Genomic DNA, 122,549 nt, shown 5'->3' on the forward strand with positions numbered 1-122,549 from the left:
ACACGGAAGCAGCCCACGGGTCCATCGAGAGGTGAACGGACAAACAAAATGTGGTCCATCCACATAACGGAATGTTATTCAGCCTTAAGGGGCGCCTGGGCGGCTCAGTCGGTTAAGTGTCTGACTCTTGGTTTCAGCTCAGGTCGTGGTCTCGCGGTTCGTGAGTTCGAGCCCTGCATCTCCCGCTCCTTCTGCCCCTCCCCCACTCTCTCTGTCTCTCCCTCTCAAGATAAATAAACAAACTTTAAAAAAAAAAGAGGGGGTGGGGCGCCTGGGTGTCTCGGTCGGTTAAGTGTCCGACTTCGGCTCTGGTCATGATCTCACGGTCCGTGGGTTCGAGCCCCGCGTCGGGCTCTGTGCTGACCGCTCAGAGCCTGGAGCCTGTTTCAGATTCTGTGTCTCCCTCTCTCTGATCCTCCCCCGTTCATGCTCTGTCTCTCTCTGTCTCAAAAATAAATAAACGTTAAAAAAAATAAAATAAAATAAACATTAAAAAAAATTGCTTAAATAAGTAAACATTAAAAAAAAAAAGAATAAAAGGAAGAGAAAGCAGCAGCATTATCTTGGTCGGATCCACGGCAGCAACACTGTATTGGTTAGTTAGTGCCGTGTAACAAGTCATCACAAGGTCTGCGGACCATGAATCCAGTCCTGGTTTAGGGTGAGTCATCTGCTTCAGGCGGCACCGAGGATCAGCCAGAACTGGGGGTTTCATCTGAAACTCAACTGGAGAAAGCCATGCTCCCAGTTTATGTGGTCGCTGGCAGAATTCAGTTCCCCACATCGTGTTGGCCCGGGAGCCTCAAGCCCCATTTCCTGCTGGGTGTCCGTCAAAGGCTGGCCCCGGTTCCTGGCCACTTGGGCTTTCCCACCGTGGCTGCAGGCTTCCTCAAAGCCAGCGAGGGGGAGCGTCTGCGAGCGGAGAGAAGTTCCGATGTGTGTCATCACAGAAGTGACATCCCGTCCCACTGCTTTATTCCATCTGTGTAGCAGGAAGTGCCAGGATCTGACCACATGCGCAAGGAGAGGATTGTACAAGGGTGTGAACAATGAGATGGGGCTCAAGCATTACGGGGGGCTCCAGAATGATTAAAACCAGATTATCATCTTTCCTTCAGGCTCTGGAAAATTCTAAAATCTCGCTTCCTTACTTTAAGAGAAGAGCTGAGAGGGGGTAGGCAGAGGCCATCTGGATCTTGGAGACCAAGGTGAAGATCCTTATTTTAACCTTGAAGCGTTGGGTGCCGTTGATGGATTTTAAGCAGCCAACTGACATAGTCAGATCTGTGGAGCTTCATTTAAATTATTATTATTTTTTTAATGTTTATTTTTGAGAGAGAGAGAGAGAGAGACACAGAGCGCGAGCAGGGGAGGGGCAGAGGGAGAGGGAGACACAGAATCCAAAGCAGCTCCAGGCTCTGAGCTGTCAGCACAGAGCCCGACGCGGGGCTCGAACTCATGAACCACAATAAAAAATTACTCCCTCTTTCCTCCTAATGATAAATAATTAATTTAATATTTAATAATTTAATATTAAATATTAAATATTAAATACTTTAATATATTTATAGTATATTTTAAAGCTGATTAGTCCCTTGTATGGACAGACCCCATCTGGTTTATCTGTTCCTCTGCCGATGGACACTTGGGTCGCTGCTACCTTGGGGCTATATCGTGAAGAACGTTACTAAGAACGTGGGCTCGCAAATGCCGGCTCGACACTCTGCCTCCAGGTCTTTGGGGTATGTCCCCGGAAGTGGCATTGCTGGCGCGTGTGTGGTGATTCTGTTGGTGATTTTGGGGGGCACTGCCCAGATCTGCGTGTGTGGGTGTTTTGTCTAATGCCACTCTGTTGATCAAGAGGCCACTACGGCCGTCCATCAAGGACAAGAGATAGACGCGACCTGGGTGGGGTGGTGGCCGCAGACAGAGAAGAGACCATCCCCGCAATGCAAATCAAGTCTATCCTAGGAGGAGACTTCGGGCTTCCGTTCAGAGCAAAGCTATTTAGAGAAGGCGACAGGCCTTCCATCGGGCAAATCGCAGACGCCCTGGGTTCAAATCCTGACGTCGCTGCCTCTCTTTGAGCCTCGGGAATTACTACTGCTTACCTCTCGGGGAGCGTGAGGGTTAAATGCGCTAACTCAGGGGCAGGGTCTTGTGTAAAGCAAGTGCTCGTTAAAAGCCAGACGAATGTCACACACCAACCAAACGCGGCCTGCCACGTTCGCCACTAGCCCGTCGTGGCGCTGCCCTCCGCCAGGACGGTTTGGGGAGGCAGGCTGTGTCCCAAGCTTCCTGTGGCGTCAGCACCGCTCGGGGAGTTAGTACGAGAGGGCACCTTTCCTCTGTGTTTTCTGACACCCCCCTGCCTCTGCCCCAACTGTCACCAGAGCTTCCTGCCTTGGTCCCTTTCAGTGACTGACGGGCTCCTGAATTAGAAAAATGGGCGAGTGATATTTATAATCCCCTCGTGGGCCCCGCCCCTACCCTCCAGAGCCAGTGGGAAGGTCTTTCCATGCAGGGAAATCTACAAAGTCCTAGAAGGAACCAGTTTTCTGCCTTTCTCATTCGCAGCAGCCTTCTTCAGCTCCCCCCCCACCACCACCACCATCCTTGTCCTTCCGGGGACAGCTGGCTTCTGCTGTCTGTCCAGCTGTCCAGCTGAAGGGGGCGGGCAGGGAAAGGGGGAGAGGGTAATGGAGCAGGGGAGGGGGAGCGCCACCTGCCTGCCCTGCATCACTGTCCTCCTTCCGTCCTGTCCTCTCCCTCTAGGCCAGTGTAGCGCAAGCACACAGCTTGCTCTGGTTCTGAGTACTCAGGGTCCCTGTCGCCTTCAGCGTTGTGGTTCAGGGTACGGGCTGTGGAGTCGGGCTGCCCCGGGTTCGAATCCCAGTGCCACCACTTACCAGTTGTGTTCACCTGGGGCGAAACACTTCACGACAAGCTGCCTACTTCCTCTTGTCATGTCTTCAGTGATGCCCCCCTCCCCAAATGTCACAGGCGGAAGTCCTGACTCCCAACACCTCGGAACATGAACTTGTTTGGGAACAGGGTTGTTGCAGATATAATTCGTTACGATGAGGTCACATTGGGGTAACCGGGCCCCCAGTCCAATATGAGTGGCATCCCTATAGAAAGGGGGAATTTGGACACGGATACACACACGGGCAGGACGGAAGCAGAAGCTAAAGAAAGAAGCCTGGAGAAGGTTCTTCCCCAGGGCCCTCAAAGAGAACACGGCCCCACAGACACCTCGATCTTGGGCTTCTCACCTCCAGAACCGTGAGAGAATAAATTTCTGTTGTCTACGCCACGAGTTGATAGCAAATTTTTCAAAGTTTTTTTTTTTTAATTTATTTTGAGAGAGAAGGACAGAGAGCGAGCAGGGAAGGGGCAGAGAAAGGAAGAGACAGAATCCCAAGCAGGCTCTGTGCTTTCAGCGCAGAGCCCGACGAGGGGCTCCAACTCACGGACCGTGAGATCACGACCTGCGCCGAGGTCGAGACTTGGACGCTTAACCGACTGAGCCCCCCCGGGCGCCCCACGCCCTTGTTAACTGCAGCCCCCGGAAACTAACACACGCCTCCGAAACACTGAAAGGTCTAGCACAGTCCTCGGCAGGTAGCGCGTGCTGTCTACGTGCCTGCCGTCGTCAGCCGTGTGACCCTCAGAAGAGTGTCTGCCTCTCTGAGCCCTTAGCTTCTCCAACTGGAGGGGGACCAAGAACTTTCTAGGAGCTACCTATGGCAAAACCAACGGGAGAAGCAGACACGTTCTTCCTTGCCACGCACATTTGCTGTAAGCTTGCTACATGTCGCCACTGGGGGACACGGCGTAAACCTAACCGTCCAAATTTCTGCCCTCAGGAGTTCACGGTCTAGTAGCGGGCGGGGGATGGGCGTGGGGGGAGAGCAAGTAGCAAGATGAACTGATGAACGGTACGGTAGGCCAGATGCATTCGAATGCCAGTGAATGCCACCCGGAAAACTCAGAGGGGGGCAGACCGTGCTGCAGGCAGGGGAGGGATGCGATCTTAGAGACGGAGCCGGAGAAGGCCGATTACGACCCAAGTGGTCATTTGAGCTAAGATGATAAGGAAGTAGGTCGCGTGGACATCTCAACGGGAAGAGGGTTTCTAGAAAAGAGAAGCACGGAGGCAGGAGTGTGTCCGGTACATCGGAGACACGGCAAGAAAGCCACCTGGCAAGTGACAGAGGAACGGAACACTTCTTGGGACAAACTTAGTGGGGGTCTTCTATCAGGAAAGAATGAAATGCAGCTGATACGTATAAGCACTTATGCATATGTATATGTGTGCATATGTATAAGCACTTATGTATAAGTGATATGACCGCTCTCCCGTTTAATCTCCAACCTTCTGGGTGAGCGGTGCACAGGTTACCCCTGTTGTAGGAGACGAGGCAAATGAGCTTGGGACTGGCCACAGATCGAGAAGGTGATGGACTCTGGGGTCCTTTCTTACCCATTCACGGTGGACTCACAAGCCGTGCCAGCCGGGAAACCCAGCTGAGGCAGGGGCCCCTGGGTGGCTCAGCTGGCTCAGCGTCCAACTCTTGATCTCGGCTCAAGTCACGATCTCACGGTTCGTAAGATCGAGCCTGTCAAGGGGCGGGGGGGGGGGGGGGGGGGGTCCGCGCCGAGGGCGTGCAGCCTGCTTGGGATTCCGTCTCCCTCTCTCTCCGCCCCTCCCCCGCTTGCTCTTTCTCTCTCTCTCAAAGTGAATAAAAATCAACTTCAGAACAACTATTTAAAAACAGAACAGCTAATTCAAACCCACACGGTACGGCCCCCACCTCGCTCACTCGGACCCACCCGGATGGGGCAGATCGGGCTCACCAGGGTATCCAGAAGGTCGGGAAAAATCTTTCAATTCAGCCACCACGCGAAGACGCTCCCTGAATCCGGTCCCTCCCACGCACCTCCAGCGGTTTCCAGCTAAACGCATTTCCCTGAGGTCTCGGGAGAAGCTTCTTGGCGCTCTGGAACTCCCCAGCTGGGGCCTTCCTTCCTGTTTTAAGAAGTGAAAGCTTGTGGACACCAGGTCGGGCCCAATATAGTTCCCGATCTAAATTTAACAACAATAACACCGGCTCCAGCCTGACCCTGCAGAGAAGAAAGGGGAGAAGGGAAAGGGAAAAAAAAAGTAACAACTAATTCTTCACAAATTAGGACAATAATAAAGGTTCCTTTCAAGTGTCAGGGCATATTCTTAGCAAGAACGTAACACCTAAATCAAGTCCAGGCTGTAAAAATGGCATAATTGCAGGAAGCCAGGCTACAGGCCTGACTTCCTCTGGGGAGACAGGGGACTTAGGGGGTGTCAGAGGCCGGGCAGGCAGGGATGGAGCTGGGCAGGGCCTGACTCACTGGAAGGAGCACACGTCTGTCTGGAGTCCCACCGAGTTCCATCTGGGGTCACCTGCCCCCGCCCCGCTGCGCGGGCCTTGGGGCTGGAGCCCTCGAGGGTCATCACTAGGCTTCTGGCCCGCCTTCCGGGCCCGTTCTTCTTGGCACAGCCCAAGTGCATGTCCAAGCTGGATGGGGCCACGTAGGAATACACCTCTCAGACCAGCACCTACAGGGAGCGCAGGACACCGAAGGATTCAGCTACAGGCTCTCCCAGCTGCCCTCCATCTATCTGCTGGTGGCCATGACTCCTGGGGGCCACATTTCAGCCAATGCCTGAAAACGGCAAGGACACGAAGGCAGCCCTGTTCCCGGAGACACGAAATTCCCCTGATGGCTCCAGGCCTCCTCAAGGCTTTGCAAAATAATTCCCTAGATGGCCAACCGGGGATGCGGCCCTCTGACCTTCTATCTTGTGTCTCCTCACTCGGATTCAGACCCGCCTTGCTGACCAACCGCTCATCCTGCCCGTTCTGGCTTCCTCGGTGTTTACTCTCGAACAGGCACCTCCTCTAATTAAACCTTCTCACTTGTCATCTGTCTTGGTATCTGCTTCTTGGAAGATGCAGATGAACACACAGGGTCGTGTCCCTTCTGGGCATAATCCCCTTCCAAGAGCTTGTCATCTGACCAGAAGAAATCTAAATTTCTTACGCTGGCCTTCATGGACCCTGCCTACCTCTCTGACCTCAATTTCTAATCTCACCCCCTGACTCGATGGTCTTCTTTTGCTGTTCTTTGAACATCCCTAGTTGTCTCTGCCCCAGGGCCTTTGCACCTGCTCTCCCTGCTGCCTGGACCATTCTTCTCCAGGCCTGGAGGCTTCTTACTCATCCTCCTCGGCTCAAATATCACCTCCTCAGAGAGGCCTTCCTTGACCCACTTGATTGAAACAGACTTCCTGTCTCTGCTCCCCAATCAATATCTACTTTTTAGACTGAGAAAATACATCACTCCGTTCTTAGTTGATCTGTCTGACAGCCCTTCTTGAAAGTAAACATCTAGAAATATAGTAAGAGCCAGCATTTACTGAGGACTGACCAGCGCCCAGACTTTTCTTCTAAGAGCTTCTCAGGTTTAACTCATTCGATCCTTCCCAACCTCCTGTGCGAGGCAGGTGCCACTTGTATTACAGATGAGGAAACTGAGGCTCGAGGAGTTTAAATAAATTCCCTGGGGTCATAGAACTAGTAGGCAGGACAGCAGGATTTGGATCCAAGCTGTCTGGCTCCAGAACCCACCCCCCCTTTTCTAGGATCTCATTTTGTGTCTTGTGAAGAGAGGATACCTTTAAGCACCAAGAAGTACCCCCACGTCTCATCCTGTGGCAAAACTGAATGGACTTGTCACGTGCCTGCGGCAGACCAGAGGCTTTACAGGAGTCACCCTGTGCCCTTTGCCCCAACACCCTGGGAGACGGGCCCCGGTTATTTCCTTCACTTGCTCTCCCCTCCTCCTCACTACCCTTCTCTGTCCAGCCCTGTGCCGCAGAAGCTGACCTCTCCCCCTGCAGACATGGCCCAGGATCCCTGGTGCCCTGGCTTCTGGTTGGGATCATCGAGAGGGAAGCACGGGCAAGAGATCAAGGGGTAAAAGGAGAGAGAGGCCGGGGCATTTCTTCTTCCTCCCTTGCTCGGGACCACATCAACTGGTGGGGAGATGATATGTCCCTCCCCACGCGCAGCTCCTGTTGGAAAACTCATTCGGCACGACCCTGTTCCTAACGGGGCTCCTGAAACCCCCTTTGCTTATGTTTTGCTCCTTCAGCCTACGGAGGGGGCCTCAGCGCCCCTCATTAGCTCACTGAACCCTGTCCACCTCTCTGTAAGCCACCCCCTGATTAAACTCTCATAGCGCGAGCCATCCAGGGTAGACTCCACTTCCGGCAGGGATCCTGGCTGCCGTGGGAGCGTGAGGGTGCCCCATGTTACAGATGAGGAAAGAGAGGCTCAGCGTTTAGGACCCACCGACCCAAGGTCACGTGGCTTGGCCGAGATCAGATCCGACGCTTGTCTGCTCCCTGCCCGGCCCATTCTTACAAAGACCCACCTGAGCCGCGTGGTCAAGAGCATGGCCTCTGGACTCACCTTAGGCCCGGGTCCAAGGCCTAGTTCTGTGACCTTAGGCAAATAATTCACTCCCCCTGTGCCCCGTTTTCCCCACCTGAAAAACAGGCATAATAATCGTTTTCCTTTCCCGGGCTGTTGTCAGAACTAAATGTTGGTGTATGTGTAATACTTCAGGGTGGCCGGAACCCAGTGCGTGTGCGATAAATATAGCTGGCGTCACCGCCGTCGTCATCAGCACGATGACCGTGCTGGCATTGGCGTTTCTTGCCCACCGATATCATTTCCAGACTCGCTACTACCCAGAACATAACAAGAGAACAATTCACACAAGGCGTGATGAGCTAACCTCCAGCTATTCATAGGGTTTATTCTTACCAACCCGGGAGGACAGTGGACCCCAGAGTTGTTGAACTGGGTCAAAGTTACACCTGACCCCTCCTTTCCTGCCCCCGCCCCCCCCCTCCAGGCTCTGGCACGGGAATTATCACAGCGTCCCTTGCCTCTGAAGGCCATCCCTGCTGCGAGGCTTTGATAGGGAAAGTGTGAAGAACAAAGACCATTGTTCACAGAGGCTGCTGGTGCCTCTCAGGCCCCCGGCCAGCTTCCCAGGGCTGAGGTCTGGCTCCTAAGACACAAAGACGAAAGTCATTAGCACCGGGGACAAACAATGACGGAATCACTTCTATTTACCTGAACCGGAAGGGGCTGCCGAGTGGGGAACAATGGAGTTGGGTTGAAGACACGATCTGCCCACCACCCCCCTCCCCTTACCCAGTTTCTTTCAAAATAATGGGGCCGTGTGTGGTCCCAGAGGCTCAGGAGGCTTCAGCTCCGATTTCTGGAAAGATGGCACAGGACAGTGGTGACAAGAATGGGCCGTGGCATCCAACTGGAAAATGGACGTAATATTCGCACCACCCTCTGCGGCAGCGTATGTGATCGTGACCTAGTTAAGGGCTCCCCGCGGGCCATCAGTGATCACCTCCCCCGCCCCCCCTCCTCCTTCACTCCCTGTAGCTTGAGCAAGTCCCCTGCCCCTCGCTGAACCTTGGTTTCTGTATCTGTCAAATGGGAACAAGCCACCAGCTCAGAAATCAGGGGAAGACTAAGAGGAAAGAAGAAAAGCAGTTGGAAACAGTGACACCGTGCCAATTTGGACGCAAGATCTCATGAAGAGTCTAGTCCCGGCTCACCTCCAAGGTGACAGCCCATGTGACCTTGGCCATGCCCTCCCTTCCCAGGCCAGGCACCCCAGGGGCATTAAGGGGATAACCGCGGCGTCATTCTCACAGGGTGCGTGCGTCTCACAGGGCGCTGGGCGCGATGCTGACTGTGTTCCAGGTGCCGAACACCGTTACAACACGATTAAAAGACTGAAGTTTTCAGGAAGGTCAGGAGCAGACACAGACAAGTAATTAACAGAAATTAACACGCTGCCTAGCTACACTGCACCGCATACCCATCGTATGGAAGGAAAAACTGAGATCTGGGAGACAAACGTGGGGGGGTGGCTTGGGGGAAGCACCTGCTAATGACCTGTGGTAGCTGGTGAGTTCAAGGTCATTTTTACCAGGGTCGTTACCAGGCAGGGAGGGTGGCGGTGGCGGGGAGCCTAGAATGACTCGTCTTTGCCAGCACCCTCATGGCCTCGCCCTCACCCAGCAAGGTGCTGATGGGGGGTTGGAGCCCACTGATAGTCCAGACGGAGAAACCAACTCAGACCGGCTTAATCCAGCCCCTCTCCACCTCTCAGCCCTGCTTGTATTGGCTTCATTCTTAGGCAGGCCCATCCATCATGGCGGCAAGATGCCCACTGGCAGCTCCCCATAGGGGTTTCACCAGTCGGGCACCCCCAGTGAAGAAGAGCGCCCTCCTTGCCCAGAGGAGGAGGGCTCCCAACGACAGTGGGTCCCCACTGGAGTGCCTTGGGTCACATGACCATCCCCGACCCTGTCACTGGGATCCTATCCCAGGGGATGAAATGTGCCCATTGGTCAAATCTGGAACAGGCACTGAATCCATTCCCCCTTGAACATCAAAGACGGAAAGTGGGGGCAAAGGGGGGTGTATCCCGAGGGAAAATCGGGGTGCTATTGCCAGAAGAAGGCAGGGTGGGTGTCGGGTATGCACAAACCACACATGTCTGTTCACAACCTCACCCCTACTCCCGCCCAGCCCAGCAGCTGCCACTGGGGTCAGTCTCCTCCTGCCTGACCACTGCTTAGGATCTACCCGCCCCCGTTGTGTTCAGCAAGGTTCAGAGGGAGGAGGACCACCACACACGGCCAGCGTGAGTTAGTGACCTGGCTGACCGAAATTTCTGGACCTCAGTGCCTTCCTCCGCTGTACGAGGCAGAAACGTGTGCCCTCAGGACATCAGTGGACATCATGAATGATGCAGGGTGCAGCGTTTCTCTGCATTTGACCGATCCCTTTGCTCTGGGGCGAGAATCCCGACTTCTGCTTCACCCAGTAAAAATAGCTACGGCTTATTAATGCATACCCAGTGACGCCTGGGCTGTGTTCACTCAACTCACATACCGACACCACAAGAGATAGACGCTGTTTTAATCCTTCGTAGAGGAGGAACCTCAGGTGCAAAGATGCTTAATAACTTGGCCGATCTGCCTGGAGGATACGCTCCAGCTCTCCGGAGACTGTGCCCATACCGCGTGCAGACGTTCTCTTTTTATACAACCAAGGATGATTAAGTACCTACTGTATTCCAGATATGGAGGTGAATGAGGCCTTGTTCAGAGTCTCTAAGAGCTCACTTTCTAAGACAGCGGCTCTCACCTGGGGGGCTTATGAGCAGGACCTGGGGATCTTTGTATTACTACTGGGGGTGAGGGTGTCGCGGGCAGGTAGAAAGTACAGACCAGGAAACAGTGCCCCACACCTACAACCCTCTCAGCAGAGAATTGCCAAGCCCCAAACGTCGAGGGTAATGAAGTTCAGAAATCCTGATTCGGCGAAGGAAAAGTACAAAATTCATGCCGTGATCAAACTGCGTGCCTCCTCCAGATGTGTTTTAATAGATCTAGACTGTAACGAACGAAATATTCCAACGAGAATCAGAACAAAAGCCTGGCGAAGAGAAACATACTATAGGAACCGCATACTTAATTAGCCCTCCCACTGACGACAGCTTTTGAGTGATGCCTGGGAAAGTCAGCCTCACACCCCCCAAGCCTCAGTTTCCCTACCTGTGAGGTAACCATGGCCTTTCCTGTCCAGGTCGAGGAGGGGCAAAGAGCCATATGGACAGCGGTGAGGAAGAGGACAAATCCGTTTCAACGCAGCAGACCAGGGGCCGTTATCTGGCCCCCAGATGTATTTTGCTTTCCAACATAATGTATCCTTTGTATAAACTTATAATTGAAATAAAATTACAAACAGTAAACATATGTCACCACTAAGACAGTTTTGGCAAAGTGAGCCCTTCCCCATCACTACTGTCAAGATGGCAGTGTAGACCGCGGCAAGTGGTCTCATACCCACCCTCCTGGTCGTCACCCTTCCCAAAGGCGGCCTCTGTTTGGACCCCTTCTCCACAGTTTAGTTTGTACCTTTGAACGTTAAGTAAACAGAATCACAGGGCTTCATTCTTCTTTGTCTGCTTACTTTCCCTCTATTACGTGTGTGATTTATCTAAGAAGTTGCTTGGGGCACCATTTCATTTTCACGGGTATATAGTATTCCACAGTGAGAATCCGTGTGTGTGTGTGTGTGTTAATTTCTCCATTGTGCTGTGGGCGGGTATTTAAGTTTTCAAGTCGTGTGCTGCTGAGAACATCCCAAGGCGTGTCCAGTGCACGTATGAAAACCTTTCTGGTGGGTTCCTAGTTCCTTTTAAAATTCCATCATCCTTTCCGCTTAATTGTATTAAATGCTGCCTCGAGCCTACAGGGTCCATCCCTGCCTGAGAGTTTCCAGCCTGTGGGCCTGTCCTATAGATTACAGACTTGCGAGCCCCCCACAGCTACGTGAACCAACACCTTCAAATAAATCCTTTAACACACACACACACACACACACACAAACACACACTGGTTTTGTCTCTAGAAAACCTCGGCTGACACAGATTACCAAGGCTTTGACTGAACTCCACGCCTCTCTGTTAACAGAGGAATGTACCCAGGCATCGTTGACAACCTGCTCGTCGGGGAGACTGGCTAATAAAAAAAAATTAAAATTAAAATTAAAAAAAACAAGGTGACATGTGGAGACAGAATTGCCATTAGAGAAATTAAGTTTTTTTAAAAAAGCCAAAATGACGCTCGTTTTTCAAGACAGCATGCATCCAAGAGTAGCAGGAAATACCGAGGGAACATTTTCCTCATGCCGCGTGTATGCCCACTCTTCAGATTGGGAAACTGAGGCTCAGACAGAGGCAGGGGGTTCCCCAAGGCTAAAAAGACAAATGCTGGACCTGTTCATCTTCGAGACTTGGCTTCCTCACCAACACGATTTGCTTCTTACTCTTGAGCTGGCAGTTTGGGAACTGGAGGCTGACCTTCCCCCTTTGAATTAGTTACCCCCCCCCCCGGCCCCCGTGTGCCATGAGCAGGCTCACGGCCCTGTGTGTGTGCAAAACCATAGCGGTCGCTCGCCGGGGAAACTGGGTAGCCGATTGATGCTTGCTCTAGCCTATTCTCAGACCTCCAGTAAACCCCGGGGCCCTGACTCTGGCCACCTGACTCAGCTGCATATTTTCAAGTGCACTTGACAAGAACTGAAACGCGGTTCCCCGGAGGCTCTGCACCAGCCTCCAGGCAAGGCAAGACGTCCTCGGCAGCTTTGTAGAAGGGGCTTGGACGCTGGCTCCATATTTCCAGCCACTCACCCCTCCCGCGGGGTCGTTTGGGATGTCATCTCTGGATTCACCTCTCTAGGATTACCCTCCCAGGCTGTCCTCTGCTCAGGGGCCAGGGTGCTTCTGCCAAAACGCAAGCCTGGTCACATCACTTCCTTACTCACAATCCTTCCGTGGCTCCCTATTGCCTTCGGAACAAACGTCACAGTTTGGTCCAAAAGACCCTGTTTATCATTCCTGGCTTGTTATTCCCACTGCTTCTTGAACTTTCTTCCTCCGAAGTCCTGCCTCATTTGTAGTGGCCACGAACCGTGCACTCTTTCAAAGCTCCATGACTTTGCACCGCTGTTCCCTGTGCCTCGAATGCCCTTCCCTCATACCGCCTACTCGGCAACTCCTCCTTACCCTTCAAAACCCAGCTTAAGCATCACCCTCTCCTGTCTCTGAAACCTGACTTCCGAAGAGGAACCCTTCTTCCTTCAGCGTTTGCTACACAGTAACAGTAGCAGGAGAGCCCAGGGACGGCCACAAAACCCAGCAAGGACCCGCCACTTTGGCCCAGGCCCTCGTGTGAGTCTTCATTTCCCACAAGCCACCGGCTGAGAACAGCCCCAGGCCTTCCTCCTGGAGGCCTTGCAAGCCAGAGTCTTTGTTTTCCAGCCCAGGGCCCCTTCAGTGATCTTGTTTTTCATGGAAAAGCGGGGCGAGTTCATTACATTGTGTTCCTGCCTCGGAGATCATTGTCATTCATCCGACATCAAAGTCGGAACCTTGATCACCTCATTCAAGGCTTGTTCCACCCAGATTTTCTTACAACCAGGAAATGGGGAATTTCCTTCATTTTTAAAACCATCCCAGCAAGCCTCTGCCACCCGGCTTCCTTTACAAACCTTTCTTGAAACACAAAGATAGAATCAGGCCGTCCCCCCCACTGCAGTGGCCCTGAAGGGTCCCAGCCTTCCTCTGATCCTTATCAAACACTTGTTGAGCACTTGGTAATGGCAGTATTTCTTATTCATACAACACCTTTCTGTGGGGGCCGGGCGTTGGGCTGAAAGGGGGCGGGAGCCCGGCGAAAGCCTTATATAGATTTTGCTTCGTTTCTCCCGCCCCGGCTGGAAAGGACACAGTCTTTACTGGAAAAAGATACAAAGTTGGGAAAGCAGAGAGGCTTGCCTCAGAACCAAGGAATGTGCCAAGACTGGAACCAGCTGCCTGACCTTTGAATGCCTTTGTTCCATGTTGATCGTTATTTACTTGACCTGATTTTAGATTTAACGCGCCCCTGATAGCTGGTAACCCAACTAGGTTTCTGTTTCCCACCTTCCCTGCCGGGCTCCCAGGCTTTTCTCCATCTGATCTGTCCTCCCGCCTCCTGCCATCAGCCTCCCCCCCACCCCCCGGGGGAATCCCTCCTCCTCCTCTGTCCACATCTTGAAATGTCCTGTTCCTAAGCATTCGTCCCCAACCCCCCTCTTATCTCACTCTTTCTTGGCCATCTCCGGCTTTCCCAGAGCTCTGACGGGTGAAAATTCCAAATAACTCCAGCCCAGACTCCAGAGAAGCTCCAGAAGGGAATGACGTCTCAGGGTGGGTTAAGCTGCTGTAACACACAGCCCCCAAGTCTCTGTCTTGACACGGGAAAGGGTCACGTCTCATTTATGCCAAGGGCCACGGGAGCCAGCAGGGCGTGCTCTGCTCCACGGTGTCATTCAGGGACCCGGGCAGCTCTTGTCTCGTCTTCCGGGGCAGAGGGTCTCCTACGGGGACATTCAGCAGCATTTGGAGATATTTGGGGGGATATTTGTCAGAACTGGAGGCAGGGACAGCTGGCATCTAGGTGCTAAGAGGCCAGGGATGCTAGTAACTATCCTTCACGACAGAGGACGGTCCCCCACAGCCAGAATTATTGGGTCCACAATGGCAGTAGCTGAGAACGCCTGTCCCAGGGCATGAGTCCTCTGCCCGGACACCGTGCATCTGACTGGCGGGAGAGCACAGGAAGGCATGGAAGATTCTATGGGACATGTAAGAGGTCAGACCTAGAAGGGACCCACGGCATTCCATTGGACAGAACTCAGTCTCCTGGTCCCCCCCACCTGCAAGGAGGTTGGGAAATGTAGTCTGGAGGCCGTCCTCTTCCCCGGTCTCCCAACCCCCTCGCCACCCCCATATATCACCTCATTTCCCACTAATTCCACTCTGTCCCCCGCTCCGTCCCATCTCCTTCCACGGGCAGGAGCTTCATCTCAAAGAAACTTCTTCCTGGAACCTCCTCCCTGTCCCCAGATCCCCTAGGGGGGCCCTTGACTATGTAAATAGGCCCCAGCTCTCACTGTCACATTGCCCTGTTAATTTGCCTTCTTAGCACTCAGCACACGATCACCGCTAAAATTTCTACACGTTATATTTGTATATTTATACGATACAATAAATACATCGTATAATAAATATGTTAAATATAAACATAAATAAATATATAATGTTCATATAATCTAGAAATATAATGCATTGTTATATTTAGGGAGAAATCATATATAATATGTATGATATAACACGTAAATTATGTTGCTTATTATCTGTCTCCTACACCAGAACACTAGAACCAAAACTCAAAAGGATAGATTGCTTACTTGTCTTATTCACAGCTCTTCCCAGCACCTAGTAACGTGCCTGACATATAGAAGACCCTTGATATATACTTGCTGAACAGATAAATGGATCCTTTCTGTGCAAAACAGCCATGTTGGTCTTTCTAAACTGCGGACCGGTTGTAGTGGCTACCAATTCTTTTCGTTTTCTTTTGTTTATTTTTTGAGAAAGAAAGAGCATGAGCAGGGGAGGGGCAGAGAGAGAGGGGGAGACGCAGAATCCGAGGCGGGCTCCAGGCTCCGAGCTGTCAGCACAGAGCCCGACGCGGGATTCAAACCCACGAACCATGAGATCATGACCTGAGCCGAAGTCAGATGCTCAGCCGACTGAGCCACCCAGACACCCCAGTAGTTTCCTATTCTAAGGTCCGAAAATATCTGGGTCCAAATTCTTTTGCCTGGTACTTATGGCCATTCATGATCTGGCCCTCTCCTACCCTCCCACCTTCTTCTTATACATACACCCCCCTACTTTGAGCTCCTTATGCTTCAGCCCACAAATCTCTGTATATAACATGTTTTAACACTTTTTAAGCTACTATTCTCAGCTCTTTATTTTTGTATGTTATTTCCATTGCCTGGAATATGTCATCAGCCTCTCCTTAGCAAACTCCTACTCATCCCTCAATACCCAGGTCCATGTGGCTTCCTCTGAGAAACCTTTCCTGATGACTTGGGCGGTCACTCACTCCCTCTTCTTCGTTTCTCGCATATTTTGCAAAATACATTGTACGTATTTTCTCCCCAGGTGCTCTCTCCCACGTCAGGTGACAGATTCTTAAAAAAAAAAAAAAAAAAAAAAAAAAAAAGAAGAAGAAGAAGAGAATATCTTATTTGACAGTGTGCTCTCTGGCCAGTCTCCCCCACAGTCTCTAGGCATTTTCTCAAAGGAGCCAAGAACCCAATATGATTAGGACATTCTTCTCTTGGAGTCATTGCCACTTCAGATGCAGAGCCAACTACTACCCAGAAATGTCTGCGGCTGGATCCAGATCACCCACATGCAATGGTGATCAATCACGAGAAGCCAGATGAGCACAAGGGCCAAGAAAGAGGGAAGGCAGGGAGCAGCCCAACCTCACCCTGCTGGCTGATGTCGCTAATGGTAGTTGCCAAAGGCCCCGGCCCCTGCCTCCCAGCCCGGGAATGCCACAGACGTCCCTCATGCCTACCTCCTGTTTAGCCCTCGGATCTCAGCATGAAAACGCTCCCAACTCAAGAAGGCCTTTCCACGCCCCCAAGACCACGTTAGAGCCCCCACGCCTCTGTACTGCCCCTTCGTGGACCAATCGCCCTGCAAGTCTGTCTTGTCCATCAGCGCGTGGGTCCGAGGGGCAGACCTTGCCCTGCCTGATTCTCCGCTGTTTCGTTCTCTGCGTTTCTACAGGTCCCAGCGCAGAGCTGGCCCTCGGTACCGGCCAGGGTCCAACTGTGGATGGAAACTGAGGGCCTTTAATGCGGGGAACTGGTTACGCAAGGTATGGAAGATCCGAGAAGCCCAGGGGGATGGTGAGGAAAGCAGAGGCCAGCAACAGCAAGGGGGTTACCGCCACCCCCAGGCTGGAGGAGCAGAAGAGGAGATGTCACCACCGGGTCGGGGTCTTCTAGTGGGAGCTGGAACCACGGCAGGCCTGGCAGGGCACTGAAGACGAGGAGAAGACACAGTTCCTACCAGGGTTAGCGCCTGAGCCAAAAATGGAGAAGAGGGGCGCCTAGGTGGCCCAGTTGGTTGAGCGTCCGACTTCAGCTCAGGTCATGATCTCGCAGTTCGTGAGTTTGAGCCCCGCATCGGGCTCTGTGCTGATGGCTCAGAGCCTGGAGCCTGCTTCCGGTTCTGCGTCTCCCTCTCTCTCTGCCCCTCCCCTGCTCATGCTCTGTCTCTCTCTGTCTCAGAAACAAATAAACATTAAAAAAAATTTTTTTTAAATGGAGGAGAAGACATATCATGACCTCTCGTCTCCCGCCCTCCACAACATCATGAGTCCCACCAGCAGAAACAAAGTGATGGGAAAAGCTGGTGGCGACAGCTTGCAGGGGCGATCCCCCGAGACACAGAGCAGAGCAAAGGAAGGCCACAGAATGGATCTGACAGCAGGTGCTTCCCGGCTCAGCCTTGAAGGAACCCTGGCTCTCCTTCTGCCCCACACCCTGTGTTAGTCAGGGTGAACTATGTTGTGCTGCGGTAACAAAAAAACCCCCACTCTCAGCTCCGTGGCTTAAAACAACAAAAGCTGAGCACTGGCAATTAAATGCTTCCACCTGGAAGTGATATTTGTCCCTTTCTCTGACATTTCACAGGCCAAGCGAGTCACATGCCCGCCATTAACTTCAGGTGAGCGGGAAAGTGTAATCCCTCAACTGCTCTCAAGAAGAAGAGAGCTTGAAATACGGGGGCCAGCAATAATCTCTCACAGCTATCTTACCCACTCCCCCCCCCGCAATTCTTGAGTGTCGGCCAGTTATTGGGGCCACCTGAAACGTCCACACACATAAACACACTTTTCTAACCACACCCCGAGGGACCCGCTAAAAATGATGCTATAAAATTTATGGTCGGAGGTGATCACGATCCACTGATCCTGAAAACTGCAAGTCACGGCAACTTAGCAGCTTAAAAAATAAGAGACATTTGTTGTCTCACAATTTCTGTAGGGCAGGAACTTGAGAGTGGCTCGGCTCGTCCATTCCGGCTCGGAATTTCCCATGAAGTCGCCGTCAGACGTTGTTGGGACTGTAACCTCCTTCTCAAGGCCTCACTGCTCCAAAGTGGTCTGCCGAATCGCTCCAAGGTGACCCACTCACAAGGCTGGTGAGCTGGTATATATGCTACAATGTCAGCTTTTTAAAAGCGTCCGCATTACAGGATGTTATAGATTTATACAATGGTAGCCGACCACCAACACGGCCTCTAATGACCCTCGCCTCCTCACCTTGGATAGTTTCCTCCCACAGTGCACCAAGGTTGGTCGGCGTGGCCAGCAGAACGTGGCAGAAGCGGTCAAGTATGACTTCACGCGTAAGTCGAAAACACCACTGCCATTTCTGCTTTGCTGGCTTGGATCACTCGCTCCGGGAGAGGCTGACTGCCATGCTGCGAAGACACCTAAGCAGCCTACGGAAGGAAAGAGACCACGGGTGAGAAACCGAGGTCTCCCGCCGATGGCCAGTACCAACTCAACAGCCACGTGCGTGTGCCATTTTGACAGCCCAGCGTCCAGGTCCAGTCCAACCTTCAGATGAGACCGCGGCCCCAGCCAGCTTCTGACTACAATGAGAGATCCTGTACCACAGCTGCTCAGACAAGCTGCTCTTGAATTCCTGGTGGCCCACAGAAGCTGTGAGATAACGACTTTGCATTGCTCAACCCGCCAAGGTTCGGGATAAGTTTTGAGACTTATCATGGTTCGGGATAAGACTTTGAGACTTCTATGGGTAGAATTTTTGCGTGCGCGCATGTGTGTGTGTAGAGAAAGAGACAGACAGAAAGAAAACTTTTAGAAGGATAGGATTATGAGATCTACTATTCTATTTAGGGTTTATCCAATTACTAATTTTTCTACGATGGACACGTATTCCTTGGAAGACGGGAAGAAAAAGACAGCAGCCGCTATTGGGCGACGAGGGCGGCTTTCGATAGCTGTTTCAGACACTGAAGCAGAGCTCGACTGGCCAGGTGGTTAGCATGGCCTGCCAGTGCAGATAACTTGCTAAGGAAGATGGCCAAGCCAAAGGAGGAACGTGCCAATGTCCACCTCAGTTTTCTCCACCCAGTTGGGTCTGCTCTGAGCTGCCGAGAGGATGTGTTTGGGAGGAACAGGGTGCTGGAGAGCGGCCGCCAGGAAGGGGCGGGGGTGTTGCATTTGGAAAACCTCAAGGTTTCTGAGCTGGCAAGATATGTCAGCAAAAAAAAAAAGAAAAGAAAAGAAAAGAAAAAAAGCCCTCGCCTGTCTAGACAAAAGTTTGATTTTGAATCAGAAAAGGGAACGTTTGCAAATAGGAAGGAGTTGAAGCACTTTTTTCTCCTTTGAAAATCACCATGAATTTTTAACTATCAGCCCTAAAGAGAGACAGCAAGACTCCGGTGGCCACACCAGGGATTTGAATATTGCCCCACACCCCCAGATGGATTATGAAATGGGGCCATTTCTTAGGCTGGACATTGACTTCTTGAGCCGAAGAGAGAGGTTTAACAAGGCCCCAGGGCATCCAGGAGGAGAGACAGACAGGCTTCCACTGCGAACATCTGAGGCTCGGGAACCGGAGTAACTCAGGCAGCCTGAGAAAATGATCAATCGGGCTGCTGACAGAGGGAAATCGCTGGCCTGGGTTTCGCTGACCTCAGGCCGGGGTGGGGAGGACATCCACGCTGGTTCGCCTGGCCCCATCGGGCAGGGCTCCCGTGGGCTGCCGTCTGAAGCCACAGTGCCAGCTGAGTCTGAGAGTTAGAGAGAAGGTCTGCCCTAAAGGGATTCCCCCCCTCCCCCCCGAACATCCCTTTGTCTGTGGACTTGGCCCAGTTCTGGGCAGAGAAGCTGGGCCCTGAAGGCCAAGCCAGGTGGGTGGGTCAGACTCACGGGGTTGTAAGTGATGGAAATCTGATTGAGGTTGCTCAGGCAGAATGAATCTTTCTAAGGCGGTTTGGGGGAGCCATAAGATCGGAATGCACCTGAGCTTGTGCAAAGGAAAATAGGGAAAAAGGCCCTCAGGGACCCAGGGGGGCCCTTGCCCACCCCTGCCTCTGTTGCTTTCCGCGGGCTGCTGTTACTCCTTTCCCTTTCACTGGAAACAGACTCCACGTCTTTCCCCGCATCATGGGCCACCCCACGGTGCCCAACTTCACATGTCATTGGTCCCACCAATGGTCCAACCATTGGTCCAACCCTGAGAGAGGGTGAGTCAGTCAGTATGCACGTGAGTAAGTGTGTGAGCGTGTGTGTGTGTGTGTGTGTGTGTGTGTGTGTGTGTGTGCGTTTCGATTCCTGTCTCTCAACCCTAAATTATCACGGAGGGAACTCTCACCGGCACATCTTGGGGAACAGTCTAGATCTAGAGGAAGGTCAAGGAGCACAGCCTTGCCAGGCATAAGACGCCCACCGGGGCCCTTAGCCGGGAGTGAGGGGATCACAGTGGGCTGGCAATACATTCCAAACGGATTTTTCCGCTACTCCTCAGATGAGACCCCTGCCCTACCCTGGAGGGGGCGCTGCAGGCTTATTCTCACTGCAAGGATTTGCGCGTGTAAATCTACTTGCCAGTCCCTGGTGCCTCCCCTGGGCATGTCTCATGGCATAAGCCCCGGCACGAAGATTTACTTATTTTTCTTGTTTCTACGACTCTTTTCTCCCCTCGACGTCGCCTTATCCCGCGCAAACCATGCCAATGAAATCGCAAGCTCGATGCGATGAGAGCCTCGGGTCAGACGGACTGGGTGTGAATCTCCACCCTGGTATTTTCTTGCTACGTGGCTTTGGGCAAGTCGCTTCACCTCTCTGGACCTCTGCTTCTTTAGCTGTGTAATAGTCTACCTGGCATAATCGTGGCCGCTGCGTTAACGGAGCTATTTCACGCGTGGAACGTAGGCGCCCTTAACAGACAGCCCTGCACGAGGTAACTCCTACGGTCTTCGTGTGTTTGATGTGCCTGTTGACACGATCATTATGTGTTTGCTACACGCTTCGTCTTGGAAATCGAATGCATTTTTAAAAACTCAGAACAGGGGCGCCTGGGTGGCTCTGTCGGTTGAGCGTCCAACTCATGGTCTGGGGGTTCGAGCCCCGCGTCCGGCTCTGTGCGGACAGCTCGGAGCCCGGAGCCCGCTCCGGGTTCTGTGTCTCCCTCGCGCGCTGCCCCTCCCCGCTCATGCTCTGTCTCTGTGTCAAAAATAAACGTGAAAGAATAAAATTAAATACACGAATAAATCAATAAATAAATAGACATGCAGAACATTCACAAATGACCAGGTCATGTGGTATATCGGGTAAGAAAATGATTCCTATCATACATTCTGCCTACAAGCGTCTCCACCGCTTAAACACAGCGAACTGCACAGAAAGCCAAAGATCAAGGCCTACGGATGAGAACTTGATGGATCAAAACGATGATAATCAGGTGATGAAACAGATGGGCTTTGCAAGCGGGTCAGACGGGAGGGCCGTACGAGGTCACCTTCAAGGGCACGGGCTTCTAAGTAAAAGCCAACTTGAAATCAATGCAGACGCCCATAACGTTATTTTGGACAAGTAATTTAACCTTCCTGTATCTTCGTTTTCTCAACTGTAACGTGGGGATTTTCGTAAAACCTCTCTGCTATAGACATCCGCTGTCAATAGCCATTCGCCTCTCCGAAAAGCAGTAGCCTGACTTGCGTCGGGAAACAGCTCTTTCTCGTGCTTAGCCGTGTGGTTTGGGATGTGGCCTTCTGCACACCCTGGCTGCAGGAAGGGGCCCTGGTTAGCCTAAACCATCACCCCCCTCCTCCCCCGCCCCTGGTCACAGCGATCGGCTCGAAAATGGACACAGAACCCTCCCTCTAAGACACAGTGGGCTATCGTGACATTCTGACTTCCGGAAGAGACTGTTACCCTGCCTCTCTGGGGTTCAGAGCTGGGAGGAAGTAAAGATCAGATGTGCTGCAGCCACCTGGGCCCTTGAAGAGAGACCCCGCGTGAGAAAAGCACCAAGGCCGGAGAGATGGAATCAGTGAGGGCCCCGGAGACAGCCGGGTCCTGGATCCCGTCGTTCCTGAAGCTGGTTTGCTCCCGGACGTTTCAGTTCCAGAAGCCAGTAGTAATTGACAAGCACATCGTTTGCAATCACGCTTTTTTTTTTTTTTTTTTTTTGGGGGGCACAAGCCAACCAGAGTTGGGTTTTCTAGGCCTTGCAACTAAAACGTCCTACTTGCTGCCTTCTGTGTAGGATTAAATGAGGTGGTAAGCCCTGGAAACTACTTAGCACGTAGTAAGGCTGACACAAGCGGAGTTCCTATATTTTCAAGATGCCCGGGAGGGTTCTTTCGCTTAGTGCCATACAAAAGGGCACGCCAGCCAAATCCCAAACCCTCCCCCTCCCTTCCCAAACCGGCTTTTTCTGCCTGCCTACAAGTTACACACATCAGCGCACCAGCCAGAGGACCTGCTAAGCTAATTAGCCCAGCGTCACAGGCGTTACGCGGACTCGGCCCGAGACGACGTTTTGCAAATTCGGGGTGAAATATTTAATTAATCAAAGCTGCTCAGCCACTTGTCGCACCGAGTCAGTGTGCGCTCGGGCGAGGGCCGGGGCTCCGTGAGGCAGACTCGTCCAGAGCCTTCCACGTCCTTCCCCACGGAACCCGGTCGAACCGCATCAGCCACGCGGGTGAATTTAGAGCGCTCGCTCTTGGCACCTGACGCTTCACAGCTCCGGGGTGTCTGGGGTGCCCCGTGGCAGGCCACCACCTGTGCCCATGGTTTCCACGGCACCATGGGAGAGCCGCTAACGTCACGCGCTTTGGGGGAGTGAACGTTTCCAGCGGGGACCAGGTCAGGGGAGAGGAGAGCAAGGCTGTGTGTGTGTGTGTGTGTGTGTGTGTGAAAATGCACGCATCGAATATTTCAGGGTAGATACCGGTGGCCTCTAAGGAAGGGGCACAGAATACCTGAAAACTTTTTAATTTGATTTGTTCAGGTTTTATATATTTTAAATATTTACTTACTTATTTTGAGAAAGAGAGAGAGAGAGAGAGAGGATGGAAACAAGGGAGGGACAGAGAGAGAGAGAAAGGATAGCGAGAAAATCCCAGGCAGGCTCTGGGCTCTCAGCACAGACCCTGACACAGGGCTCGATCCCACGAATGCTGAGCTCATGTGACCTGAGCCGGAATCAAGGGTTGGGAAGCTTAACCGACTGAGCCACCCGAGTGACCCTGAAAACCTTTCTATAGTTCAGAATATTAAGGGACAAAGCAGGTTTAGAAATGTGTGTGAAATATTATTATAAAAAGGTACACAGAAAATATAAAATTTACATGAAATCATACACACACACACATATACATATATAATTTTCACCATGATGATATACATTTTAAAATTTAGTTTATTTTAGCTTTCACATATTTTAAGTCGGTAACATACTTACTTGCAGGTTCCAATATTTTTAAAAAGGACAAAAAATAATAGGAGGTGCACACTATCATCGGAGCCACTCTACTGATGAAGGGACAGAAGCACAGAGCGGTTAAGTCATGTGCCCAAACTCACACAGCCAGTGAGTGGCAAACCGGGATCGAAACGGAAGGAACATACCTTGGAGGCTGTGCATTTAACTCTAGGCTGACTTTCCTCACTCTGCTTCTGTGTCTTGTTTTAGTTTATGCCCAGTGCAGAAAATATTTACTTACTTACTTACTTATTTATTTATTTATTTATTATAATATGTGTATGTTTCCGTTTTTACATAAATGGTAGACTATATGCACTATATTCTATGTTTTTCTTTTCCTTTATTCTTTCTTCTTCCTTCCTCCCTTCCTTCCTTTTCTTTCCTTTCTTTTCTTCCTCCCTCCCTCCCTCTCCGTCTTTCTCTTCCTTCCTTCTTTCTTTTTCTTTCTTTTTTCCTTTCTTTTCTTTTCTTGTCTTTCTTCCCTCATCTTCCTTCACTCCTTCCTTCTTTTTCTTTTCTTTCTTTCTTCCTTTTTTTTTCTTTCTTTTCCTTCTTTCCTTTCTCTATCTTTCTTTCTTTTCCCTCCTTCCTTCCCTCCTTCCTTCTTTTTTTCTCTTTCCTTTCTTTCTTTTCTTTCCTTTTTCCTTCTTTTATTTCTTTCTTTCTTTTCCTTCCTTCTTTTTCTTTTTTCCTTTCTTTTCTTTTTTCTTTCTTCTTTCTTTCTCTTTCTTTCTTTCTTTCTTTTCCTTCCATCCTTCCATCCTTCTTTCTTTCCTTTCCTTTCTTTTCTTTCTTTCTTTTCCTTCCTTCTTTTTCTTTTTCCTTTCTTTTCTTTATTTCCTTCCTCTTTCTTTCTTTTCCTTCCTTCCCTCCTTCCTTTCTCTTCCTTTTCTTTCTTTCTTTTCCCTCCTTCCTTCTCTCCTTCCTTCTTTTTTTCTTTCCTTTCTTTCTTTTCTTTCCTTTTTCCTTTTCTTTCTTTTCCTTCCTTCCTTCCCTCCTTCCTTTCTCTTTCTTTCTTTCCTTTCTTTCTTCCTTTTCTTTCTTTCTTTTCCCTCCTTCCTTCTTTTTCTTTCTTTTCTTTCCTTTCTTTTCTTCTTTCTTTCTTTCTTTTCCTTCCTTCCCTCCTTCCTTTTTTCTTTTCCTTTCTTCCCTTTCTTTTTTCTTTCTTCTTTCTTTCTTTTTTTCTTTCTTTCTTCTTTCTATTCGTCTTTCTGCTTGGAAACCATTCCCTGTTCATATGGAAAGAGCTTCTCCCTCTTTTATAAAACTTCATCATGTTCCATTGTCTGCTTGTGCCTTAATTTATTCCACTAGTCCACCCTGGTAAATACTGTTATTTAAAATCTTCATGAAAGAGGTGACCTTTGAGCTGAGACCTAAACTCAGGTGCAGAGGTGAAGATCAGGAAGGGAAAGGAAACAGAGTCAAGATGTGGGGAATAGCACATGCAAAGGCCCTGAGGCCCATGACATGGAAAGAAGGAATGTGTGACGGTTGCCCAGAGCAAAGCGGGGCAGGAGGTGGTATCTAAGGGGGCAGAAAAGAACTGACAATGCTGGGCATTTCTAGTTCTGGAAAAAAAATACCACCTTCGTCTAAGAGCTAGGGAAGCCACTAGCAGGTGTCATTTGGGGCACTTAAAACAGAAAAGCCCACTTCCTCTTCTCTAAGAAGCGCTACCCAGGCTGAACCTTCCAACCCTGATGGTGTGGACTGGGTCAGGGCGAAGTCTTGATCCCATGGCTCTGTCCCAGGTAGCTGCCCTCATAGCCACTTCCTCTCGGCTAGCCAGGAAGAGTCAAAACCCAAGGGACTTCCTCCGGCCTGCCCGACGCCCAGGGCAAATGTTCTCCGCGGTGTGTAGAGAATTCCTGTCACCCCCCACCCAGGTCTGGGTATATAAAGATACAGGAGAGGTGTTAAGCCTTCACTAATTATCACCTCTCGGGTGGGAGGAGGGAGTCCAGATGGGGTCAAGAGGAGAGAGCGTTTATTTTCTCTCCGAATCCCAGAGAAGTCCCTGTTTTCCCTGAAGTCCCCAGGCCAGAGCTCGGGGTATGTGTGTGTACCCCGTGTTAGAAGGAAGGAGATCGGTACCACCACTGCCCGTCTTGTCAAGCAGAGGGGCCCATCTGGCCCCCGCTGGAAGCAAGTCAGCTCGGCTGCATGGAGTCTGGCCCTGTTGGCAACGTGCTCGCAACATAACGACCATTTTTGTTTGATTGCACTGGAACGGCCCTCTACCAGTCTTCTGTGAATCCAGAACGCTCCTTCCCAAGACTCCCTTCCAGAATGAGGAATGTCCCATGTCTCTCCCTTTGTATGAGCTTCAGAGTCTGCCCCAAATACCGCCCCCCCACAAATGACGGCGAGAGAGACAGAAGTGGACCCCAGATTTCAGAAACCACCCTAAGACTCCGTGATCCCTCTGGGGGCTGGGTGGGAATGATGCGACCCAAGCCTCAGTGTGGAAAACATCCTCTCCTCTAGCCACCCCCCAACCCAAATCCTTTTTGAGGAGAAGAGGCCGGCAACAAATATCTAACCCATCTCCCTATGACCACTCCTGGCCCTTCCAATCGATTCTCTGCCTTTGCCAGGGTAATGGTTGTTTTAAAATCATTATGAGTATAATTGTTACAGTATGTCCTGGGCTCTTTAAATGTATTGACTTATTCAGTTCTCTCCATAGTATCATTAAGTGGGCCCTATTGTTATTTCCACTTTACAGAGGAGAAAACAGACTGCTGCAGGAATTCGGTTAAGCAGCTAATTAGGGGCAGAACTGGAATGTGAGCCTAGGTGGTCTTGCCCTTCAATATGGCAGCTACCAGCCACATGTGGCTTTTAACGCATGAAATGCTGGGAGCCCTCGCTGAGCTGTGCTGTGAGGGCAAAACGCACGCACTGTCTTGCTCTAGTGTCTCTCAACTCAGAGAGGATCGTGCCTGAAACCCTCAGGGCTTACACATTTCCCTTCCGCTGAAACCAGATGGTAACTTGGCCTGCGTGCCCTCCCGTGCTCTGGGGCCCACCTTGCTCTCTGTCCGCAGGTCCACGACCTCCCTCCCCGACCCAGACTCACCAGCCTTGCGCTCACTGACCTGAGCCACTGACCTTCTCTCTTTCTGCTCTCGTCCATGCTGTTCCTTGACTCAACACTGTTCCCCGCCTTCCTCTACTCACTCTCACTCACTCTCCTTTAGTGCCGTTTCCCCTGACCCCCACGTTCCCCATCTATGCTCTCCTGGCATCCTGAACCTTCCCTTAACGACACAACCACCATTTATAGATAGATATATGTGGGATTTTGTGATTACCGGCCTCGTCGGTCAGAGTTCAACTGGGAGACAGAAATCCCCAGTTGTCTCAACAGGGAGAATTCAACGTAGAGAACTGCCAACCAGGTAACTGGGAAGGTGACACTAAGTGATCTGGGAGGTAGTAATTGCAGGGGGTCCCTGCCAACCCTGGGATTGGACAATCGAGGGAAGATGCCAGCATTATTGGCATTTAGAAGCTTAGAGAAGGGACCCCGTGGAACCGGCACTTGGCTGAAAACCCTGAGCTCAGAGACAGCTCCCACAGAGCAGGTCCCCTGACCTCTGGTGAGGAGACCTCCCAGCTGGTGTCTCTGAGTAAGGCGTGACGAAGCAGGCTCAGCAAACCAACGGCAAAGTACAGAGGGGACCCGGCTGTCGCTACAGGAAGGCCCCCACTGTTGCAGGGGGACCGCAGTGCTGGGGGACGGCCGCAGGAAGTGGAAGCAGACTGGAAGGAACAGACTGGACGGCTGCCTCCCCACGGGGTCGGCAGAGCCCAAGCCTAGGCCACTGGCAAAGCAGAAGTGAGGTTTGCAGAGTCCCGGCCCCAGCATCCCAGGGGAGGGTACAGGGCGTGAGTGAGAGCGGTAACTGGAAGTAGGGCCCCCCACCTGCTTGCGCTCTCCATGAGAGCAGGGGGTGGGGTCAACTGCTCTTCTCCCTCTTTCTAGAACAGCCAGTGCCACAGAGGAATAAAAGAACCAAGCCCTTCACCTCAGAAGGGGCGCACGAGGGGAGTCACTTTCCAGGCCCAAGGCCCATCGAGGGGTAGCTTTGGTGACAACCCAAGGACTGCTGAAGAAAGGCAAGATACGGGTTTTGTCATTGGATTGGGCATCGCAGTCCTTGGCTCTGCCTTGCCATGGTGACAAACATACCCAACTACTGTGACCACACATCCATTTTATTTTATTTTATTTTATGTTATTTTATTTTTTATTTTGAGAGAGACAGAGAGAGAGAGGGAGAGAGAGAATCCCAAGCAAGCTCCACACTATCAGTACAGAGCCTGACGCAGGGTTCCAACTCACAAACCGTGGGGTCGTGACCTGAGCCAAAACCAAGAGTCGGAGGCTAAACCGACCGGGCCACCCGAGTACCCCAGTGACCACATTTTCTAAACCTAAATTGGGGTCACTAGCCTGGCTCAGGAGAGGACAAACTACTTCCAACCAAGACCTGGTCAGAAATGTGGACAGGGGCACCTGGGTGGCTCAGCAGGTCGAGCGTCTGACTTCGCCTCGGGTCATGATCTCACAGTTCGTGAGTTCGAGCCCCGCGTCGGGCTCTGTGCTGACAGCTCAGAGCCTGGAGCCTGCTTCGGATTAAGTGTCCCTCTCTCTGCCCCTCCTCTGCTCGGGCTCTATCTCTCAAAAATAAGTAAACAGTAAAAAAATTAAAAAAAAAAAAGAAATGTGGACAAGTGTGCCCTGACTTCTGTCCCTTCTTGCTCAATGACTAGCACATACTAGGCAGCCAATAAATATTTGTTGGATAATCGACAGAAGAAAGGATGAATCTCTGTGCAGGGATGAGTTCATCTAGAGAGACGCCAGCTGTTCACAAAATAACAGGACCCCACGTTGCAGAGAAAGTTCTGGACAGGTGGAAAGAAAACGGGGCTCAGTATCAGTGACACATAGTTACAGTTTGCAGATTGGGAAACTGATCCTCAGATTACTGGGGTCTGTTGGGGTCTGGAATCCAGCAAGCATGAGCTCTCAGTGTTATGATCAATATTATTATTTTCCAAATAAACGCTTCACGCCTATTAAAGATTATGAGCGCGGGACTTTTACTAATGTAAATATTCAATTTGCTGTTGCCCGGTTCAATAAATAATGTAACGATGGTTTATTTTTCACTCCAAGTGTGAAAAAATTATCCTCATTGATTTTAGGCCACTCTTTACTTGTTTTTAAATAAATAAGTGTCAGAGATGCTAAATATTAACATAAGGTGTTTTCCCCATAAGGTGTTCACTACAAACAGCACCCGACTGGCAAGCGACAACTAAGAAATTATGAATAATCAGGGCTGGGCCTATAGCTACTCATATCAATGCCCAGAACTTGGGGGTGAATTTAATTCTCTCCTCTTTGGCTCTCTCACAGAAGTGGACCAAAGTCAGATTTTTTTTTTTTTCCTGGCGACTCAGGATGTCTGTTAAATGCTCCTAACGAGCTGTGTGACCTTGGGCAAGCCATGAGACCTCTCGGGGCTTCCGTTTCCCAATCTGTAAACTGTTAAACCACCCCCAATGCTCTTTCAGCCACAACCATTCAAATAACCAGAATCGTCAACCCCCGCGTTGTATCAATGAACGGAAGCTTGTCGTAGTCCGAGCGTCCTTCTCACTCCTGAGGGTGCAGACACGGCGATTTCAGAGGCCCAGAAACAAGACGTGGGCAGTCCGCGTGCCCTAATAACGAAAGAATTGGACTCACACACAAAGGAAATGAGATTCCCAAGAAATGCCCCCGTTTATGAAAGGGCAGGAGGAAAAGAGAGAGACTTTTCATTCTGCTGAGGTTGAAACCCTCGAGAACATTACCCAGGCATCGGATGTCTTGGGAACAGGGGAGCTGGCGTCCCACTAGGCTAATACACATATGGAAAATGTTAAACAGAGAGGTGAGCAAAGTGCGAACGTACGTGAGTTCAAGAACATCCCGATTTGTTTCTGGGAAAGGAGGAAATTGGCATACACACCAAACAAGCCAAAAGGTTGAATTAAGCTAAACCCCGACAGGGGAAATCAGCAGGGCCTGGATGGGCCAGAGCGTATATATTTTTTTTTTTTCTTTTCCTCTTTCCGTGTGTGTGTGTGTGTGTGTGTGTGTGTGTGTGTAAAGACGGCAGGGGTGGGGAGGTGAACCACTGCCGTTACCCTTCTTCTCCATATTCTTCTATTAGCAAAACTTCTCTGTCCAAGACGCTTGGCCAACACACCCTAGAAATTAAGGTATTGAGCGTTCCCATCCTGATGTCGCCACCAGCTTGTCGAGGGACCTTCAGGAAACGTCTTCACCTCTACGGGAGCCAAGTTCCCTCCAGTAGCATCTGGTGATGCCTTTGCTCATGCGGGACCCCCGGGTAGACAGCAGGGAGATGGGATTCGGGGCCCAAGGTATTTACTAGAGGGCCCCAAGTTACCCACATGTCCCCCTGCACACCCCAGAATTCCCCCGAAATTCACCCAATATCCCCAGGAGAAAGAGGCAGCCAGAGCCAACCCTTTCCCACCGTCTGTGGGCAAGGATGGCTTGGGATTTTAGGTAGAGACAACACAGTAGAATTCTTCAGAATTTGCAACTCAATCTTTTTTTTTTTTCATTTAGAAGACGCAGATTCTGTTTCATCACAGCATTGTCCATTACTGCCAAAGCAATGGCGACAACGTATGTTGCAAACGAAAGGTAATCATTCAAAAGAGATCATGAACCTTATGGTGAAATGCTGAACAGCCACTGTAAATGCTGGGTGGCTCAGTGAGTTAAGCGTCTGACTCTCGATTTTGGCTCAGGCCATGATCTCACGGTTCGCGAGTTTGAGCCCCAAACGTGCTCGGTGTTGACAGGGAGGAGCCAGCTTGGGATTCTTTCTCTCCCTCTCTCACTCTCTCTCTCTTTCTCTGCCCCTCAACCCCCCTTTCTCTCAAAATCAAGAAAGAAACATTTTTAAAAATCAGGTTTTCGCAGATTTGGTGGCCAGAGAAGATTCTTATACACACAATTGTAACAAGCAGGAATCAGCAGCATACAAACATTTAGAGTCTAAATTTATATATGCCAATGCATGCAAATAATTAGACACAGATTCCAGGATTGGTAAACTCCAGCCCGCAGGCAATATCCAGTTTCCTGACTCTTTGCAAAGAACCGGTGAGCTGAGAATGTTGTTTTTCAAACATCTTTTTTAACGATGAAGAGAGAAAAACTCCAAAGAAAAAGGTTTCACTGCGCATGAAAATTAGGTGAAATTCAAAAGTCAGGGCTCAAGAACCAAGTTCTGTTGCTACAAGGTAGCGTTCATGGGATCGGTGGCTGCCTTCACACCACAACAGCAGAGTTGAAGAGTTAAAGACTGCACAGGGCTATATAAAGCAGAGAGTGGCTCTCGATGGCCCTTTACAGCAAAAGTTATTTTACCCTTAAAAATTTCTTGCAATTTTCACTTTTTCCTAATAATGAGTATTGATGACTTAAAAAAATTTTTTTTAATGTTTATTTATTTTTGAGAGAGAGAGGGAGACAGAGTGAGTGGGAGAGGGACAGAGAGAGAGGGAGACACAGAATCTAAAGCAGGTTCAGGCTCTGAGCTGTCAGCCCAGAGCCCGACGCGGGGCTGGAACCCACGGACCGCGAGATCATGACCTGAGCCGAAGTCGGACACTCAACCGACTGAGCCACCCAGGTGCCCCTTGATGACTTTTATGCGAATCAAAACATGTCCATTTAGGGGCGCCTGGCTGGCTCAGTCCATTAGGCATCTGACTCTTGATTTCAGCTCAGATCATGATCTCATGGTTCAAGAGCTTGAGCCCCACGTCGGGCTCTGTGCTGACAGCTCGGAGCCCGGAGCCTGCTTCGGGTTCTGGTCTCCCTCTCTCTCTGCCCCTCCCCTGCTTGCGTGCACGCTCTCTCTCTCTCTCTCTATCTCTCTTTCTCAAAAATTAGACATTAAAAAAAAATCCTGCAAATAGGAAATCCTGGATCTCAAGAAAAACCCTCTTCCAGGACTGGGATGAACAGCAGGAGGTTCCACGGGATGCTAACAAAGCGGGGTTCTTGCTCCAAAATTTACAATCAGAGGACCGCTACCTGGTACCAAAATTGGATCATCTTTATCTCCTGGACCTCACTCAAACTTCACACTTGTCCTGCACGAGCACTGCCATCCTGTCCCCTTCTACCACCGGCCAAACGGGGGCCCGGAGACACAGCTGGTTGTTCGAGAACGCGCGATGAGCGAGTTGGAATCCTAGGGTGCCGGAAACCCCGCCTCTCAGCACGGAGGCAGAAGACGGAGGTCAGAAGTCTGTCTCGGACCCTTCTTCCTCCAGCCGGCGGGGCAGGCAGAACTCTGCAGAAGGTGAGGACCAGTGAAATATACCCACCACCCCCCCCCTCTGCTCGCGGGGTGGCCAAGAAGGTCGCACCTCCGCCTGTCCAGGTTGCGTGTGGTTTTCCACCGTTCGCCCTTTAAAAATTCTAGGCAGCGATCGCATTGGTCTTCCACGTAAGAGGAGGAAAAAAGTCCCAGCCACAAATTGCAAGCAACGAGCTGAGCTGCTGACCAGATGTGCCAGGCTTAGGGCACTTGACCTGGCGGCTCATAATAGTTAACACGGGCTCCCCTAGAAAAGCCTGTAGTTAATAACATCCCCTTCTCTGCTCCCCTGGGACCCCCTGCTTCCTCTACTCTTCTTTCCAACACCCCCAAGGCATGCTAAGCACAGACTACTCAGCAAGGAGAACAGGCAAATGCCCATAGGGACACGGGCCCATGTGGCGTCTACACTAAGGACAAAGAAACTGGACGTGGTCGTGAGCAGCGAGAGGAAGGATTTGGGGCGGAGGAAATAACGGATTGCCAAAAGGGGGCTCGACGCTACCGCGAGAGATGCCGACGAAGGGGAAACATTCCGGAGAGAGGCAGCAGCCAGGGCCCTCGACGAGCTCCGGATGCAGCAACAAACACTCTTGCAGCCGGGCCCGGCCCCAGCCCCGCCATTTACAAGTTCAGGGGCCGGGGGCAGGTGTCCTCATCGTGTAAAATAATAATGTGAATTGTCACTTCCTTGGGACATTCTGAGAACTGGGAGAGAAAAGCACAGCAAGAGGAACGCCCAGAGTCCGGCGTGCACAGAGAACTCAAATAGTAGCTATGCTAAGTGGTGTCGTCCGTGTTTTTGTCACTATGATTCCTGCCGTGGCGTGAGGCCCTTTGGTTGGGAGACTGTTTCGCAACCTTCAAGGCTCCTCACGACTCCAGCAAGCACGTGAAAGAGAGAAACTCTGGAAGCCTCTGAAATGATACAAGGAAGCACGGGGTGGTGAGCAAGAGGGGCTTTCACACCACAAACCCTGGCAGTCCGGGCAGAGCTGGGGCTCAGCCCCGAGCAAGGAAGGGCTCACCCCTTTGAATCTCGGTTATCTCAGCTCCAAAACGGTGATCCTGACGTCTCCCTCGCTAGGCTGTCGCATCAACGGCAAAACCGGGGCGCCTGGGTGGCTCAGGCGGTTAAGCATCCGACTTCGGCCCAGCTCACGATCTCGCGGTTCGTGAGTTCGAGCCCCGCGTCGGGCTCTGCGCCCTGTCAGCCCAGAGCCTGCTTGGGATTCTCTCTCTCTCTCCCTCTCTCTCTGTTCCTCCCCTGCACTTCTCCCTCCCCAAATAAATAAAATAAATTTAAAAACTTTTGCAGAACAAGGAATACAGCGGAAACATCTCTCCACAGGCGTCACTGCGGGGCAAGTTTGCGCGACGCGTCATTCGAGCAAAGGCTGAACCCGTCAACTCTATTGCCAGTGGCCCCATCAGCCCCCAGAGCCGGTCACCTCTGTCATCCAACCCTCCCCCTCACCAGTACTCCACACCCCGCCACAGCCAAGGTCTTAGGGGTCCAGGAGCACTATATCCAACAGAGATCAAGGTCTCCGTCGTGCCAGAAGGGACTTACAAGAGTACGGCTCTTTACAAGAGTGGCCTGGCCCCTCGGGCTGCCTGCTGGCTATAAGGGGAAGTGCCGAGGTGCAAATGAGAACCAGATTTCTCTCCTTCTGAAGCTTCTCAAGGTTGCAGACGACTGGGGTGTTCTGCCCTTCACCTTCTGAATTACCGGGCCAAGCGTTGGCCAACGAAACAAAATTGTTCGAGATTAGCCTACACGCCTGGAGAAATGTGGAGCCAGAGGCTGGCACATCTCAGGGATAACGTTTCTCAGGGCGGGCGAGGTTAGGATAGATGTGGCTGGCTGTCGTGACAGATTTGAACATCCGTCCTGGTGCCTCGAATAGCACCGAGGCGCTCAATAATAATGCGTCCCGCGAACGATCACCCTCATTTCTCAGATTCCTGGTTTCTTGAGGGGATTGATAGACACCAAGAGCGGGGGATGTGCCGTGTGTCCGAACGCCATCGGAAGAACGAGCTACGTTATTCCAGACGGCGTACCAGCAAGCTGTTCCTAAAAAGGGCCAGGCGGTAGATATTTTAGGCTTTGCGGACCATACGCTCTCAGTTCAGCCTCTTCCATTCCGCCTCTGTAACAGGGGAGCCATAGATAATGCACACACAGAAGGGCCTGGCCGTGTCCCAATAAAATTTTACGTGCAAAACCAGGCAACAGCCCGGATTTGGCCCCGGGGCTATCGCCGGCCGGCTCCTGCTCGAGACCCGAAGAGCAGGATCTCAACCTGGAACACGGCCATCAGGCTCTGACGTGGCAGGCCAAGGCCAAGGATATTCTGGCTCCCGTGTTAGGATCCTCCGAAAAGGAGACCCAACGTGCAAGCAATTTATTGAGGGAAAGGTTCGCGAAGGATCCAGAGGAAGGAGCGGGAGCGGACAGGAGGGCTTTCGTACCCAAACACCGGTCTGACCCGGCTGGAAGGAGAGGGGGAAGGGTAGATTCTGGCAGGAAGAACCTTGGATCACAGGCACTATTGTGAGAAAGTCTCAACCGGGCTGATGGGGAGGTTGCTTTCACCTTCACTATCGTTGTTCTAAGAACCTTAACGTAGCCTTGCAGTGTCCCAGGGCTGAAGAAATCTGTGATAATTCCGGAAGACCCCGGAAGTCTGAGAACCTCTCTTGCCTTCCCTGAAGAGGAACGGTGCCCTTCACGTACGGACAGAGCCATGTTTCCCAGAGTGTGTTCTATGGAACCCTGGCCCACAGAAGACTAAGGCAGCTGATAGGCTGCTAAGCCAAGGGATTCCACGCTCAACTAAGTTTGGGAACCATTTCTTTTTTTGTTTAAGTTTATTTATTTATTTGGAGAGAGACAGAGACACAGGAGCAGGGCAGGGAGGGGCAGAGAGAGAGAGGGAGAGAGAGAATCCCAAGCAGCCTCCACGCTGTCAGCACAGAGACCGAGGCGGGGCTCGAACTCACGAGCCGCGAGATCGTGACCTGAGCCAAAACCAAGAGTCGGATGCTCAACGGACTGAGCCACCCCGGTGCCCCGGGAAACATTTCTTTAAATAAAATGAAACAGGCTTCCTCCCTGAAAACCTTCTCAGAGCCTTTGGTCCAAGATTTGGAGCATTTCCCAAGCTTCGCTTAGCATGGACCTTTTATTTTTACTTTTATTTTTTTATTTTTCACTTTTATTTTTCACTCAATGCACCAAACTCAGTGGAAAACCATCTGTCTCACACCACGGAAAACCCAGTGTCAAGATTACAGATCCAGTGAGTCTGTGGAAGGTATCTCACTCAGTCGTTTCTCTGTGCCTCACCTGGATGTGAGTTTGCCACCCTCTTGAGGACTATCCAGATAACAAGAATGACTATAGATGTTTGAGAGTCTTCTAGAGAGGCAGTACTGTGTCGAGGTTTAGAGCAGGACTGGGAACCAAGCCCCAGTTTCCTCATCTGTAAAATGGGGATAACAATGGTTCCTGCGTCACTAGGCTATTTAAGAATACAAAGAACCTTTAGGTATAAAAACACCCGAATGAGGTGCTTACAACGTAGTACGTAAGTATTACCTACCGCTGGGCCCCTCGTTATTCCCCCGAGAGCTCTTAGAAATTGGCCCAAGGGGAACCTGGGGGGCTCAGTCAGTTAGGCACCTGACTCTTGGTTTCAGCTCAGGTCATGATCTCACGGTTCGTGGGATCGAGCCCCATGTCGGGCTCTGTGCTGACAGCGTGGAGCCTGCTTGGGATCCTCCCTCAGCCCCTCCCCTGCTCTCTCTCTCTCTCTCTCTCTTTCTCTCTCAAAATATATGAATAAACTTGAGAGAAAGAAAGAAAGAAAGAAAGAAAGAAAGAAAGAAAGAAAGAAAGAAAGAAAACAGCTCAGAATGCTAACCAAAACCAAATTTAACGTTTGGGACTTTGAAAGGGTTTCCGTGAAACTTGGTACCTGTGTTGAGGCAAGATGATCTCCTGGAGGAACAATTATAGGTCACAAAACCACCGGGGTACGTGTTTGCGGCCAGACTCCAGGTGGTGGCTTGGCAATTCCCTCCTGAGCCCAGATGCGTCGGGAGCTCAGCAGGGAAACGCGGGGAGGCCAGAGCCCAGGCCAGACTCAGTGACATTCCCCAGAATCTTTCCGAAGTGTCAAAGGATATTGGAACCCTTCTGGAGAGCACGGTGTCGTTTTAAACATTGCAAAAATTGGCCACTTTGGAAACGATTTAGCTCTACTCTGCGTAGGAAATCATTTCCCCGTTTTATGAGTTATGTAGAAAAATAATAATAAATTATTTCCCCCCCCGGGGTACCGGCAGAAATTGTGTTGCAGCATTAGGTTATGATCTTTTGTACCGTTTAATAGATACCCAAGGCTGTTTTATTCTGATACACAAATATAGAGATGTAATGAAAGGTGTGATGGAAAATATGTGCTCGTGGATCATCGGGGTTTCAGCACTGGAGTCCTTTCCCCTTAATTCCATAAGCAAAATTATATTTCTTTCTGTAGGTTTATTTATTTTGAGAGAGAGAGCATGTGTGCGTGGGGGGGGGGAGGGGCAGAGAGAGAGAGAGAGAGAGAGAGAGAGAGGGAGGGAAAGAGAGAATCCCAAGCAGGCCCTGCCCTGCCAGCATGGAGCCGGATGTGGGGCTCGATCTCGCAGACCGTGACATCATGACCTGAACCAAAACCAAGAGTCGGATGCTTAGCTGACTGAGCCACCCGGGCGCCCCAGCAAAATTCTATTTCAACGAGAGGAGTCTTTGGGGGACTACTGTGCCCACCACTCGGTGGGCATGAGCTAGATCCTTAGGCAAATCCATTGACCGGGTTAGGGGGGATTTTAGTGAGTTATAGTCTGAGGAACCGAATGGTGGGGGAGGAGGGTAGAGATCCTTTTCATAATCATCTGTTGCTTCATGGAAGGAGCAACTAGACAGGATCCCACGGCCCACAGCGCCCCCAAAGCTGATTCTGATTGGATCAGGGGAGTGCATTTCATAGGAAGATATTCATTCCCACGCTGCATTTGCCACGTAAAGTGGCATCGGGCGGGGTTGGGAGGGGGTGGGAGATGAGAAAAGACAGAGCGAAGGAAGGCAAGGAATAGAGGCAGGGCTGAGAACACCTGCTATGTGCCAGCCGCCAGGAATGAAAAGCACGGGAGGAAATAAAACCTAGGGTCTGCCTTGACGAAGGCTGGCAGGCAAGACATGAACGGTGTTGAAGACACCTGCCCGTTGTGACTTCTACGATGGCCCCCAAGTGTCCCCACCTCCTGGCATTCACCGCCTTGCGTCCTCTCCTTTGAGTGAAACGCTTCTAAAATAGCAGACCCCACCGTCAGAGACTAAGAGGAGTGTGAATTCCTGAATACGTGTGAACATTTGCGACGTGGCGAGAATGACAGTGGTTCTGGGATATGAAGTAAATCGCCTTGGAGAGAAACAGTCACAGACTTGAAACAGCTCTCAGGTGAAATCCACTCCTCCCAGGGATTCTCGCTTCTTAAAAAAAAAAAATTTTTTTTTTGACATTTATCTTATTTTTGAGAGGCAGGGAGAGTCAGAGCACGAGTGGGCGAGGGGCAGAGAGAGAAGGAGACACAGGATCCGAAGCAGGTTCCAGGCCCCGAGCTGTCAGCACAGAGCCCGACGCGGGGCTCGAACTCACGAACCGTGAGATCAGGACCTGAGCCGAAGTCGGACGCTCAACCGACTGAGCCACCCAGGCGCCCCCAGGGATCCTCGCTTCTTAAACTCACCTCCTGCACTCACGTACACGCCCGATCTCAGCTCCCAGGACCCAGTGAGAGGAAGAAGTTCCCAATAGCTTGTCTCGAGCCCTGTTTTCGAAGCCTGATCAGGAAGCCTTTCCTGACCACGAGCATGCCGTGCTGGAGTGATAGAACTCAGCCATGCTTTGGCCACTTAAAACGCTTTTTCCTCTCCTAAAAGCAGGCACCCCCTCCAGAAGAAGGCAGACAGAAGCTGGTCTGGCCACGGGCTGCCTCCAATGACCTACTAACACATGAGCTGCTTCCAGAAGGCCACACCAAGACCCTGGCGCCTGGGGATTCCCAGCACGATGACTTCCCAAACCATCATTTGGTGGGAAATGGAGGGAAGATTGAGGAGGAGAGAGATCCAGGGTCTGAGGGAGCAGAACCAGAATTCGGGTAAAAGTAACTTTCGTCCCTGGCCTCAAAACATCATTACCGGTTTGGCTTTGGGGTGTGGTAACTCGAATAATGTTTGGCACAATGTTCTGGAGCTTTCCAAGGAGCACTACAGCGGTGTCGGCGAGAGTTCTGAGCTGGACGGACGGTAAAACTCTGCACCTGCCATCTACCAGCCGTGGGACCTTGGTTGTGTTCTCCAAACTTTGGAAATCTTGGTTTCTTTATTTGCAAATCGAGGACCGTGACAACTCCCAGCCTAGACAGGCTTGTGGTTTCAAGGAGACGCTGTGTTTAACGACGTTGTTTTTAGACCGCACGTAGTAAAAAAAATGAAACAAAAATAATAATAATTAATTAATTAAAAATAAATAAATCAACAGCACATAGTAGGGGCTGAGCGAGTGCCAGTGACTGTACTGGTGGGGGGGGGAGTAAAATGAAAGGGGAGAGGGTGGTTGCTCCCCACCAGTTCCGGACTAGCTTTGGAACGTCCGGGGTCCATGGGCAAGGCCTCCCTGGAAGTCCTGAGATGCTGTGGGCTGGACTAAAGGTGTCAGGCCATTTTCTACCACACTTGGAAAGGAAGCATGATGTAGGCGACACAGGGAGCTTCAGAGTAGCAGTTTCCCTCCTTAGGGCCTTTTCTGGGCTGGAGTTCAGAGAGACATTAGTTGGCCTCCTTGCTCAACACTGGTGGAATCGGAAGGCCGTGGGATGACCTTAAGGCGAAAATTGTGCAGGAAAATCTACGTCACGCGTGGAAAGATCCAATCGGTGTTGCAGCTCAGGTTCAAAGTCAGGGATTAAAACCAAGAGGTGGCATCCAGGTAAGAGGGACCTGAGGAGGAGCAGGAACTGGAAGAAGCCCGGTCACGTCCTCAGGAACCCAGTGTCTTTCTGTGTCCCGCCATTCTCGGAGGGTTGGCTTGTCCTCGCAGGCCACCAAACGCGGCTCCAAAAGATGGCTGAGACCCAAGCGTCGTGGAAAATTTCCAGGTGTAGAAAAAGGAGCATCCGTTCCTTGTATCTCTTTTTCAGACGGAGATAAAAACATCTCAGCAACGGCTCCGTCAGCTTTCCCTGGGTTTCTTATTGGTCACAACCACGTCACGTGACATCACCGAAACCAACCACTGGAAGTCAGGAAGGAGCCGCTGTGATGGGCAGAGACCAGACCCGACCCGGGGTGCCGCCTTCTGGTAGGATGGTCACTGCGGGGGACCCGTGTTCTTCGGAAGCGTGTCGCTGACAAAGCGAGTCACGGAAAACATTAGAGAGCTAGTTCCGAGGCAGAACGGACAGGGCGGCCATAGAATAGACAACAGAGCGTCTCCTGTCTTCACCAACGCGGTCCCTCCCTGCCTCAGAATTTGTTCTCTAACATTTATTGCAAGCTTAGGTGGCAGACATCATGCTGACCATCCCAACGCGTTACCTTGTTTCACCTCAATAATTAGGACGTAGGTGCCATCTTTAGCCTCATTGGCTGATGAGAGAACCAGGGCTCAGAAGGGTGAAGCAACTTCCCCAAGGTCACACAGTTATAAAGTGGTAGACTCGGGACTCCTGAAATGGACAGACTCCGGGACCATTCTGCCCACCAAAGCAGCCACTAGCCACCCAGGCCCCTTTTGCTGTAAAGTACTTAGAATGAGAAATCCTGTTCCCCGGTGGCTCGAGCCACATTGCAAGGACTCAACCGTGACATGCAGGCCAGTGGCTCCCACGTTGGATAGGGCAGATACGGAACATTTCCGTCGACTCAGAAAGTTCTATCGGACAGCGTTCCAGACGCCGAGATCTTAAAGCTCCCCGCCAGAATGGTTCCATGTGACTCTCGCGGTGGACTGGAGGTCTTTGTGGAAGTTTCCAAAGCAATGCCATCAAAGGCGGGAAGATTCCCACCTCTTTGCACCCCACCTCCAAGAAAAAGGCTCTACGGCGACGCGAGACTATTAGTTCTATTCTGAGAAATTCCTCAACAACCGACCTAACGGGCAAAGGGAGACACTGAAAGGCATCTCTCATGTCCTGGGAGTACTCGGAGGAGGGAGAACTAGAAAGGCAACGATACGTAGCACCCTTGGAACCTGGCCACACTCAAAATTGCACTGTGGCTCCTCTGTTCCCCCACACCCGCATCCAGCAAAACCCAGCCTCGGTGCACATCCCCAAGCACCTCCCAGTTCTCGCCCAGACTGCTAGTCCACGGCCAGTGTGTTTCCCAATGCATGACAAGAAAACAGTGTGTCAATAGCAGGTGACAATGTGGTATAAGGTACAACACCCGACAAAACCCAAAATACTCTCATTGTTCCGCCCTTGCACAACTTCCTCAAGGGCCAGAGCTCATGAGTCAGTTTGTGGTTTGCTTAATCCGACTTTCAGACACTGGTGAGTTAGGAACTGGGCACGGTTCCTGGCCAAAGGTGCTGTAACAGCCGTGGAGATGTTTCAGATGGCTCGCAAGACTATCCCTTTATTCATCTCCCTTTCTGCTCCGTGGGGTGCCAGGACTAAAGTAACCTCAAAAGATGAGTAATGTCCAAGAAGGAATATGTATTTAGGGTGCCCAGACCTGGGCTTGGCCCTCCTCTGCCATTTACCGACCTTCCAAGAAAGGAAGGTCACTGATCTTCTCGATCCCATCTCTATAAAAAGGGGCCAAGGTGCCAATCTTATAGGATTGCTGCAGGGGTCTCAGAAGAGGTGACAGTTACTACTTGTCCGGCACATGGTGAGTCTTCCAATAAATGCTGCTTCCCTCTTCCCTCCAATTACTGGATGCTTGCCTTAAAAATCTTGGTAGAACTAGGGGTAAATTTAGAAGGCCTTCTGGACAGGGAACCAGAAATACTAAATCCGGACAGTTACCTCTTTCCAAAGGGGTGTCGTCAAAGAACAATGCCAGACGAACGGAAAGCAAAACAGTGCGGTGTTATTGACTAAGACTCTGGTGCCAAATCCCAAGGTAGATCATGAGAGTCACCTGGGCTGGGTCACATCCGTCCTAAGGGTGGTACAGTCTAAATAGCCTCTGGCCAGAGTCAACCTTGGGTCCGGCTGTCCTTCACTTCATATTGCCTCACCTGCAACCAGACATTTAAAGGCGGGGAAGCAGTTTCTAAGACAAAAAGCGGTAGCTCTATGTTATCTAGACAGAAAGACATAAAAGAGAGGAGTGAAAAAGACCGACAGACACAGGGCCAGGATCCTCCGCCCTGAAGGTCCCACCCCGGAGAATGAAACTCAAGAATGTCCTCAAACATCACAGATCGGATCCAGATTTACTCCTGGTGAGGGCGTAGCATTTCTTGGCCCTTGATTTTGATTGAGAACGTGAAGGTGGGGAGGAGCCTTGAACTCTACTCAGAAGACCAACTGGAATGTCCTCCCGGAAGGGCAACACCTCCCAACTCATCTTGTAACGATTGCAGGCTGACTTAATTACCAAGTGGCTTGGGAGAGAGGTCGTAAAGGTACGGATTCCCCTGCACACTGGCCAGCAAATCCGGAGCGGACCCCGTGAATCTACATGTTGCCAGCTGATGGCCAACCAGGTGGGGAAGGCTCCATGGCGGTTGACTCTTTCATCCAGTTGTTTGGGTCGATTTCCCGGTGGCTGGTCTATTTCTCAAGCTGGTCCCATTTCAGTGCACCGTCCATCCCGAAGTCTTGCCATTGACACTTTCCATCGTGAATTCTGCTTCTTCCCCGGCCTTCACCTGCTCTTAAGAAACCTTCCTTCTCCAACCAACCCATTTGACCTTCAGAGCTACCCTCGTGGTGAAAGTGGGTCTTCGTGGAGGGAATGTTCTTTCCCCCCTGACTTTTATTTCCAGCTGCGTATCTTCGAGAAGGCCTTGTGACTCAGGCAACTTGTGTCCATGTGGATGATGGGCATGTTGGAAAAATCTGGTAAGAATTTATCGCGGAAAAAATCTGCATCTTCAGAGCTCAAAAGTAAGTTCAAGGATCAAAGAAGCATGGGCAGAATGTGTGGATTCACACATGCACACACAGAGAAAATACAACCAAAATGTGGAACGTCCTGTGCACACACACGAGACCCATATGGACCCATTGGAAAAGTCAATACATATATTGACCCACATGTCTCCGGGCAGGCTGCACTCCCACAAATGCATCTAGTTCCGTTCCTCGGGGACAGGATAAAACAACGGGCAGGCAATCTTTGTCCCTCAGCCTATCCTGGGGAACATCAAAAAAAAGGTAAAACACCCTAGACTTGTCTTCAATGGCCTCCCCCTCCCCCAGATATTCAACTGCATCCAAGATAGTGGCAGATGTCATCTGTGGTCGATGATGGAAGCATGGCGGTGTACAAGGACATGTTTTAAATTGGAAAATAATGCCTGAGATGGGAAGGGGGAGCACAGGGTATTGCACATGTGCGTGATGAGCGTGCCAGACCCCTGTGCTGTCAGCAGATTTCCAGGAAAGGGCTGGCTGGGTACCCACCGTTGGCCGTGTGCGCACCTGCACGAGCCCTCGCACTCGGAGACGTAAAGAACACGCCTCTCTGGTCAACCTACATGAGACTTGTTTCTGCCCAGGGGTCAGGTTGGGAGGCAGTTGTACCTCCAGAGATTTCCAGAACCATAAAATGCTGAAAATGAAAAGCAGCCGGCATGCCCCAAAGTGTGTTTTAGGAAACACCCACGGCTTTGGATGTAAAATGGGGTAAAGGTGGGGAGCAAAGAGGTGAGAAATTTTACCACAAACAAAGCGAATCACGGGTTTTACGTTATTATTATTACAGGACTTTTCAGAGCCTTTAGTGTCTCTGTTCGCCAAGCTGACTCGGGCACAGAATCTTCTCCTCAGAAGCGCCTTTCAAGACAACATTTTGGGAGGAAGCACAAACCAACCTGACTCTTTCTATCCACTCAACAGATGGGAAAACTAAGGGCCAAGAGCAAAGGCATTAACCCTAAAAAGCACACTGGCGAGTGGAAGGCAAGACAGCTTGACTTCTGGTCTGGGGTCCTATGTCCATACAACTGTCATGACATATGAGAACTTAACTCATTCATTCATTCAATGGACAGGTCTTTTTTTTTTCTTTAAGTTTTATTTTGAGAGAGAGAGAGAGAGGGAGAGAGAGAGAACAAGCAGGGGAAGGGCAGAAAGAGGAGGGAGAGAGAGAGAATCCCAAGCAGGCTCCACACTGTCCTAAGTGTTTCCTTTACTTATAATGATGCTTTGAGACAAACTCTGTTATCAGCCCATTTTACAGATGAGGAAAGTGGGACACAAAGACACTCGGTCGTTTTTCCAAGGTCACACAGCTGGTAAACGCCACGTTGGTCTTTGAACCCACACGGTGTGGCTCCAGGATTCACGCTTTTTTAACGACTATGTCCCACCGCCTCTCAAATTCAAGTAGAAGCAAACCGTGGTGGTCTTCATCCTCCAGGTCCTTAAACCTGGCGGTTTATCAGGGATCAAGGTGAAGGAGGGCTCAATAACCCGAAAAAGTTGTGTGTTGAGTCCAGAGCAAACTATGAGCCCGAAATGGCAAATGAATGAGCCCCCAACCTGTGCCATGTCCTCTCGTTACCCTGGTGTCCAGCCATGGGCTCAAGGAACAGAAAGGAAAGTGGGACCAAGCCAAACAGAATTCTCAGTCTGCTCGCCATCTGCAAATCATCCGTGATGGTATAAATCAGACAACAAAGGACCCCAGCAAGCTACAAAGGCTTGTAGCAAAGAAAATGCCTGAGGCCCATGGAGTTTAATGTTCGTCTTCCAACAGGTGATAGGGCAGCTGATCCCCAGAGCATCTTGCCACTGTGTCTCCTGTGCCCCTGTTCCAGGGCCCCGTGCCTCTGCAAGGAACCTCGGCCTGGCCTCTTTAAGGCAAGCCAGGCTTCTCCTTGGGAGATCTCACCCCGTCCCATGGTTCAGTTAGTTACCCGATGTTGGTGGCTCTCCAATCTCTATCAACCCTCCTACCCGGAAGGCCAATGAGCAACTAACTACCCACTGGCCGTCGTTACTTGGATACCGCACAGGCTCTTCAAATTTGGCATGCCCAAAACCAACGCCATCGTCATCTCCTTGCCCAGATTCACCCCTTCTCAATTGGTCTCCATCTCCAGGAAAAACGGTACCACTCTGGATCCAACCATCCAAATCAGAATCCTAGGAAGCATCTCCGAGCCCGTCTTTTCCCTCGTTTACTCTTCTTACCCTCATTCAGCAAGTCTTGCTTATTCGACTTCCCAAATATCCCCAGAATTCTTTCACTTCTTTTTATCCTTTCCACCCAGTCCCCACTTGCTTGCTTGGACAACTACAGTGGTCTTCCAGTAACAATACAGTCACCTCCTTCGAAGCGATTGGTCAAGGTACGTCTTTCTACAATGCAAATCTGATTCCTGATCCAAAGATACTGACATAAAAAAAAACAAAAAAAAAAATAAATAAATAAAAAAATAAAAAAAAATAAAAACAAAAACAAAACAAAAAAAAAAAAAAACAAAGATACTGACATAATAAGCGCTTGTTGTTTTAAGCTATTATATTTTTTTGTCTGTTTGTTTTAAATTAAAGTTAGTTAACATATATTTATAGTATTGGTTTCAGGAGTAGAATTCAGTGACTCATCACTTACGTATAACACCCAGTGTTCATCGCAACAAGTGCCCTCCTTAATACCCATCACCCGTGTAGCCCACCCCCCTCGCCCATCTCCCCTCCAGCACCCCTCTGTTTGTTCTCTGTTTTTTTTTTTAATTTTTTTTAACGTTTATTTATTTTTGAGACAGAGAGAAACAGAGCATGAACGGGGGAGGGGCAGAGAGAGAGGGAGACACAGAATCGGAAGCAGGCTCCAGGCTCCGAGCCATCAGCCCAGAGCCTGACGCGGGGCTCGAACTCACGGACCGCGAGATCGTGACCTGAGCCGAAGTCGGACGCTTCACCGGCTGAGCCACCCAGGGGCCCCTGTTCTCTGTTTTTAAGAGTCTCTTACGGGTTGCCTCCTTCTCTTGTTTTATCTTATTTTATTTTTCCTTCCCGTCCCCTACATTCATCATTCTGTTTCTTAAATTCCACGTATGGAATTTGATATGATGTCCTCATATGATATTTGTGTTTCTCTGACTGACTTACTTTGCTTAGCATAATATACTCTAGTTCCATCCACACCATTGCAAGTGGCAAGATTTCATTCTTTTTCATCACCAAGTAAGATCCCATTGTATATATACCAGATCTTTATCCGTTCATCAGTCGGTAGACATTTGGTCTCTTTCCATACTTGGCTATTGTCGATAGTGCTGCTATAAACACTGGGGTGCAGGTTCCCCTTCGAATCGGCATTTCCGTATCCTTTGGATAAATACCTAGCAGTTTAAGCGATTATATTTGGGAGTAATTTGTTACGCAGCAGCGGATGGCCGAGAAAACTCATAGGCTCTCTTATTTCTGGGCGACAGCACAAGCTGTCGTAACCCGACTCCTGACCGCTTCTCCTGCTCCTTCCAGTGTCAATCCATTTCACCTAAACTCCAATTCATTCTCAGGTCTTAGGTGAGACGATACCACCTCCAGGAAGCCACCCCTGACTGATGATAGCACTGATCACAGCAGACAGTGAGCTCCCTGAGGGTGGGAACGGTGGCTGCCATAACTCGTTCTGGATCCCCTGTATCCACAAAAGGTCTGGCCTTCTACAGATGATGGGGTGTAAATATTTCCTGAATGAATGAGGGGCACAGAAAGGCTTCCCCGCTCCATGCTGAGCTGAGGTGTCTCCTTGTGCCCAGCACATGACTCCGTATCAGGCAGATAGTAATGGCCTCCTAAGTGTCCCAAAGCCAGGCTTATAATTTGCACGGTTGTGACATTGACTCAGATCTGGTATCTCCACTGAGCTAGAACATCTCTTCTCGTTCACTCTCCCTTTTCATTTTCACGAGAACCATGAGGATCATCACTACCCTCATTTTACGCAGAGAAAGAAGAAGACAGAGGGATGTGAACAAGTTTCATGCACGACCAGCCGCAAAAGCCCGAGTCTCTGAACTGGTTCTCAAACTCTCAGCCTAGAACTGCTCTCACAAGGGAAGACTGCTGAGGAACATACACCTTAATTACTAAATCATTTTGCTAAAACAAGAAAAAAACGCAGATGGCCGCTCCGCCCACGATGGTTCATTTCACTGCCTCACCCAGGCCTCTCGGTAAGCAAATAAACTCCGATATGAAATTTTTAGTCTCTAAGGGGAGAAAAATAGCAGAATCAAGGAAATAAAGCAAAATTGAATTAAAGCAGATCCGGAAAAAAGGAAGTTACGGGGGGGGGGGGGGGGGAGAAAAAAGTCTATAAAAAGGAAAGCATTTAGAAGGAAATTCGTTTTGATGCTTTCAGATACATATTGGTAAGGTTATATATTATTAGGGGAAAAAATTAATAATAACAAAATAAGTTCAAAGGGCGGGAGGGGCATTCACAAGAAGCTACCTTCCAGACCAATATATCCAATATGAGATTCCAGACGGAGCTCCTCTGAGTTGTGTAAGACCCTGGGTTTGATTTTTATTTCAACTCCATAAGGATCCTATTCACCATGTGGGAGTGACGGTTCTAAAACCACAGAGTGCTGAATTAAATACAATTCAGCAGGGGGAACAAGTCACAATAATACCAGTTTCAGGGCAACATGCCTTATAACCCAATGGCTTTTGCTTCTTCAGTAACTGAATGCCTGTGGGTAGCTCACAGATATATCCGCTTTATACTCAACTCCATTCAACCGTAGAGAACATTCTAGAATTTATACCCAAGATGGCAAAGACCGAGCCACGGGGTGCAGCAAACCTGCAAGTGTGCTTGTTTGGCCTTCCCCGTATTTTTCAGTTATCGATATTTAAATATGTGAGGGTTGACATAAAATCCAGATTTTCAGCACCCGTGGCGGGCAGTCGGGGGGTGAGGGGGTACTGCCCGCATCGTCACATGGCAAATATCGGCCTGAGGTCAGTAAGGGTTCCCCCTTACCCCCTGGCGTGTGGTCCCTTCCTTCTATGCCCCATCTGCCTCTGGCATTTACGGTGTTTTCCTGGCCCCTATGGGCATAGCGCTGAGATCCCTACACTCAAAAAAGATGGCCGCCATTTTCTTAAAATTCCTTGGTTGAAACAGAGATCCCCACAAGTGATCTTCAAGAAAAGGAAATTCTTTTAACGAAAGTGGTACCAGGAACCCATCAATTACCTCTTCTTTCACTCTCTCCCTTACCTCTCAATCATGGCATCTCTGCTTCTCTCTGTGTCTCTGCCATGTTTTTTCTCCTAGACTGAGGTCAACTTCCTAAGTGGCCTAAAAGAGCCAGCCGGGTCCAGCGTCTACTTCCCGGTCTTTCAACTCAGCGCTCAGAGCTCCCCTGGCCCAGTGGCTCACTTGCCCAAACCCAATCTGCCCAAACAGGCATCAGATCGGGGCATTCACCTGTTCAGATCAGACTAGCCAATCACTGGCCATGGTTGCTGGTCACTGGACCAATCAGGGTGCCTGGGGCCCTGCCCTCACAACAAGGGAGGATCGTGGGGCACAAAACCTGGCTTGCCGGGGTAGCAGGGATTCCAGGTAAGACAGGCCTGGCCCGGGCCGCACAAAGGAATTACGCACTTCACTTGTCGACTGAGCCCTCGGCCACATGCACAAATGGAAGCAGTTAGTGTCTGTAATGAATTTGTAATACTCCTTTGCTTGTTTCCTCTCGGTGCCTGTTGGCCTTTCCAATTAGCGGGAACCCACCATAGGGCAGTAATTGGGCTCCTTCTTAGCCATCCTGGAGGGGGGGGGGGGTTCACGCCCGCCGCACCCCCCTGCCCAGACAAACCACCTGACCTCTAAAGCGGCCATAGCGAATTTACCTTTATTGACCCAAATTTGGAAACTCCACGCTATTTGCCTTTGAGGTCAAACAAAGAGACGCTCTATTTTCTCTGGCTCCTCCCAGCTCCGAGATAGCCAAGAACAGAGCATCACTGTCAGGCTTCAACTCATCCTGCAGAATCAAGGAAACTCCAGCAGCGTGACAGGCGGAAGGGCCTGGTCGTTGCTCTCCCCGCGCTGCCGTGGAACAGCTGTGTGATCTTGGGCAGGTAGCTTCACCTCTCTGACCCTCACTCTCCTCCCTTTGGTAGGTTGGTTTATTGAGAGGTTGAAGCTCAGCATTCACGTTGAACTCAGTCTTAGCTCTGGCACTTTCTGGCCAAGTGTGTTCAAGCCAAGTGACTTAACCTCTCTGATGCTCCCGTCTGAAACGGCCGATGGCAATTACACCTGCTTGATCAAATCGTTGTGACCGTGTCTGTTATTTCTGCCATCACATTCCCCACCCCCAGCCAGAGCTTGGAGTGTGCTGGTTGACCCAAACTCAGCGAGGGCCTCAAAGAGTAAGTGGAAATTTTCTAAGGCAAAGAAGATGGGACAGACGTTCCTAGTGGAGGAAATAGGAGACAAAATGCTGAAAGGTCCCGGGTCTTTAAGGCCAAGGTTTGGGATCCCTTTGTGGGGCGGCAGGGGGGCGGGGAGCGTGGAGAAGGCCATCTGAGAGTCTGGCGAAGCTGTTCCTGAGGCGGACACCCAAGGGTTATGCACAGACTCTCGAGGACGAAAGGAACAAAAGAAGAAATACATGCAACCCATGAGTTCGGGGAGAAAAAGATTACAAAAAAAAAAGTCAGTGATTCGGAACGTATTACAGAAAGCGTTTCTTCTGGAAAACATGATAATTTTGGAGACCCTTGATGTTACAATTCTTTGAGAAATTCTTTACGTTCTCCTCGGCACAATGAAATGCAACGCTTGGCAAGATTTTGCAGACGGAAAGGATCCTGTTGGTTCGGGAAATTAAATACGCAAAGCGATTGGCAATCTGGGCTTGCCTACCTTTGCTGCAACAAGAGGGCCACACCCCAGCTCTCAGTGACAGGTCCGCTGCGTCTTTGTCCTGGCCGGCCACCTTTCCCGTCCTTTGTGGATTCCGTAGCTGTCCTTTGTTACTCTGCCTGGAGAGAAGGATCACCATGAACGGCAGGTTTCAGGTATTCACTTCGACCGTTGCTGCGACCGCCAAGTAAAGATCTGTGTATGCACACGTGACTCGTTTTTAACGACGATGTCAAATTATATTTCGATGGGCTAATATGGATTAATAATTAGCATTGTCTTTTTTAAAAAGATTTTTTAACGTTTATTTATATTTGAGAGAAAGAGAGAGAGACAGTGCTTGAACAGGGAAGGGGCAGAGAGAGAGGGAGACACAGATTCCCAAGCAGGCTCCAGGCTCTGAGCTGTCAGCACAGAGCCCGACATGGGGCTCGAACCCACCAACTGCGAGATCGTGACCTGAGCCGAGGTCGGATGCTTAACCCAACTGAGCCACCCAGGCGCCCCAATACTTAGCGTTTTCAATCAGTTATATCGGCGTGGATCTCCATGGCAAGATTCAAGTGCCGACTCGCAAATAAACTCATCCCACAATTTATTTGGACCCAAGCATGACTTCAGGGTCTTGAAATAACATGGTATGTTTTCACTTTCTCAAAATAATCCCCCCCACCCCCCACACACACACACAACACAGGCTTTGTCTTCCCTCACTGTGTGCATCAGTTAAAGCTCTGACCCCTAGGGCTGGGATACCTGGTGGGATGGATGGGCCAGAGTTCCTGCTTGGGGCTTCATGGTGAAGGTACAAGGTGGGGAGAGCTTTATATGGGGGTGGAGAGCCAGGAGCTAGACTAGAATCGCTTCCATCATGGAGGGAGGCAGACCAGAAGGAATTGACTAAACAGCTGACCCAGTTGGCTCAGGACTGTCCCTATTTTCTTTTATTTTATTTTGAGAGACAAAGAGCATGCGTGAGCAAGGGGAGGCACAGGGAGAGAGAGAGAGAGAGAGAGAGAGAGAGAGAGAGAGAGAGGGAGAGTCTTAAGCAAGCTCCACACTCAGAGTAGAGCCCAACACGGGGCTCAATCCCACAACCCTGGGATCATGACCTGAGCTGAAATCAAGAGCTGAACGCTCATCTGACTGAGCCACCCAGGCGCCCCATGGACTGTCCCAATTTTAGAACTGAAAGCCGTGAGCCCCAGAAACCCCTTGGACCGGGACAAACCAGGTCGGGTGGTCACCCAAGCCCCGAGTAGGCGGCACAGGAGGTGCTGATGAGCAGTCCCTCACTGTGCCCGAGCCACCTGGCGGGGCTGTGATGCACACGAGCCCTAAAGTGAGGTCAGGACCCGGGTTCAAGTCCAGCCTTCGCTAAGCATCGGCCGTGGGTCTCTACAGTTTAGTCCCTCCTGATCTGTGACACGGGAATAGCAGAATCTATTTTCTGGTTTCAAAGGCTCAGCGAGGTAATCCCTGGGCTCGACATGGCACGAAGGCTCAGCAAAGGTTGGGCCGTCTGGTCACCCCCATCAGTGTGAGATAAGAATAGGTTACTCCGGAGGGAGCCGTGTGGGAAACGCTCCGGCAGGAAGGTGTGTTAAGAAAGGATTAATCTGAGCATCTTCCGAGGCCAGGGGAAGGGGGGGCCCGTGTCACGCTGAGGTCACACCAGCTGCTGTCAGCTCCCATCCCAGGCGCCCAGATATCCTGGCGGGCGAGGAGGCATCTGTGTCGCCCACTCAATCCTGTCCCAGGCTCCAGCCATCAGGAGTAACCTCCGGAGCCCAAGGAAAGCTTCACGGCTTCCTCTCTCCTCCTTTTGCTATTTGTGGCCCCGGTACGGTTGTCAGGGATGGGGAGGTGATGCTGTTCCTTTCTGGCACACAGTCTGCTCTCGAACAATGGGAATCAGGATGTTCAGCCCATCGAAGCTCCTTATTGTCTCACCCTTCTCCCGGAATCCTAGGGCCGAGAACGCTGCCTGGCCTCAGCACTCCATTAATAACCGGGCCTGCACTCGCAATGAATTGGGCCTTTCTCCACCGCCCAAACTTCTTCGGTTCTAGCCCTGGTCAAGGCCATCATTCAGTCACTCAACAAACGCTGAGTGGGGAACCCCAGTGGGGAAATCTGGGCTCTGGAGCCGTGGTTTGACCACAGCGCTGCCACTCACCAGCCGCCTCGCCGGGTGTCAAGCTCCTTAGTGCCTCAGTGTCCACGTCTGGAAATGGGTTAATAATAACGCTCCCCGCGTTATGTTGCAAAACCCTTAGACCAACGCCCGGCAAAGAGTACACGCTCAATAAACGTTACCTGTTATTAAGAGTCTCATTAACTTCAAGAAGAACGTGTCTTCAACTCCACACAAGCAACCCTTTCGTTATGCACCTGTTTCTGGGCCATTTCGAAAGCACAGAGCATCGCCCGAAGGGGAAATCTTACATGGGGATGAATATTAAGGTTGAGAGTCTGGAGGCCAGTATTAACAACTTCCCCTTATTCCTATCATCCAGCCAGGGCCGGCGTCACGGACACGCAGGACCCCGTGCTTCAAGTTCACTGTCCTGCGGTCTAGGTTGAACTGAATGGCTTCAGACAGTGAATTTCAGTGGGACAATGACGATGCCCTGAGATTTGCCTCCTGCGGTCTCACCAGCCCCACCTTCCCGCCCCCTCCGCCCTATAAATTATGCCAATTATCCACCTCCTACCGAGTAGCTCTCATGTGTGGTTTTGCTAAGAGTCTCTGCCTCTTTTCTATTAACAAATCCTTCCTCCCATGTAGGAGCAAGGCAGGGGAAGAAAAGAAAAATAGGAGAAAGCAATGAGGAAGGAGGGAACTCGCCTCCTGCCCCCTGCACCATCCCACGGCAGCCAGGGTTCGGGAAACTCACTCCAACACGTGGGCAAGTCAGTTTACGGCTCAGTTTCCTCATCTGTAAAGTGGGTACAGTGATGAAGTCTCCCTCTTCGGCTCCTCCGGGTAGGAAGTGAGAGGGCGCTGGGCTGGATTCTGTGCTGGGCTTCGGGAAAGTACTCAGTAAATGGTGTTTCTGTCCTTCAAATAATAGTAGCAGGTCGTCGTAGTGGGGATAACAGTAATAAGCAAATACGGTCTCACCGACTGCATAGACACGTCCCAGGACCAGATCAAAATTGTTTCCTCTCCAGGCTCGACTCGTAAATCGGCTCTTCTGCTCATGAGGGGTGCAAGAGCCTTATTTTTCTTTCGTACCTTTGTTGTGGTGGTTATTCTCTGGCTCACTTCCTCTCCTGGGCAGCAGATCTTGCCCCCAGAGCTGCCTGGCCCCGGCTAGTCTGGGCACTTGGGTCCCGGGCCATGTCAGTCAAATCCTGGTTCCTTATAACACAGACGTTCAGTAAACCTACATTTGCATCAGATGCCCCAGACGGGCTGCTGGCTGGGTTTCACGTTATTCTTTATTACGATTACCACAACAGCAAAAAAAGCCACGTAATGAAAATATGCCCGAATTTATGAATTAATGACGGAGAGACGCACCAGGGTCAGGCACTGAACTCTTGTTTATGTAAGAGATTAACTCAGCAAACCCTTTTCAGATGGCTGTAGTCAAGAAGGAACCTGTCGCTCAGCGTCAACGACGGTGAATTCCCAACAAGGAATGAATTTTCACGTTCACGTGACGTTTGTCTGGTCAGAGGACCAGAGATCTGAAGGCTCCATCCGCACAGAGCCCGACGCGGGGCTCGAACCCACAGACCGTGAGATCATGACCTGAGCCGAAGTCAGACGCTCAGCCGACTGAGCCGCCCAGGCGCCCCTCATGGTCCACCTCTTGATGGAAGGTGTAGCTAAGGACTTGGGGCCCCCTGTCTAATACCCCGCAATAGGTTTTGCTGGAGCCATATGAGGCCGTGCGATCAGGAGGAATAAACACAATGAAGAAATTTGAAAGGCACAGTGGAAGGTTAAAAAAGAAAAAATCTAGGACAAAAATCTAGACAACTTAATCTAAACACCAAAATGCTATTGCTGTTGCTGAGGAAGCTTCATTGTTACCTTTACTTTTCTTTCCCCCTCCCTAAGATTTTCAGAGGCCACGCCCAGCCCGTGGACCTGTTGTGTCCGGCTGTTAGCATGATTTTCAGCTTAAGGAAGTCTCCCTTCGACTCAGCCTTTTCCACCTTCTATGAGGAGTTCCGGCCATCTGTGGCACCTGCTGGCTGGTGGGTAACTGCCAGCCTCTTTCGGGGAGACGTAGACTTCCCGGGTGGCCACGACCCCCAACTGACCTGCCTCCTACATGTATGAGACCTGCCCGCCCCGCTCCGGGCGGGAATTTCAATTTGCAATCACAAAACCATTCTTATAATGAAACATCGGCCATAACAACCTCACGAAGCAAATCTAAGGCAAAGCACGTTGGGATGATTTGTCCGGAGAGAGAAGGATGCAAAACAGTCATGATTTTCCCCGCACCTTGTGCAGACTGGTCCTGACCCATTCTCCGGCTCACGAGCATCACCCCCCTATCACTTTCTGGCCCCAAGGCCCGTGGGAGGTAGGACGAAGCGGTCTACAGGAGTGTCAGCCACACAGCCAAGGCCATGGAAAGGCGTGGATAGAAAAGGCTGAGCGGCTGAGGGCAGGGCTAGAAACGGGGGATCAAGAGCCGTGTAGACACTGGCATCCGAGGAGGCGCCTCGGCGTTAGGAAGAAGGAGACAAGAAACGAAGTCCGTGGTCAAAGGAAAGAGCGCGACGTGGCCGTTTCGTGCCTTCTAGCAAACGAGAGAGGGCAGCGAACCCTGGCCACCCTCACTACTCCCACCCTAGCTCAGTCGCTAGTAAGTTGCCCCAGACAGTGGGGAGGAACCTGTGCTCTCTCGTCAGGTCACTGCCATGGACATAGCAGCTCCACGACTTGGGCCCTACGTGTCATTCACCTGAGCCGTGTTCCTTTAATATCGTTTTCTTGAAGTTGATTCTTGGTAGAATACTTTTTTTAAGTTTACATTTATTTTGAGAGAGAGAGGGGGAGATAGAAAATCCCAAGCAGTCTCCTCACCGTTAGCACGGAGCCCGACACGGGGCTCGAACCCGCGAAACGGCCAGATCATGACCTGAGCCGAAATCCAAGAGTCAGATGTTTAACCGACGGAGGCACACAGGTGCCCCTTTAAATGGAATCCTTTTTTAACGCAGCTTTGTCCTATGCCCTTCCATCTGAGACATTGTAGGGTTCATGAGTAGTGTGCCACACGCCCACGCGCGCACACACACACACACACACACACACACACACACACAGCGGTGTGCGGGAGCTGGCCCGCAAGGCTCACGAGAGCCACCGTTAAACGTTCAGCAATCCTGAGAGCCAATTGGTGCGCACACAGTGGTGAAAAATGAAATTAAAAATTTTTTTAACGTTTTTATTTATTTTTGAGACAGAGAGAGACAGAGCATGAATGGGGGAGGGGCAGAGAGAGAGGGAGACACAGAATCGGAAGCAGGCTCCAGGCTCTGAGCCATCAGCCCAGAGCCCGACGCGGGGCTCGAACTCACGGACCGCGAGATCGTGACCTGAGCTGAAGTCGGACGCTCAACCGACTGAGCCACCCCAGGCGCCCCAAAAATGAAATTATATTAGCTTGCACTCAGGCTATTTTAAAGACAACGGTAATAAATACTCAGAATTCATCCTTTCCTAATTATGTTGCCATATTTTGCTAGTATCTCTGTTCCTGAGGTTGCTAACGTTCACCCATTGTCTCTGTGCCACGGAGATGCTTTATCATAGGATGCGACGGTCCATTTCTTCCCCACTCTGTGTTTGGGAACGTATCAGCCGCTTGAACTCAACCATGGTAGCGATATTTACACCATGGACATTGGCAAAGGCTCCAGATCAGAGCTTTTGTTCCCACGCAGAACTGATTGTTAAACATTTACTGGCACGCCACATCTTTGGGTAATTATTAGTTACGTACTTAGTTACGTACTGAGTGTGTAGAATAATATGTAATATGAATTTGTTTCCCGTACTACATGCTAAAACAGACTTAGCTGCAACTTTTTAAAAAACATATATATGTGTGTATATATACACATACATACACACACACACACACACACACACATATGGGGGCCCCTGGGTGGCTCAGTTGGTTAAGCATCCGACTCTTGTTTTCGGCTCAGGTCATGATCTCGCAGTTTGGGAGTCTGAGCTCCGAGCTGGGCTCTGTGCTGACAGTGTGGAGTCTGTTTGGGATTCTCTCGCTCTCTCTCCCTCTCTCTCTCTCTCTCTCTGCCCCTCCGTTGATCTCTATGTCTCTTTCTCAAGGTAAATAAATAAACATTTAAAAAAATGGAAATATACACGTATATAAATATACGTGTGTATATATCTGTGTGTGTATACATGTACGTTCCTACGCTCCCTAAGAGACTGTGGCGTCCATCAGAGAGGACGTGCGGTATTAACGCTCAGCAGCCTGATAGTCATTTGCTAGGGAAACTGAGGCCCAGAGAGGTGAGTGAGTTTGCGGAGGCCACACAGTGAGAGCGAGGCTGAGTCAGATTCCTTTGCACTTCCCTCTGTCCAATGCTGCCTCCCTCCGTGGATGGCACTGAGTCACATCCCTGAAGCCCACTGTTCGGCATCGGCTAGAAACGAGAGGGAGCAGCCCGAATGAGGGCAGAAGGGAGGGTGCAGGGGGGCTAAAAGGGTCATTAGAAATTCACACAATTAATTAGACAGTGCTAGGGACACAGCCGTCTGGATAATCCATCGATGAGCATGGCAGGGGGCCTACCCCCCACCCCGTCCCCCGCCGGGGCCTCTGTGGGTTACCGCAAGCAAAGCTCAAAGGTCCGCCTTCCCCATCAATACCCACCCCAAACCCGCGTAAATATTTGATGCAGAATTAAAGCCCGTTTCCAACTTTTATGAGCCCGGTAGCAGCGTCTGCTGCCTCTGCCTCTGGGTGCCCCCCACCCCCACCATCTCCCAAGGAGCACCCCCCCTCCCCCCGCCCCCCGGCCTGGGCAGCCTTGTCCCTCCATCAAGCCGAGTGCATTAGGACAATTAGCACCAGCCCACTGGCGCCAATTAGCAACCAATAGTGTCTATATTATGGAGAGGGGGCGGCGGGGGCGCCTGTGTCTCCAGCCGGCCTTCACACTCAATTACATTAAGTGGAGGCTCCAAGCCGCGGGCGGGGGTGGGGGGGGTGCGGGACGGTTGCTGGGGTGATTGCGTCTCCTCCGTGTGGCAGGTGATCTTCTCCCTGGCTCCCCGATCGGGGACGGACTCCTCTCCTTGTCCGTTTGCATCAATACACACGCCTTCACAAGGCAGGAGTGAGGGAGGCACGGGGTGGAGAAACAAGGAAAACTCATGCAGCGAAATCGTGACATGCACCATGCCGCCCGGCCTGCCTGCCTTCAAGAGATATTCGCAGGGGGCGTCCTGTGAACCCAGGATCGTTCCATCGGCAGGGGCGGGCACATAATCGGCATGGCCTGGTGCAAAATGAAAACCTGAGACTCCGTATTCAAAAAATATTAAGAACTTCAGGGGGTCCCCGGGGGACTCCGTCGGCTGAGCGACCGACTTGGGCTCAGGTCATGATCTCACGGTTTGTGAGCTCGAGCCCCGCGTCGGGCTCTGGGCTGACAGCTCGGAGCCTGGAGCCTGCTTCGGATTCTGGGTCTCCCTCCCTCTCTGCTCTGTCTCTCTCTCTCAAAAAATAAAGAAACATTAAAAAAATGTTTTCAAAAGGTATTAAAAACTGCAAAATGATGGCAACGGAGCGTTAAACCAGGTGCAGGATCCTTCTCAGCGGGAGCCCTTCTGAGCCCGGGGAACCTACGCAAGGGCACTGCTGTGCTTTCGTGAAGCCAGCCTATCTGCGATCTGGGATACAGGAGGGAACAAATCTGAACCAAAATGTCAGCCTTCAGGGGGCCTCACTTTTTAATGGAAGGAGACAGTCAATAAATGGTAAAAAAAAAAAAAAAAAAAAAAAAAAAAGGATTAGTAAATTAGTTCCCAAGCAGGCGGTAAGTGCAACAGGAAAGAAAAAGAAAATTAGAGCATGGTAAGAGGGGTCAGCAGGGCCAAAAACAGGGATCAGGGGACAAAATGAAATGAGCATTGGAAGGAGATGGGTTATGCAGGGCCTTCTTGGCCATTAGGAGGACCTTGGCTTTTACTCTGAGGGGCTCAGGGAGCTCCACGAAAGGTCTATCAGCAGGAAACCGAATGTATTACAAGCATTCCTCAGAAAGCTGTGTTGGGACCGGACAGTAGGGAGGAAAACTAGAATACAAGGAGACCCATGAAAAGTCCACCCCAGGGGTTGGCAAATGTTTGCTGGAAAGAGCCAGATAGGAAACATTTCAGCCGCGGCGGGCCATAGGGTGTCTGTCACAACCGCTCAGCTCTGCTGGCACAGCACAGAATCAGCCGCGTTCAGTATGCAGATGTGGGCGTGCTTGTGTACCAATAAAACTTTACGGACACAGAAAGTGGGGTTTCGTATAATTGCCATGGGTCACGAAATATAATTTTTCTTTCGCTTTTTTTCCCAACCATTGAAACATGGAAAAACCACTCTGAGTTCACAGCATACCGCCCCCCGCTTCCCCCCCCAAAAAAAGCAGCACCGCAGGCCAGATTTCACCGGGGGGGGGGGGGAGTAAGTTTTTTCGACCCCAGATTTAGGAAATAATCCAAGGGAGACCACCATGGAAGGACAGTGGGAAGGTCCTGGATATATTTTTAAGGTAAAGCCAGTAGGATTTCCAAGAGGTCAGCTGGGAGGCAAAAGGAAGAGAGAGAAGCCAAGTCAGAGGACAGATGGGAGTCTCCCCTGAATGGAGAAGACAGCGGGAGGTGACAGTGTGACGGAGGGCCAGGTGGCGGTGGTAATAAGCCTAATCACTCCTTATTAGTTATTTAATTGGGCATTTCATATGTCCCCAGTTCCTTACAAACATCGATTCACTTAATCCCTGCCTAAATGTGTTCAGCAAGTTTGACTCCCTTCACGTCTCAACCCATTTCACAGATGTGGAAACTGAGTCTTAAAGGAGTAAACTATGGAGGCGCCTGGGTGGCTCCGTCGGTTAGGCGTCGACTCCTGGTTTCAGCTCGGGTCACGGTCTCACGGTTCACGAGGTCGAGCCCCGCGCCTGGCTCTGCGGTGACAGTGTGGAGCCTGCTTGGGATTCTCTCTCTCCCTCTCTCTGCCCCTCCCCCCACTTGTGCATGTCTGTATGTCTGTCTCTCTCTCTCAAAATAAATGAATAACTTTTTTTTTTTTTTTAAAGAGTAAAGTATCCAAGATCACCAGGCAGAAAGTGGCAGACGCAGGCTATTCCTGCCAGGGAACCTACGTGCTACAGCGTTTTGGGAGCCACCCACATCACTTCAGAAATCTCGCACGAAGCCAGAAACGTGAAAACACAAAGCAGAAGCCTTCCCAGGTACACGTTCTGGATTTCAGTTTAGTTTCAATATTGGCTCAGGGGGTGCATGTTTCCACATGCTTCTCCCCACTCTCTGTGCCTCGGTTTCCCCCATCTCTGCCACGCAGCTCCAGGACCGGAGCCTTTCCCCGGGTTCCTGCCTGACCTCACGTCGGCCGACACCACGATTCCTCAGCTTGGGAGCCGAGCAACCTGGGCAGGGACCGTCCCACAGCCTCAGGAAAGCGTTCGTTCTCTGTGAAATCACCGGGGATTATTTATGTGTCTAATACAGCGTCTTCTGTCTTCCAGGGTTTGCCGATCGCTGGGAAGCGAATCCCAGGGGAGGCCGGAGAACGGGCAAGAAAGCCCTTGTCAGGTGGAGGCTGGACTCCGAAGGAGCTGGCGGGTCTGGGCCGGGGGTGGGCATCTGCTAGAGACAGGCGGACCCCCCAACCCGACACCCCCGGCCCCCTTGAGAACAGCCACTGGGCCACCTCGTGCTGGCCTCCAGTCTCGGCAGGAACCGAGCAGGTGCCGACCCCACCGTGTGCCCCGGGCCGGGGGAAGGACGGGCAAATGTGAGTAGAACAGCGCCTGCCGCCCGAGGAGCCCGTGGTCTAGCTGCCGGGGCCGTGACTTACACGCAAGCCTGGGAACCTGCCCCCGGATGGTCATGGTCATCCCATCATTCGCTGAGCACCCGTACAGCCAGGCGCCCCGCTAACCTTCACGTGAACCGCATCACTGACCCCTGCCAGCCACCCGTCCAGGAGAACGTCAGCCCTTATTTTACAGGTAAAGAGACCGAGGCTCTTCCCACGTCACTCACTCGGCCAGCAGAGACTGCAGCCAGCCAGCCTCGGACCCCAAGCTCGACAGAGAAATGCCGCAGAACAACGCAAGTTTTCAAAAAAGCCCCTTCGGAAGATTCACTCGTGATCTGGATACACACAGCCTTCCTCCCGACACACGTCGCTGTTTGTCGTCGGCCGCTGCTCCCGCTGCGAAGTGTGGACTTTTGGGGAAGGCATTCAAGGCTTCTGTTTAAGTCTTAATGAATTCGGGGCGGAAAGAAAGCCGCCTCCAGCCGGGATGTGGTTCAGTCTCCACTGGGCTGGGTTAGCTCGGGTCCTCCGTGATGTGGGTCCCCAGGAGAGAGTAACCGCCCAAGGACTTGTTTATTTTAGGGGGAAGGCCTGGGAGGGAAAATCATGAAAGGCTGGGGGCCGGTCGGATGGAAATCAAGTCTGACCCTGAGCGGAGGGGAGGAGGGGGGGCTGGGCTAGGAGGGTAGCCAGACTCACCTGCCGTCTGTGGGAGCTGCCCCGAGGCGCCTGGGTTTCTTGAGTCTGGGTTGGCTTCTGGAGCCGTCCTGTGTGTCCCAGGAAATGGGCCTGCCTCCGTATCGCCACAGCCCACAGTCTCTGCTGGGAGCCGCCCCGTGGGAAGCGTGGCTTCCTGCAGATGTGACCGTGGGTGGCGGGGGTGGGAGCCACGGGCAGGGCCTCGGGCAGGCGGTGGGGGCTCTGCAAGGTGCCCGATGAATGACCAGCTCCCACACTACCTCCGAGCCTCAGTGTTCCCACCTGAAAAATGGAGCATTGCAACCAGAAACGCAGGGACATCCGGTGCCTGAAGGAAAAAGTTGCTGTCACCATGTAACGGCCTCCCTTTCTACCCCTGCCCCCAACCAGGAATTCTGGGTCATCCTGTACATTTCTCTCTAACAATGTATCCCCTTTGCTCACAGGGTATTGTTTGTGCAATTATTTGTGTGGGGTTTTTTAAAATATAATTTATTGTCAAATTGGCTGACATACAGTGTTTACAGTGTATGTCTTGGTTTTGGGGGCAGATTCCCGTGATTCATTGCTTACGGACAACACCCCGTGCTCATCCCTCCTCCAGGCCCATCACCCACTTTCCCCTGCCCCCCCCAACCCCCATCAACCCTCAGTTTGTTCTCTGTATTTAAGAGTCTCTGATGGTTTGCCTCCCTCCCTTTCTGTTTGTAACTATTTTTCCCCCTTCCCCTCCCCCAGGCTCTTCTGTTAAGTTTCTCAAGATCCACATATGAGTGAAAACATATGATACCTGTCTTTCTCTGCCTGACTTATTTCACTCAGCATAATACACTCGGGTTCCATCCACGTTGCTACAAATGGCCAGATTTCATACTTTCTCAATGCCAAGTAGTATTCCATTGTATCGATAAACCACATCTTCTTTATCCATTGGTCAGTTGATGGACATTTAGGCTCTTTCCGTAATTTGGCTATTGTTGAGAGCGCTGCTATAAACATTGGGATACATGTGCCCCTATGCATCAGTACTCCTGTGTCCCTTGGGTAAATTCCTAGCAGTGCCTTTGCTGGGTCATAGGGTAGATCTATTTTTAATTTTTTGAGGACCCTCCACCCTGTTTTCTGGGGCAGCTGCTCCTGTTTGCGTTCCCACCAGCAGTGTGCGATTATTTGTTGAAAAACAAGTAGCAAAGCTTTGGGTTTCTCTCTCCTCGTCCTGCCTGAGCTGCCATACCAGTTGCTGTCACGGATCTTGCTCTGTTACTTAGGGTCTTCATTCAGCAAAGGAAGATAATAAAAGTATAAAAGTATCAGCTTTGCGGGGCTGCAGAGAGCTTCAAAGGGGTTCGCGGGAAGGGCAGAGAACCCACACTGTAAGATACAATGTAAGTAACCAGGAGCCCTTAGCTTTTAAAAATGGTCGCTCTTTGGGGCGCCTGGGTGGCTCGGTCCGCGAAGCATCCAACTTCAGCTCAGGTCATGATCTCACGGTTCCGATCGTGAGTTTGAGCCCCTGATCGGGCCCTGCGCTCGCAGCTCGGAGCCCGGAGCCTGCTTCGGATTCTGTGTCTCCCTCTCTCTCGGCCCCTTCCCCGCTCACGCTCTGTCTCTCTCTGTTTCTCAAAAATAAATGAACATTAAAAAAATTTTTTTTAAATGGTTGCTGTTCCCCAGGAAGAGATGACGATCCCAAGTTCAGGAAGACTACATAGCATGAAGTCAAACAGGCAGTGGGCGATGAGACCAGGGTCGAAATTCCAGGCTGGAGCCCTGGCACGCTTGACCTTCTTGAACTGGGACCCCCGTGGATCTGGGGAGGCATACGCGCTACCCCGCAGACCCCCATCGTACGCCCTTCTGCCCAGAGCCTCGCCATTGTCCAGGTAGAAGATCTGATCTCAGAGCCCTGCCTGGGCTCACCAGGACCCCCTCCTCCTTCCCAGGACACAGCCCCCGATGCCTGCCCTCTGACCCAGGCTGGCGACTCACCAGCACCTGCCCCGGCCGGAGCCCTCGATGTCCCGGCTCATCCCGAATCCCATCTTCCTGCTTAGTCTTGGTCGGACATTCATTCATCCCTCACATACCCCCTTCCCTGCACCAACAGGATTGTTCAGCGTGTAATTTCTAACTCCCCACCGCCCCGGAAGGCTCTACCGACGTCCATTTTACACATGAGAAAACTGTAGCTAAAAAATAAACTAAACTGATCATACATCCCAACCCAGGTTTTCCCAACTAAGAGCATCATAATTATAATAATGCTCCAGATACGTTGTCTCGCCCGAATTTCAGAGCAAGCGATGCGGAGGAAGAGGCCGAGGCTCAGAGAAGTCAAGGAACTTGGCCAAGGTCACACTTCCCTGTTTCCACTTCTGGACAAGTGGCCAGGTCCTCATCCCCGAGGGCCTCCCACAAGAGGCTGTTGGACCAAGATGCCCCCGTTGGACAAGGTCTTGGCTAAACATCCATCCCCAAGGGCCGGGGAGAAGGAGCTGGTGGGCAGAGATGCCCCAATTCAATCCAATTGAACTTCCATCCTGCCTTTGCAAGGACTCAAGGCTCAAGGGCAAAACACTGGCTAACTCTGAAAGCTGGGGCAAGGACAAAGGAGAACTAATTAAGATTGAAAGCAAGACAGGGTCCCCGAGCACTGCCTCCTTTTACTTTAGAGACACCCGATAGCCCTCCATGTCCCTTGTGTCGTTGCCGACATCCCCGATGGCATCTTCGAGAGCCCTGTATGCACCAAAGTAATCCCTTCTTGTCCAAGTTGAAGAGGGACCCACCCTGAAGAGTCATTTAATATGAATGAGCAAATGCCTGTTACTAAAATCAAACATCACCCAGTGCCCATATTCTTCTTGGTAACTAATGTCCGGTGATCTTAATTACTCCGTGATCCGCAGATATTTTCGTGGGCATCAGACAGACACGATATCATCGCAAACCACTACTCTGGGCACAGGGACTCTGGGCTTCTTCAGTCACCAAACAACTCATTCATTCATCCTCAAGACAATTTCCAATTCCTTCCTTTTTTCATTCATTCTCAAGGCCTGTTCCCAACCTCCGTCCCATTTGGGCTTTCTGTACAGTTATAATGTTGTAATATATATATATATATATATATATATATATATATAAAAGATAACACTTTATTCCCCAGTCTTCCCTGCTGGCTCTGGGGCTCCATTCGGGCCAATGGGATTTAAGCAGATATCTGTTAAAAAGAGTTCCTTTCCTGATAAATATGGGGATGAGAGTGGCTAGGTGAGCCCTTTCTGTCCCTTCCCTCCCCTTTTAGCCTAGGAAGCAGATGTAATGCCTGGAGGCACAGCAGCTATCTTGTGACCATGAGGCATTAAGCATGAATCAAACTGAAAAGATCACAGAGGAATACTGGGGCTGCTAAACGAATTCCAACATCCATCTCCTTCTGGATCTCTTGTTACGTAAGGAAAACAAACCATGGTTTATTTAAGCCATGTAAGAGTTGAGCTTTCTCTTAAGTATAGCCAAATGTATTCCTCGTATAAGTGCTTACTAAGACCGTGAGAGAGAGGCACAGCCCCTCCCCCTAAGGGAGCTCCTGATCCAGTGAGGTGATACGAGAAAGAAAAGAAGTAACAGTAAAAGAAAGTGCCTTGTACCTATGGTTCTGTTATCACCGCCCAGAGAAATGGAGACAAAGCTATTCCCTGCCAGACCCATTCCTAAGTTTCTTCTTCTCATTTCCTTATCCCGAAGGCCTTGACCGGAACAGAGCGCTCCCTGCAGCTGAAGCCACACGCTGTCTCTGCTGCACCGCGCACAGCCCGCTTCTCTCCTGCAGGGACGAGTTCCAGAGCTCAGAGCACGTGCAAGGAAAGTCCTTCTAGGTTATCACCCGCCCGGGCTGGCTCACACTCTTGACGCCCATCTCCCCTTCGTACGCTTCCTTTATCACGGGTCCCAACCTGGTCATTTCTGTCTCCTCTCCTCTAATCTAGTGCAATTTCACCCATCTCTCCTGGCTGACGAGGACAAGACTGCTTTCCGTCCGCACCCCAGGTCGATCCCCCAATTCCGACGTGTGATGACCCCCCCCCTTTAAAGTCACAGGTAGGAAAAAAATGATCACAGTTGCAGACTGGGTGTCCAATAACGATGAAGGAAATGGAGACGACTCTTTATTTATCACAGTAACCAAAACATCTACTGAGCGTTGACCGTGTCGCCCAGCCCAGCAGAGGCCTCACGCTCCTGGTCTCCCAGAGAACTCGAAGCTCACGGCAGGCAGGGACTATGCTTTTTCTCTTCGCACTGTGCACCCAGTGCCTGGCGCACACGAGGTCCTCAATAAATATTTATCAAGAGAGTAAATCCCCACCGCAACCTAATGAGGTAAGTATGCTGACGAGTCCCATTTTACAGATGAAAAAACTGAGGCTCAAGAAGAAAAGGAACTTGCCTGAAGGTCACAGAGCTGCCAATCGACACAGCCGAGGTTTAAACTCAAGCGGCCTGTGCTCCAAACACCGTCACCAGGACTCAGGGCCGTGTTTTACCATATTTGGCAACATTTGGACACTTTCAATGAAATTTAGGTGTGAAAAAGCACAGGGATGGGCGACATTGGCTAAGGGCCTTTATTTTTACTCGGCTGAAACAAAAGAAAAGGCTCGTTGCCAATTCTTTGCTGCTGCTGCTTCTTCTCTTTAATGTTTTTATTTTATTTTTGAGAGAGAGAGAGACAGACTGTGTGAGCGGGGGGTGGGGAGCAGAGAGAGAGGGAGACACAGGATCCGAGGCGGGCTCCAGGCTCTGAGCTGTCAGCACGGAGCCCAACGCGGGGCTCGAACTCACGGACGGTGAAGTCATGACCTGAGCCGAAGTCGGACGCTGAAGCGACTGAGCCACCCGGGCGCCCCGCTTTGCTGCTTTTCTTAAAAGCAACATCCCAAGCCGTATACGGAGGGAGCATGGCACTCAGAAAATGCGATGCTGAAAAGCTTGCTTTTTCAGAGCATGAGTTGAAGGCCATTACCCAGATTATCAAACCGCCCTTCACAAGGGATTCCGTGCAGGCTTCCTTTAAACAGCAAGCCCTGGGGCGCCTGGGTGGCTCAGTCGGTTGAGCGGCCGACTTCGGCTCAGGTCCTGATCTCGCAGTCCGTGAGTTCGAGCTCTGCGTCGGGCTCTGTGCTGACAGCTCGGAGCCCGGAGCCTGTTTCGGATTCTGTGTCTCCCTCTCTCTGACCCTCCCCCGTTCATGCTCTGTCTCTCTCTGTCTCAAAAATAAATAAACGTTAAAAAAAATTTTTTTTAAACAGCAAGCCCCTATCCCTCTGGCTTACAAAGCCATTCACTGATTCATTCATTTGACAAACATTTATCAAGCCCCTACTGTATGCCGGGAACTGTGATAGGCACCGAGGCCAGCATTTCGAACAAGAGGCACAAAACCCCTGCCTTCACAGAGTTTATATCCTAGAGGGGGGTGACAGATAATGCGGCGGGCTTTGAAATGTCCCCCTCCCGAGATACCCACATCGTTATCCCTGGCACCTGTAATGTTACCTTCTGGGGAAAAGGGAGGGGGGTCTTTACATATGTGATTCAAGTAAGGATCGTGAGATGGGGAGATCAACCCGGATTATCTGGGGGGGGGGGGTCTGAACACATCAATTACAAGAGGGAGGCAGAGGGAGATGTTCCACACACAGACGAGAAGACGATGTGACGTTGGAGAAGAGAGCCTTGAAAATGCCGGTCCTGCCGCTCCGGACGGTTGATGATGCGAGCCGGGCAGCCCCCGGAAGCTGGGAGAGGCGCGGAACGGATCCTCCCCAGAGTCTCCAGAGGAGGCCTCGCCGACCCCTTGACCTTGACCCCGCAATACCGATTCCGTATTTCCGGCCTCCGGGACGGTGAGAGAATAAGGATCTGCTGTTTCGAGCCACCGAGCTGTGGCAATTTGTTCCGGCGGCCTCCAGAAACTGATAGAGAACCTTTGTTTTGATCTGTGAGACTCACCGTCCGGTGGCAGGTGCCGTCGCAGGATTGAACGCACACGCGTGCTTCTGGAAGAATCCCTGCCTAGGGGGACGCCCTCCTGGAATGGAAAGTCCGGTGACAGCAGCTCAGCCCTGAGGGAAGGCTTGACCTCCCGACCCCACTTTTCCTTCGCTCCCTGCGGCCAGAACCCCAAGGCCACGGCGGAGCCTGGATGGGGCCTTCTGCCTGCATCCTGTTTAAGCCGGGTGACTTCCCTCACCAATTAGAGGTTTCCCCTGCAGCTGGTCCCGCTCTCCCCACACCTGCCGAGGGAAGCACGTGTCCACCATCAGCCTCCTTTTGGGCCACCGCCTCGTGTCACCTCATTGTTCCTCAGTTGCCGACCGCTCTGCAGAAATGACCCCGTTGGGAAATGTCCGGGTGGGGGTGGGGGGGCGAGCGGATCTACGCAGCCCTCTTCTGGGGAAATCGCGGTGGTGATCGTAGCTACCTTTCGTCGGGCACCTACTTCGTCCCCTGGATGCTCCAGGCGTGGCCTCCACGCATCTGCAGCAGGGGGGCGCCCTGGGAGCTAAGACATGAGCACCGTGACCACCCCCCCCCACTCGCCCCTGCTCAGACCTGCGGGTTCACAACCCGCGTTTTAACAAGATTCCCTGGTGGGTCACAGGCTAGGGAGGGTAAGCGCTTACTCGAACCTCCACCAGAGAGAAGACGAGACCCTGGGGCGCGTTGTTTCATTGGTCAAGGTGATTGGTAGTGCTAATGTGCCCGGTGGAGACGTGCTCGGGGCAACATTGCCAAGGTCCCCCTAGGTCCCCAGTGGTCCTAGGTCCCCAGTGGTCTTTGCAAGACTCCCCAGTACCCACTTCCCCCTTTTCCAGTAACTGCCCCTTCACTGGGGATCAGGGCAGGCCCACCTGTCATGCTTGGGGTCTCAGGGAGCGGAGACCCTGAACAGGCATCTTGAAGACCTCTAACCACAAGCAATGAAATCGACTGAGGGTCCCAGCGCTGCGTCCTCACATCCATCTGTGCACCTGCTCGGAGGTCACATTTCCCAGGACTGCCTGCCCCCAACCGTGGCTGCAAACGGCAGAGACACTGTGACAGGTCTGTTCCCGGGAGACACGGGACTCCAGTGACGGCCAGCTTCGGCTCAAGGACTTTCTCTCATGGCCTTGCCAAACCCCCTTAGACTCTCTGGTGGTCTAGGATACTCCACCCGTCCTTCCCCCCCGCCCCCCCCCCCGCCGCCTCCCACACCCCAAGGACTCAAGGGCACACACATGGACCTCCTAGATTATACATCCAAATTCCATCCGATCCCCACCACCCCCTACCAACTGCCCCTCGGTCTCCTCCAGGAGCATCAGCATCGGCTGGGAAGACAGACACAGAAAGAGGTCTGTGCATGCCCTGGAGGGAGAGATGAAGCCATTAGACCATGGAATTTAGGGGTTCCAGATACCCAGAGCAAAGCTCCCCCTTGGCTTCGTGGACATTTCCACCTGCGGGAAGGGGCACAAACCAAAGAGGGACAGAGCCTTCTAAAGCACAGGACTCGGCCCCACGGGCTCAGTCCTATGGTGCCGTTGGATCCAGTTGTCCCCCACCCTAAGTCCCTGAGGTCAGCTTGGGCTCCTTCCACCAGCCCTAAGGACAGGCGTATAATTAGGTATATTAGCCAGGCAGTCTCTGTTTCCAAGCCCTGGCCACAGTGATTGGCTCTTAGATAGCCAACAGCTACAGAAACTCCTGGCTGGGAAAGCTGGGAGGGAAGTAGGTGTTTGTTCCTGCTGTGCTCGAGTTTCCTGGGGCCGAGATGCCATCTCTCCTCAGAACAGAAGCCCAGGAGCGTCCAGCGGCTGCCCGGGGGAGCCCAGCGAAGAAGCCCACCCTGCAGGACGCAGAGATGGAAAGGAATCCGAGGAACGGACACCATTCCCAACCTGGGACCTTCAAACACACAGGCTCGCCGGTCACTCTAGACACAAGAATGCCAAACAAGCAGAAATGACAACGGAGAACAAGGGGTGGGTGGCTGTCCTCGCTCCTAAAAAAGCCCGAGCTCACCGAAGCAGAGATGTGTTTGCCAAAGAAGCACAGGAGAGGATGCTCATCGTTACCAGTCACCGGGAAATGCAGGTTAAAAATGCAACAAAACACCACTAAACGCCTCCTAGAAAGGCAATGTTAAAAAGGGAAAAAAAAGGGGGGGGGCCTGGGTGGCTCAGTCGGTTGAGCGTCCGACTTCGGCTCAGGCCATGATCTCACCGTGCGTGGGTTCGAGCCCTGCGTCGGGCTCTGTGCCGATGCCTCGGAGCCCAGAGCCCGCTTCAGATTCTCTGTCTCCCCCTCTCTCGGCCCCTCCCCTGCTCACATCCTGCTTCTCTCTCTGTCAAAAATCAATAAACATTACCAAATAAAATTTTTTTTAAAAATGAGAAAAAAAAAAGCTGGCACTATCGAGTGGTGGTGGGGAGGAACAGGAACTTCATACGCTGCTGATCAGAATATGGAAAATGGCACAGCCACGTTGGAAGACGGGTTGGCCGTTTCTTGGGCAGTTAAACGTACTTTTATCACGTGACCTAGCCGTGCAACTCAAGAGAAAGAAAACAGTTGTCCACACAAAGACGTGCACGTGGATGTCCACGGCAGCAGCATTCATAATTACCCCAAACTGGAAACAGCCCAATGTCCATCAAGCCGTGGATGGACTCACAAAGCGTGAACTTCCCTACGATGGAATATTACTCAGCCGTGAACAGGAACAAAGTGCTGGTGCCCGCAACAACCCCGGCGAGCCTCAGAAAGCCTTAAGCGAAGGGGAAGAAAGTGGGCACGTAGGGCTGCATATGGAATGATTTCCTTTATAAGACGTTCTGGAAACGGCGAAAGTCCAGGGACAGAAATCAGACCACGGGCTGCTGGAGGGCTTGGGGGTAGCGGAGGAAGCACAAAGGAACTCTGTGAGGGGAATGGGTGTGTTCTGTGTCTTGAGTCTGGAGGTCAAGACATCCACATGGATATTTATGATATCCTCATAAATATTTGTTGGAACTCATTCATCAGTGAAGTCACCAGTGGAAGGGCGTATTTTACTGGATGTAGATTACATGTTGATAAGCTTGACTTCAAAAAAAAAACCAAAACAACACAAAGATACACCAAATGAAACCCCACGGTGTTGATCATGGGTTCGGAGCCCTTTCCTGGAATTAACTCTTTTATCCGTCATAACAACCTGATCAGTCATGCACTGGGATTATCACCATTTTACAAGATGAAGAAACCAAGACCCAGAGAGGGTGAATAACCCTCCAGATGTCACCCAGCCAGTAAGTAGCATGTCTGGGACTCAATCCCAAGAAGCACAGATCTAAACCCAGGCTCTTAACCACTGCCCCATCTTTGCAGATAGGGGACCGTGGTGCAAAATCCTTTGGTCCGCGCCATCGGCAAAGTCAGGGAGGAGAGAATGAGAGCAGATCAGGTAAGTTCTCGTTCCAGCCCCAGAGATGCAGCTCCCTCCCCCCCGCAGTTGCCGCTCCAATTCTTCTGGATCGTTCTTCAATGCCAGCCAACTCCCTCTGGGCCCCTAACTGGAAAGCCAGCAAGATTCTGCGCGAGAAAATGGCTGCTTCCTAAAAGCACTCGATGGATTTCCCCGACGCATCTTGTCGGCACTTAGAATGCCCGTGACAGCTTCTCCTGAAATATTTTCCAGGCGAGCTCTCTGGCTGCCCCGGCCAGCCGGGCCTCCGATTACCCCCGTTCCCACGCGGCTCGAACCGCCTGTTGACAAGGCTTTCACTCTTGCAAGGCCAGAACTGACCTGTCCCCACCTTGTTAGATCAAATGCGGGAGAAGGTGCTTACAGAGGGTCACCGGATGGTGTTAAAAGCCCGTTTCTCCTCCTCTCACCAACGTGAGCTGGAAGGTGGTGACCGGAGGGGGAAACGTAAAGAGTGGTGTCTCTCCAGGTGCCATTTCTACTTGGTGGGCCCGGAACAGAGGGTGTCCCAGCAACAGGAGAAAGTCGGGGTGGGGGTGGGGGGCTGCTCACCCGGGCTCTGAGCCTGATACTTGGGAGCCCTGACTGTATCACGGGTCTGGCTTCAAACTCTGGAACTTTGGGACGGGTCACAAATATCTGTGCTGAAATGTTCCTCCCAGCTTCAGCTGGAAGGATTTGCCAGACTCCACCCAAACGCTCCCCCAGGAAGCAGCTGGATTGCAGCTTCAAGGACCCCTCGAGAGTGACAAGAATGAGACCATCTGCTGAAATGAGGAAAATCCTGAACAACTTGGCAGGGAGATTTTTTTTTTTTTTTAATGCGTCCTGGGTTTGTTTACTGTAAGTCTGTTAAAGCAGGATCTCAGCCCAGGGGTATGGAGGAGCTGGGATTCCCAGTTTGAATGCCATTTGGGACTTTGTCTATCCGCAAACATTTTCTGTTTCTACTCTCTCCTTCTTCCTAGCGTAGCAAGCATATTTTGGTTTGAGGGCCACCTCTGAGTGATTGGTTGTGACGGCTTTACGTTAAGAAGGACATTGGGGCATGCATGGACTCCGTGATCGATTAGAGTCTTGTGATCGATTAGTGATGTCTGCCATGGGTGAGGCAATGGGGAATCACAGTAGGCATGCCACAACTTTTCTATCCCTATTATATACAACAAGGACACAGTCATAGGAGGAGGGCTCCAGAAAAAAAGTCAAAGTTAAATGTAATTTAGGGGCGCTTGGGTGGCTCTGACGGCTAAGCATCTGACTCTTTTTTTTTTTTAATGTTTATTTATTTTTGAGAGAGAAAGAAACAGAGCGTGAGTAGGGGAGGGGCAGAGAGAGAAGGAGACACAGAATCCGAGGCAGGCTCTAGGCTCTGAGCAGTCAGCACAGAGCCCAACATAGGGCTTGAATTCACAAACCGGGAGATGGTGACCTGGGCCCAAGTTGGACACTTAACCGACTGAGCCACCAGGTGCCCCTAAGCATCTGACTCTTGATTTCAGCTCAGGTCATGATCTCACAGTTCATGGAAGGGAGCCCTGTGTCAGGCTGCAGACTGTCAGCAGGGAGCCTGCTTGGAATTCTCTCTCTCCCTCTCTCTCTCTGCCCCCCCCCCACTTTCTCTCTGTCTCCCAAAATAAATAAATAAACATTGGGAAAAAAAGATAAATGTACTTTAGTTCACTGAAGACCACCAGATCTCCTAGAACCTGTACATGAGAAGCATGACAACAGCTACTGACTCCAGAGAGTTCCTGAAATACTGAACACGTGCAGAGTAGAGTTTTCTTCTGAGAAGGACACGGTTTCTTCTGCATCAAGTTGTCATCATTGTGCTCTCAGACCCTGCTAACTCAGGCACCACTGATCAGTTCAAATAGGGTTGGAGACCATTGGCTGCAGGCGCTCGGCTTTGTAAATAAAGTTTTATTGAAACACAACAGCGCTCGTGGGTTTATGTGGTATCTGTGAATGCTTTTGCATTCCGATGACACAGCTGAATCACTGTGACAGACACTGCACGGCCCACAAAGCCTAAACTATTGACTACTTTGCCCCTTGCAGAAAGTTTGCTGACCGTGAGATTTGAACATTGCCATTTGAGCTAAAAGCATGTCACAAAAGGCTGTTCGTAATAGGAGTCAGCCATCTGGACGTTGTCTTAGAGACGGTCTGTCCTATAAAGGTACACCGTATTGGTTGGTGACAAATTATCCCAATTGGACTCCCTCCCTCCCTCCCTCCCTCCCTCTCTCTCTCTCTCTCTCTCTCTCAATTTCCCCTCCTCTTGGTATGAATCGGAGATGCAAAGGAAAGAGTTAGAGTGATTCCTGAACCCGAATGGAAATGATCCATTGGTCCAGTTCCCCTGGAGCCTTGCCCCATATGTTGGTCTTAAAATCACGGAGTTACAAGCATGTCTATGCTGCCCTACTTCCCTGCCTGTCTCTGAAATAAACCCTCAACACCTAAGGGCTACAGGGTCAGGCAATTCCATCTTTCATGTCACCTCTGGTAGTGCCTGCCTCCTTTAACGTCTTCAGGAACGAGACCTTAATGGGAGTCGGAAGGAAAGAGTAGCGGTGATAGATTAGTGATGTCTGCCACGGGCAGCGGAAGGAGAGGCAACGACGTGTGGTGTCTGTTTGACAGCAAGGGCTTGGGCGAATCACACGTGTCTCTTCTTTGCGACCAATTTGTGCACCGTCTCTCATCTTCCCTGGAAGGTAGAGTTTGAAAGACACCATTCTGTTCCTGATTATGCACCTTCTGTACAACGATGTCCCCCCCCCCCCACCCAAAGTATGCTATTTCTCTCATTTGAAAAGACACCATGTTAAACACGCAGAACTCACTTCATGAATCCATTACGAAGGGAGCCTATCCTTTGGGGACCGCGGTCCCGCCTTTTGCACTTAGAAGTCGGATTCTCCGTTGACTCACACACCAACGTTGAGAAAGACTTTCCTTTCAGCGAAACTTTCCCTTTCACTACCCAATCCCCTTTATTCCGTGCAGCCCATTACGGAGATGTAGTGAAGAGTCTCTGCCCCCGGAGTCCAGCTGGCTTGGCCGCGGGCCACAGGGCTGCACAGTCGTTGCTTCACGGGGCCAAGTTGTCTGAACGCGAGAAGCTGAAATCACACTTTATTTTCCAAGTTCAACTCCCAACCTGTGCCTGCTTCCTTCCGGGCCTCTGGTCACGTCGCAGCTTGCCTCACTGTCCGGCCCTTCCCCCACCCCCTCGGTGAGCTCTCCCTCTGAAATCTCACTTGCAGAGGACCTCTGTACTGCAAAGGCCCAAAGGCCTGCCATATTGGCGGCCAAAAATAATTCTAAGCCTCCTAGTTCAATGGGCCTCCAGAGATGATTGAGGTTACGTTAACTTAAATACTCACAAGTTCCTGGCCCCTACTTTTGAAATTTGCAGGCCCTCAGAGTCAGCTCCTGGGCCTTTGTCCTCCCCAGATACAGCTCAGAGCGCCCAGAGGAGGCCTCATTTGCCAAATTTATTCATGGTCTTCCCTGTCCATGCCCTTTGCCACCTGGGCCCTAACTAGAACTTCTTGGGCCTCTGGAGTCTCTCTAAAACACAGAGGAAATGCAGTAACTTCTCTGAGGAGGAAAAGGTCTAGAAGAATGTTTGAGGGAAGGGTTTTGAGCTACACAGAGCAGGATTTAAATCCAGATTTTACTCCCCCCCGCCCCCAGCTACTCAGGCATGTGAAGTAAATTCCCTGAACCTCTGTTTCCCATGTGGAATATTAATATGGCAATAACTAACGTGTAGAATTCATTTCCTAGGGCTATCGTCACAAGCTACCACGAATGGGGTGGCTTCAAACAGCAGAAACTGATCCTGTCACAGTTCTGGAGGCCAGACATCCGAGATCAAGGGTTGGTTCCTTCCAAGGGCTGCGAGGGAGATCGTGCCTCTCTCCTACGGTTGGGTGAGAGCCAGCCAGCAGTCTTTGGCGTTTCTGGGTTTATATACATTTCACTTCGTTCTCTGCCTCCACCTGGACATCACCCATCACCTTCTCCTCTGGCTGTGCCTCTCCCCTCTGCGTCTTTTATTTTGTCTCAGTGAACGACACCTGTCATTGATCCAACGCTATGCTATGCTCTCATCTCAGGTCTTCAGCTTATTTCTAACTGCGCTTTTCCCAAATAAGACCATGTTAAGAGGTTTCAGAAGTCAGAATGTGGATCTATATCTTTGAGGGGTACACAAACCAACCCACTACGGTGTTGGGATTAAAACAGACGATGCACATGGAAAATGTTCTTATTATCGGCTTTGCTCAAGGGGGCGTTGCTAGGTCCTAGATCGGGAAATAAATAACCCACGTTCTCTCCAGGGTCCATGTCTCTCTTGGTTTGGGATCCACCAGAAGTTGAGCCTGAGACTTGGAAACAGGTAGTTTTAATGGCGGTGGGGGCGAGATGGGAGCCAACTGGGGGGGGGGGTAGGTCAGGGTGATCCCAGGATCAGGCTCAAGGGAGTAGAAAGAGTGGGACAAGCAAGAAGGAGAAGCCAAGATAAGCCATCACTGAGGGAGCCACGGTGGACGATGAGATTTCGGTTCCACTGGAACATCTTAGAAGTATATGGAATGCATCCCAGAGGTGTCCCTTCAGAGGACCTAGTAAGGAATTTAGCCCCAGCCCTTACTGGACCCTCCCATCGGTTGGTCCCCCCCCCCCCCCGCCCCGTCGGTTTTTGGGCTCCTGGTGCTGCTGGCCCAAGCAGGCCCTGCAGCTGTATAGAGGGCGTGACACGTGCTTGAGCAGATTGCCATCAACTTGAGTCTAAGCTTGCAGAGAGCGGCCCCTTGTTCAGAGACAGGCCCGTGGGACGTGACGCGGGGCCCTTTAAATCTGCTCAACTCCTTAGCAGGTGCCAATCAATGCGTATACCCCTTCCACGGTGGACTTCTTTCTTCCAGACTTTTATGGGTTGAATTGTGTACCCCCCCCCCAATAAAAGGTAGCCCTAACCCTTCGTGAATACGGCCTCGTTTGGAAATAAGGCGTTTGCAGCTGTAATCAACTGAAGATGAGGTCTTCGGGTGGACCCGAATCCAATCCGACTGGCGTCCTTTTAGGAAGAGGAGAGAAAACATGGAGACAGACTTGCAAAAAGGAAGACGGGTGGGGGGAAGACCCACAGGGAGAATGCCACGTGAGCACGGAGGCAGAGAGCGGAGGCCAAGGAAGGCCAAGGGATGGCGGGAACCCCCAACACTAGGGGAAAGGCGGGGAACAGATTCTCCCCTAGGGCCTCCAGAGGGAGCGTGGCCCTGCTGACGCCTTGATTGGGGGTTTCCACCCTGCAGAGCTGCGAGCGCATAAAGCTGTGTTGTTTCAGGCACTCCGCTCGCAGCACGTGGTTGTGGCAGCTCCGGGAAACTGAGTCACGCGGTCATTTCCCCCTTCCCTGGGTGTTTCGTGGGATGGAAAGAGCTCACGCACTCCTCGCCTCAGCCAGTTTCTGGGTCCAGAAGGCTCTGCCCACGCTGCTTGGGGAGTTAGAGGGGAGCTGGGTCCGAGACTGGGGAACACAGCTCACCCACTCTCCCTGGGCGTAGACCCCCGTGTTCCCCAGCCCCGTTCCCGGGACAGCGCGGCTCCCCACACGGCTCTGAGAGTGACGCCTTGATCAACTCAGGGGCGAGAAGCCCACCCCGTGACCTTTCACTCGGCCCAGCTGCCCACACCCATTGCCCTGCTTCCAGATGAACCCTGGCCTGCCCTCCCACCAACACAGCCCAGGCGACTCTGAATCCTCCCACGGTAGAACTGAACAGCACACGGGCCCTTGGGATTATCAAAGCCTGTCCTCCCCCCCCACTTTCCTCTTGGAGAAACGGAGTCGCTCCTTATCACCTGCCCCTTCAGACCTGGGTCCCGCTCACAGGGGGGCACGAGCCCTGGCTTTTTTCTCCCATCCCTTGTTCACGCCTTGGCCTTCATTCTGGTCATTGCTGCGAGGTCGTTCTGACCTTGGCCCCGTCCTCTTTTCTTTAGGGCTGGGCCCCTCGGGTCTTCCTATCAAGCCTTCAGCTTGTGGCTGGACTCAAAGAGTTCATGCAGAACATAGGCAAGAACCCCCCACCAACGCCGAGGGGCTGAGGAGAGCCCTTGTCCTTTCTTGTGAAAAGCAGAAGTCGGCACCTCGGCTTGGGGATTATGATGCTTGCTGTCTTCAGCCAAATCCCACAGTTCCTCCTAAAACAGTTGACCTCCCCCCCACCCCCACCCCAGCGTAGAAATGCGGGGACGCGTGAGAACAGGAAATACGAAATAAGGAACAGAGCAGACGGGGCAAGGGATGGGAGAAGAAGAGGAAAGAAGTCTTTAAGAGCACATAGAAACTTCCATGCATCTGCTGGTTCAGTCCCAGGCTTTGCAACCCCGCCCAAAGCAAGAAGAAGGGATAAATGCGAGAAGAGACTCTACCCCTCCCTGTCCCCAGCTCCAGAACATGCAAAGGAATCCTTGCCCTCATGGTGCCTGCCTGGGCATCGTCACCCAGGGCAGGTTGGGGCATACCCAATGCTCGAGGTGTTACACCCGAGTCTTTCTCCTGCAGCAACGTGGGCAGGTACAGAGCACGGACCAGACCGAGCATTAGCCAGACCGGGCCGAGCTTCCCCTCTCCCTCTTCCAGGTGCTTCCTGTGTCACCTTGCCCAAGTCTCTCTCCCACCCCCTGTCGGAACCCTCTTCCCCAAACACTCCAGCCCTTAGAGAGGAACCCAGCACTGGCTCCAGGAAGGAGCCCCTCCCCCCACCCCAGCAAGCCCCCCCCCCCCCCCGCTGTTTTGGAGGGAGGGGAGGGGGCGGTTTGCAGAGCCTCCCTCCTGTGCATAACAAGCTGGGAGGCCCGGGGAGAGAAACAGCCTCGAACCGGGCTGGAGACGGGGACGGCAGGGGAGCCTGCGAGCTTCTGGCCAACAAACAAAAGTTGCCTTTCATCCGATCCACTGCTCCGCGGAGGACCCACTTCCTCCTGCCCGGGCGTTTATGCGAGCCGACAGCAGAGGCGAGAAAACAGCCAGGTCTCTCTGCGCGCGATAAAACCATTACAATCAATTTGGGCAGCTCGCAGGCGCGCAGACAGACTCCGCGTCGACTGGATTCTGTTACCCGGGAGCAGGGGCGCGGGCGGCCGGGGCGGGGGGCCGGGGCAGGTGGGGGGCGGCGGGGGCCTTCTGGGAGGCTGGAGCATTTGGTCTGCCTCGGATGGGCCCCATTACGGCTGCAGGCTGGCGCCACTGCTGCGGGGGCTCGCGACCAAATGAAAGTGTCATCCAACAGCTCGCGGGGAGGAAGGGGAGATGGGGGGGGGCTGGCAGTGTTAGCTTAACTCCTGCGGTCTCGCCGACTAATTGCTCACGGTGGAAACACGCTTCAAAGTGCTTTGGCCTCGTCAATAATAGGGTATTAGATGCCTTCCATTCTGCAGCGCATTGATCCGTTTCCTCCCCAGGCCTCCTCCTGGCTCCGCTCCCTGACATCCCCCCACTCCCGCCGCCCCCCTCCAACGGTGCTGCTCTGGCTTCTACCCCTGAAGACTCTTCTTCCTTTTTTTTTTTTTAAGTGTTTTCTAAGCGTGTGTTTAGCAAGAGTGGTGCCTAAGTGCTAATTGTTACACCACAGATTGATTGGCGACGAGATGGCTTGCCAAGTTCCTCCACTCTCCTGGGGGGGGGGAGGGAGAGCAGGGAGGAGGGAGGAAGGACGGGGAGGGGTGCAGGGTGGGGGAGGCAGGCGGTGGCTGGACCGGGAAGAGGGAGGAGAGGGGAATCCTTGGTGCTTCTGAGCTTCCTCCCCAACTGTGTTTTTCTGGGTTTTAAAGCGGGCATTTTGCTGGGGACGCAGAGGGGCGACTTCTAATGATATTTTATGATCGTTTGCTGCCTTGAGAAAGTGGGGAAGATTTGGCCACAAGTCCTGACCCTGGAGCGGACTGCCTGCTGATGGAGAGGGGGCAGGGCAGGGAGGGTAAGTGGGAGGGAGGCCATCCTGTAGCCTTGAGCAGGGCGGTCATTGCTTGCCCATGAACCCCTCTGGGCAACTCCCACCCTCCGTCTGGGTTAGGGTCCTGCCCTGGAAGATCCTGTTCGTGATCCCCCAAACTTGCCCGGAGTTACTGATTTCGTTGCCCGGCTCTTTTCAGTAGCCGGTGTGTGCCCTGATGGGCCAAAGCATCACTGGGCCAACCGTGGTTGCATCCACAGAATGTGACACAAAGCCCGATGGGCCACGTTGCTCCCAAATTACGTCTTCTCCTTGATTGCAGACGCCTGGGTTTTGATGTGTTTGGAGAAGCGGGTTAGCTGAGAACTTCAGGATTCCCAAAAGACACAGACAGCCCCCCGTGGCCCTCAAAATCCCTGCTAAGGCAACAACACTGAGTGCTTCCCCGCAGGGTTAGAAGTTTAGTGTTGGTGACTCATGTCTCGACATATTCCCACCTGACAGGTGAGCCTGAAAGTTCCCCGGTGAGCCTGCACTTCAAATAAGACAGTCTGTTACTCTGTTTGTGACATTCAGCTTTGGAGACCAGCTTCTGACCCGCTTCCAGACTCCATCTTCCAGGTGGAAGGAGGGGGGAGCAAAAGACGGAGTGAAGGGCACTTGAAGTTAGAGAGCTGGGTCCCCCCCCCCCACCCCCTTAGCCCTGTGCCATTGGGCAAGACACATAACTCATCGGTGCCTCAGTGTCCCCATCTGTAAAACAGGGATAATGGCAATGCCTGACCCATAGGTGGGTGGCGAGGGCAAAATGAAATGACACTTGGAGAGTAGTAAATGCTCTATAAGCAGTGCTGTAGCATCTTCTTTCTTTGTTCTGGAATATTCTGTGCCGTATAGTTTTCTATTCAACATATGCTCCATGGAGCAACGACCTGGGCTCCCCTGGAGTTTTGTTTTTTTTTTTCATGTTTGTTTTCCTTTATTTTTGAGACCGAGAATGTGAGCACAAGGAGCTTCTTAGAAATGCAGAACTGAGCCCCCCGCCCCGGCCCTACTGGACCAGATTTACCGTTTCACACAATCCCCCTTGGGGGACTTACAGGTATACCCCCAAGACTGGGAAGCCCTGGCTTAGAGAGTCCCTCCTCCCCACGTCTTGAGGGTGAGGTGCCCAGCTCACGCTTGGAATTCTTGGTGAGGACAAGCATCGCATTTCGTAGCCACCCAGGGATGGGGTGACCTTGCAGACTCTACCGTGAACATGACCATGATCTCTCATTGGAGTTTTACCCTGTGGCCCCGCAAGAGCTGAGGCCCGGTTTTGCGGCTCTCTCTTGAGACCAGCATCCTTGCGGTTGTGCTTGCTTTCTGGAAGGTGACAGCTCCAGGCAATTCTTCCCTGTAAATACCCAGCAAGGTCATAGTTCAACTGCAGCCTTCGCCAGTGGATGGAGTGTCCAGGGAGGGGAGAGAATCGGATGGTTTAGGATGCTGACTCTAGGGCCAGCCATGGGTTCAAATGGTGAGAACATCCCTTAAGCCACCTCCGTCCATCCTGTGCGGGCCCCGGGGCCTTTGCATGTGCAACTCCTTTGGCTCAGAATGCTTTTATCTCCACTTGCCTCTTTCTATCATTCAATTTGACCTAAATGTCACATCATGTCCCCCGAGACCCCTCCCTCCCTGATTTCAACCATCTGCCCTCTGTCTCATTACCCCAGTTTTTCTTCAGCATTGACCGGTGCTGGGAATGATCTCATTTGATTAGGCGTTCCTAAACTGTGTCTACCCCCCCCCCCCAATAGAACTAAGTTCATTGCAAACAGAAGCTCTATTCTTGTACCCACAGTGCCTGGAACAGCAGATAACAGCCAGGAGGTGCTCCAAAAATCATTGTTAACGGACGGTCTCCAGTTTCCTCACCTGTCAAATGAGGATAAAATAGTGCCTTACACAGAGCGAGTTTGCAAGGTGATCATGCAAAGCATGAGGTCAGGAGCCAGTACCTAATTCGTGCTCACGAGGCAATGGGGGTTGTTGATAATCAGTAATGGTGGCATGATTTCGAAACTGAAAACAGGCCCCAAAAGATCTCCACTCGCCTCTCTCCTTAAAATAAATACTATTGCTATGACTGCAAATACTACCCCTAGTCCTAGTACGAGGCCTCTGGTTTTCAAAGTACTTTAGCTTCAGCACGATCTGGTCGCATGGGCTCTTATACGAAGCCACAATTAGTGATGATGGTGGTGATGACAGCTGATATTTTGGAGTGGTCAGCGCATGGCAGGCTTTCTGCTGAGCATTCTGGATGCATTTTCCTCCTTAACTCTCAGGACGTAGGCCTTCTTTCCGTTTCCCTCTTACAGATGAGGAAGCAGAGTCCCCAGGAAGGAAAGTTGCTTCCAGGGGTCATGAAATTCGTGCCTGGCCTCGAGGTGAGGCCAGATCCGTTGAGCATCCAGGTGGTAGAGGTCACCTCCAATCACGCTCAGTGGAAGCCACAGAAGAATCTCGGGGGATCCTTGGGAAACTCGGTTTTACGAGCACGGGCCTCGGTTCCTTTTAAATGCAGGAATCCATCATTTTACGTTGTTGGGTGTTTGAGCCCCAGAATGCACCTGCTGCTTGTTTTCAAATCTGAACGAGGGAGTGAAGATGTGTGACCTTGGGCAAGTGCTTTGACATCTCTGGGCCTCACCGTTTTCATCCAAAAAGAAACGGGGGTGACAATAGTACCAACCTCATAAAGTCATTGGATTAAATGCACTCCTTCGTGTAATTTGGTGGCACACTGCCTGGTTTGTGGTGAGAACTCCACAAAACCTGTGTGAGCAAGGGAGGACCCGTTTCCTCGGTGGTTAACAAGATAGAAGGTAGCTCTTTCTGAAGTTTTCATTAGTATCTAAGATGTGTATCTCTTTAAGTGCTTTAAAAACTGTGCTTAGCAGCTGAACACTTTCTTTCTTGAGCTCTTCAGTTTTCCTTAAATTACGTCTTCAACAGAGACCCATATAAAAGGCAGATGGGATGGAGAAGTAACCCCTTTGGCACAAGCATAAACCTCTGGATGTCAGGGAAGCCAGTCGGAAGACCACCGAGCTACCCAATCTCATGTGTTCTGTCCTCAAGGCCAAGGGTCCATCCCTCCTCTCCACCTGCTCCATGAGGGTCTGGAAGGAAGGGCCTTATGGCTTCAAATCATGTTGGTGTTACTGGGTTTTTTAAATGTCTTTCCTCTAGTTCTGAAGTGTCAAATAGAATTTTATGAGAAGGTATGCTTTAGGTAAATAAAGATTACTAGATAAATAAATATTATTTGTTATGTAACCATTCTGAACAAATGAATGAATGAGTGAATGAATGAATGAATGAATGGGTGGATGGATGCATGCATGGATAGGTGGCTGGCTGGATAGATGATGGATGGATGGATGGATGGAAGGCTGGATGATGGATGAGTAGATTGGTAGGTGGGTGGATGGATGGATGATGGATGGATGGAAGACTGGATGATAGATGAGTAGATGGCTAGGCAGGTGGATGGATGGATGATGGATGGATGGATGGATGGAAGGCTGGATGATGGATGAGTAGATGGCTAGGCGGGTGGATGGATGGATGATGGATGGATGGATGGATGGATGGAAGGCTGGATGATGGATGAGTAGGTGGGTAGGCAGGTGGAGGGATGGATGGATGGATGGATGGATGGAAGGGTGGAAGTTTGGATGATAGATGAGTAGATGGGTAGGCAGGTGGATGGATGGATGGATGGAAAGCTGGAAGGTTGGATGATGGATGAGTAGATGGGTAGGCGGGTGGATAGATGGATGCATGGATGGAAGGTTGGATGATGGGTGAGTAGATGGGTAGGTGGGTGGGTGGATGGAAGGTTGGATGATACATGGAAATAGAGAGATAGTGGATGGACGGAAGGTTGGATGATGGATGAGTAGATGGGTAGGCGGGTGGATGGATGGATGGATGGATGGAAGGGTGGAAGTTTGGATGATAGATGAGTAGATGGGTAGGCAGGTGGATGGATGGATGGATGGATGGATGGAAGGGTGGAAGTTTGGATGATAGATGAGTAGATGGGTAGGCGGGTGGATGGATGGATACATGGATGGAAGGTTGGATGATGGGTGAGTAGATGGGTAGGCGGGTGGATGGATGGATGATGGATGGATGGATGGATGGAAGGCTGGATGATGGATGAGTAGATGGCTAGGCGGGTGGATGGATGGATGATGGATGGATGGATGGATGGAAGGCTGGATGATGGATGAGTAGATGGCTATGTGGGTGGATGGATGGATGGCTGGATGGAAGGGTGGATGATGGATGAGTAGGTGGGTAGGCAGGTGGAGGGATGGATGGATGGATGGCTGGATGGAAGGGTGGATGATGGATGAGTAGATGGCTATGTGGGTGGATGGATGGATGGATGGATGGAAGGCTGGATGATGGATGAGTAGGTGGGTAGGCAGGTGGAGGGATGGATGGATGGATGGATGGATGGATGGAAGGGTGGAAGTTTGGATGATAGATGAGTAGATGGGTAGGCGGGTGGATGGATGGAGGGTTGGATGATACATGGAAATAGAGAGATGATGGATGGACGGAAGGTTGGATGATGGGTAGGCGGGTGGATGGGTGGGTGATGCATGGATGAAGAGATGAATAAATGAATAAGTGGATGGTGGATGAATGGATAGACGATGGCTGGATAAGTGGGCAGGTGGGTGGATGGATGGATGAAGAAATTCCTCACCAGAGGGATTAGTACCAACAAGTTAAGCTGTGCACTTGAGCACTGTTGGTGGGTTACATAGCAGTAAAAAGAAGGCTTGGCTAGAGAGGGAGTAAGCAGCGGGAGACAAACTAAGTCGTGGCCCCCAGGCTCTGTGGTAGGCGATGACCTTACATCATCTCATTTAATTTTCACGATGACCTTACATCATCTCATTTAATTTTCATCGCTGCCCTCGGAGAAAGAACTCTTATCCCCATTTGCAGAAGAGGGAGGTAAAGTGTAGGGAATTTCAGCGACCCGCCCGAGGTAACACAGCTGTGAAGCAGCAGGCCCAGGTCTCTGTCATCATAGCACCACACTTTCTGCATGGAGGTCTTCACCTATAAAGAATCTTCCCGAAATGTATAGGAAAGTTGTGAAAAGAAACACAGCTAAAAGTAAAAAGGAAAAGTCTTAAGGACATGGAAAGACTAACATTTATAGGGCACCCACTGTACCCCAGACCCAGGACTTCCCCCGGATATGGTTGACTTAACTGTCAACCAGGAGCCCAGAGGTTTGGGATTGTTAATCTGGCTTCGTGATGAAGAAACTGAGTGTTGAACTCCCGGAGGCATGTTCTAATTCGCCCAGAGGGCAGAGCTGGGATTTGAGGCCTGAGTTAAAGTCCAGTTTCGTGAGACCGAAGTCTTAAAAATAAAGGAAGAAGAGGAGAGAGGGAGAGGAAAAGAAAGAATCTATGCATCCAAGGTGAGGAAGACAAAAAGGGGGAAATGAAGACAGGAATAAGGAAGGCAAAGGACTCTTCTTGACGATTAAAGGAAGCAGTGAGGCTGCAAATGAGGAGAGAGGGGGGAAGGCGGGGAGAAGGGGTGGCTGAGGGGGGCCGCCGACCCCCATGCCCTTCTCCCTGCACTAACCTAATGTAACAAATAGTCCCGGAAAACAAAATAGTATTAACCCTTAGAACCGGGTCAACTCTGTCTGCATTTGCCTGGGACTGTGCGACTCTGCCTTCCAGAGGGTTTAACTCTTTCTTGGGACCCCCTGATTGCCACTTCACATCCCTGGCCTCGAATCCACCCACGCTCAACAGATTGGAGATTGGATGCCCGTGAGAGCGGCCGAGGCCTTGGCATAGTCGGGCAGGCACAAAGTATCTGCTGTTTGGCAATAACTGGGCCAAAGTTTCCAGAGTGAAAAATGATCTCCAGAGAGAGCCCTGTGGTCCCTGGGGCTGCCAATGTCGGTTATCCCTGGGGATCTTGTTTAAGAAATGCAAAATCTTAGGTCCTACCCCAGACCTGCTGAATCAGAATCTGCATTTTATTAAATTTTTTTAAAAGTTTAATTTTTTATTTTGAGAGAGAGAGAGAGAGCACAAGCTGGGGAGGGGCAGAGAGAAGGAGAGACAGAATCCCACGCGGGCTCTGCGCCCTCAGCGCCCAGCCCAATGTGGGGCTCAAACCCACAAACCGAGAGACCGTGACCTGAGGCGAGATCAAGAGTCAGACGTCTAACCGACTGAGCCACCCAGGTGCCCCAGGATCTACATTTTTAACAAGACACCTAGGCAAGTTGTATGTGTGTGTGGTGTTCTGAGAAGCACCCACGAAACCATCGCCCCGCTTAAGAATTTTCCACAAGAAAAATTATTATAACTAAGTATGGAGACAGATGCTAACGAGATTTAGTATGGGGATCAGTTTCCTCTACATCCAGATCCTGAGTCATTATGTGTACACCTGAAACTCATATCATGTTTATGTGAATTATATTTCAATTTTAAAAAAAGGAAAATAAATAATATTCCTCTTTAGAACATCTATCTTTTTTTTTTTAATTTTTTTTTAATGTTTATTTTTGAGACAGAGAGAGACAGAGCATGAACGGGGGAGGGGCAGAGAGAGAGGGAGACACAGAATCGGAAGCAGGCTCCAGGCTCTGAGCCATCAGCACAGAGCCCGACGCGGGGCTCGAACTCACGAACCGCGAGATCGTGACCTGAGCCGAAGTCGGACGCTTAACCGACTGAGCCACCCAGGCACCCCTAGAACATCTATCTTAAGTAGAAAACACACACAAACACACGCACACACGTCAAACACAATAATGACATTTCAATCCAGCCTAATCACCAGAAGTTTTGATGTTTTGGAGGAAGTCAAAGTGCTCGTGTTCCTCAGCCAAGCATTATGACCAGAGTGAGTATGAAACATGCTGGTTTCGGGACGCCTGGGTGGCTCAGTCGGTTGAGCGTCTGACTTTGGCTCGGGTCATGGTCTCGCGGGTTCGTGTGTTCGAGCCCCACTTTGGGTGCTCCATGCTGATGGTGCAGAAATCCCTCTTTCTCTCCCTCTCTCTCTGTTCCTCCCCCCACTCTTGTGCACACACACGCACACACACACACACACACACACACACCCTAAATAAGTAAATAAATAAACTTTAAAAAATGGTGGTTTCAGGTCGAGTAGACAATGGTCATTTAGTCAGTTCAGCACCATTTCCTCTGCTCTTGTGGCAAGAGTGCCCCCTTTTTCTTTGGGGCTCCTCCTCGTCACTCACTCCAAGTGGCCCTCATGGCACGGCCACCCCCGACCCGTGATTGGATGATGAGCCAAGCCAGGCCAGTGGGAGGACTTCCCTGGGACGTTGTGTGCACTTTGGCCAAGTAGGCTGGGAGGGATGAAGCCTGGGACTGCCTACAGCCATTCTCTTCTCTTCTTGGCGGCAAGGTCCATGGACTGGAAGAGTGCCTATCTTCTGATGGACAGAAGAGGGCAAACACAGAAGAAGCCAAGCCTCGAGACAGGGAGAGACAGGGAGAGAGTGAGAACGTGAGCCTTCATGGAGCGCTTGCAGCTTCTAAAGTCAGCCTCGCTTCCGGACTCCCTGGAAGACTGACCCTGACCCTCAACCCTCAGGTCCCCTGATGGTCACTCCCATAATATCACCATTTTCAACACTTGTGATACTGGAAAGCCCTTTCCTACAAAGCTTCGGGCTTCATGAGACCACTGGTTGTGCCTTTCCCGGTCACCGTTCAATTCCCGGAGCCCAGCACAGAGTAGGTGCTCAGCAGCCAACGCTCAAGTTGATTAATTCCAAGTGCGTGAAGCCGGCAACGTTAGCGAGCGGCAGAAAAGCCAGAGAGAAGCGGAGGGAAGAGAAAAATCTCTACAAAACTTCCCCTTCTTGGCAGAAATGGTAAAAGCTAGATCTTTAATGACCACCAGAGTCTGGGGACTCGTGAACTAGACCTGAATCTGGCCATCTACAACAAAAAAAACAAATGTTCCTAGGAGAATATGTCCCCAGGAGGGCGGGATCACTTACCGGTGATGAAACCCAAGTCTAGAAGCGACAGGACATGCTCTCTGACTTGCAGATGCTGGGGGGCAGGGGCAGGACGCGGATCCAGGAGCCACATAGAGTTTCCTCTCTTCTTTATCAACATTTTCCTCACTTCTTTTATTTCATCTAACGTTCTCATTTTCATTTTCTTTTTTTTTTTTTTTTTTTTAACGTTTATTTTTGAGACAGAGAGAGACAGAGCATGAACGGGGGAGGGTCACAGAGAGAGGGAGACACAGAATCGGAAACAGGCTCCAGGCTCCGAGCCATCAGCCCAGAGCCTGACGCGGGGCTCGAACTCACGGACCGAGAGATCATGACCTGGCTGAAGTCGGACGCTTAACCGACTGCGCCACCCAGGCGCCCCTCATTTTCATTTTCTACTCCTGCCTTTATTCTGCCTCCCCAGACATTGCTCTTGGGGAGTCCCATTCCCAAAGATCCTACCCATTTGTAGCCCCAAACTAACAGAGACTAATGGTATTGGTAGTGATTAAGATGATGATGAGGCCAATGGTCATTATTGGGCTCTTGCTCTGTGCCAGACATTATGTTAAAGACTTCCATGTATTATCTCATTTAATCAGCAAAGCAGCCATATGAAGTGGTATCGTATTCACAAACAGCTATCTATTAGTCGTCCCCCATGTGGCAGACACTGGGCTACGAGCTGATAATACGTCAGTGAATGAATTATCCAATGGTGGGTAACAGATAACCCCAAGACTTAGCTGCTTCATGCAATGACATTCATCTATTATTGCATACAATCTCTGTGCACCAGGTGCCCAGGAGCAGCTCGGCTAAATGGTTCTGGTGCAGGATCTTTCAGGAGATTGCAGTCAAGAGGTGGGGGGCGGCGGGGGTCACAATCATCAGAGGATTTGATTGGAGCCGGAGGACTGGCTTCCGAGGCCACCACTCCCGTAGCGGCCAAGTGGATCCATGCTGATGGCACAAAGCCGCAGCTCCTCACACGTGAACCTCTCCGTGGGCCTGCTTGAGTGTCCTTCCAATATGGCGGCGGACTCCCCCATATCACCCTTGGACCCTAATCACCAATGTCATTTCCACAATATCCTATTGGTGATCCGCGTCAGCCCTATTCTCTAATGGGAAGGGACCGCACAAAGGGCACAAATACCAAAGATGGGGTCATTGGGGAGCACCTTGGAGGTCAGCCACCTTTGAATACAAAGGCATGAAATTATGTTGGTGATGCTTCGCATCTATTGGATATTTTACCACGAAGGGAAAGGAAGTCCACAGAGAGGGGGCCACTGAGTCAAGGTCTGCTTCTATGTATGTAAAGCAAAGAAATGAAATGGCCACCCCATCATACCCCAGCAGGCTTCTCCTATCTTCCCCATCACCGGGTACCTGGGATCCCAGGGTGGACCAAGACACTGAAATTTCAGGCTGGCGAGACCCAGCACCCGGGCTTGACCAACTCCCAGCAGCCTCGCCCCTTCGGCCCTCTCTCTGGATCATTTACTCCCCGAGCCCAGCTATAAATATCCCCTTAGTGAAACGCCCTACTCCTCAGGCACACTCTCCCCCGCCCCCAGCTCCCTGCACCCCGCACAAGCAATGCCAGCTCGCAATCAGTGTGCAATCTGAGTCTACTCTGCACACCCAGCACGACAGCCGTCCAAGCCAGACTGTTGGGAGTGTGTTGGCTTGCCCCCAAGATTTCTATTGGAACTTAATGGCACAGCAATCGGCGGTTAAAAACGCTAATTAACATTAAATAGGTGATGTTATCCCTGTAACTTACAAGCTGCCCATTCTTTAGTTTCCTCTTTTCTTCCTCTTTTCCTTCTTTACTGTTGTTAACGCCTGGGAGGACCCACTGTTGTCAGTCACCTGGGCACCCGCGGGGGGAGGGGGGGCACAAACTCACAAGCTGGCACTCACTGGCTCCCGTCAAGAACAGAGAAGCCTGGGGAACCTGGGTGGCTCGGTCAGTTAAGCGTCTGAGTCAGCTCAGGTCATGATCTCACGGTTTGTGAGTTCGAGCCCCGCGTCGGGCTTGGAGCCTGGAGCCTGCTTCGGATTCTGTGTCTCCCTCTCTCTCTGCCCCTCCCCTGCTTGCACTTTGTCTCTCTCTCACGCAAAAATAAGTAAACATTAAAGAATAAGTAAATAAAAGAACAGAGAAGCCCGGGACTGAGGTCTGGCAAGAAAGGCAGGTCTGGGGCTGGACCCTGCTTTCTCCTTTTGTTCCTCCTGAAGGAAGTCTCCAACTGGAAGATTCAGGAGATTCTGGGAGAGTCAGAGCTGCAAAAGAGGGGCATTCTCTCCCTTCCGGGCAATTTGGGACGTTTGCTCTCTACACGCAAAGCATCAGTGAAAAGAAACCGTGGTATTGTTTTTGCACTGAGCACCGGTGACAGTCAATTTTCCTTTTTATGCTCTCTCTCTGCTCCATGGCTAATAATAAAGTTGATTGCTGCCTAGTAATAATAAAATGTAATTGCTTATAATTATTAAGCATACACAATGCAGATCAGACCCTGAACTAAGCCCTTACATTCATCAGCTTAGGGAATCTTCTTGACCCGTTGCAACCAGGAAACTCAGGGAGATCACAGTGCTCATTTTCATTCACATGTCTCCTCCAGGACTGAGTGAGAGGCAACCCTGTGCCTTCTTACTATTGAACCCAAGACCTGCTCCTTTGTCTCAGGTTCATGGACATGAGGTTTGGTATCCGTGGTGCCATGGCACGAAGCTACGGTGACTTCCGGAAGAGACAGGCTTTCGGGGACATTCAAACAAGCCCAGCTAGAGTCTGAGAAGACAAGCCCAGGTTCACGGTTCGCGGCGCTCAGCCTACAGCATCCACAGCCCATCTATTCCTTCTAGACTTGAGGGAAACTCACAAAGGGCGGAGCTGGGATTAGAGAGGAGGGTCAGAGTCCCAGAAGAGGCTCCAGGCTCCAGAGTTGCCTTTATGTTTTTTTATGTTCTTATATTATGCTTTTACCTTCTGCCGGACCCTCTGCGAGACTCATTTCTGACTCTGTCAACAATCGTGCAAGGCGGACTGTATTTTTCCCCCCGTTTTACACCCAAGAAAGCTAAGCCTCCCCTCTAGACCAGTACTTTCAAACTGGGTGCCACCCTGGGCTGGGGGAGGTCATGGGCATGGGGGCGGGGGTTGTGCTAAGTTACCAGGTCCCCTATCTGCCCTTCGCACTTGAGCAGTGCCCGTGACACCTGCTGACCTTTACAGGCAAGACCTTTATGGACAAGAGCTTGCCTGGCTAAAATTTAAAAAGTAGAAAGCTCACTTCATCAGGCTGCAAACCAGCACCCCCACCTGATCTGACAGCGGCTGCCTCGATCAGCTTGAGTTTCCAACACCGACCACGTACCAAAGACTCACTGAGTGGCAAGTCACTTAGAAATGCCAGACCCCTTCTTGGGTACTGTTTTGTCTGCCAGTGATCTAAGAAGCCATCTCTCAAGGCCCCGCCGTGGGCTAAGGAAGCTGACCCTCAGAGAGATGAAGTTTTGCTCAAAGTCGCAGAGCTGGCCAGTAACAGAGTTGGGGGTTGGTCCAAGGCCATGTGAAAACAGGCGTCCTCATCCCCGTAACCTGTCGCACGGCAGCAATGACCGTCCTGGATGATCGCCCTTGTAACCTCCAGGGGTCCCTTAAAAAGTCGGAGAAGGGGGGTTACAATACAAGCAGAGTCACTGAGACCCGACGATGCCACGCCGTGGCCTTGAGGAGCGCAAGCGGCCTCTTGAAGCTAGAAAAGGCAAGGAAAAAAAGGAGGAGGCTCCTTCTCTGGAGCCAACATCTTGGTTTTCGCCCAGTGACAGCCGGGTTGGGCTTCGTAAGACAACAAACGTGTGTCGGGTTGAGCCACCAAGTTGCAGCGACTCTTACCACGTCCACAGGCAAACGAATGTGCCAGGTCACACTCTTCAACATCCGCGATGCCCCCCATCGCGTTGTTAGCGTTGCGGAGTCCGGTGTGAGCCGGGAGCACTGAACAAATTCTTTTTCTCCCTGCCAGAGTGAGAGACTAGAAGGCCTTCTCCGCACCGGTCATTTCTGGTGGAGAAAAAATGGGACTCGGTAGCTTGGACAGCTCTGGATGCAGAAACAGTAGGGGTAGGAAGGGCAATAAATCCCCGGCTCGGCCTCCCCCGTGGAACTCTGTCCAGCCCCAGCCGCGTCGTCCAAGGCGCAGATGGGAGGGACCGTTCCACGGGGTCCGAGCCATCTCCTGGGGTCACTCCGAGCCTACCCGGGGTCTTCACCCACGCCGCAGAGTCTCCAGGATGGCGGGCGCCCCGCCACCCTGTCGTCTGGGTCCCCCGGCAGCGGGAGATTGGCTTCAGGCCTTAATGGGGTGATGAGTTGAGTCAGAGGCGTCAGAAATGCTGAGTTTCGGCTCGTTAGGACGACGGGGCTGGCACCGTGAGGACAGAGGGGGCCACAGCTGGAGACGGGGAAATGGGTCTTCCGGGGCCCGGTGGAGCCTCTGCGGGCCCCCAGGGGGCTGGGTGGCCAGGCGGCCACTGGTCCCCGTGCCTCTTAAAGCCCATTACTTGCCGCCTTGGGCTGGGAGCTGGGAGAGAGCTGGTGAATCACTAGCTTCATCAGCCCAGATTGGGCCCAGCGGATCAATGCGCAGTCTACGGGCTCCCCTCCCCTCCCCTCCCCTCTCCTCCCCTCCGCCTGCCCCCCTTCCTTAACTAGATGTGGGCGCCAGACCGACAACAGGTCCTCGGCAGCTGTCAGTCAGGGCCATGAAATATTCATCTCGTTTAATCTTCTTCGGGGACCTGCCCGGAGCCCTGATGGGGCCAGACCAGTCTTCATAAACTTGTAAAGGCTAAATGGAGGGGAGGGGAGGGGAGGGGACAGAGGACAGAGATGGCTGAAAAGCAGTCTGAGTTCCTCTACCGGCACTTTCTCCAAAGACATCCATCAACCAGCCTTTCTGGAGCGCCCCCAGTGCACCCAAAGCTGCTGAATACATTGCATCCATGGTCTGGGTACTTCCCAAAGCCAGGTTGGCCGTGGCCCCAGCTAGGCCGTTAGTCACCCCAGCCTTCCCCCTTAACCTCACTTTAAGCTGGAGCTTCTAGGAAATCCTAACGCTAGTTTTCTTTTCTCTTCCTAAAAGAACACATTAGATACAAATATATATGTATAAGTGATTATTACTATGTACATACATATACTGATAAAACTAAAAACATAAATGTGTATCATTTTAAGTTGCCTGGGTACACGGTCCACCCTCTGGGACATCCTGGGGCATACGTTTTGCCCATTTTCCACAACACTTCCGGGAAGAAGGCTTTATTGCCTTCAATTACACAGGAGGAAACTGAGGCTCAGAGAAGTGCAGCGACTTGTCTGAGGTCACACAGCAAAGGTATGAGTCGACTTCCGGGTTCACTTCCAGGCACAAAAATAACATTTTGGGTTTTGTTTTGTTTTTCAATCACTAGGTTTCCGGACGTTTTGGTAAAACCCATTGACTACAATTTTCACCTTCGGCTTTGCCCTCTTTAGTGAATTGTGACCCCTTCTTCATTTCTGTGTCAAACTGGACAACGTCGAAGAGGGACAAGCTTTCTTTTTCTTTTTTCTAATTTTGTGGACTGCTTATTTATTTTTGAGAGAGAGAAAGAGAGGGGCAGGGAGAGAGGGAGACACAGAATCCGAAGCAGGCTCCAGGCCCCGAGCTGTCAGCACAGAGCCCGACGCGGGGCTCGAACCCACAAACCGCGAGATCGTGACCTGAGCCGAAGTCGGACGCTCCACCGACTGAGCCACCCAGGCGCCCCCAAATTCAGCCTCCATACAGGAAGGAAGTTCTGACGTGTGCCACAACATGGATGGACCTTGAGGACCTTCTGCTGAAGGAAGCCACTGTCACAAAAGGACAAATGCTGTATGACTCCATTTGTCTGAGGTCCCTAAAGGAGACGGAAAGTAGCAGTGGGTGGCCGGGGCTGGGGAAATGGGGACTCAGTGTTGAGCGGGGACAGAGTTTCAGTGTGAAAAGCTGGGGAAGCTCTGGTGATGGATGGTGGTGACGGATGCACAGAAACGTGAAGGTACTTAACGCCGCTGAATTACCCGCTTTAAAACGGTCACAGTGGCAAAGTTTACGTTCTGTGTATTTTACCACAATTAAAGCAAAAGGCGTGGGGCCCTGAGAGCCGGCCTCCCTGGCTCAGATCTCAGCCTCACCGTGTCACCTGGGCAGGTGCGGACCTGGGAGAGGCTCTCCTCGCCGCGTCCGTCCGCTCATCTGTAAAATGGGGCCACCGATGTCCTGAGAGCTTAGCATCATCCGGGCACCAGGGCGCAGTCAGGAAATAGGCTGCTCGACCCAGGGGAGAGTCATGCAGGCTCTTTTGGGTGTCCGGGAGCAGTGCTCTGGTCGGCAGATGCCATCCGACCCCCCCCCCATCACCCCCACCCCCACCGAAGAGAGGCAGCCACCCACGGGGACCCTGTATCCTCCCTCTAACGGTACAAGTCGGCCCGGAGCTCCTGGGAAGTGGCTAATTTCCAACTGCTAGGGCAACTTCCTTCCCCAGGACTCCAAGAAAACAAGGTCTGGCCTGGCCCCACATGGCACGTCTGCCCCCAAGGCCGGGAGGTCAGCCTGACCCCATGTGATTGCTCTGTGACACTTCCTCCCGGCTGCCCGCCAACCCCCCCCCCCCAACTAACCCCTTGCAGATCCCAGGAATAAGTGGGGCCCTGTTAGGCCGGGACCTTCAGATGCCAACACCCCAGCTGCTGGGCCTGCCAGCCCTCCAGGCAGGTGGGCCCGAGGGCCGGAAAACGCCAGAACTTCCTCCCGCCCCGGTGGGGTCAGCGATGGCGGCTAATTGGAGGATGCTGGGCTGATGCCTGTCTCCGGCTTCCTGCCACCTTGCCCGGGGGAGGTCACTGTGGGCACCGGCCCTCCCCCCCCCCCCCCCCCCCCCCCCCGCTACACAGGCAGAAGTTCATTCCCAACGGCGGAACGTCTACCTTGCCAGCGGGCAGTGGCCCCGGCGTACGGAGCCTTGCTCCGTCCTGGCCATTGAGGCCTAGCCTTTCCGGCTTTCCCTGGAACCCCTAGGCTGAACCCGCGACAGGACGGAAGAGCCGCGACAGCCACCGGAATAATAGCCCCCCGCTTTTCAGTGCCCGGTCTAAGCCAGTTACTGTCAGCTACAGTCGGGGCAGGCCAGCTTCTGGGAAAGCAGCCCCCGAACTCAGTGCCTTGGGTCGGCAGGGGTCACGCTCTGCTTCGTCGGGAGCCCAGACGCCCTCTCATTTGTTCCTTTGCCACCCTCCAGGGCAGTGACTCTACAACGCGAGTCTGCATCAGAAGCCCCCGCGGGGCTTTTAAAACCACAGGCTCCCGTCCTCCACCCCTAGAGCTCCCGACTCAGTAGGTCTGGAGTGGGTCCCCCCACCCCGAATTCGCAAGGGCGCTGCCGGGCCAGGGATCACACTCGGAAGCACGGCTCCGGGGCGTCCGAGTCCCTAGCCGCTTGCCGCCGAGCCCACCTTCCATTGGCCAGAACGCCATCACCTGACCCTCGCTGCAAAGGAGGCTGGGAAATGTAGTCCAGATGTGTGCCCAGAGACCGCGCTGAAGCGTTTTGTGCCACGGACGCCATCTTGCATTATCCACCTGACACCTGCTAAGGGAAGCGGCATTTTCATCCATTGTCCGACAGAGGAGAGAACAAGCGCAGAGAGACTGGGTTGTCCGCCCGAGGCCACACAGCTAGGAGAGGGCAGAGGTGGGGTTCAAACCCAGGTGTGTCTGGCTCCAAGGCTTAGAGGGGAAGTACCTGAGTCGGGGCACAAGCCTCTCCCGAGTGCCGTGGATGAGGCGCGGTCCGTGCGTTATGTCTGTTCCCAGTTCTCACACAAGCCCCATGAGCCGAGCACGGTTGTACACGCTTTGCAGATGGGCAAACTGAGGCTCTGAGGTGTGACTGTGCATGGTCACGCATCTACAGGTATGTGGCACAGCCCAGATCCACATCCATACCCAGTAAGGCCCTCAGTAAGGAGGGCCTGCCTGGCAGGAGGGTGAAACCCCATGATGGAGGAGTTGGGGGGCTCTGGGACTCCACACCCACCAGATGACCGGTGATGGCGAGGTGACCGGGGATGCAGGAGGCATTCCCCACCTGCACACTTTTCGCTACGGAGGCAGATGAGGCATGAAAGAGGGTCTGGGGTGAGGCTGTTGATGAGCCAAGGGAGCCAGGACTGGAAAGGAAAGGAAAAGGCGGTCTCAGGAGAGAGAAGTCTGGAATGCGGCTTTGAGGAAGCCGGCTGGCTTTAGCAGACCGAGTCAAGTTAGAACTTTGTGGATCAGGAGCGATGACCATCATTGTTCAGATGAGACAACTGAGGATTAGCAAAGCAAGCACTGGGCCAAGGGCACACAGCTGTGAGCTGCAGCACTCGACTGTGGCCTCCGCTGTCACTTCGACCGTGGCTTCCCCCGGGCTGGGGAGGTCACCCGCTTTCCACCGTCCACAGCAGGCTCACCCGGCCGGCAGTGCGGCGAACCGCCTCGCTCTGCGCGCTTGGACAAATGGCTCTCGTGTCTCCGAGCCTCCGTTTCCTCATCTACAAAATGGGGGTTAACGATAGTGCCCACCTATTAAGGGAAATGGGAGGTTTCAATGAGCTAATGCGTTCTTTGGTTTATTCGAGGATTTTTATGGAAGGTCTGCGGTGAGCCGGCGTGCCACCAGGCTGTGCATGAAACCACGTCCCGCCTTCGGTGGGACTTTACCATCTAATGGGAGACACTACACAAAATAGATAAGTCGAGATCGAGGATGGTCAGTGAGCCTGGGGTGCAGACAGAACTCGAGCAGGTTGGTGGGGTTTGGGGGGTGATCAGGGAAGCATGCAGGACACGGGCAGCGAAAGGAGAGAGATTGGGCCGAGGAGCAGGACGTTCGGGCTCCCTGAGGGGGAGGTCAGCTCTCTGGGGGTGGCGGTCAGGACGTGAAAGTAGTGGGGGGCTTGTTGTGTGAGTTGGGGCTCTCCGGAGAAACAGAAGCAACGGGGGACTTCTCTGAGGGAACTGGCTCACCAGCGGTGGAGGTGATCAACCTGAAATCTGCACGCAGGGCAGGCTGGACCTCGGGCGCGAGTTACAGTCTCGAATCAGCATTGCTTCTTCTCGGGAAAGAAACCTCACTTTTTGCTCTTCTGACCTTTCAACGGGTTGGACGAGGCCCACCCACATTATGGAGGGTAATCTCCCTGATTTAAAGTCGACGGATTGTCGACGCTAACCACATTTACAGAAGGGCCTCGCAGCAGCGCCCGAATCAGGGCGTGATTGAGTCGGTGGGTGCCATAGCCCCGCCCAGTGGACACATCAAACTCACCCTCCACGCTGTTCTCCAGCCACCTGCAGATTGGGGGATGATGCCCCAGCAGCCGGAAGTAGCCTGAAGGGCGTGGGCGTGGGCTGGGCTTCCTACACTTCTGGTGGATAACAACGTTGCAGCACGTCTGGAACATAGTAGCTGCTTGATAAACGGTCCCTCTGCCTGCCATGTCCCACCTTTCCCAAGCAGGTGACACAGCACTGCCACTTAACCAGCTGAGTGACCCTGGGTGAGTGAGCCCACCTCTCTGAGCCCCAGTCCCCCTGTGCGTAATGCGCGGCCCGTCGGCATACACCCTCCTAGAATTGCTGGGAGCTCCCCACAGCCCCTGGCTCCTAGCAGGTGCATCTGAGGTTGGTTTTCTTTGTCTCTGGCCCCGACCTCTGAGAAACCACAGCAGAGACTGTGTAAACTAACCTGTGTGATTGCAGACAAGCCACTTTTCCTCCTTCGGCTTCACTTTGTCTGTTCTGTGAAACGAGAGGCTGGCCGAGGCCCCACACGGTCTCGCGTGACAGCAGACAGAAATCACATCATCTAGAGCTGAGACGCCCCGCCCGGCGGCCGCAAGCTCACTCGGCTATCAAATGCTTGCAAAGTGCTAGTCCAGACCGAGATGGGCTGTAAGTGTAACATACACACCAGGCTTAGTGCACGGAAAAGAGAAAAGGAAACTATCCCATTAATACTTTTAGGGGCGCCGACTGGGTGGCTCAGTCGGTCTCCGACTTCGGCTCAGGTCATAATCTCAGTTGGGTTCGAGCCCCGCGTCGGGCTCCGTGCCGACCGCTCGGAGCCTGGAGCCTGCTTCGGATTCTGTGTCTCCCTCTCTGTCTCTGCCCCTCCCCTACTCACACTCTGTCTCTCTCTCTCAAAATTAAATAAACATTAAAAAAAATTAAAAAAATAATAAATACTGTTATATTCACGATATGTGAAGAGAATAGTGTATTGTATACTAGGGGCTAAATACAATATACCGTTAAAGATAATTTCATCTGGCGTGTTGTTGTGACTTTGCTTTCAAGGGCTGCTACTGAAAAAAAAAAAAAATCACCTGGGTGCGTGACATTCTATTTGTGAGCAACAGCTCCGTTCCCGAGCAGGGATTGGCCCGTCTGGCATCCTGCCTGTTTTTATGGGACCCGGCAGCTAAGCGATTTTGATTGGGAAACAAATTTAAGAGGGAAAATATCTCAGGCCGTGTGTATACGATGTGAGATTGGAGATTCAGGATTTATAAATAAAGTTTTATTGGAATGCAGCCTGGCCCCTCCGACGGCCTTTTGCAGGTGGCTGCTTTCTCTCTGCGACAGGAGGGTTGAAAAGCGGAGACTGTGGGCCCCATCCAGCTGCAAACACCAACCCTCTGGACTTTCGGGGGGGAAAAGCGTCCTGACTCTTGCTCAAGGGCATTATTTTTCCAAGCTTCCTGTGCCTCCGGCCCGGCGGTAGAACCCACAAAGGCCGGTTCCTTGGCTCTAGCCCCCCACTCTGTAGGTATGGCGACGGCCCGGGGAATCTGCATTTTCACCAGCAGCCGCTGGCATCCGCGGGGGGCCCTGAGTCTCTGCAGGGCCAGCAGCTAAGGCCGTCGTGTGCATCATTTCACTCCATACTGGTGTGGGGGGTGGGGTGGGGTGGGGATCCTGGACCCCTCCCTCCCCCGCCCCCCCCCCCGGGGTGCAGAGGAGGAAACTGAGGCTCCGAGAGGCGAAAGGCTTCACCCGCGGCCCAACACGGGAGGTGCTCGCGAGCCTTTTTGTTGTCCCGCAGAGGAATGTGCCCACCCGTCCTGCTGCTGACGCCGGGCCTTTGTGCCGGCCCGGAATGTCTTCCTGTCTTTCTCTGCCTGTGTTTTCCCCGGATGCTGTGGGCCGAGCTGAGTTGCATCCCCGGGGCCGCCTTGCCAAGGGCTGCGTGCGGCGTCCCCGGGGCGGGAGAGGGGGGCCGGCCGGGCTCCAGGCGAGCTGTGATTTAATAAGCAGACACTTAGGGCCCCGATGCAGGGCCCAGCCCACGCGGGACGGCCCTCTCCGCTAATTGTCCCTTGGCTGCCGCCCGCCGCCCTGCCGGCGTCTCTGGGCTCATTAGCGAAGGGAAGAGGGGAAGGGGGGGGCGGGAGGCGGGGGTCTGGGAAGAGCCTCGTGCAGCTCTGGCAGCTTCCAAGATTTTTATCACACTGGACAGCACAGACACCCTCACGCCGCCAAAGGTGGATCACAACAAGGTCAGGGCCTGTCCGGGGCGTCACCCTCCGGCCCTCGAAAGGACATGGGACCCGGGTTCAAATCCCGCCTCCGGGGGGGGGGGATGGAGAGACCCGGCACCAGAAATTCAGACCCGCCGGGACTTGAGCCGCCCTCGTCTGCGGGCAGGCAGCCAGGTTGGAATCCCCGCGCCCCCGCCCCCCCGCCCCCGGCCGAGGCGCTGTGTGACCCCAGCGAGTGCTCTGACCTCTCTGTGCCTCCGTTCCCTCACCTCCAAGATAACAGAGGCTAATGAGACCCCCGGAAGGGTCGCCGTGAGGTGCAAGGGACTTACCAGGGTGACCGTGACCCGCCGCGGAGGCCAGGCACCCAGCTTGACCACGTCTCCCAGCCTCCCTTGCAGCGAGGGGGGCCGCGTGATGGGGTGTCAGCGCAGGGACCCCCAGCAGGTGTGAGGTGTGCCCCTGCCACGCCTGCCGGCCCTCGTAGACACCTTTCTCTGGGGACCCTCGTAGAAACGAGCAAGCCGCTCTTGCTCCCAGCCGAGCCACAGCCATTCTGGAGCCCCGACCAATACAGAGGACAGGATGTCCCAGGCTGGAGGGAAGACAAACAAGGGGTGTCTCTGGACCCCTGTCACATTCCGGGAAGGGCACCAGGCGGGCCGGTCCAGTTCCATCCCCGCGGCGACTTTGGTCAAGCAACGGGAGCTCTCCGACCTGCTGAGCTCCCCCCCGGGACAGGGAGGCCCATAAGAACTTTTCTCGAGGGGTAGTTGGGACGGTGGCCCAGGGTGTGCATCAGTGACCGCGCCCGGCAGAACACTGGGACACAACTGGAGCTTCCTGCCTGCCGTTTCAACCTCTCCCGTGGATGGGGACCGGCTCGTCACTCCTCCGGGGCCGGTTCTACCCTCAGGGCCCACCCCAGACTGCCTGCTGCATCTAAGATGTCACCGTGGGTCGGGGGACACGGGTCCCGGCGCCAGTGACAGGTCGCATGATGACGTGTGGGAAGGACCCTTGCCGGTCAGCCTGAGACACTGTCCTGGGCTGTCAGCTTCTCCTCGGGAGCGATGCCCCGTGACCCGGTCGTCCTCAGGCGGGCCAGATGGGAGCCTGCCCGGTCTGGATTTAAGGGAACACGCGGCTCCTTCTTCCAGGAATGCCTTCCCCACCCGCGGTCAACTGTCAGCTTCTCGTCATCCTTCGGGCATGGGAATAAACGTCACCTCCTCCAGGAGGCCCTCCCGGATCTCCTAGCTAAAGTCCATCTGCCAGTGAGTCTGCCTTACAGATTCAGTTCTTTTCTTGCACAAGAGTACTTGTTGTAACGTCCTATGTATCGCCTCTTCCTCCAGAGTATATAAGTGCCCGGAGGGCAGGAATACTCTCTGTGCCGAGTATTCTACCCCCAGCCCTTCACTGTTTTATGTGTAGTACCCAGAACAGGGACTGACGGTTGGCTGAATAACTGAAACCAGGCCAGGCTTTCACGCTGGCTGGCTGAATGCCTCGAATAGCAACTTCTTTAATCTTTGCGAGTGGGATTTCTAAAACAACGACATTGGGACGCCTGGGTGGCTCAGTCGGTTTAAGCATCTGACTCTTGATTTGGGCTCAGGTCATGATCTCACAGTTCCCGGTTTCGAGCCCCACACTGGGCTCTGTGCTGACAGCACGGAGCCTGCTTGGGATTCTCCCACCCGCCCCCCCACCCCGTTCCTTCCCCGCTTGTGCACTCTCTCTCTCTCTCTCTCTCCAGAGTTGTGTCCCATGAGGGGTGAAGAAGCTGGGGTCTTCCTCTTCAACACCCGCCCATCATGGGCAAAATTCCTCCTGGGCATTAACACTCCAACACGTCTAGCCTGCCCCTCACTGTGGCCAACACATCGCCCTCCAGTGGAGAATTTTGGGTGCTTGGGGTTGGCACCCTAAGAATGTACTAGAATACCAAGTGTTGAGGGGATATCGGTGGGGGTACTGACAGGGTCTGTTACAAGGGTATATGTCGCAGATTTTTCATGGGTTCCCAATCCCAAATTTCTTCTTTTTCCATAAAGGTGAACCATTAAAAGTGTTTAAAGCGGCTTCACCCGTAGAGTTTTGAAAACTTAATTTTCATTTCATAAAATGAAAATGAAATAAATGAAAATTTATTTTATTTCATAAAAATAAATCCACAAATCAGAAGAACTTGTGGTTGGGGAAAATGGAAGTCTGTCTGTTTGTTTGTTTGCATCTTTAATAAGCATACGATTCGGGGCATAAAAACCAAGTACAAAGTAGCACCTTATTCTGATGTTGAACGTAACACGGTACAATTATGCAACGAGAGTCTCAGAAAATGGCGTTTTTATAATACCTCATAAAATAGCTAATATCGAACTTCGTAAATTACATCAATGCCTTTGAACAAACATCGCGTTCTTTTTAATAAATAAAACGTTCAGAATTATTTCCTGGAAGTGCATTTTAGACATTAATAACTGGCTTCAAATGAAATTCTGTTTCACAGCGATAAGCAAATGTAATTGCCACAAACTGAAACAGTCTGTAAGGCTTACCTGCTCTCGAAAGGGAAGGAAATATTGAGCTAATGTAGCCATCAAGATATATAACCTGCTACTTCTTGAATAAACCAAATTCCATCCCTAAACACAGAGAGCTCAGAAATTCAGACCCAAGGACATAAATATAAGGTATTTCCTGGAATTAGTTTCATATGGTTTATACATTGCAGTTATCAACTGATCTGACACAACATTCTAGCCAGTTTTAAAATTACATATCGTGCATCAGAAAAATAGACATTTTCATGGCATCTGGTACTCTGTATTATCAAAAGCATATCGTTATTTAAGTAAAAAAAACTCAGTATTTCCATTTCATTAAAAATAATAATTCTGACAGTATAAAACTGTCTTCTATTCTTTAACCAGAGGTCAGCAAACTGTGGCCCGGGGACCCAGTGCGGTCCACCCCCTACTTTCACACACAAGATAAGAATGGTTTTGTGTTTTAAATGGTTGGGGAAAAACAAAACAAAACAAAAAAAACAACCAAAAACCAAAACCAGGAGAATGCTATGTGGTATGTGAAATTCTATGAAATTCAGAATTGGCATCTGTAGGTAAAGTTTGATTGGAACTCAGTCACACCCGTTCATCTGTGTCTTGTCCGTGGCTGTTTTCACTACCTCGACGAAGCTGAGCTGTTGTGGCAGAGGACTTATGACCTGCAAAATCGAAAATGTTTACTCTCTAGAGAATACATTTGCCAGTCCCTGCTTCATACCATGCCCATCTCCATTCTCAGGAGTCACAAAGGGAAGTTATTTTAGGGACCATTTAGGGTTCCAGGGTTTTCTTGAATACCACACCAAGCTAGTGAGAATCTGTGTGGCCGTGGGGTGAACTATATCCATGGAAACCCCCAACGTGAGTTATTTATGGTCAGACAAGCAGAGTGTGTTTTCTCTTCCTCCCCCACCCCCTACCCCCAAAGTGGATTTATCTGAGTGGGTGAACTACCTAAATCGCTTTCTCTATCTGCTTCGTGTTAATCTCTGGAGGCACGTATACGAATAAACAGTAAGAACAAACACTGCAGGAGGTAGGGCGAGAAGCCAGTAAAATGCAAACCCTTTGGCCCTCGATGTCGATTACGATCACTTTGCTATGCTTGGTAGATGTAGCTTGGCCCTCATTTACCTGAGGTCACTTTAACCAGTGATCTTGCTATCTCAAGTTTCTTTTTGAAAAACTTTACTTTTGGGGCGCCTGGGTGGCTCGGTCGGTTGAGCCTCGGACTTCGGCTCAGGTCACGATCTCACGGTTTGTGAGTTCGAACCCCGCGTCGGGCTCTGTGCTGATGCCTCGGAGCCTGGAGCCTGCTTCCGATTCTGTGTCTCCCTCTCTCTCTGCCCCTCCCCCGTTCATGCTCTGTCTCTCTCTGTCTCAAAAATAAATAAACGTTTAAAAAAAAAAAAGAAAGAAAGAAAGAAAAACTTTACTTTTAAAATTATGAAACCTATATAAGGTTTTTTATAGGAAAATTTAAAACAACACGAACAGATTACGATGGCACGTGTGCCTCAGGATCAATTACTGTTAATATTTTGTTGCCTCATCTTTTATGTGCCTTCCCGTGCATTTATGAGCCCTTTAATCCGATGAAGATGTTCTGTGCCCTTAAATAGACTTCTACGCCATCACATTAATGCCTGCATCTGGAACCTTTCATTTACTTAACCATTCTCCAAGTGCTGGGCATTTCAGTTATTTTCCAGTTCTGTTTTTGTTTTTGTTTTTTTGCCATTGTAAATAATGCATGGATGAACATCTTTAAAACGAATTATTAGACACGTTGGTGAACACTTTCTTCGGATACATTTGAAAAGCTGGTATTGTTGGTCCCCAAGCAGATACATGTTGTAAAGGCTGATATATATTATAAAAGTGCCCTTAGGGAAAGGCCTTCCCTTCAGCATCGTGTGACAGTGCCTGTTACACACACACACACACACACACACACACACGTCCATTTGCTCCTTGAGCCCTCCTGGCACATTCATGCCTTGGGGACTTTGTCCTCGTTATTCTTTTCTCTGGAATGCCCTTCCATCAGATATCTTTAGAGAGTCTTCATTCCCTGTAGGTTGTTGCTCAAATGTCCCTTTCTCAGTGAGGTCTTCTCTGATGGTCCTATCTAAAATTGCCACCCCTGTTCTACCCCAGTATTTCTTTTTCTTTTAATTTCTTTTTATGTTTATTTTTGAGAGAGACAGAGACAGAGACAAAGAGAGACAGAGCGTGAGTGGGAGAGGAGCAGAGAGAGAGGGAGACACAGAATCTGAAACAGGCTCCAGGCTCTGGGCTGTCAGCACAGAGCCCGACGCGGGGCTCGAACTCACGAACCATGAGACCATGACCTGAGATGAAGTCAGACGCTTAATTGACTGAGCTACCCAGGCGCCCCTACCCCAATATTTTGCTCCTTTATCCTTTTATTTCCTCTTTAGCACTTACTACCACTTAACACGTTGCATATTTTGTTTATTGTCTCTTTCCTCTACTCAAATATAAGTACCATGAGGGCAGGAGTTACTGCTCAGAAGTTACTGGATGGATGGATGGATGGATGGATGGATAGATGGATGATGTGTGGATAGGTGGGTGGATAGATAATGAGTGGGTAGATTGTGAGTAGATGGGTGGAAAGATGGATAGATGGATGGATGAATGGATGGATGCATGATGTGTGGATAGGTGGGCAGATGGGTGGATGAATAATGGGTAGATGAAAGATGGATAGATGGATGGATGGAGGGATGAATGGATGGATGGATGGATGGAAAATAAATAGATAAGATAGAATATCCATAATATAAGTAAATATATAAAAATGTTAGGGAAGATCCATGAGATTCTTAGCAGAGGGTTGACACAGCATGTTCCCTTTTCTCGTTAAAGTTAACATTCTAGAGAGACTTGTTTTCTCCCCTCAAGAATCCAGGAGATAGACATTAATATACCTAATTTATAGAGGAAGAAACTGAAATTCAGAGAAGTTGTACCTCACCCAAGATCAAAGAGCTAGTAAGTGGCAGCACATCTATTCCAAAATCTTATCTCATTTGGAAGCTCCAACATAAATACTATAACTTGAGAATTGGAAAGAATGTCCTCAAACTCCAAAGAAAATTTGGGGAAGAGGAAGGAAAAATTAACTGAAAAGAAGGCAGGCAGGCAGGCAGGAAGGAAGGAGGGAAGGAAGGAAAGAAGGAAGGAAGGAAGGGAGAGAGGGAGGAAGGGAAGATTGAGGGAGGAAGGAAGGAAGGCGGGAAGGAAGAAAGGAAAGAAGGAGGGAAAGAAGGAAGGAAGGAGGGAAGGAAGGAAAGGAGGGAAGGAAGGAAAGGAGGGAAGGAAGGAAGGAGGGAGAGAAGGAAGGAGGGAAGGAAGGATAAAAGGAGGGGAGGAAGGAAGGAAGGAAGGAAGGAAGGAAGGAAGGAGAGAAGGAAGGAGGGAAGGAAGGAAGGAAAGGAGGGAAGGAAGGAAGGGAGGGAGGGAGGGAGGGGGAAACAACTAGTCAGTTTCTTTGTAATTAAAAGGAGTGGGAGTGGGGAAAGGAGTTAATGAAGAGAACCACTTGGAAGGAGACCAAGATCTTTTCACAGAAGAGTCATCTTCTATGACAAAATGGAAACCGTGCATCCATAGACGTCACGTCCTTTCTCCAAGGCTGCAGTTACTTGTCTGCTTGAGCCCTTGTTTTTGCCCTTGCTTTAAAGTCAAGTGTGTAAACAGTATCCCTTCAAAGGGGGAAAATCCCCGCAGGCATCATTTTACTGCCAGGCCAGAAGGATAACCTCAGCAGACCTCGAGAGTGGGGCAGGGTGTAGGGACCCCAGGCATGTCTATGATTAAGAGAGAAAGTGATCTCTGGCCACCCCTTATAGAAGGGAGGCCATTCTCGAATGAACCCAGCTGAGCACCTGCCCGTAGCAGCCAAGTGCACGGCCCTGCCTAAGTTCAAATCCCAAACATGCCTCTTTTTAGCTAGACCAGTCTCTCAACAGCGCAGAGCCTTGGTTTCCTCATCTGTAAGATGGGACTGATTTAATAGTAGCCGCTGCAAGGGGTCATTGTGAGAATTTTTTTTAAGTTTATTTATTTTGAGAGAGACAGAGAGAGCAAGCAGGGGAGGAGCAGAGAGAGAGAGAGAGAGGAGAGAGAGAGGGGGCCATCAGCGCAGAGCCCGACGCGAGGCTCGAACCCATGAACTACAAGACATGACCTGAGCTGAAGCCAGGAGTCGGATGCTCAACAGACAGCCATCCAGGCACCCCGGGGGTTTTTTCAATTAACAAATGGAAAGCGCCTGGCACCGTCCCTAGCTAATACAACCTCAAGAGAGAGAAACTCTTCCTCTCCTTAGGCCTGGAATCTCGACTCCAGCCAGCCTAGATGTAGTTGAGAGGACTACCAGTTGGGGGAAAACGTTGGTTTCTGCGTTACCAATGGCCAGAAACGAGGCAGAAGGACGCCCGGATGATGCTCGAAGCCAAGATGAACGTAACAAAGATGGGACAAATTATCTATCTGTTCTCGATGCCATTTTCTGCAGATCTTGCTTGTGTTACCCCAGACACTTGAGTGACACGGCCTGGCCTGGTCTCCGACTTGCTACAGGGAATTACGAGAGTTGCGGATCTGGCTAAGCAGGGCCGTTGAACGGATACATCGTTGAACGAGTAGGTCATTGAATAGACAGATCTTTGGACGGACATATCATTGAATAGATAGGTCATTGAATAGACAGCTCATGGAGTGGTTCGTGTGGACCGGCTAAGGGAAATTGACATCTCGAGGGAAAGGGAATCATGGCTTCAAAGATCTTCTCTCTTCCTCAACACCAGGGTGGAGACTGATTTTTATGCAGGGGCCCGACAAGACCCTAATATAATAGACTCAGCAGAATTTTCCAAACAGTGTCCTTCCTCAACTAGCTCAGCTGTAATGGGAAGTTCGTAGGTCTTTGGATGCCTCAAGCCCATTAACATTGCTTGTTCAACCCAGTCCAGTTTCCCCCAAAGCTAAAGCACGTGTCTATGGCAGAAGAGTTTCTTTGCGAGCGTGCCGTTGAGACAATTCTTTCCAACATCACGGTCCTCAATCTTTCACTCACGCATGCGTGGGTTGGTTGACTGATTGATTGACTGACTCCATCAACATTTACTGAGCACCTACTTTAGGCCAGATTCCACATGGAATGGAATTTCAAGAATGACAAGTGACACGTTCCTGCTTCGGTAAGGACACAACATTCTGGATTCCGTTTATTCCCTACACTAAAGCTTCCTCAGAATTCATCTGGGGACACATCTTTTCAATGCCTTTATTCCACAGTTTATCACCTGGTTCAGATTTTTATTGCTTCTGCTTCAAGGGAATCTGATGACAGTTGTTCCAACAGTTTCTCTAAGTCACGGTGCAAATGCGTTTTAAAAAATCTCTTGGCAAGTATGCAACTCTCATTGGAGCATTCTGCATGACTTCACTAGGTGTTTGCAGAGAGCAGAAAGTATGGCGTGGGATATTATCACAAAACCTGTATAGCAGCTTTGGAAGATGGGGGACAAATTGCCTCGCTTAGGACATATGACCACACTACCACCTGGTGGTAATGTTGCACCTGAAGCCATCGAATAAAGATGGCTGAGTTTCGCCAAACGTGACTTTTTGGCGGAGCTCACGAATTGGAAAGAGTTCTTCATTCCTCTTGGATGAAAGCTAAAAGGGCCAAAGAGCCCATGTAGGACCACATCTCAGGGACCCGTACAAATTCACATCCATCCTCTTCCGTTGTGATCACCACTGTATGTACGGTAAATGGTAGCTGTTCACAATTGCAGAGTGCGTATCCGAAAGCTTTTCACGAACCTGACTTGGGAGATGCATGATGCTTGGCTGCATTCGCAGCTGAGAAAAACAAGGTTCAAAGAGGTTCCGGAAATGCTCAGGGTATAGCTAGCAACGTGGAGAAGCCAGGGTTCAAACCCACACGGTCTAATGCTTCGACGTGTGCTTTCTGCATTTAGGGAGGGCATCATTATCGTGTTGGGCGCCCTATGGAGTTGGAAATCAGCTGCATGTGTCAATGTCGTTTCAACACCCTGGTGCGAAGGCAAGTGCATAGCACGCAGAACCCAATGAGTAGCACGTCACCGTCACTGCAAACACACGGACTGGTATGGGTCGAGTATGCACAGGGCAAGATGGCCCTGTCAGCTCAGATTCCACGGACGCAGAGCCTGAGACAAGGATTCAGGTGCGAGTGATTTATCAAGAGTGCTCTCCAGAGAAGCGAGACAGGCTGAGTGACGCGAGACAAGGAAGCGGAGGAAGCCAAGCACGAATGTGGTTTGCAGTGACGTCAAGCTTCAGCCTGATCTCACCGGGGGGCTTTAAAGTCCCAACCGCGTTGCAGAGCTATTCCGCTTGAGAGCAAGGAGGCTGAGCTCTCATACCCGAGGACAAGCCAGTCACTGACTATGGGGACGTAACTCCGGAAAGGAACACAGACTCTCAGACACCTTCAGGCAAGGTGGTTCCTGTTGTCCAAAAGCAGTTCTCTGAAGGATTGAAAGTATGAGCTATGGGTAGTAAGACACACAACAGCCGGGATAGGGGCACATTCAAATGGCCCAAGGGACCCCAGGCGATGTGGTAGGACACCAACAGCGTCCCCTTATTCATTCTTTTTCTGCCACAATGGCTTCCACGAGGTTCTTCAAATGCACCCACCTATGTCAACCCCAGGACCTTTGCACTTGTGGTTCCCTCTGTCTGGATGTCCATTTTTTTTTTCACCTCTTTCAGTTCTTGGCCCACATCATTCTCTCAGTAAGGCCTTCCCCAAACATCCTATTTAACACTGAAACAACACACACATACACACACATGTACACGTATACCCCTTTTTCCAGCTGTATTTTTCTTTGCGGCATCTGTTATCAACTCACACATCCATATTTTATGTATGTGTTCTCCATACGATTGCCCTGGACCAGACTGTACGATCTGAGGGGGCAGGGCTTTCGATTCACATTGCTCCCTCGTGTGTCCCCAGCACCGAAAATAATTATTGGCACATAGCACATGCTTCAAAACCATGTGTTGAGGGGCGCCTGGGTGACTCAGCCGGTTGAGCGTCCGACTTCGGCTCAGGTCACGATCTCGCGGTCCGTGGGTTCGAGCCCCGCGTCGGGCTCCGTGCTGACCGCTCAGAGCCCAGAGCCTGCTTCGGATTCTGTGTCTCCCTCTCTCTCTGCCCCTCCCCTGCTCATGCTCTGTCTCTCGGAGCCTGGAGCCTATTTCGGATTCTGTGTCTCCCTCTCTCTCTCTGACCCTCCCCCATTTATGTGTGCTCTCTCTCTCTCTCTCTCAAAAATAAATATTTAAAAGATATTTGTTGATTGAGTGAATGAAGACATGAATATTTAATGGAAACATTACACTTATTTAATGAGAAAATACGTATGTTGTAAAAATATAATGCATGAATTTATGCCCAATGAATATACAGCCGGTATGAGTTCAGTCACACAGGATGTACATATGGCTGTGCGCAGGAAGAGACTGGAAGGAAATTCAGCAAAATGTGAGTGGTGGTTTCATTTAGTGGCCGCGGCATTAATGATTACTATATTCTTCTCAGTGCTTTCCTGCATGGCCCAATTTTCCCACGTGGCCATGTATAATATATACGTTAGCAGGGGAAGATGCTTCGTTTTATCTTGTTTTTAGAAATAAGAGGTGAGATGGCACCCGGGTGGCTCAGGTGGCTGAGCGTCCGACTTCGGCTCGGGTCGTCATGTCGCGCTCCGTGGGTTCGAGCCCCGCGTCGGGCTCACTGCCGTCCCCGCGGGGTTGGCTTCGGATCCTCTGTCCCCCTCTCTCTGCCCCCTCTTCTGCGCTGCTCTCTCAAAAATAAGTAAATATTAAAAAAAATAATAATAAGAGTTGAAACATGAAGGACATTCGGTGGATTAAGCAGTTGGACGATCATTCCCACAAGAGAAGAGACAGACAACATAGTGTATGCCACACCGTGGTGTGGCTTGAGGGAAGATAGGCTCTCACGTCGCCCCGTGTTCAGGCGCGATGCCTGGCCCGAAGCAGGTGCCCATCAAGAGTCTGAGTGTGGGAAGGGGAGAGGAAGGGTGGACGGGAGGGAGAAAGGACGAAGGAAGCCCATCAATCAAAATGCCGCCCTCTGCCCTGCCGAGTTCTGTCCAGTCCCTGGGTAGGGTGGGGCTGCCGAGGGCGGCCAGTCCTTGGGGGGACAAGAGCCATCATTCCTTGCTCTGATCGTGTGTCAGACCCTGGACTAAGCGGCCGGGAGCCTCCCCGTGCACAAGTGACTTCAGCTCCCTGAGCCTTTGGAGCCTTTGAGCACCGTGGGACATTCACACGGGACAGACGTTATTCACCCCAATTTGAAGACGGCGACACTGAGGCAGCGGGAGAGAGGATAAACAGCCTGCCCGAAGTCACACGCTTTGGGCAAGGACCAGTTTCCCCCGTTTTCCATCACCTGCTCTCCCTGCTCCCTCCAGAAGGGCATCTGGGTCTGCAAGCAGACCCTGGAACGAGGGGCAGGGTCCCAGTCTGAGACGCAAGCTCGCTGGACCTGAGGCCACCTGCTTCTCTGCGCTGGGATGGCGAGCAAGACGGCTTGGTATCTCCGGGCCCCAGGGAGTGAAATCGTCCACGTTCGAGAGACTGCAGTTCACCCAAGGTCAGAGTAATTGCGCATGATTAATGGCTGATCCTTCGTGAAAGCCCTTCACAAAAGCTCCAAACCGACTTAGTCGTAATTTCATACTCCTCCCCGTCCATTTAGAAGAGCAAGGGCTTTATTTCCTCCCTGCACAGCTAAGAAATCAGAATCTTCGGCTCTGGAAAAGAGCTTTTAAACCTCTGACTCACGGACTGTGGTTTCCCAGGGCCAGTACCAGACATCACGGATGGCCGTGTCTGGCCGTCTAGGCAACCCTGGAGGGAGGGGGTCATAACAGAAAGAGGGAACGTTTGCAGAGTGCTCACCTGCCGGTTACAGGAAGGATCGCCCTCAGTCCCCAAAGCCAGTGCGGGATGGTCGTCTCCCTCCAGCCAACAAGGAAACTGAGGCACGGCAGCATCCGTGGTTTCTCGTCCATGCGGGGCAGCCGGGATTTGAACCCCGGCAGGCGGGCTCCGTCCCTTCCCTGCGGTTATCAGTCAAACCGACCTGTTCTTCACCAGGTCAGCAGCTCAGCGCAACACGGGTCCTCGGCCAGCGGCGACCCCACCCCCCCCCCCCCCCACGGCACCCAGCTGTCCCCAAACCCCAGACGCGCGTGCCCAGACCGCTCCCTGGGTCTCGGCCACGCCCTCTCACCTTCCGTCTTCCCAAGTGCAGCGTGCTCTGGCAGGCGCCCCGTGCCTTTGCACGTGCCGTGCCCTCCGCCTGGCACGCCGGGTCTGCCCTGCCCCGGCCCGCTCGCCAAACACTCCTCACCCTCCGTGAGCCAGCTTGAGCATGTTCCCCCACAAGCAGGTGATGAACGGATGAAGCGAAGTGTTGAATCCGAGCTTCCAAGCTGCCATCCCAAGGTCCGGATGCAGCCCTCACGCGGGGTTTTGTTTGACCACACGACGCTTTCAAAAAATATTCGAATCCGTCATCTCTCTGTTCAAACGGGCGTGCTAGCGGCTCTTAAGAAGCCGGAAGATCCGGGGGGGGGGGGGGGGGGGCGCCTGGGTGGCCCAGTCAGTTGAGCATCCGACTCTTGGTTTCTGCTCGGGTCACCATCTCCAGGTTTGTGGGATCGAGCCCCGCCCTGGGCTTTGTGCTGCTGGTGCGGAGCTTGCTTGGGATGTTCCGTCTCCCCGTCTCTGCCCCTCTCCAGCTCACAGTCGTGCTCTCTCTCTCTCTCCCTCTCTCTCAAAATAAATAAATAAACTAAAAAAAAAAAAAAATGAGCAGAGGACCTGAATGCATATTTAAAAAAAAAAAAAGAAACAAACAAAAGCCAGGACGGCTGGCAACAGTGACCTAAAACCCTACGTGGCATCAGTTATGGACCTGGGAAGTGGCTGTCCCCTTCGGAGGGGACAGGGGTTCTTCAGGTCATCAGAGTCCCCTCTGTCCCCCGCCCCCACTTGGCTCATGTAATCCCCTGCAGGCCCTGCAAGCCTGGGAGTTGGAGACCCTGCTCTAAAGATTCTGCAAAACGTGGGAGCCTGGAAAGGGCAGCATTTGGGAGGTTTCCTGAATCGTCCTTTTGGTTCTGACGCCTGCTGCCTGCCTGCCTTGCGCGCGGCAGGGTATATTAGATAATCAATCGGACCGTCAGGTCCAGAAAGGCACTGATAAGGAACGTCGTACTCCATTCCTTTATTTATTTTCCAAATATCTGCACCCCCCCCCCTCACACACACACACACCGCCGCTGTGTGCAAGGGATTTTGTCGAATCAGCACACGTTTCGAGGAAGCTGCCAGAGGCGGTCGCTTCGAATCCTTCACTCTATCTTTTCTGCTGAAGCCTGTAAAAGGCAGTGCCTCCGTGCTGCCTGTATCCACGTTCCTCCTGGTGAGGAATTTTGTCTCTTGTGAAGGGACAAGGAAAGCCTCCTCTGCTGACTGCTGTTGTTCTGGGGCTGCTCCTTGCTTCCGGGGTTCAGAGGGTCAGAGGGTCTCAGCTAAAACACGCCTCATCTCGTGCGTCCTCAGCGCAGGGGGTTCCGGGCCTCCGACCGAGGCCTCATCGCGGCACCCCTGGATTATGCCGAAGGTGTGGGTCCCCCTGGGCCAAATGCAGCCTGGCAACTTTTCCTGGAGCTCAGCCTCGAATGGGACATTCGAAAGACCTGGGGCTTTTACGCAAGACAGCTGGAACGCTCACCCCCATGGAGAGCCACGGCCAGAGTCTCCAAAAGGAAGACGGTGGCCTCTCTATCTCCAACCAGTCCTGCTCAGGCTCCTCGTGCCCGCGAAAGGGAGGGAGGAAGGAGGCTGTGCCCAGGTCTCCTCTGACCTTTGAACCCGGGCCCGTCCTGTCTGCAAGGAAACAGTGGCGAATCCGCTAAGCTGGGGTAACCTGTCCTCGCCCACACGGATACCCCCCCCCCGCCCCGCCAGATCTCCACACCCTTCCTACCTGTTCTTGCTGGTGGACTAAGGCGGTGCCTGATCAGCAGGACCCCTTTCTCACTGGGAATAAGGCCGGTCCTCCAAGATGGCGACCTACACCTCCCAGATTCTGTCCCGGTTGGTGACACCAGTGATCCAGACCGTGGATGGTTTCCATGGCCCAGACTGTTGCTTTTGGGGGTTTTGTGTGTGTGTGTCTAACTGTGTTCTAGATCCAAGAGGACATGTGGATATTTGGGGAAGGGGTGGGGGGCTGGGGGAGGGAACCACTTCAGCTTACCATCTTGATTCCCGCCTTTTCTCTCAGGCTCAGAGCCCAGCCCCTGGGAGAGTCCCCTCACGGAGAGGACGTGGAAGGGCTGGGGGTGGGGGTGGGGGCTCCTGAGGCTCCCCTCCCATTTCCTCCTCAGTGGTGACGTCACGAATGCCCTGGCAACTTAAGAATCCGGGAGCTTCAAATTCCTGCCTGCCTCTCCTCGACCGCACGACCCCCTGGGCGTGGAAAGACCACCTGGAGACCTGGGGCCTTGGTTTTGCCGCTCCATGATGGTGCGGCCCTGGGAAATATATTTTCGCTTCCTGGGCCTCAGTTTACCCATCTTACAGCAAAGCGGGCGAACATGCCCCCCTGCCCCCCAGCACGCCTGGCTTTGCTGTCTCCCATAACACGTGGGACAAGGTCCCACCTGCAGGTCCGGATGGGGCTTCTTGGAGGTGAAGGGAGAGATTAAAGTCACTGCGAAGCAGCCTTAGAGAAGAAGCCTAGATCATTAGGATTATTGTCCCCCACCCCATCTCCCCCACGCTCAACTGCGAGGTTTTTTCCACGACTCAGACCCGATCAGGCTTTTCCAAAGCTTGGAATCTCATGTTGATGGACGCAATTCTTTCTTTACACACTTGGTTTGCATTGGCTTCCACGAAATATTGTTAAATGGTAATCGTGACAGTGCTAAGAAGGAGTAGATCCCGGCTTTGTGGGGTCCGAGGCTCACACAGGTTGGGGGCCCTTTTGTATGAAAACAAAATTACAGCTGGAAAACTGTACACACAAAGATAGATATTGATCTAGAATGTGAGAAATCACACGTTGCCACCTTTCTAAAAGGCGAAAAGGCTGCAAATGTCACGAAACCCAGAGAAAAAGATCATAACAGTTTTATTCATTAACTCCCTCCCACATGGCTAAAATATTTTTTCTCTTATAACTTCTGACCACAAACTCTTTTTTTTTTAATTTTTAAACGTTTATTTATTTTGAAGAGACAGAGAGAGACAGAGCATGAGCGGGGGAGGGGCAGAGAGAGAGGGGGACACAGGATCCAAAGCAGGCTCCAGGCTCCGAGCTGTCAGCCCAGAGCCCGACGCGGGGCTCGAACTCACAGGCTGTGAGATCAGGACCTGAGCCGAAGTGGGACGCTCAACCGACTGAGCCACCCAGGCGCCCCTGGGTAAATGCTATTTTATATGATTTCCTCACATAAAAGAGAAGATACGGGGAGTATGCACTCGTTAAAGCTACACTTTCAAGCATATTCCTGATAGGAAAGAACTTTTTATGTCAGGAGACATATCCGGTAAAGGACTGTTGTCTAAAATATACAAAGAGCTCTTAAAACTCAATAAGAAGAAAATGAGCAATGAGGGTTAAAAATGGGCAAAAGGCACGTCGTCCCAGAAGGCACACAGACAGCAAACAAGCATCTGAAAAGACACTCAACATCATATGCCATCAGGGAATTGTAGGTTAAAGCAATTTAATGTTAGGATGGCCAAAATCCAAAACGCCAATGCCAAAAGCTGGCGAGGCTATGGAGCAGTAGGAACTCTCATTCACGGCTGGTGGGAAAGCAAAATGGGACACCCCACTTGGGGAGACAGTTTGGAGGTCTCTCACAAAGCTGAATACACTCTTACCCTACAGTCCAACAATTTGCGCTCTTTGGTGTTTACCCATTTGAGTTCAAAACTTGTGTCCCTGAAACAACTCTGCATACGGACGTTTGTGATAGCTTTATTGATCGTTGCCAAAACTTGGAAGCAACGAATAAACCCTCCGGTAGGCGAGCGGATAAACAAACAGTGGTCCATCCAGATAATGAATAGTATTCAGCCCTAAAAAGCAATGAGCTATCAAGCGATGAAAAGACATGGGAGAATCTCGAATGAATGTTGCTCGGTGAGAGAAGCCAAACTGAAGAGGCTACACGCTGCGTGATTCCAAAGAGAAGACATTCGGAAAAAGGCAAAATTACGGAGACAGTAAAGAGATCGGTGGTTGCCCGAGGTTATAAGGGGAAGGGAAATGGGAGGAGCACAGGGCATTTTTAGGGCAAGGAACTGGTCTGTAATGATGGAGACATGCCATGTGCTTGCCCAAGCCCACAGAATGTACACCAAGAGTGAACCCGAACGTCAACACTGGACTTCGGGTGATCGTGACGCGTCCGTGCAGAGTTTCACCGATCGTAACACGCGTCCCACTCTAGTGCAGGGTGTTGCTAGTCGGGGAGGCTGTGCACGTGGGGAGCGGGGGGGGGGTGTCTATAGAAACTCTGTCCTTTCTGCTCAATTTTGCTGTGAACCTAAAAATGCTCTTAAAGAAAGCACTTTACTATTTGTAAAAGCCGTAAAAGAAATCACGACCTTCGGGGTATGTTGACAGGGTCTCTCTCAGGACCTTGGAAGGGGTCTGTGCGGTGAGGGATTCTGAAACATGAGCATCCCTAGTTTCTTCTTCCGAGAAGACGTGTGACTAAGTCCGACAGGTCTGGGACCCCACGTGACCCAAGTTTAGTAAATCTGTGCCTCGAGTGAGAAAGGCAGGAATGTGCGAGCATCTCAGACCCGTGAGCTTCAAGGAGCCCTGCCGAAGAGTATGTTTGCGGAGACAACGGAAGAGGCTAGCTATTTGTTGGCTCGATTAACCAGGGGATGGTAGAGAGTTTCTACTGTCATTGCTAACATGCTGGTGAGTTTCTACCACATATCAGGCAGAGCTAAGTGCTTTATATACCAACACTTCAACAATGAAGAAAAGGAGGCTCAGAGAAGTGAAATCTGACGTACAGACATTTGGTGAAACTGGGATTCAAGACAATGGTGTCCTTGGTTCCCCTGAGACATGTTGCCTTAATCTGGGACTTTGGGCGATATAGCTTTCCCTTTATCTTTTTTTTTTGTTTGCATCATGGTGTGATGGTGCCCGCCTTGAAGTCCTCCCTGATGTTGTTCGTGTAAAAATAAAAATGAGACCACGGGGGTGCCACTGGGGGTGGCCCAGTCGGTTAAGTATCTGATTCTTTTTTTTTTTTTTTAACGTTTATTTATTTTTGAGACAGAGAGAGACAGAGCATGAACAGGGGAGGAGCAGAGAGAGAGGGAGACACAGAATCTGAAGCAGGCTCCAGGCTCTGAGCCGTCAGCACAGAGCCTGACACGGGGCTCGAACTCGCAAACCGTGAGATCATGACCTGAGCCGAAGTCAGACACTCAACCGACTGAGCCACCCAGGCGCCTCCCCCCCCCAAATTTTTTTCTTAAATGAGACCACAGAATAGAGAGCTCCTTCTGATTGTGAGATGCTACGTGTATTTGTCAGGGTCCAGTCAGAAAACAGAAACCACTAAAGGTCTTTCCAGCAGAGGATGTCTGATAGAGGGAATTGACTGCCCAGAGGATAGAAGGGCTGAGAAGCAGCCCAGACGTGGCAGGAGCAAGGAGCTGTTACTCTCCTCGGCTGGAGGGCCAGTGAGAGAATGTAGTTTTGCCAGAGCCAGAACTGGGGCACCGGGGAGATGTGAGAGCCTTGGCAAGGGCTGCCCATGGGGCTGAGACAATAGAGGAAGGAACGGTTGGGAGCCAGGGAGAAGAGGCAGGGGCTGCAGGAGATGCCGTGGAAGCAGAGACGGGGGTAGATATACCCTGGTTGTTCCCGTTCTCCGACCCTCCCATTGTCCAGCAGCCCTCCCTCCAGCCAGCCCTTCCCGAGGAGGGGAGGGGGGTGCTGGGAAACCACACCACACATAACAAGTTAATACAGTAAAACCCTGGATTGCGAGTAACTTGTTCTGGGAGTGTTCCGCAAGACGAGCAACCGTTTCTAATAAGTTTCAACTCGATACACGAGTGATGTCTTGCCATACGAGGAGCATGTGCCCCCCCTCCCAGGGTCACATGATCACAACTGAGCCAATGGTTCTTGAAATTCGCTTTGAGGGATGAGTGCTTTGGATGACAAGCACGTTTCTGGAACGAGTTATGCTCGCAAACCAAGGTTTTACGGTATTATTATAGGAGACAGCTTCAGGCTCCGGATGAAGGGGAAGAAGAGGGCCAGATGCAGGATTCCGGAATGCCCTACGGTCTTTCTTCTCCCCGTTGGCTAGAACGAACAGGTGAGGACAGAGTCAGCCAGGGTATCGTACATTTCTGGATCAAGTCTTGACTCCACAAGAACGATGGGGTGGGGGAGTCGGTAGGAAAAGGGGAAGTGGGTCACTTAAACATGCTGTTCTGCCTGAAAGCAAGCATCAGAGGGATAGCTCTCCGAGGCAGGATTTATTTCCATCTTAAAATAGAGAGGCGCCTGAGGACTAGTGCAAGGGGCCTGCACCTCCCCCGAAGAGGCCTCTGATGAGGAGGCTCATAGAGTTCACTCCCGGAGACCAGGAATGACTTTGTCCTTCTGGCTCCCTTGATCCGTCAGAAGCTGACAGCTTTCCTGTGCGGCAGTCGGCGGCCGCCTGCTTAAGGGTGTCTGTGGGAGGAAGCAAGCAGCGCCAGCCACAAGCCACTGTTCCCACTTCACTGTTCCTTGGTCAGTGCCCCGCGCTGGATACCGTCTCAAGATGCACACGCACGTCCGGAGATGCTCTGTCCGTCTCGGAGCGCCACTGCTCCACCAGGCCTGGTGTGCATAAATGGCCGAGGACTCCAGGACCGTCTGTCCCCATCCGCCCTGGGATCCCCCAGCACTTCCTGCTGCAGGGACCGCGTTCAGATCCCTGGGGCCGATTGCCCTCTCTTCCCGGGTGTTGGAACCCCCTACAACTCTTTGTCGTCAGGTTAGCACTGACTCCCCTCTCCAGCCCTCAGTAAACGTCACTTCCTCCGGGAAGTCCTCTCTGACTACCTTTCCTGAAGTGGTCTGTGTTTCATAGCCCTTGTCCTCCGTGTCACCTACTGTTCTTACCACTCATGTTGCAGAGACGCCTGGATGCCTCGGTCCGTTAAGTGTCCGACTCTTGATTTCAGCTCAGGTCATGATCGCACGGTTCGTGAGTTCAAAACCCACATCTGGCTCCGTGCTAATGGCCCAGAGAGAGAGAGCTCTCGATCTCTCTCTCTTAAAATAAATACGTAAACTTAAAAAAAAAAAATCAATAAATGAAAGCAATTACCTGTTGCGACCAAGGGTCAGCAAACCACAGCCAGTGAGCCAATCCAATCTGCCACCATGTTTTAGAAATAAAGCTTTATCGGGACTCAGCCCTGTCCGTTGATTCGCATGTTGTCTCCGGCAGCCGTCGCATTGTGACGGTTGAGGTGGGTAGTTGCATCCAAACACGTCAGCATTGCATAAAAAGCCCCGCCAGGCTTGGTTCCTGCTCACTTTGCAAAGCTGCAGATGCCGAAGGTGCAGGAGATTGGAACGAAGGAGACTGCTATCTGCCAACCGCTGGAGTCACGCCAAACACCCTGCTGGGGGCCTCGTGCTCATGCCGATCCCCGTCTGTCCCCTGGAATTCACTGGCTGATCTATTCCTCCTAGATGTGGTGCTTCTAACATTCATTGTTGTTCTCTGATGTATTTTTCAGGAAATAGTGTCGACTGTTTCTGTTTTATCGAAGGTTGAAGCTAATTTCTTTTTCATCAGTCACAAACCTCTGTTTCTCAAAGCAGACGGTGTTCCATTTTTCCTGCAGCCACTACATTCTGGGTGTCTTATCTTTAAGATGTATTAACCTGTAGCAGCTGACTCTATCAATGAGTAAAGTGCCAGGTCCTCAAAACATGTTAAATCCTTTAGAATTAGGCCTAGTTACGGGGCGCCTGGGTGGCTCAGTCGGTTGAGCTTCCGACTTTGGCTCAGGTCACGATCTCACGGTTCGTGGGTTCGAGCCCCGCGTCGGGCTCTGTGCTGACAGCTCAGAGCCTGGAGCTTGTTTCAGATTCTGTGTCTCCCCCACTCATGCTCTGTCTCTGTCTCAAAAATAAATAAACATTAAAAAAAAATTTAAATAGCATATTAGGTCTATTACATGTGATGAAAACCCAAAATATGGCTTAAGCAAACTAGAAATTTGCTGTGTCACATAATTTATTCCAGAGGCAAGAAGTCAGTCCAGATCGATATGGCAGTTTTACAATCAACGGGGCCCAAGCTACTTTTCTCTTATTGCTTTACCTTTCATGGCTTCCCGCCTCATAGTCCAAGAGGGCTGCTTGAGCTCCATCCTTCAGGTCTGCGTTCCAGCCATAAGGAAGAAGGAAGAGAAGAAGAAAGGCAAGGGGCTTGTTCCAGCTGTCTTGTAAGGACATTAATCGTACAACATTACCACTCAAATCTCAATGGCCAGAACCTCCGTGACCACACTTTGCTGCAAGGGAGGCTGGGAAATGGATCCTTTTTGTCAGAGATCCAGTGCCCCGCTAAGCATGGAGGTTCTGTTACTAAGGAAGAGAAACGGATATGGCTAAATGACCACCAGTATACCCACCTCTGCTATAAGTATTCAGTTCCTCCACGCTGCCACCAGCCAGACTATGTTTCTGCGCTTTATATGAAAACAAATCAAAGCCAAACTTAAGTTAAAAATCGAGTAATGCACAAATGGGTTATTCTGTTCACTCATCCATCCACTTGTTCGTTCGTTCAACAAATATCTGGGTAGCGTCTATTCCGATCCAGGCGCTGGGCACGATGCAAGACGCAAGAACTGAATAAAAATGGGGAAAACAGGGGCGCCTGGGTGGCTCAGTCGGTGAAGCGTCCGACTTCGGCTCAGGTCATGATCTCAAGGCTCATGGGTTCGAGCCCCCCATCCGGCTCTGTGCTGACAGCTCGGAGCCTGGAGCCTGCTTCGGATTCTGTGTCTCCCCCTCTCTCTGCCCCTCCCCGCTCCTGCTCTCTCTCTCTCTCAAAAATAAACATAGGGGCGCATGGGTGCCTCAGTTAAGCATCTGATTTTGGCTCAGGTCATGATCTCGCGGTTCTTGGGTTCGAGCCCTGCTTCGGGCTCTGTGCTGACGGCTCAGAGCCTGGAGCCTGCTTCAGATTCTGTATCTCCCTCTCTCTCTCTCTGTCCCTCCCCCACTTACGTTCTCTCTCTCTCTCTCTCTCTCTCTCTCTCTCTCTCAGAAATAAATATACATTTTTAAAAATGGGGAAAACAGATCAAGCCATTCCTGAACCTCTTCCTCAGGTCATTTTCAGTGGGACAAGGGTATTGTAACGAACGAGGCCGTCCCTCACGAGAGTGCACGGACAGAAAAACAGTGAAAACCAGCAACTTGACTCAAGGCCGCTTAAAGCACTGTGACCTTCCAAACTCTTCAGGGGTCTCCAGGCTGGGCTGCCCAGAGCTCTTCTCCCCGAGTAAACTCCACAGTGGCCGGCTCGGCCCCCTCCCCCAGCACGTCCAAGGACAGAAGCCAGTGGGGGGGCCTCGAGCGCGCAGAGATATTTATGCCACACCCGGAAGACCAAGCCTCAGCGACAGAACTGATGCCACTTGAAAGAAGTCAGGGTAGAGTCCCCGGAAATGAAGGGAATGACAGTGGCCAAGATGCAAAGGGGAAAAGGGTGAGACGGAGTCCAGATTAGACCAGCTGGGCCCTCCGTTATTTTGACTGGTGCTTTTTCAAACATCTTTTTCAAAGGGAATTAAAGGAGATGAATTGAGACTTCGTCAGCGCCCGACAAGTTCAGGAATATTCATCCGTCTTGCGTTGGCATCGACACCAGTCTCTGTGGAGTCTCTGTGGCCTCTGGCCACTTTCCCTTTCATGCCTTTGTTTGACATATAGGAAAGAATCATGAGGTGTTGAGTATCATTAACTTCCAAACACCTAGGAAATCAGTAGGAAAGTGCAAACGCCGTGGAGCCCGACCGTCTCCGCAAATGATCTGTCCTAAAGTCCTCCCTTCTGGAGATGAAAAGAAAGAATTTGGCAGGCTGACCGTCTCAGGGAGAGAGCACCGAAGGAACAGGAGGGGGACAGAGCAGAATAAATGAAAATATGATTGACTTCTTGCCTCGGCCCGGCTCACACATGGTTCTGAGCATTTAATAAACAGGTTGACACCCGGAGTTCCCCTCATTAGGAGAACGGGGGGACCCGGACTGTCATAAATCAGAAAGCCAGGTTATCAAAGCTTGTGATCTTTAAAAGTGTCAGGGCGCCCTCCTGTCTGCTCAAACGGAGGCGGCAACCTGCAAGCTGCAAAGAATTAGCCGCTGTGCCGTGATTTAATACACGCGCCCCCGGACGAGGCGGGAGGCTGAGCCAGGCAGGGAGAGGTTGCCCAGGTACCCAGCACAAGAACAGCTGTCTCAGGGTGCACGGTACCTGGGGGGGGGGGGTGGGTAATGATGAACCTAGCTGTCTGGTGAGACTGGCAGAGATCCAGGGAAATCGCTAACGAGCTAATTATTAGTAGCTAATTGCTCACGTAGGATGTCCAAGCCGGAAGGGGCTTCGGAAAGCCTTTAAAACTGCCGTGAACCAGCCTGGCGTCACATCCGAATCGAACAGAAAACGGGTTATTGCTAGAAGACACGCATGTGTCCTAGGCCCCCCCAAAATCGCGTCCAAGGGAAACGGGTGCGTGGGTCCACAGAAAGCTGTGCGAGCAAATGTCCACGGCAGCTGTGTTCACGACAGCCCCAAAGCGGAACCGCCCCAGATGTCCTTCGGCAGGAGAATGGATAAACACGTTGTGGTATGTCCATACAGTGGAGTACTATTCGGCAATAAAAAGCAACGAACGCCTGATACGTGCAACGTGAATGAATCACGTTGACCCAACGCTGAGTGAAAGAAGGCGGGCACACGCAGGAAATTACACCCCGGATGACTCCTTGCGTATGAAGTTCAAGGTCAGGCGACACTAATCCATGGCGATAGACGTCAGAACAGTGGCAGGATAGGGGGGGCCCAACCTGGGGAACGCAGGAATCTTCTGGGGAGATGAAAATAGCCTCCATCTTAATCTGGATGATGGTTATGGGTTCTTGAATACATTTAGGAAAGTGCATTGACCAGTACACTCACTACTCGCGTATTTTGCCATATGTAAGTTACGTCCCGGCAAAACACGGCAAAAACAAACACGCGAATGGAGGAAGGCAGACTTTAGGGCCTCTGCCCATGCTGTTCCCTTTGCCAGAAGTATCCCCCCTACAGTATTTATGAGACTGGCCCCAACACATCATTCAGGTCCTCACTTAACGTTCAGAGACCTCAGCCGTTCACCGTCGCGTTGCTCTGTTTTGTTCGTCTGCACATTCCCAACCGCGCTCCGGAATTCTCTTGTGTATGTGTGTGTCTCTTCTCTGTCTCCTCCAGCCCCATCACCGCGAGACTGTGAGCTCCCGAAGGAGGTCTGGTCTGTGGTATTGAGTCCATGCGCTGTGCCTCCACTCGCCTCTTTCCCCCTGCCACCCACCGTCCTGTGCCCTCCTCCCGGCTCAGAGCCGCCTGGTTGGAGCTCATCGGCATGCTTCCTCACCTTCTGGCCTCTGGTTGTGTTTTGACCAGTGGGGAACCCTAGTGGGAGACTGAAAGCAAAAGGACGTGGGACGTGACGGTGCCATCTCCTCTCCGGGAGGTCACCACAAGCTGGCTGCTTCTCTAGACCGGTGGTTCTCAACTGGGGGTAACGTTACCCCCCCCAAGAGACATTTGGCAAAGTCCGAAGGGTGTCTCTGGCCTCCTAGGAGTAGATGCCAGAGATGCCCCTAAATAAATATCCTACGATGCATAGGACAGCCTCCCACAACACGGAAGGATCCAGTCCTGAATATCAACAGTGATGAAGTCAGGGAAATCTATTCTTGATAAATGTCCCAGCCCTCCCAGGGAGGTCCTCCCTCCATAGCTGTCTCCCTCAAATACAGGCAGTGCAGGTAACACTCCCCCTTTCCTTCAGGTCGAGAGGTTGGAAAAGCCCCAGTGTTTCCGCCTTGCGGGTCCTGACCTATCCGTCATGCTTCTCCAACGGCCCGTCCGCGTCCTTGTCTTAGCCCCTTTACGAGACTCCTCAAGGTACCCTGACCAGCGGGGGCTATTCTGTTTCCTGACGGAACTCTGACAAACTCACCGTTTCATCCCCAGCAGCCAAGTGCCCAGGAAATAGGAGCAGGTATCTGCCAAATTAATTAAGCAATCAGTAAGTGATGAATCAGTTAAGTGATGAATCAGCTCTTCCCCGGAGATTTGGATTTAGAAGCCAAAGATAAATCTTAGAACTTATCACTTTCCAAAGATTTCCCGACGTCTTTCTACGTTAGTGGAGAATCAGCAGTCCCTTCTGTGAAGACTTAAATGCGATGGCCCAGTACTTTCTACCTCGGAGACTCAGGATTTTCCTCTGTAAAATGGGGACTTAGCAGTACGTGCCTCATGAGGCCAAGGTAAGGATGGGCTGAGATAATTGCAGTAATTATTTTCCACCTACAAGGGTGCAGGCGACCTTCTTCAGTTACCGTTCTACGTTCTTGTACGTTGTCCTCAGGGAAAATCCCTTTAATTTTTCCTTCCAATGCCATGGTCAATACTGTTTCCTGCACACAACTTGGACAGCGCGTAAAAGAACAATAAAGAAAACAAGAGTTACATGAAACGCCCCCAGCATGCTAAGATAGTTACTACGAACATCAGGGGCGTGTTTTACACCTATCTTTTTATGCACTCGAAGCTGTTTTTAAAAATCCCACCTATGGGGCGCCTGGGTGACGCAGTCGGTTAAGCGTCCGACTTCAGCCAGGTCACGATCTCGCGGTCCGTGAGTTCGAGCCCCGCGTCAGGCTCTGGGCTGATGGCTCGGACCCTGGAGCCTGTTTCCGATTCTGTGTCTCCCTCTCTCTCTGCCCCTCCCCCGTTCATGCTCTGTCTCTCTCTGTCCCCAAAATAAATAAAAAACGTTGAAAAAAAAATTAAAAAAAAAAAATCCCACCTGTGAATCAGTGAATTTTAATCCAGTTATGGCACTTTGGATTCTATGACGGGATAAGTGACTTAACTTTTCTGGGCCCTGGTACCTTAGTTTATAAAATGATGTATTCATCCCTTAGGTTTGCTGGAACAGACTTCACGAATTGAGTGGCTTGAAAGGAGAGTAATCGAGGGGCGTCTGGGTGGCTCAGTGGGTTAAGCATCCAACTTCCGCTCAGGTCATGATCTCGCGATTCATGAGTTCGAGCCCCCGTCGGGTTCTGTGCTGACAGCTCGGAGCCTGGAAACTGCCTCAGATTCTCTCTCTCTCTCTCTCTCTCTGCCCCTCCTCAGCTCTCTCTCTCTCTCAAAAGTAAATAAACATTTGAATTTTTTTTTTTTGAAAAACAAATGAGAGAGAGAGAGAGAGAGAGAGAAATCCATTCTCTTGGAGTCCCGGAAGAGAGAGCCTTCAATCAGGGGTGTCAGTGTTCGTTCCGGAGGCTCTGAAGGAGAACCTGTTCAATGCCGCCCTCCTGGCCTCCAGTGGCTTCTGCCCATCCTTGGCGTTCTTGGGCTGTAGACACTCACTTGAATCTCTGCTCCCTTCTTCTCATGACCTTCATCTCCATATCTGTTCTTCTCGTCTTCCGTAGGGCACTTGTCATGAGTTGAAAGGCCCACCCAGACAATTCAAGATGATCTTCGGTCAAGACCCCTAACCTAATTATATCTGCGATATTCTTTTTCCAAATAAGCTCCCATTGGCACAAGTTCCAGGCAGAGACACCTCTTAAAGGGCCACTGTTTAACTTACTACAGATGGGAATACAAATCTTTGCCTCCCGGAGTAACTGGGATAAACAAGCTGAATGGGATCATGTTTATGCAGTTCTTGGCCCACGAGAAATGATCAATAAATGCTGTGTATTAATAATCTTATCTGAAGGGCATTGTTTCTCCCACTCCTTTCTGGACGC

At 51.5% G+C, this 122,549-nt stretch overlaps 1 long non-coding RNA gene across 1 annotated transcript; it reads right to left on the reverse strand.

Annotated features, from left to right (window-relative positions):
- Positions 1-15,276: 15,276 nt before the first annotated feature.
- LOC122232611 lies at positions 15,277-59,548 on the reverse strand. The gene is made up of 4 exons (XR_006209973.1): positions 59,465-59,548; positions 48,696-48,814; positions 17,897-18,078; positions 15,277-15,743 (listed from the first exon to the last, which is right to left on the reverse strand). It is a non-coding gene; the product is annotated as an uncharacterized LOC122232611 (long non-coding RNA).
- Between the last annotated feature and the right edge of the window lie 63,001 nt (positions 59,549-122,549).

Source organism: Panthera tigris, chromosome D3, assembly GCF_018350195.1.
Source record: "Panthera tigris isolate Pti1 chromosome D3, P.tigris_Pti1_mat1.1, whole genome shotgun sequence".
In the NCBI taxonomy this organism is placed as follows: Eukaryota; Metazoa; Chordata; class Mammalia; order Carnivora; family Felidae; genus Panthera; species Panthera tigris.